Source organism: Sminthopsis crassicaudata, chromosome 5, assembly GCF_048593235.1.
Source record: "Sminthopsis crassicaudata isolate SCR6 chromosome 5, ASM4859323v1, whole genome shotgun sequence".
Taxonomy (NCBI): Eukaryota; Metazoa; Chordata; class Mammalia; order Dasyuromorphia; family Dasyuridae; genus Sminthopsis; species Sminthopsis crassicaudata.
In genome coordinates this window covers 90,699,629-90,843,807 of record NC_133621.1, presented here as the reverse complement: position 1 = coordinate 90,843,807, position 144,179 = coordinate 90,699,629, and the positions used below count along the sequence as shown (strand labels likewise).

Sequence of the window (144,179 nt, the reverse complement as noted above, 5' to 3'; positions counted from 1 at the left end):
AATATAAAATGATAAATGGGGGACCCCAAAAAATGAAAAGTTCTATGACAAGCCTGAAGGACAGATTAACTCAAGCAAGGGAGGATCTGAGAATATTCAACCTTGAAGAATAAGTAACATTTCAATAGTCCAAGATGGTAAGAAGCACATTAAAAGACTAAGTAACATTATAAGCAAATTCATGGAGGCAGCAAAGTGAAGATAGTTCAGGAAACTGAATAATCCAGTATGATAAAATCAAAAGGTATGGTCATCCTTTCCTCTTCACAAGGATTAGGGGTGGTATCCCTGAAATCTGGATAATCTGCAGATAATTTTTTGGTCTTCCCTTTGTACCAACAAACCTGATTTTTCTTCTTTTTTCTTTTATGGAATATTTACAATACCTTTTTATGAAATTTGGGTTGATATTACATAAGACTATATATATATATATATATATATATATATATATATACACACACACACACACACACACACACACACACACATATATATGTGTGTGTCCATATATATAGTATGTATTTCTGAGTTTCTGAATTTTTGTGAAGGATAGAAAGACAAAAATCTCCAGCCCTCAAGAACATGGTATTTAGAGAAGGGAGAAGGTCAATATACATACATACATACATATATATATATATATAGGATCTGTAATTTCATTGTTGTAAAAAATTTCCTGGTGATGAAACTCCTAGTCAGCATATTCTCTTCAGTTATCTTCTTGGAGTACCTAGAGCATTGAGAGATTAAGTGACCAGTCCAAGATCACACAGCCTATATATATATATATGTCAAAAATGGAACTTATACTTGAGTCTTCTTGACTTTAAGATCAGCTCTCACTCTTCTAATCATTAAAATAAATGCGATGGAAGACAACCAGGAGGTGCAGTGGACTGAATGCTAGACCTAATGTCAGGAAAAGAATTCAAATCTAGTCTCAGATATTTACTAGCTGTGTGATCCTGATTAAATTTGTTAAGTGATATTTTCCTATTTCCTCAATCATAAAATGGAAGTAATGATAGCATCTGCTTTCAAGATTATTGTGAGGAACAGATGAGATAATATTTATAAAGTACCTAGGCACAAAGTCAGTCACATAAAAGATATTATATAAATATTAACTGGGTTTTTTTATTTTTTTCTATCATTAGATAGCCACTGAGGGAATTAGAAAAAGTCTTTATGGAGAAATTAGCATTCTGAATTCTAAAGAAAGCTATGGATTCTAAGAGGGAGAAATTAGTATAGAGTCCATTCCAAACATGTGCAAAAGCCCAAGGTGGGAGATAGGGTTCTGTTTATAAATAATAATGGGAAAGACAGTTTGACTGTACTGTAGAATTGCCAAGGGGAGCAATTTTTAATAAGAACTTAAAGCCAAATTGGCACCATATTTTCATGGTTTTTCAGATGTGAGAGCAATTTCTATTGTTTCTGGAGATAATAAGAAGCTATTATTTAGTAAGTAGGGGAGTGATAATTAATAGTTAGGTGTGAACCTTGATTGTGGAAGGCCTTGAATGATGCTAGAAAAGGTTCTGGGCACTATTCAAGTGAAGTTCTTGGGACAGAGAATTTATATGAACAAAGTTTCATATTAGAAAAATGATTCTCCTCATAGAACCACCATTTTTAAAATAGTAGTTTAGCCTGGAAAGACTTACATGAACTGATGATAAGTGAAGTGAGAAGAATCAAAAGAACATTGATCACAGTATCAGCAAGATTATGTGATGATCAACTGTGATAAATTTAGTTCTTTTCAACAATGAGATGATTCAAGGCAATTCCCATAGACTTGAGATGGAAAGTGCCATCTGCATCCAGAGAGAGAACTATGGAGATGTGGATCAAAGCATAGTATTTTCCCCTTTTTGTTGTTATTATTTATTTGTGTTTTTTTTCTTTCTCAGGGTTTTTCCCCTTTTTGACCTGATTTTTTTTGCACTGTATGAAAAATATGGGAATATGTTTAGAAGAACTACACATTTTTAACCTATATTGGATTGCTTTCTGTCTTGGGGAAGGGGGAGAGAAGAAGAGAGGGAGAAAAATTTAGAACACAAAGTTTTGCAAAAATGGATGTTAAAACTATCTTTGCATGTACTTGCAAAAATAAAATACTATTAAAAATAAAATAAAATAGTATCTTAATTTTTTCCAATTATATATTAAAACAATTTTAGCATTCATTTTTACTAAATTTTGAATTCTAATTTTTCCCCTCCCTCCTACCTCTCCCATTTTCCTAAAATGGTAAGCAATTTAATACAGGTTACATATGTGCAATTATGTAAAACATAGTTCATATCAGTCACAGTTGTGAAAAAAGAAACAGAACAAAAAAGGAATAAACATACACACACAAATAAACTGAAAATAGAATCTTCAATCTGTATTCAGAATCCATAAATTCTTTTTCTGGTTATGGATAGCATTTTCCATCATGAGTCCTTTGTAATTGACAGTACCATCTGGAAGTATCCAGACCAACTGTATTCACTGCTCTCCCCAGGTCTGCTCCTGGTTCTCCAAACTTCCTTGTCTGCCAATCCCCAAAACAGGCACTTAATCCCTTTTCCCACTTCACCTTTTTCAGCTGCCTTTTATGGTTGTCTTCCCCATTGAAATATAAGCTCATTGAAGGCAAGGATAATCTTTTTTATTTTTATTTTTTTTGCTTGTATTTGTATTCCTAGCACTTAGCATAACAACTCACACATGGTAAGTAATAAATGTTTGCTAATATGACTAACAATGGTAGAAAGCATAAATTGGATTAAAGAAAAACCAAAGTCAAAGAAAACAATCACAAGGAAATTGAAATATTTTTGGTTTTGTTGGTTGGATGTGTTTGGAAAGCTTTTTACTTTTAATTTTAGAATTGTATTATGTTTAATCTACACACTTGGTTTATCATTATTTTTTTTAAGCCAAGACATTTTTAAAAAGTGAAAAACAACAAAATCTGAATCCCTCCACTTTTCAAAGTTCTGAAAATTCCATATATTAAATGGAAGAAATATAATGATAGAAATTAAACCACTAAAATAAAATGTAAGCCTGATTTAGAATGAGAAGGAAAGGAATGGACAAAAGTTAGGAACGCTACAGGAATAGATTAAATAGGGCTTGACTAGTTGATTAGAAATGAGAAATGAAAGAAAAAGAAAATTCATAAATAAATTATCTAGTTTTGAGTCTAGGTAATTTGGAAAAGATGGGGAGACAGGTTAAGATTGTGAAGGGACTATATTATTTTGGACATGTTGAGTTAACCAAAAAACATCCAGGTAGGGCTTTCTATCAGGGAGTTAGTGGCAAAGAGAATAAGGCTGGAAATTAGGGAGGCATCTACATTAAGATGAGGGAAAGAATGTGAGATTGGGGACAGGTCCATAGCCTCAGAATGGACATATAGCTCTCTCACTAATAGCAGTCTCCTTGACTGGGAAGGGCATCCTAACTTGACTGGGAAACATCCTAAACTTCCTGGTTTCCCTCCTGGCTTGCAGATACCCTTTGGCAGTGACCAAGTACCGAGAGTCTGAGCTGGTCAGCAGCAGCATCTACAACCAGAATGATCCCTGGGACCCACCTGTGGTTTTTGAAGAATTTCTTCGTAACAATGAGAACATTGAGAATGAGGTACAAATCCCATTCTATCCTTGCCTGGCCCTCACCTCATCCTTTATAAGCCCTGCCTCTTCCACTTGAATCAGTTCCCTCTTTCTGGATAGTAAAACCAACCAGTGTGTCTGGCATCCAAAAAAGAAAAAACATTCTGGCTTTGGATTGAGAAGAATTTAATTCAAATCCTTCCTCAGATGCTTATTACTTGTTTGAACTTGGAAAAGTCAAACTCCATGGCCCTCAATTTCCCCATTTGTTCAAAAATCCAGATGGCAATGCTCTTTTCAGCTCCAGATCCATGATCCTATATCTCTCTGAAGGACATTGGAAACTCCAATTGTATTATCAAGGCAAAGGACTGAAACAGGATTGGGAAGAAGTGTGTTGGGCATGTCTATTAGCCCTGATATTTATATTAGGTCCAGAGGTCATAAAAGATCTGACTCTTAGTGTAAGGTGGAGCCTAAATATCAATATAGAAAGTCCCTGGGTATTAATGAGATATTTTCTGAATCAAGTCATGCTCAGCAATGTCCTATTGCCCAAATCCCGTTATCTTGCTCTTTCCTCGTTGCCAGCCTTAAACACCTAATTGATTCCCATTCCTTTTTCCCCACAGGACCTGGTAGCCTGGGTAACAGTTGGCTTCCTCCACATCCCCCACTCTGAGGACATCCCTAATACAGCCACACCTGGCAATTCTGTGGGCTTCCTACTCCGCCCTTTCAATTTCTTCACTGAGGACCCATCTCTGGCTTCCCGAGGGACTGTCATCGTGCATCCTCAAGCCAAAGGACCCAACCACATCCAACGATGGACCCCAGATAATGTGGAAGGCTGTTGGAGAGCCTCCCCATTCAACTATAATGGAACCTACAGCCCTGTGTGATGGGGTCTCTCAATTCTCACATAGAAGCCTAAGCCTCTTACTACATCTGTCAATAAACACAGTCAGAGTTCAGCTTCATATATGGCTTTAAGAAAAGGAGAAAGAAGAAATATATATCAAATACATAAATCCAGAGGGGGAGGAGAAGGGGGAGAAAAAGAGAAAGAGAAGGAGGGAGGGAGGAAAAAGGGGAGAGAGAGAAAGAAGAAGGGAGGCATGGACGGAGGGAGGGAGGAAGGAAGGGAGGGAGAGATTATAGCCTCACCTGAGTTACAGTAGTTACAGGAAACTCTCTGATCCCACTCTGAATGTACTCTTTTGATCTTTCTATCGAACTTAAACTCCTTACTATGCATTTTTTCCTCACTCTCTTCTCTAGTCACTTTCACCTTTGATCTGTTCCTCTGCCTGCATCATCAATCAAACCTTCCTGCCATTTTTTGCTGATTCCTCTTTACTCTCTGATCCTTCATCCATTTTGTTCTTACTTAAACAAGCTGATTTTCTCTCATCTGTCAAGCTGCATTATTCTGTATTATACAACTGGCCTCCCTCAGCTCCTTGGGGACTGACTAAACAGAAACCCCAATCTGAAACATACACTTAAATTTATCACCTCCAACAAAGCTAGCCCCTTCCCCCAAATCAGTAAATGCATATATGAGAATTGTTTCTTTCCTGTATTAATTGTATAGTGGACAATATCTTGGGGGAAGAAGCAGGAAGAAACACTGACAGAAAAACAAAGAATTAAAGCATAAGGAAGTAATTCTGCACATCCCCCATGGGAGACACTTATTTGGTATGTTGGATATCAAATCTTATCTTATTCTGTTATTCCATGTGATCTCTTTCACCAAAAGAACTCTCCTAGACATAGTGTCTATTGTCTATTGTCTATTGTCATTGTTTTATTACTCTGTTATCTTTCTCATTTCTTTTAATCATGTGCTGATGAAAAGAACTGGAGGAAATCATAAAGAGTGAGTCTACTACAAATTTATATTATCTATTTCAGGTGGACCCTCACTTCAGAAAAGTAAATATTCTATTCCTTTCTAACCAATTTGCTATTACTCTTCAAGAAACTATTCCAAATAATCTCTTCTTCCTTTAGATTTTTCATGACTAGAAGTCCAGTATTTTGATTCACAGACCAGTTCTATACCGTATTTCCTCCTACTCTCAGACATAACAAAAAAAACATAGACCCATCCTGAGCCCCTATTACTATACAACTTAGATGACTATCCTATCTCTCCATTTCAAAAAGATATTTGCTCTCACCTCATTCCATGGTTCCTTGCCCTTGTTACTCAATATTTAAATATTTTTCACAACTAGAAATTAACATGCCTATATTATTTACTTATTGTAGTTTTTCCAAATACCAAATATCCACCCTTCCCTGAGCAACTCCAATTTTGTAACAAATAACACTGGCTTTCTGACTCATGAATCCATGGTAAAAGAGACACTCTACATTCCTCTCCTTTTCTGTGGAATTCTTTTCTTGTTTCTCTGCTCCACTCTCATTGATCTCTAACTTTATTGTCCCAAGTTTTTAACTTCCTTTCTATTACCTGACTTTTATTCCATATACCTCTTTTAATAGACTTTCATTGGACACTCTACCATCTAAATGCAATTTTTATTCCTATAAAAGTTTATTTGGATGGCATCTAAGTTTAACGTTATTCCAGCAAATTCTACTTCATGCTTGGTTTTTTCCACTCATTGTCCTCTTCTTTATCAAAGAGTCAGTTCACCTTGAAATCCTCTTTCTCCTTCTCTTTCATTTCTTAGGACTAGGAGCTCACCTAGAGCCCAGAATTGTGACAATAGATGCTAGCAGAAAACTCATAGCCCTGGATGCTTAAGAACCTACTGGCATGCTTTCAGGAAGAGTGTGGTGTTCTTGGAGCTTAATAGTTCATGGTACATTTGAAAACAATAGCAATTCAGCATTAGAAGATGCTTGAAGAGTACTGAATTGAAGGTTTAACAGAATAGACCTATTGATTATACAAAGTGTATTCTGGCCATGCCAGAAGATATGACTCTTCAAACTCTTTCAGAGACCAGAAACCCTTAAACTAGATGAAGATGTTTCCAACAACAAAGAGGGGGAAAACATCTGTATTAAATTGATTTCAATTAACATCTAGATAGAGACTAAAGCCATACAACTAAGTCTAGATTTCAGGACAATGACTTTACTTAACCATTCAGAAGCTATCAGGAAACTTCACTCATTGAGAACTATCCAGAGTACTGGAGACAGCATCTCCTTATTCTAGTTCTAATTTGATTGAGCCTTACCCTGTTAACATCCATTAATCCTTAAATCAGTCATCTGCCTAAACCCATTCTAACAAATTCTGTGTCACTGCCCTATGATAACCTACGTCTCTTTGGATTTTGGCTACTGCTTACATCTGGGTTTTTTTTTTTTTTCTTTCCTTGATTGCTTTTTTCCTCCTCTCCCTTTGACTTGGAGAATCATTCCCTTGCCTAAAGGAATATAAATTTTGATAACTTAAACCTCACAAGATATCTTGGGATATAAGGACTAGATTTTTTTCTTCTTCCCTACTTATTTATTCTATCATTTAAAAGAAAACTGGAACAATTAACTCTTTTGTCCCATGTAATTTCATTTATGATTTCTTGAAATAGATTTGAAAACGATTTCTGAAAAGCCAGGCTTTAGTAAAGCTCATTGGGATTTAAATGGAGCTATTTGACTATACCCAAATCATTCTGGTTCTCACTAGTCATTATTTGGCTTTTGATGACTTAGAGTGAGTATAAAGAGCAATTGTTTTTGTTCTGGCCAAAAACCTAGAAGTTTTTTCCCTCCCATAATGATTTTTTATCTAAGTGGTAGAAAAGGGGGAAAAGTTACTAAAATCACAGTTTGGGGGGCTGCCCATGAATTATAATTTAGCTTTTGGTAGTCTGCTTAATGTAAGATTTTTGTCCGGTGCCAAACAAGTAGGCATGTACTAGACAAACTAAATCATATCAATCTTGATATTTTCACTATAAATAAAACCATATTTTAAAAAGGTAGTTACAACTAAATAGAAACATGGCTCACAATTTCTCCTTAGAAAGGTAAAGAATTTACAAAAAGGGATAAGTAGCATGGATATAATTCCATAACCAAAAGCAACTAGAAATGCCACTTCCCAGATACTTAGTCATTTCATATTATTGTAGTAGTGGTAGTTGTTCTTGTTTAGTAGCAGTAATAGTTGAATAGTAATAGTAGCAGTAGTAGTAATAATAACACTAATTGCAGTAGTAAATAATGGTAATAATAGTTAACATTTATATAACTTTACAAAGTTATATAAAGGTTTGTTTACAAAGTGCTTTACAAATATCGCATATGATCTTCATAACAACCCTGGTAGATAAGTGATATGATTATCCCATTTTACAAATAAGGAAAATAAGTAAGGGACTAAGTTACTTTTCCAACATCACACTGTTAGTTGGTGTCCCAAATCAGTTAGTATCTGAGGTTTTGCTGACACCATGATAAGTATGAAGAAAGACCATCATGAAGACAATTACAGCTTGTGGCAATATCTGATGCATAAAATGAGATGGTAAAAGAAATACTATGAAGAATTCAACAAGAATCTCCCCAAGTATGTTAGCCATACTTTAGTACTCGATGACTTCAATTCAAAAGTGATTATATAGGAGGATTCAAAATATAGTCATAGATACATACATATGAAACAGTTTGTGTGTGTGTGTGTGTGTACAGAGAGACAAAGACAAAGAGACAGGGAGAATTCAATAGTAAGAAATAAGACAGGAAAGACCAAAATGTATAGACAATACATAAGTTTCACTTTATATCTATAGATGTTGAATGCTTTCTTCAAGAAGACAGTCATAGTAATATTACCAAAACAATTCTCATTTTCTAAGATAAGAAACAACTAGTTACCAATGTGGGATTTATTTCAAAGTCAGATATTTAAGTTCAGTAAGACTACAACTTGTTAGAGTAATGATCAAAATCAGTACCAAATGAGAAGAAAAAAGAAAAAATGAGAATCAGATATGACTTCCATCCGAGACAGCTCTAACCTGAATTATATAATAACATATAAATGCTGAAAGTTGGAAAATGACTAAAAGAATGAAAGCCAATACAAACTATCATTATTTCCTTCAAAGCTTTAACTACTATAAATAAATTGCCACAAAGAAACCAAAAAAGACTACTAACTGCCTCAGCCAGAAAATGCTTAATTTCCTAGCTAAAAAGAAATATAGTAGTCAAGATCAACAGTAGGTTAGAATATAAACATGTTTACAAATTTTTACACTGATAATGATAGAAATTATGAGCAAAATAACTTTATAAAGCAATGAGAATCTGTAAAAGAAAAAACAAATTTACCCAAAAAACCCTTGTTGAGAAACCCAATTAAGCAGATGAGTTGAGGGCATTTCAGGAGGAAACTAGGTAGAGAAGAAACAAGGGGAAATTGGGGAGAGGGGTGGAATCTGGCAATGGTTTTATAACAAAGTATTTTTTCCAACAATTACAGTGGAGTCACTACATTTGAACCCAACATCATAGTCTCCAATGTTTTGCATAAGCAAGTAGAAATTACACAAAAGAAACAAATATGAGAAAAGTGGCTAGACCAGGCCTATTTTATAAAGAGGCAGTCAGTGTTGGTCATTTAATGGCAATGAGGAATATAAAAGCCTGAAATGAGGAAAGATAGCAAATGCTTAGAAAAAACATGGAACTTATAATTATCATGCAGTGAATGCCATGAAATGCAGTGAAAAAATATCAGTCAATATTGAACCACATGCTTATTTTGCTGTCACTACAAAATCTTCAGGAAAATTATCTTTAAAAGTATCAAAGGCATTCTTGATGAAAGGAACTGGCAGAGTGATATGATAGTTTACATCAAAGACTGTCTTTAAAGTCACTGAAGGGTATAGAAAATATAGCTCCCACAGTGCCTGTTTGCTTACTTTTTTTTAAGAAAGACATTATTATTTATTAAAATCTCTCCTTCAACAATTCCCATGGACACGTCATTAAAAATCATATAATTCATATTGAGATATAACAACAAAGGTAACTAATTCAAGCATGATATAAAATAGGGAAACATGCTTGTCAAAGATATTTGCCACTGTTGTGGAGAGTGACAAAAATGGATTCCTTATTAATCAACCAAAGAGCTATATGAATGAATAATAATATATATTGGATATCTTTTGATAATGAAGAATAAAAATGGACAATACATATTTTCCACTGGTATCCACTCAAAGTCAAGATCACTAGACAGAAATTCCCAGAATGCCTGGCAGAACTTAGGGAGGATTTATGATCATAAATAGATAAGAATTGCATATAAGGGGCAGCTAGGTGGCGAAGTGGATAGAGCACCAGCCTTGAATTCAGGAGGACCCGAGTTCAAATCTGATCTCAGACACTTAACACTTCCTAGCTGTGTGACCCTGGGCAAGTCACTTAACCTCACCTTCAGGGGGGAAAATAAATAAATAAATAAAAATAAAAGAATTGCATATAAGTGTTGATATATTATAATCTGTTTGATTGGAGGGGAAGAAAGAAAGAAAAAAAGAAAGAAAGAAAGAAAGAAAGAAAGAAAGAGAGAGAGAGAGAGAGAGAGAGAGAGAGAGAGAGAGAGAGAGAGAGAGAGAGGGAGGAAGGGAGGAAGGGAGGAATAAAATTGTCAGGAACACTGAAAAGTAGTCTGGTAGAAACTAACGTAGACTAAAATCTCACAAAATAAATTCAAAATGGGTACATGATTTAGACATAAAGAGTGATTTTATCAGCATATTGGTGGAGTATGGGGAAAAATTACCTGTCAGATCTGTTGATAAGAGAAAAAGAGTTCATGACCAAAGAGATAGAGGAGTTCATGGGAATTAAAATGAATAATTTTGATTATATAAAATTACAAAGTTTTTGAACACTTTTCTTCTATTGATCTCTCTCTGATATATCATAATTCACTATCAAGAGTTTCTTTCTGAAAGATAAATTTGATAAAAGAGAAGAAAGAGAAGTTTTTAAGAAGTTGAAGTTATATTTTTAGTTTGACTTTTTTTTATTTACTGATTTAAAGATAGTGTCTTAAATTAGTATTTCAAAGAGGTATAATATTCTCCATTTCTGCCTTTAAATTTACAGTGTCAAAGCAACGATGACACAGAACATGTCCTTTTGTCCCAAGAAGATATATATATTGAATTTGTAATTAAATTCAGAAAAACATTATATGTGTTGTAGCTAATCCGGTGTCCTTAATTCATGTATTTCTTTTTCTTTTGTCTTTTAAAACTTCATTCTGTGGACTCATAATCCCTGAATACTGAAGTGTTTTTTTTTTCCTTTTCCTTATTTTGACATTGTAATTGTAATGTTTTAATTTTAATTTTGCAAATCTTTTGGTTTAATTCTGTGAGTCTATCTATACCACTGGACTCAAACATCTGCATTATTTCTTTAATTATTCGGTTAATTTAAATCTGTCCTCAAAATGTAAAACAGTCTAAGACAGTTTTGAGTTTGGGGGTAGGAGAGTTTGTACTTAACAAAATTTTATTCAGTATTCATGATTATTGTCTAGGGAAGATTAATAACGATATTCTATACTATCCTAGATCATGTGAATTATACTAAAGATGTTTTTTGGTTTTACATCATAATGACTTGCCCCCCAATTTCCACCCTCCATCCCTCTGAGGCACATTTTTCTGTAGCAGCTGCCTTTTGCATTGTATTGTTCTGACAGACGTAATTTGAATCAGGTCTGAAAGAGTGCCAGAATAAAATATATTTTGATATTGAAAAAAAAAAAACTTTTTTGTACAAGGAAAAGCAACAAAACTAAAAAAAAAAAAATCAGGAAACTGGATTTTAAAAAAATCTTTGCAACAAATTTCTCTGACAAATGTTTTATTTCTCAACTATATAGGGAATTAAGCCAAATTTATAATTAGTCCCAACTGGTCAATAGCCAAAAGACACACACATTTTTCAGTGAAAACCATCAAAGCTATCGATAGTCATGTGAAAAATTTCTGTAAATAACTAATAATTAAATAAATTAAATTAAAACAATTCTGAGGTACCACCCGACAGATTGACTAAGATGACACTTTTTTAATTACATGCTGGAAGGGATGTGGAAAATTGGTATACTAAGATACTATAAGTAGACTTATGAATTAATCTAACCATTCTGGAAAACGATTTGGAGCCATAGCTCCAAAGCTATTAAACTGTACATATCTTTTGATCCAGCAATTCTACTACTAAGTCTATATCCCCAAAGAGATTAAGGAAAGAGAAAAGGTACCTATATGTATCAAAAATATTTATAGTAGCTCATTTTGTGGTAACAAAAAATTGGAAACTGAGGGAATGCCCCTCAGTTAGAATGGTTAACAAGTTATGATATATGAGTGTCATTAAATACTATTTTACAATAAGAAATGATAAAGGGAATAGTTTTAGGAAAAAAAATCAGGGAAGATTTATATGAACTAATGCAAAGTGAAATAAGCAGAACCAGAAGAACAATTTATACAGTAACAACAGTATCATGAAGACAATAAACTGTAAGAGACAAAAACCCATGACATTATAAAGGACTTGTAATGAAAAATGCTATCCATCTCTGTGTAGAAAACTGATAGTCTCAAAGCACAGACTGAAGCATTTTTTCACTTTATTTTTCTTATTCCTTTTTCCTGAGAACATTGCTAATGAAGAAATTTGTTTTGCATAACTTCATATTTGTAGGTTTTTGTCTTTCTTGCCCTCTTAATGGATAGATGAAGGGAGAGAATTTGTAACAACATAAAACTGAATTTTAATTTTAATAAGCTATAAAAATTGAATGGAAAATTTTTCCCCTGAGGCAATTGGGGTTAAGTGACTTGCCCAGGGTCACACAGCTAGGAAGTGTTAGATGTGATTGGAAATTTTAACAGCAGCACCAAGAGCAGATACTAGATGTTATTTTCTCTCCTGGATTTAATATGAGAAATGAAACAATGGGAATGACTAGAGAGATGTAAAAAATGTTCTTTATCACTACAGCTTGTCTATGTCATTGGAACCACAGCAAAAGCAGGTACTTTATGGGGAATGTGGAGGAATTGAATATCCTTCTCATTTCCTTTTCTCCTGTTCTCCTGAGTGCTATTGTCACCTGTTTTTCAATTTGTTTCTTTTATCTATATAAGTCCCCCACCACCATCACAGGAATGAGTATTTATTACTTTATGTATTTATTACTTTATGTCCATTTGTCTTTGGTTTGATTGTGCAGTGGCACAGCTATGGTAGTTTTAGCAATGTAGTAAATGTCTCATCAGTTGACTAGAAGTTTTCTTCCTGTCTCAATTCTGGGATCTCAAGCCCTGGTCCATTGTTAGAGAATCTCTACGTAGGGACATTTTCGAGGAATAGATCCTGGATGTTTATTAAAAAGTTATGAACTTTAAGGAATTCAGGCCTCTCAAGACACACTCCCCAAGACTAAAAACCCTAACTTTCCTTAGTGGTCCTTTCATGTGGTTTTAGGAAGGAAGGGGGGAAAGAATAAAAGAATCTGTTCAGACTTTCAGTTTCATGGTTCACTCTGACCTCCCAATTTGTGCTATTCAGTGATCACTGATTATCCATATTTTTCTTTCTACCTTCCTTCCTCTATGGGAAGATAACAAATCACCCTGATTCTGAAATGAAGTTTTGTCCTAGCCATTCCAAAAATATTTAAAGGGAATGGGCTCTCTCCTGTCCCAAGGGGAAATTAACATCTTCTTTCCAATCCCTAATAACTCTTAAGAATTCATTAATTCATCTTGCCACAGTATAAGCCCAGACATTCCAATTCTGACTTCACTATCTTCATCTATGCTATAGTTTCCATATCAAGAATCATTTTAAAGTCTTGCTTATTTTTTTGTCCTACCTATGCCTATGGTTACAATCATGTCCTTTTTGGGTTCTGATTTCCAACTTCCAGTTATCTCTGTGATTTTTCTATGAGCATTCTCCAAAAATGTTCTACCCTTCTGAAGAGAGAAAACTTCAACTATGACTTGTTATGACAAAAAAAACACTGATCAAAAATTCAGAAGACCTATATCATAGTTTCAGCTCTGACATTTGTTAACTGTGTCACCTATCACCCCTGAGATCACAAGGTTCCTTGTCTCATCATCTATAAAATAAAGGTAAATAAAATAATTTCAAAAGTCCCTTCAACTTCTAAAAATCATAGGGTCATAAATTTAAAGCTAAAAGGGAATTTAGAGGCTCAGTCCAACCTTCTCACTTTTTCATTTATTTATCACTTATTTTATGAGTATTATCTCTTCTCACTGCCCCCTCTATGGAATAAAAATAAAATGGGGAATATCTTCATAACAAATACGTGCAATGCAGCAAAACTAATTCCAACACTGGCCATGACAAAAAACAAAAAAAAACAAAACAAACAAAACAAAACAAAAAAAAAAACCCACTACATCTCATTTGTTTTTTTAAGTCTCCTACCTCTTTATTAGTGTGTTTCATCTTCTGTTCTCTCTAGATTTGTGCCAATCCCCTCATTTTATAGATAAAGTAACTGATGTTGGGGAGATTAAATGACCTGCCCAGGGTCACACAGCAAACAGATACCTGAGGCAGGATTTGAGCTCATTTCTATCTTGACACCAAGCCTAATGTTTTATCCACTATCAATGAGGTGCAACAAATCTTGATGAAGTACAAATCACAAAGGAGGGGAATTATCCAGAATAAATTTACAAGCTCACATCATCTCCAGATCAAGGAGCCAAGCTTAATTATAACTCCACAAAATGGGCAAAATTCCTAATGAGCTTGCAATTAGCAAGGTGGAAAAAGACCCAAAACAAGATATGATAACTATGCTAATTGTGTACATCAGTAAATCAATTGATAGTTGTGATTGTCCTATTTATATAAGTAGAATTGCAAGTTGACATCTTTAGTTTAATCTCCTGATCATATGTGGTAACAAAATAGCTCTATCTATACACGATAATGTTGATACAAGATAATTCTGCCTTTTCCTCACTGGGATTCACTCAGACTAAGAACAGTTTTTCCAGATTCATGTGTGATAAATGAATAGATAAATGATATCTATAAAATATAAATGAAATCAGGTTAGTGATTGTCTCAAGCCTTCATTTAAGGCATTATTTTCATCTTCTAAGAATCTCTAGCTTTTTCCAGCTGCCTTTAAAGATAAACTAGGGAAATTTTTATAATTTTCTAAATTCTCCCTTCCCTATGGGAGAATTACCTATGAGCCAGGGAATAACCTAAAGACAAAGAGCAGTTGGAAGACAGTAAAGCAAAAAGCCTAGAGATATGGATGTGGATATAATTATAGATATATATACACACAGAGATATACACATTCAGAGAGAGAGAGAGAACTTACAGTCCCTGAGTAATTGAGAACTGTTCAAAATGAACTTTTTCTTGGAACTTCCACTGCAGACTAGATATAGAATCCTGTCTGCACTCCAGTCACTACCCACCCCAAAAAAACTATCTCTGCAAATCTCTTCTTCCTACCACTATCCTCTGACCAAACACCATTTCTGCTCCCACTCCTATATTTCTGTTCTTTCCTATCTGCATAACATGCTTGCCTCTTTTCCTATCCCTAATTTCCTTCTCTTCCAGCTTTACTTTAGACATGACACAGTGGATAGAGTTCTTGACCAGAGTTCAGATTTAATTTCAGATATCTACTACAAGCTATATGATTCTGTGTCACTCATTTAATTGCTGCTTGTCTCAGTTTCCTCAACTGTAAAATGGTGATGATAATAGCATCTATCTTCTACAGCACTCCTAAATGAATCTTTAGCACATAACATTTATCCCACCTGTAATATATATGTAATTTATCATCAGGCTCAAGGATCAATTGAGGTAATGTTTGTTAAGTTTGTGGCACTATACCTGACTTATAGTAAACACTTGATAAATGATTCTTTCTTTTCTCCTCTCTGTGCTATGGCCTCAGACTGGCCAAGGCCAAGCATGAATCACACTGTCCCTCTCTTTCCTTATGAGTTCTGGCAGGGTCCTACAGATATAGGACAAGGTCTCTGCCACTTTGCTAGTATCAGCTTTTCCTGGGAAAATCTCTCTCTCCCTTTACTACCTCATATCTCTCTCTAACTCTTCATGTCTTTTTATCTATCTATCTCCTGGCCTCTTTCAGTCCTTGTTTATCCCTGTGTACTAAGTTAGACTAGGCTACCACTCAGAAAATCTGGTTAACAATTAACTTATTTAATCAATGTGTTCATTAATTTAGCTTATTTAGTAACATCAATTTAGCTTGGTTAACTTATTGATTTAGCTTATTTAGTTGACTTATTCATTTAGCTTATTTGGTTAACTTACTGATTTAGCCTATTTAGCTGATTTAGTTAATGCCTAAAGTTGCCCTAATTTTTTTGCTTGAAGATCTTCAGGTGCTCCCACAAGTTATGTATGTGGGGTGAGAGAATGATACCTGTTAGACTGTGCTTTGTGGGACAACTGTATTGTCCGCCCACCCTGCTCATTTCCTCGGTCTGCAATTTCATAGAACAGAGAACAGGCTCATTCATGACTAATTGATGTGCTAAATAAGTAATTAATGAACTAAGATTATCTCTTATTTGGCCACCAGATGGCACTCTGAATACTTACAAGTAAACTTCCTTTCTTGAGAGCTTTCAACTGAGCAACTTCTTAGGTTAATAGGATCATGGATGGAGAGCTGGAAAGTTCATCTAAACCTTCTTGATTTATAGATGTGAAATTGAGGCTAAAAAGAGAGCAAGTGATTTGCCTAAAATCACACAGCTATTAAGTGTCCAAGCAGGGATTTGAACCCAGCTTCTCTTACCCCAAATCCAGAGTTATTTCTATGTTTTAGTAGAGGTCTAGAGAGATATGATCTGGAATATTCCCAAATATCATTTGTGTTCTTCAAGCCTCCATACTATATTTGGACTCTTCCTTCTTCAATCACAGCCCACCTGAAGGGTAGGCATTAAGTTGGAATAAAACATACTGTTGAGGTTCAAAAGAGACCTCAAAAGGTTGGGGTTGCAGACCCCAGACCACCATCACATGAAGTATCTTGAAAGAATTTGCCAGCTTTAACCCATCTCCAAGTTAAGGGGCAAGGTTTATTATAATTATAACACCAATTGAAGTGGGCTGAGTTCCAAAAGGATTTTAGCAAAGAATCGGAGCAAGAAGATAAATTTACAGAAAAAGATAGAGAAATTTGGTTCTTCAAGTCACTGATAGGCTAATTTTATGGCCCAGAGGTAGAAATGAGGAGTCGTCTGATGGGCATCTCAAGATTATCATTGACCAACATATTGTTATCTGGCAATCAGCAATGTTTCTAGGACTCTAGTACAGTGTTCCTAAAGCCAGAAGACCTTAGGATCATTGACAAACAGATTGTTAGAATAATAGAACTGCAAAGGTCTAGGGTCTTCAGTATTACTGGTCTATTTCTCCTAGAATCTGTACCCTATCAATATCTTCATGCCTCTTGTTATAGAATTGACCCAAGTGCTTCATTTCTATCTTCAACATCCTCATCTATGACACAGTGTATAACAGTTTCAGAGATCTCATTGCTTTGGTTTTAATTCTGTTTGTACTGATAGAAACAATCAAATCCTTCCATGTGGGTCCTGGTTTCTGTCTCTAGTATTTTCCTCAGAACATTTTCTAAATCAGTGATGTCAAGCTCAAATCAAAATGAAGGCCATGGGACCATACACTTATAGACCATATGCAAGAATTTCTGCAGGCTGCATATTAACTTTAAAAACAACATGTTAACATTATCTTTGTTTTATTATGTGGGAAGTTAGGTGGCATAGTGGATAAAATGCTGAGCCTGAAGTCAGACAGACTCATCTTCTGAGTCCAAATTAGGTCTCAGACATTTATTGGCTATGTGATCCTAGACAAGTAATCTAATCCTGTTTGCTTTAGTTTCCTCATCTATAAAATGAACTGGAGATGGCAATGGCAAACTACTCCAGTATTTCTGCCAAAAAAAAAAACAAAAAAAAAACAAATGGAGTCACAAAGAGTCAGACATGACTGAAAAATGACTAAACAATATAGGAAGTTTTACAAAGAAATATTTACTTCTGAGTGAGATGATCATTAATAACTAATGATTTGGAGAGATCTGGAATTCCCCATTTTTTATTTCAAAGTTCAATTTGTTGAAGGGCATTGAATTAACTTTCTTCAATCTCCTCAAGATTCTACCCAGCCTTGCAAGAAATCTCTAAACTAAGGTAAATTCTATTTAATCAAGCTTGGTTGGAGATAGATCCTTTTGTAAAGATTGCCTAAGACTGTAAGTTAGAAATAAATGATACAAAGTTCAATAAAATAGGTCCAGTCCCCATTGTAATAATCATTGTCTCATTAATTGTTTTAATTAATCAGAGTTAATTGCCACCCTTGGAAATACCCCTCTTCCAAAGACATATAAACCTGTGAGGTGAAGCCATGATTGTTTTTGTCACTTGAGAATCCCCACCACTGACTTCTTTTTATTAAAATGCTAGTGTTATTTTAAAAATTATTAACTACCCAAAAATTATGTCTCTTTAACTTTGAAACATTACACTTCAAAAGTATTATCACAAATATACAAATTTAGTACCCCCCCTCCCAACATGGGGAAGGCAAAATTCCCTTCCCCCATTTTGTACCTTAGTCTCTGGGTAAGGGAAGGGGATTAAGTTCATAACTAAGGATCAGTTCCCATAAAGCACATTTCCAGTTCTAAGTCCAAAAACTGCTCTCAGGATTGAATCCAGGCATTCTCATTTCTGAGAGCTTCCACGACAGCCTGGCTCACTGAACCAGTCTGTAATTCAGACTCCATGGTCACCAAGGCTAAACTCTTGGGTCCCATGGAGACCACCTCCAGCAGTTGAAACTGAGGACAAACAACACAAACAGAAACAAATAATGCCAGCGTCATTCCTCTGAACCAGGGATAAAAAAAAAAAAAAAAAAAAAAAAAAAAAAAAAAAAAAAGGGAAGCAAATCCTTCTTTCATGGTTCAATTCAGGGCATCCATTCTGGGCAAAGCAGATAAGAGTGCAGTCAAAAAAGATGGCAGGAGGGAAAGCAAATGCCTCAGTCTAACCAGTTTTACAGACACAGACAGCCAAAGTAAGAAGGCTTTTCCCCCCTCCCAGATGGTGGGGGACTCTGATCAGAAAGCATCATGTTAGCAAACTGAGCATGCTCAAAAGGTCCCTTAGAGAAACCTGGCTTACATCGCCTCTCTTTTTTTCTGGACTCTTTTTTGAGCCCCTTGGCCAAGGATATGCTAGAGCCAGCTTCAGTCTTTGAAAACTAGTTTTTGAATTTTCAGTGTAAGTATCTATACTTTGAAAATCAACAAATGACATAAATCAGGGCTCAATTTATTTTATTTATTTATATTATATATACATATATAATATAAATATATATTATAAAAATATATATAAATATATTTATTGTTTAGACTTAAGAAAGTGATGGAGAAAATGTTAATAACAGGCTATTCTTTAAATTGTGTCCTGCATGCTTTTTTTTTTTTTTTTTTTTTTTTTTTTTTGAGAGACAATTGTTAAACATTTACCAATACACCCCTACCCCTTGACCTGCTGGAATAGACTAGCATTATAAACAGAAATTCCATAAATCAGTGGAAGTAACTTAAATATAAAGACTTTTCTTCCCAAGAGGAAGAATTGTATCAGTGCCACACCCCTTTAGGGTTTTAGGATTAAACCTAACACATAGTTTTATTACAACATTTCCTTGAGACTTTCAGGGAGAGAACTCTTTTTGATAAATGAAGATATAAATGAATGATAGAATGAATGATTTTTTTAAGATTTCATTTATTCAGACCTGCAGACTATACTTCCCCTCCCTCACCAGGATGGTAAAGAACCTTGAGTTCATACCCTATAAGGATCTATTTTAAAAACTGGGGACAGTTAGCTCAGAAGAGAGGAGACTTGGAGGGGATATGATTTATAGCAGTCTTCAAGTCCTTGAAAGACTGTCATACGGATGAGGGATTAGATTTGTTCTGTTAGGTCCTGTTCAGCAGAACTAAGAACAGTCAGAGAGTAGCAATGAGGCAAGTCTTGGTTTCATGTCAGGGGAAAAAAAAGTCCTAAAAATATGATCTCTCAAAAAGTGGAATGGTCTGCCCTCCCCCCCCCCAGGTAGAGTGCTTCTCCTTATCTGAGGAGCTGCAAGCAAAGGCTGAAAAACCACTTATTAGCTTGCTGGTGGAGATCTTTTTTTGGGGATGTGATTTAAATGGTGGCTAGCCCCAGGCTCTTCTAACTCTGAAATTCTATGATTCTAATCTAAGATTCCTTGTCACTTAAAACTTTCCCCCAGTCATCTTTGGAAATAAATCTAGCCATGGGATTGCTAGATCAAAGGGTATAGACAGTTTAAGAACCCTTTGGGTATAATTCTAGATTGCTCTCCTAAATGGTTGTTACAATTCCACCAACAATGAACTGGTGTCTCAAACTTTCTACATCCCTTACACTATTTGATTAGGGAAAAAGAAAAAGAATCTATATGTTCTAAAATATTTATAGCAGTTCTCTTTGTGGTGGCAAAGAACTGAAAATTATGGGAATGCCCATCAATTGGGGAATGGCTGAATAAGTTGTGCTATATGATGGAGTACTATTATGCTTAAGAAATAAATGTTGAGCTCGATGATATTTTAAAAAATGGATAGATTTGCACAAAATAATAAAGAGAGAAATGAGCAGAACTAAAAGAACATTGTATATAGTAACAGCAATATTTTAAAGAACAATTTTGACTAAGTCACTTTGACTAATATAAATATCTAAATTAACTATAAAGGACCTATGAATGGAAGATGCTGCTTGCATTCAGAGAGAGAACAGATAAATAGAAGCAGGTATAGAATGAGTTATATGTATATATTGTATGTGTGTGTATTTGTGTCTAATAGTAGGGTGGGGAGAGAAATTTATGTTCTAATTTTATTATATATTTAAAAGAAATAGTACTTTGTACATAATAGATTCACAGTTTCATATGCAATCATTAAAAATAAAATAAATAAACCTTTTATTGTTTTTTAAGCCTTTTTTTCCCCTCCTTGTAACCAGTAGAAATGATAACTTTCTTTACAGGAATATGTTTATAACTTTACAGAGTCGTTACTTGAAGAAAAGAAAGTTAAAAGAAAAATCAACAAGAGTGGTTGCCCTTTTTCTTTTTTTTTTTCTCCAAGAAGGCGAAAACCCTGGGCAAGAGCTGGAAAAACATTTGCAATCATAACTGATTCCCAAATAGATTCGAATCCTTAAGTCAATTTTTCTTAAACCCATAAGAGATTTTGCTGGTCTTTTCTAAAAATCCCTACTAAATTATCTTGTGTCCCAGTACCCAGATCTATCAAGATCTAAGAAGATAAAGAACTAACTGTGGTGGCAGAAAATGTGAATTAGAATTCTGCCTCTGACACTTACTAAACTTGCAATAAAGGGTAAGTCTCAGTTTCCTCTTTTATAAAATGGGTTCATACTATTCCCACCTATTTTGCAAAGTTGTTATAAGGGTAGTAGTTTGCAAACCTTAGTTTGTATAAATGAAAGCTATTATTATATGGTAAAAGTTTTGCCTGATGTTCATTAGAATGAAAATGAAGTTAAGCATGTTCTCCCTTAAATCTTCTCTTGGTTTTTGTTTTTTGTTTTTGTTTTTGTTTTTGTTTTTTAGTTCTTTATCTTGTTCAACTCCCCTGCCCAGGAGGCAATTGGGGGTTTACTCCAGAGTGATAGCATGAGGAAAGTTGGAAAGAAGTGCTTTCTTTCCAGTGTAACTGCTGTCCCTTTGCCTTCCTTCAAGATCCTTTGCCAACCTGTACCATTACATTGTGTACCCGTTCACAAGCCGCCAGTCCCAGGGTCCCTTCTCCCAAGATCTATCCTCTCCCTCCACCCTGGCTGTGAACATGAACCAGACTCTGAGAATCACTCACCATCCACTAGCTTAATGACACCTGTGGTCGACTGTCATGTGTCACTGCCAATGTACCAACCCCAAATAAATTTGCCCCAGCTGCTAAGAACTCCTATAGTTACAGCTCTATTCCATACTGTTCTTTTATTACCAGGGCTCATATTCCTTGGTTCTCCTTGTTGTCAGTCTTGTCCTATTCTTTATGATTCCCAAATACACTGGAGTGCTTTGCTTTGTTCTTCCCCTGCTCATTTTGCAGATAAGGAAAAGGAGGCAACCGGGGTTGCGTAACTTGTCCAGGATCACCCACCTAGCAAGTATTGGAGAACAGGTTTGAACTCACTTCTTCCTGACTCAAGCCTAACCACCTTCAATAATTAAGTTTCTATCCTAGGTAAATCCTCTCTGCCCCCATGCACTCCCATTCAAATTAGACCCTGTGAATTTGGGTGCAACTAGTAGGTCTTTGGAAGGTGCATGGAAGACTCAAGAGGGAACTCCAGATAGTCTTTCTCTAAGTAAGTATCTTCCTGCTTCAGTGGGGAAAGTCATCTTAGGTCATTCCCTGACAATTGCTTCCTCTTCATTTAAAAATAAAGTCTCACCACTGAGTTTATTTTTAACCTTCTCTCCCTCAAAGTCAGTAGACAAAGGTCTTTAAAAGCTCTGGAAGAGGCTGCCTGGGACCATGTTGGTTGTTTAAGTACATGTTCAATATCTGTGCCCAACTCCCACAACCGCCTTTCTGCATCATAGAACTCTTCCTAATTTTCACCCAGGTCACAGTTCTATGATAAAACACAAAAAAGACTCAGATAAGCAGCCAACCATAACTCTTACACTGCGGTCAGAATTTCTATCCTCTGGGTAGCAATTTCCTCCTAAGAAACTAAGGGAAAATTTTGTCTATTTTCTCTCCTGTTCATCAGCAGACCCCCCGAGGCCATGCTCAGAGGCATCTGTGGCTACACAGAACATTGTGTTATAATCAGGTATCCTCAGAACATTGCCTCCTGGCAAGCTGGCTTTTAATTGAGCAGAACCCTCCTGACTCGGGAGAGTCTAGAGGCACTTTATATGGCTTACCTCAACCAAAAGGTCGATTTGAAGAGAGACCTACTTGCTTACAGGTTTGAGCAAATGACTTCACCATTTTTTGCCTCAGTTTCCTCATCTGAAACTGAAGATAAGAATAAATGTAAGATCTACCTCTAAAGGTTGCCATGAGGTTTAAATGAAATGATGAATATAAAAGAATTTTGCCCATTTTAAAATGCTATATAAATCTCAGTTACTATTCATTGAATGAAACTAAGTGAGTATAGCAGCTGTGGTCCACCCCACCCCAGTCAAGGAAGCCCCACCCCTACTTTTCCATCACCGAAGTTCCTCATGTTAAAATGGCCTTGAATTTATCTCAAAGGAAGACAATTCTCTTCTTCCTTACTCTTTGACCCTCAGATATTGCCATTGCCATTTCTGATCTCAGCCAGCTTGCAGAGTTGCCTGGAGAGCATCCTGTAATTGTCCCAGATGTGATTCCATATCTGTGCTAAAAATAGCCATGGCATCAGCAATTGCCATTGCAGAGGATTTGATTCCAGTCTACAAACTATTGACCAAATGCTGAAAGAAAGGCAACTCTTTAAATTGGCTTCATCTCTGGGAGGGCAAAGAACACAGCTATCTCTGGGGCTTCGTCTGGGGCTTGATATATTCTCCCCAATTCCCTTCCCAGAAGTCTCCAATGGTCTCCGGAGTTCTTGACGTGGGCCAAGTGTCCATCCTGAGAACAATATTGTTTTTCCCCTATTATCTGGATTTGACATCAATAGAGATTGTTGTTGTTGCTGTTCCGTTGAGTCCAATTCTAGGAGGGTGGGGGGAGTATTTCTTAGCAAAGATACTTAAATGATTTGTCCTTTCTTTCTCCAGCTTTTACAGATGTGGAAACCAAGATAAATAAATTGAAGTGACTTGCCCAGGACCTAATTTGAACTCAAGGTTTCCTAATTCCAGTCTCAGAATTCTATCCATTATGTCACCCAGCTGCCATTCAGGGAAGATAAGTTCAAATTTTGTCTCCATCAGTTAGTTGTATGAGTATGACCAAGCCATAAGATCAGAATAGGAGCTAAAAGGGATCTATCTCATTTTGCAGAAGCGAAAACTGGGGCTCACAGAAATTAGGTGATTCACTCAAGATCACACGTAGTTAGCAGGAAAAATAGAAATTAAACCCAGGTCTATGGACTCTAAATCCAGTGTTTTTTCCATTACATCAAGTCACCACTTCTCTGAGACTCAGTTTTCTCATCTGCAAAATGGGAAGTCACAATACCTAGAGTGCCTCCCTCACAATATTGTTGTGAAAATTAAAAGTAATAATGAATATGTAAAGTACTTTGCCATATGTAAAGCAGTTTCTATACATCACTTGTAATAATTTTTTATGATGATCCACATGAAATTGTATTGTTCTATATAGATTGAGTACTCAAGGTTATACAACTTACTCCCCATGAGACAATGAGGCAATAGATAGACATAGAGTCAAGAAGGCCTGTCTCAGGTACTTGAGAATTGTATGACCTTGGGCAACCCTTAACCTTTCTCAGCCTTAGTTTTCTCATCTGGACAATGGGAGAAATGACAGCACGTATCTCCCAAGTTTGTGGTGAGTATCAAATGATAGATGGTAAGTAAAATATATAGGGTTATATGATGTAATTGTTATTATTAACTTCTCCAAATCTCACTTTCATCATCTATAAAATGAAGGGATTATATGAGACTTAAGCTCCTATGTACAACTAATGCCAAGATGGTCATGGCATGAACATTGTGGCAATTCATCCAAATGGAAATACCTTGATCTAGCATGTGAAAGCCCAAGTCTGTTTTACTTTGTTTTTCCTGAAAAACATATTGGAAGTGGATTGGTGCAGTCATTAACTCTCTTCTTTATCTGCAAAAATTATAAGAAGCAATCCTGTGCAGAAAGGGGATAATAGTCATAGACATAAGATATTGCCCAGGACTCACTTCCCTCCCAATGCTTTCCTAAGGGGCCACACTCCCAAAGCTCTTCAGTAGATTTCAGATCCTCTCCCATTCACCATATTCCCCTCCCCTGGACAAAATTTCCTCTTCTTCTTTTGAGTCACCTGAGACAAAGATTGAATTTAAAAAAAAAAAAAGAATTTTACTAGCAACTAAAAATAACAAATTAATAAAACTACTTTCATGGGGCAGAGTTGAAGAGTTACAGTGTCCAGACAGGAATTTCATACTAAGATATCTCTAAACTAACCATATATGGCCAACAGAGCTTCTCAGGACTCATTAACCCCATTCCCACCCACCAACTAGGCCTGGCCTCTGTGAACAGTTAAATGCCACACGTCCTCCAGAGAATATGATCATTAGTCTGCCAATCCAAGTTTTCTTCCCTTCCATCCTAGTGTCCCACCATTCTCATAAATCTTAGCTTCAGGGCACTTTCAGCTCTCGGTTCATTTGCTGGATTAACTAATAAACTCAATTAAACCTTTCACTTAACAATTTATCCAAATCTACAAATGCTTATAACAGCACTCACAGTGAGAACTGGTTAGTTGTTCATTCTTGGAGAGGACCAAAATGGCATCACTATGTTAGAGTCAAGTATCCAACTCTGGCTGATCAGACCAGTATGAGCTCAGAATACTCTGCCAACACCCTCAGTGATAATATTGTAACAGCAACAGAGGAATCATTATGTGTTACTTCACCATCACTTGTTCCATCCACTTCATTTGATCAAAACCATTTTTCTCTTTAACTTCAGAAATCTCGTCTGATCCCAACTTCTCATCCCTCCTTTCCTAAGCAAGATGTGATTAAGACACTAAAGTTAGCAATGCATCAATAGTTTTAGGAATGTGTGTAACTGGGGACTTAAAAATCCATGCACGTACAGAATCTTTCTGAACATCACTTAGAATTAGGCTGCATTGTATAGGCGAGGACAAGTTTCAAAGCCTCCACAATGGTTCAATATATCAAGACTAAAGTCATTCTGAGAGTACGTTGTTCCTGAACTTCTACCCGAAACTAGAAGATTATGTTCATACATCTTCTCAGCAAGGGATTTTCTTTCTTTTTTTTTTTTTTTTTTTGGAATTTTTTTTCACAGTATATATGCATGAGTAATTTTTTTATAATATTATCCCTTGTATTCATTTTTCCAAATTATCCCCCCCTCCCTCCATTCCTTCCCTCCGATGACAGGCAATCCCATACATTTTACATGTGTTACAGTAAAACCTAGATACAATATATGTGTGTAAATACCATTTTCTTGTTGCACATTAAGTATTAGATTCCGAAGGTATAAGTAACCTGGGTAGATAGACAGTAGTGCTAACAATTTACATTCACTTCCCAGTGTTCCTTCTCTGGGTGTAGTTATTTCTGTCCATCATTGATCAACTGGAAGTGAGTTGGATCTTCTTTATGTTGAAGATTTCCACTTCCATCAGAATACCTCTTCATACAGCATTGAAGTGTACAGTGATCTTCTGGTTCTGCTCATTTCACTCAGCATCAGTTGATGTAAGTCTCTCCAAACCTCTCTGTATTCCTCCTGCTGGTCATTTCTTACAGAACAATAATATTCCATAACCTTCATATACCATAATTTACCCAACCATTCTCCAATTGATGGGCATCCATTCATCTTCCAGCTTCTAGCTACAACAAAAAGAGCTGCCACAAACATTTTGGCACATACAGGTCCCTTTCCCTTCTTTAGTATTTCTTTGGGATAAAAGCCCAGTAGTAGCACTGCTGGATCAAAGGGTATGCACAGTTTGATAACTTTTTGGGCATAGTTCCAGATTGCTCTCCAGAATGGTTGGATTCTTTCACAACTCCACCAACAATGTATCAGTGTCCCGGTTTTCCCACATCCCCTCCAACATTCATTATTATTTGTTCCTGTCATCTTAGCCAATCTGACAGGTGTGTAGTGGTATCTCAGAGTTGTCTTAATTTGCATTTCTCTGATCAGTAGTGACTTGGAACACTCTTTCATATGAGTGGAAATAGTTTCAATTTCATCATCTGAGAATTGTCTGTTCATAATCTTTGACCATTTATCAATTGGAGAATGGTTTGATTTCTTATAAATTAGGGTCAGTTCTCTATATATTTTGGAAATGAGACTTTTGTCAGAACCTTTAACTTTAAAAATGTTTTCCTAATTTGTTACTTCCCTTCTAATCTCGTTTGCATTAGTATTGTTTATACAGAAACTTTTTAGTTTGATGTAATCAAAATCTTCTATCTTGTGATCAATAATGATCTCTAGTTCTCCTCTGGTCATAAATTCCTTCCTCCTCCACAGGTCTGACAGGTTGACTATCCTATGTTCCTCTAATCTATTTATGATCTCATTCTTTATGCCTAAGTCATGGACCCATTTTGATCTTATCTTGGTATATGGTGTTAAGTGTGGATCCATATCTAATTTCTGCCATACTAATTTCCAGTTTTCCCAACAGTTTTTTTCCAAATAATGAATTTTTATCCCTAATGTTGGTATCTTTGGGTTTGTCAAAGATTAGATTGCTATAGATGTACCCTTTTTTGTCCTTTGTATCTAATCTGTTCCACTGATCTACCGGTCTATTTCTTAGCCAATACCAAATGGTTTTGGTGACTGCTGCTATATAATATAGCTTTAGATCAGGTACACTTAGGCCACCTTCCTCTGACTTTTTTTTCATTAGTTCCCTAGCAAGGGATTTTCTTAAAGAAATGCTCTTCTTTTCTCATATTGCAACAGTCTAAACTCTAGATCAAGACTTACTTCTCCCTGTGGTACAAGGACCCTTAGTTGTATGAATCAGGTTATATAGTATATAGAGTCCTAAATTTGGAGTCAAGAAGTCCCTGATTCAAATCCTACCACCCACTTTTAGTAGCTATACAAGTTACATTATCACTCTAAAACTCCATAAAATGGGAACAGAGGCACCTCATTGAGATTACCATAAGGAACAAATAAGATATGTTTGTAAAGCTAAAAGTATGATATAAGTTGTTTATAGTTTATTATTATGACTGGATAGGCACATGAGTAGGCACATGGGTTAGGTGGGACCTAAAATCAGTCAAACAGTTCTTCCTAACTTACTACTTAGAAGTTCATTGTCAAAGCTCTTACTCAATAGACACAGGAGGGCAAAGAAGGAGGGTACTTCCTAGCTCTTTAGCCTTGAAAGCAAAAGCCTTAGTATTCAGGTGGTTCTAAATACTTGGATACAAAATTTAGTGGTGGACTAGGAACAGTCCAGGCTCACAGGCAAAGCTGAGGTGCCCAAAGATAAGTTTCCAGAGGGCATGAGACTACTTCTGTGCCATATTCAGGGTTCATGGGGCACCTAGACAGAGCATCTCCAAACACTGAAATCCCTGCTTCATTGGCAAATCTGGTTTTTCCTCTCTTACATCCATGATGATGCAGCTGGAAGAGAATGACAGGGTCTTAGCCTCATATTTCACTTCCTCCTCCTGTTTCATTCAAAACTAGTCTCAAAATCTTGGGTAGCATGGACCCATCATCTACAACTACCTCCAAGCCCTTCTTTCCCACCTATCTAATAGTGAAGGTGAGCAGTTTTAAGGGTGACCAAATTCATCTCTCAGTTTGCTTCCATCTCCCCACCTCCTTCCCATAGGATAGGATAATTTCTTTAGGCGGCAACCAGCTTTTTCAAATTATGATGCTTCCTACCTAGTCATTAATTGTCACTGTTAAAAACACTAAAGTTCAAGTCTTTTGGGTATTGTGAAGGAGTATCTTCAGTATATCATAAAGTTTCCCCCTTCTCTTTTTTCTTGTTTCTCATGATATGAAATGGCTGAGATGAAGAAGACTAAATTAGTTTTGCCAGTCGTGGTCTCTTCAGGGCATTTATCTAAGTGACAAAGTGGCGTAGGGAGCCAGGATTGAAGTAAAGAAGACCTGAGTTCAAATCTGACCAGTTGTGTGACCCTAGGCAAGTCACTTAAGTTCTGTTTGCCTCAGTTGCCTCATCTGTAAAATGGGGATGATAATAACACCTGCCTCCCAGAATTGTTGGGAAGACCAAATGAGATAATCACAAAGCATTTAGGACAGTGGCTGGCACAGAGTAAACTTTATATAAATGCTGGCTATTGCAGTTAGCTATTATTATTTCACATGTCCTGGTTTCTCATATCATAACATAAATACCACATTTGAATGTCCAGTTGTCTTCCTACCAGCTTTCACCACTGATGTTCCTGGTTCCTGTTCCCAAAAGATCATCCTCCCTCAATAATAAGTGTCCCATTTCCTCCCTCTCTCTTAGAAGACTGAGTTCACTTTGAACCTCCGCTGCTCTAAAAATACATGCAGACTCCTCTCCCTGCAAGCCAGGATTGAGTTTCTAGTCAATTGTCAAATGATGCGGCTCTCAGGAGAGAAGTTGCAGATGTCAACAGCCATTTAGTCTAAAGCTTTGACCAAAGGGGTATTGCATCACTGGCATGCTGTCTCTTGCTTTTAATACCACTGATCCCCCCTCAGGGCATAGTGAGCAGCTTGCTCCAGAAATATACCTGGTTAAATGTAAACCTCCTGCAAGCAGCTGTTTGGGGATTCATCTACTTTCTGGAAGGACAGCTGGAATTTTAATTCTCATGATAAGCAGGAGTTAGTGCATATGTTCTTGGATATTGTCCAAAATTCCATCTGTTCAAAGCACAGTAATACATGGGGTCATTTAAAATACATGTGGACAGCAATACAGTGATCCAGGACTACTCTGAAGGACTTAGGAGAAAAATACTATCCATACCCAGAGAAAGAACTGATTGTGTCTAAATATAGATTAGAGCATACTTTTTTAAAATTTATTTTTAAGAGGTTTTGGGGGGAGGTTTTGGAAGAAGGAAATCTGTTTTCTTTTGCAACATGACTTTTATGGAAATATCTTGCATAACTTCACATTTTCTTCTCAATGAGGGCAGTGGTAAGGAGGGAGGAAGGGAGAGAATCTGGAACTCAAAGTTTTAAAAACAAATATTTAAAACATTGTTTTACATGTAACTGGGGAAAACAAAATATCAAAATATATGGTAGGGTTCAGCCAAGCTTTCATTGTTTTTGTCATCGTTGTTGTTCAGTTGTTCCAATCATGTCCAATTCCTCATATTAGCAAAGATACTGGAGTTTTGTCATTTCCTTCCTTTCAGAGGAGAAAACTGAGGCTAACAGTGAAGTGGTCACATGTGGCTTGTATCTGAAGCCAGATTTGAACTCAGGAAGGTGAGTCTTCATGACTTCAGGCCAGCCACTCTATCCATTGTGTCAAGCCAGAAATGGCAACGTTTCACCATTCAGAAGCCTAGCTCCCCTCCATCTATCTCAAGATTAACTTGCTGGGGGCTGATGTTCAGCTAAGCTCCTGGAACTTGTTGTCTATTGGCTGACAGCTTCCCTCCAAATGTGTTCTCCATTATCACCAGTCTGCTATCAAAAGGTCCCCATTTCTCCCCTGATCTGAGGACCTCTCTGCACCTGAGCTCCATAGCTGAGTAGACTTTGCTATCCATTGCATCCCTATCTGTGAATGGATGGGTCTTCAGATCCCTCTATGATCTTCCTCATCAAATTCGACCTGAGAATGTTCCTCTGAAGTAGCTGGTAGTCCTCAAACTCCTGGCAAAAGCATTCCCATGTATTTTTCCACTCTAGTTATACCTTTGACTTCACTACCCCTGGCTTGCTGTCACCTCTGGTTTCAGCATGCTAGAGGGATTAACATGATGATCACAAGTTTACAAGACACTTTACCTATTTGATACCTTTGTGATCTCATTAGACCCACACAACATGTAGAGAAGACATTACACAAGTAGACTCAGACTCAGTAATTAAGTGACCTGCCCAATGTCACCATTAATAAGTGAAGAAAGCCAAATCTTAACCAAGATTTTCCTAATGGCAATCCAGATCTCAAAACACTAACTCCTCTCTTCTGTCCCCCACACCTGCTCTCCCATTCTCTGAAGTTCCAGACACCTCCCAGCATTCTAGTACCTCTGTTGTCCGAGATGTTGACCGCTCCTCAGTCCACATCAAAGCAATTTCACATCCCACAGTCAGAGCGTGTACTCAGTATTTTCTTTCTTGTCCCTTTTGTTCCTCTCCCCCCACCACCATCCCACTTTGGACCATATCTACTTTCAAAAAGTCTCTACTATCCATGGCTTCTGAAAAAGTTTTTCTCCTCCTTACCCCACTAGGATTCTGCCTTTTCTTTACCATACTGGCTTTGAAGCACACACAGCTGGTCTATCACTTTTCTATTTCTATGGTAACTCAAGGAGCCAGGAAGTTCCCACAGAGGAAGAAAAATAGAGCAAAGTTTGTGAGACATTCTGTTAGAAGTGAGACTGTTCCAATCCTCTCTAGGACAGAGAGAGGAGAGCAAAAACTCTCCTAGTCTGAGTGACCTTTGGGACAGGAAACTATGTGAAAGGAGGAAGGAGGTATATCTATCTGCTACAGCATCTAGGAATGGCCTCTACTCTTCTTCCGTTGACCTTAAATCATATTTTAGGGCCACCGTGAGGTTAATAGGTACAGACAGCATCTCCCATTGGATTTGGTCTTTGGGGCTTCTGTAACAGAGATATGGCTACAATGGCCAGACATTCTTGCTGCCATCGCAAGAGAGATAGCAGCCACCAAGGGCAATGGCAGCAGGGAAGAAGAAAAAAGATTCTAACTAACAAATACTGCTTGCTATTATAAATCCCATTGGGCTGAGGAACTGTGAAGAAACAACTGATTGATATCATCATTTCATCTCACCTACTTTCCTTTGTCTATAGTCAATGATCCTGAGATGGGATGTGAATATCTCCTTCCATTATTCCTTTCAACAAGCTGGAATATCGGGGGTAAGGAATCCCCAACACCACACTTAAAGAACTTCAATGACAATGTTAAGAAATGGCTAGGGACTGATTTCACCATGCAAGAGAATTTGGCCTAATTTCTCTCTTGTTAATACTATGTATGGATAATATGCTATGTAATCACAATATACCAAGACTTTGGATTCACAAACATAGGGGACATCATAAGTTGAGAAAGAAGAATCCAAATGGGTATTGATTAAGAATTTTACATTTTACAATTTAAGATTGTGAGTAGGGCAGCTAGGTGGTGCAGTGGATAGAGCACCAGCCCTGAAGTCAGAAGGACCTGAGTTCAAATCTGGTCTCAGACACTTAACACTTCCTAGCTGTGTGACCCTGGGCAAGTCACTTAACCCCAGCCTCAGGAAAAAAAATGTATATATATATATATATATATATATATATATATATATATATAGAGAGAGAGAGAGAGAGAGAGAGAGAGAGAGAGAGAGAGTAGTATTCTGTTTTGTCCTCCATATTAATTTTAGATCTGACTAGTGAGGGTTGAAACAAATTGCTTAACACACCAATTTATTAAAAGCTTCCTATTATTTTTTTAATAAAGTTTTTTATTTTCAAAATATATGCAGGGATAATTTGACAACATTGACCCCTTGCATAGCCTTGTGTTTCAGATTTTGTCTTCCTTCTTCCTACCCCCTCCCATAGATAGCAAGCAATCCAGTATATGTTGAATACGTTAAAATATATATTAACTCCAATATGTATAAACATATTTATATAATTAACTCTCTTGCTGCAGATCAAAAAAAGAAAGTAAATGAGTAAGAAAACAAAATGTAGACCTTCCTATTCCTACTACCATTCAATTGTGAGCTCTCTAGGGTAAGCACTGTTCTTTGTCTTCCTTTGTACGCCCAGCACTTAGCATAGTGCCTGCTAACACTATTTAGTAAATGCTTAATAAATGCCTGGCTCTGCACTTTATAAATATTACCTCTTTTGTTCTCACGAGCTTTATGAGAGGTAAATGCTATTATTCTCCCAGGTTAAGAGACCTGGCTATGGTCACACTGATGGTGTGCAGCCTCTAGGGGAGATGTAGCAATAACCCAAAAGTCCCCTGACCTTGGGAGTGCTATAGTTCCACCAACATTGCTGGTTGTCAGATAACAATCTGTTGGTCGATAACCCTGAGGTCTCTTGCCTTGGGAGTGATATAGTTCCACAAACACGGCTGGTTGCAGATAATAATCTGTTGGTTGGTGATAACAAAATTTTCTGAGATAATATTGAAGTGCATACCACACCACTCCTCAAATAGACCTGCAAGCCATAAAATTAGCATATCGGTGACATGAAGCATCTGATCTCTCTAATTTTTTCCTATAAGTTTATTTTCTTGCTCCTGGTTCTTTGCTAAATTCTTTTAAAACTCACCCCATTGTAATAAGCATTAAAAATTATAATAAACTTTGGCCCTTGACTTGGAGATGGGTTAAAGTCTGAAAATTCTTTTTTTTTTTTTTTCCCTGAAGCAATTGGGGTTTAGTGACTTGCCCAGGATCACACAGCTAGTAAGTCTTTAAATGTCTGAGGCTAGATTTGAACTCAGGTCCTCCTGACTTCAGGTTTAGTGCTCTATCCACTACACCATCTAGCTGCCCCTTTTCTCATTAATTGTTCATCAGAGTTTATTTCTGCCAGTGGGGAACTCCACTTTTCCAAGGACTTATAAGCATTAAGTGGCTTCTACAATTCATCTTTATAAGAGAAAACCAAATGGTCATCATTTTATGAATTATCTGCTAGCCATAATTAATAAAACTGATTATTAATGTTGTGCCACAGTTCTCTTTAATTGTTCTGACTCAGTTTCCCTAATTGGTTCTGCCTCTGTTTCCCTAAATTGTTCTGCCTCAGTTTCCTTAACTGTTCTGCCTCAATCCCCTTAGTTGTAAAATCCCTCCTCTGGTTCATTAAGACTGAGGGCCACTTGTTCTAAGGTTATAAATTGTCAATGTGAGGCTCAAGATGAGGAGGAGATCAGACTTCCTGGCTCCTAGCTCCTTCTGCCCTCAGGAATTTATGGCACTACCCCCTTTAAAATATTTCAAAAGGTAGGACTATCTGGGATATCTCATTGACATCTTTACTTCTGTTTATTCAGACATCCTGACTCTGGCTTCCAGTTTCCCCCCATCCTGCTAGAAGCAAATTTATGGTCTTGAAACTTCCCACTCTCAATGTTCCGACTCTGCCCCTGCCTTGGTCTACCCCTGTAGCTGAGCTATGTGGGTATGTCATTGAGAACTCACATTCACCGCTGGATACTTTGAGACAAGAGTCCTATCCAGTCAATTATACTCTCCAATTAATAAAATATTAAAAACTCTCTATCTCTATGTTGCCTCAGTTTCTCTGGTATTATATTAATTACCCAGAAATTATCTCTCTCAGACTTTTCATTCACCACAGATGGTGCTTAAGAAATGTTTGGCTATTGTAACTATAAGCACAAGGAAGGCAGCCTTCAGGTCACATAATCAGTTTAGGACTGTTTGTACCACACTCACAGTATCGCAGGTATCACAAAAACATGTGGTGCATCTGATGTTTTCCAAAGGCTTTTACTGCCTGTGAGAGACAGGAAAACAAAGCAGATAGCAAAAACAGCATGTGGAAAATTATAAGAACCCTTAACAATTTTCTCCAGTGTTCATGCAAATTTTAATAGACGTAAACTGGCACACCCAGGGCCCATCCTCATGCCAGCCTAGCTCCTATTTTATCACCGGAGCTGGTACTTCTAAAATTCATTTACATCTCAAGGGAAACTCCAATCTGTTTGTCTCTCAAAGTCTTTTCACAGAGGAAGGACATTTCCTGACAAAAAAGTAAAGGGAATCACATTTCATGTTCTGCTCATGCAGAAATTTTCCAGCCTCCAGATGCTCCTTTTCCCATCTTGCTCACTTTTATTTTCCCAGTTTTCTTCTTCTATCACATCCCCACCTCCAGACTTATTCAATCCATCTGATCAGAGAAGTGAGGTCAAATTGAGGGCCATAGGTCATAAGATCCTAGATTTAGAGTGGAAAGAGTTCATCTGATCCAATCATTGTGCAAACAAAACCCAAAGATATGAGGCTTTTTTAGTATTTTTGAGTACTTAAGATTACTAAAATAGAAAAAAAAAAAAACAAAACCCAGCACTGGGACTGACTATGAAAACAGTGCTCTTTTCCACTGTCCAATGCTGCAGGTCAAATGGAGCAGTTGGGAGGAACATTTGGTGCTGTTCCCCACTGCACCTCATCTGATTCATAGCAAAGAAATATGGCACAATTTTTAAGACCCTGCCTACCCTAAATGGTCTGCCTCACAACTCATCAGGCAAGAAGAAAATAATGTTGTTTCTGGAAGACCTCAGGGCTTTCACAGTTTGGTGAAGTCCCTTTCTCCCATTATTGAGTTGTTCCTGGAGCCTTCGTTTTAGGAAAGTTCCCTGCTCAGCCATCTCTTTAGGCTTCAGCACCTCACTCCTACACAAATTTTCATCTTTCTTTTTGTGTATATGTGTGTGCATATTATATATGTGTGGGGGGGTCTGTGTCTGTGTTTTATATATGTGTGTGTGTGTATGTGTATATATATACATGGTCTTTCCCTATTGGAATATAAGCTCCTTGAGAGTAGAAACCATCTTTCTTCTTATTTGTAAGTGTATTCCTAGAGCTTTATGCAACATCTGGCACATAGGATGTACTTAACAAATGTTTGTTGACTTGTTAACCTGCTGTTGCCACTGCCAACAAAAGGTAATAAAAAAAAGTCCCACCCTCTAAGAAGATTAGAAATCATACGAACATAAATTTCTGGCTGGAATGGACCTTATACCCAAATCTATCACTTTACAGAGTAAGAAACTGTGACCAAGAACGGCTGTGACTCATTCAAGGTCACACAACATTAAGAAGCAGAGTAAAGATCTGAACCGATGTCCCCTGATCTCCCTCTCTTCTCACTGCACCATGTCTTTCAAGAGCTGAGTGCTAAGTGGCACAAAACTTCCTGTGGATGCAGAAAGGACTACAGCAGCTGACAAAGCACAGCATCATAGACCAAAGCTCTCAGGATGCTGCTGTCCTGGAAGCAGCTTGAGCTACCATCTTGTTTGAAGCTCAGCAATAGCCCAACACAAGAGTCTGTTCCTTAAATTTTTCTCTGTTTGAGTGCTGTCCCCCACACAGTCAATGCCTCCTAGAGACAGTACGACATCTCCTAGAGAGCAAAGCAATTCCATTGTCAAACGCCATTATATTTTATAGAATGTGGTACAGGGACGTTTTCCTTGACAACATCATGGATTTATGATTCCACAATTGGGCAGTTAGCTCTCTGACTGTCTCATCCACACCACAGGGTTTGGTGTCTGGGCAGAACCATTCTTGGTTTATCATATGACACTCTGTAGAAGATTGCTTCTTATATCCCATGAGACTGGAGATCCCCAAGGACCATGGGAATTCAGATGCCCAGGAATGACAAGATGGTATAAAGGAAAAATCAGGAAGAGCATAGAGACCTTGGCAGGGTTAGTCAGTCAGTTGGTCAATGCGCAGCACACACTGTAGAACCACAGGACAACAAGCCTACAAATATAAAGATGTGGACTGGAGTCTGGGCAGTAACAACCCAGAACTACCAGTTTTTTGACACTGATGGCTCCCACTTGGAGTCCTCTGCTTATTTCAAAGGTCTAAAGGCACCAATCCCAATTTCACTGTTGGCTCCAATCTCTGGTAGGGGCTGGATGACTGAGTGCTGGTGCTATGGACAGCAGGCTGCATCTGTGCCACATTCTCCCTACCCAGGAGCTTTGCCATCTGCCAGCAAATGCACAGTGATTCAGTTCATTACCCAGTGGATCGGGGTCTGACAGGCAGGATTCAGAAGTAGAAACAGGGAGACACAATGTGTGACAGGTCACAACCATACATAATCCTATCACATGTATTATCTCGCAGGGCATTAATACCGGGATGGGCCACTTCAGTGGTGGGCACATCAATACACATACAAGGCTGACTTCAAGCGGATGAGGATTAGCGGATGGCCTCAGGACCACAATTTTTATATCTAGATGTGACCTTCTACCCCAATCACGTTATTTTTCAGATGAGGGAACAGAAAGGAGAAATTTGGACACATATAAAAAGTAGCAGAGTTGGGATTTGAACCCAGGTCTCCTGATTTTAATTCTAATGTTCTTTCCATTGGTTACCACATAGTCCTGCCATCTGTTGTGTTATGGCGACATTAACATCATCAAATATTTATAGAACCACCCCTTTTCTGTGATAGAGTCTTCAGACAGACAGAGGAGTATCCCTGGCACCCACTAGTTCCCATCCCACTCAACCACACACTTGTCCATTCTGCCATCTTCCTCTGGCTCCTTAGCTACAGCATTGACAAATTCATTGCTATCACTATACTCAGCCAGCAGGGATACCCTGGCTCCTTCACACACTCAAATAGTTGAACTTTGTAAAAATATATACATTTTTTTTATTAAGAAGTAAAGCTTTAACTTAGGAACTCTGATCAATATAATAAGCTATCACAAGTCCAAAAGACTGATGATGAAACGTGCTATCCATCTTCAGATAGAAAGGTAATGAACTCAGTGCAGATTAAAGCTTATGGGCTGAGAGGAAACAAAGCTGACACAGAAATTTGTTTCTTTGACATGTTGTTTTAATGGGCTTTGTTCTTCTTGCTTGCTCAATGGCAAAAGAAGAAGTGAGAGGGAAAGAACTCAGAGCTAGAAATAAAATAAAATTTAAACAACTAAAGTGAGAAAAGTAAGGCTTTAAAGAGCATTAAATATTAAGTTGATGAGTTTTATTTTTCTTGCTTGCTCAATGGCAAAAGAAGAAATAAGAGGCAGAGAATTCAGAGCTAGAACTAAAATAAAATTTTAAAAATTAAGAAAAGTAAGGTTTTAAAAAACATTAAATATTAAGTATATTAAATATTAATACATTAAATGCATTTTAAAAGGAAGTTATTTTTAAAAGAAAGTATTTTCAAGCTATCTGGATACAAAAAAAAAAAAAATTTATTCCTGAGATAGTTCTGCTGTCTCCAATCTTCTATCTGAAAATAAGGATTAGGTTTGGAGTCCTGATCCAAATGGATAAACAAAAAAGGCAGCTTAATTTGCTAAAAGTTATTAACCCAGACGATAAAAGATGACAACACACTTATATAATATCTCATAATTCTAGCAGATTTTACATTCCCCACACCTCAGTGTATCTCTTTTCCCTCAATAGCCCTTTCTTGCCTGTGGGTGAAGTTCAGAGGGGAGACATCTCAACATCACTCCAAAACTCTCTCTCTCCAACTTACTAGTGAAAAGAAATGCCTTTCTGCTCTTCCATTTCTCTGAAAATTCCTGGGTTATCAACCCCTAGTGACTTCTGGAGAAGGACTACAGCAGACCAGGTATGTGCCCCACCTCCAGCAGGAATTCATGAAGTTTCCAGGCTTATCTCTGCAGGCTGAAGTTCAAGCTTACCCTCATGTATACTTCAGTGCTCTTAGATCAGTTAATAAAATGGGCAATTATCCCCTTACATATATAAAAGCAATTTTTCCAGAACTGAAATGATATGCAAAGCATTCTTTTCTATACTACCATTAAGTTGTATAGCTTGTGGTCCCTAATTATTCAACCCCAATCAAGAGAAGAGTAAGACACTCTCTCCCTGGTTTTTCCATATGGTGTGCCAAGAAGAAGTACTGAGGCAACAATGGTCAGACAGAACTTTTTTAATATAATCTGGAGCTCTTAGAATAGTGTTCTCACTGGTTTTCAGTAAATCATGGATATTTTAACCAGTTTTATTTTAAATTAAAAACCACTTAAGTGATTAGCCAAAGTTGCCACTGGGAGCCCAAGTGACTATAGTTACATATTCTGCGACAATTTGATGGTTCGGACTCATCTCATCCCAAGGAGATAAAGATGGATTCTTCAAATCTGGGTGGCTGTGGAAGGCTGCTTTATGCCATGGGGGAGAGTTATTTTTCCATTCCCCACTAGGTGGCCCAATTACAACACTTAGGGTAATTCAAACTGTCTTCCAACAGCTGCAGCCATCATCCTCTTGCTTAATGGCATTGAGAACAGATTGCAAATGCCCGGGCTGTGATTTCATAACTGGACTAAATATAGCAAAAACAGCAATATATGCAACCAAAGATTCCCCCATACTAGTCCACAGATCATTCCCAAATGCGACAAAGAGATCAGGGCATTTCTCAGTCAAAAGGGAAGGAGAGTCACTTCATACAGGTTCTTGGGGATAAGAAAAGCCTTTTTTTTTTTTCAAAGTTAATGTCTTTTTTTTTTTAATTTTACAAGACAATTGCCCAGAGTCACACAGCTAGGAAGTGTTAATGTCTGAGGTCGAGTTTGGACTCAGGTCCCCCTAACTCCAAGGCCAGTGCTCTATCCACTGTGCCATCCAGCTGTCCCCAAGAAAAGTCTTTTTGTGGCTTCAACCAAGGTGTTAATTCCATTTACTAGTATCCCTAGGATTTCCTAAAGTGTGCTCATTGTGAGCCATGTCTATGAATCTAACTTAGCAATCACACCTAGAACACACACAATCTTATAAGCTTCAGATTTTCAAGATTAGTATCATGGATAGAGACCAGCCCAGAAGTCAGGAGGACCTGAATTCAAATGTGACCTCAGACACTTAACACTTCCTAGCTGGGCAGTCACTTAACCCCACTTGTCTCAGTAAAAAAAAAAAAAAAAAAAAAAAAAAGTATCTCAGAAAAAATTAGGCAAACAAAATCCTACTAGTACTAGGATTTCCTGATTTTTTTTTTTTTTTTTTTTTTTTTTTTGCTATTAGCCTGAAGAGTTCCATTTCTCTGGCAGGGAAAAGCCCTGACACAAGTTTCTTCTCCAGTGTCATCCTTCTGGATACTCAGGCAATCAATCATACCCTCGGTATTTATTAAGCACCACTGTGTGTGCTGGTACTAATTACATTTTGCATTTACAAGATGAAATGGAGTTACTGCTGACAAGATCCTGATTTCAACTATACATGCAAAATTCTCTAGCAGCAAGCAAGTATGATAAGGTGGCAAGAGTAGTTCTGGATTCAGAAAACTTGGATGCAAAGTTTGCTTTTAATACTTATTACCTAAGTAACCTTGTCCCAACTTGCCTGGATCCTGGTTTTCTTTTTTTATAAAATAAGGGGCTAGGCTAGATGGCCCCTCCATGTCCCCTTAAAGCTCTAGGTTGATGACCTCTACAAGAAGGGAGTGGGAATCAATGATCTCTAAGTTCCCTTGCAGAGACATTGTTCTTCTCTGCTCCTACCAGAATGTAAGAAGGAAAATGCCTTCATTCAATGAACATTTATCAGCAGCCCTGTGCTAAGCATTGAAGTACTATTATCATTAGTAACAACGATACTAAACCACAGTGTCTTTATTCAATATGTGTATTATTATATTACATATATAAAATATGCATGCCCAAAGATTTTTTAAGAAGCATAATGTGATAACTAAATGAGAGATACAAACAAGGGGCCCCAAGTGGCACCCAAGAGGCAGTCCTTCTTGGAAGAGCTGGCATTGAATCAGAATTAAAAGATGAGTAATATTTCTTTCTTATTTACCAGTCCCAAATTCTTCTCCCTTCCCTTACTCAGCAAGAGGTTGCCAATGCAAACAGAAGTTGAATGACCATCCATCAGAAATTCTTAGATTTGATAAAGCAGATTGACCCCTAGAGTTACCACTTCATACAAGGAACATGCAGCAAAAAGGTCAAAAACAGAAAGAAAAGTTGCGATATATATATACCAAAATATCCAAAGCAGTACTTTTTGTGATTGCTGCAAACTGGAAGCAAAAGAAATGCCTGTCAATTGAGGAATGGCTGAACAAATTGTGGTTACATATAGTGGAATTTCACTGCACTGTAAGAAACAGCGAATATAAAGAATTCAAAGAAGCATTAAGAGATTATATGAACTGATGCAGAGTGAAAAAAAAAAAGTATAACCAGAAAAGCCATATATACAATGATTACAACAGAAATGGAAAGGAAAAAAAAGAAACTGAACATTATGTAATTATAAAATTTAGAGGCAGCTAGATAGCATAGTGGATAACACACTGGTCCTGGAGTCAGAAGGACCTGAATTCAAATCGAGCTTAGTCACTTATTATCTGTATGATCCTGAACAAGTCACTTAATTTCAATTGCTTGCAAACACACACACACACACACACACACACACACACACACACACACACACACTGACCAATATTGTCTCTGGAAAAGAAAATTTTCTCTCTTCAAGTTGCAGAGTATGCTAAGGGTTGCTAAGGGTTGCAGGGTTGCTAAGAGTATGAAATATCACATATATTGTCATATTTAGTTGTCAGGTTGGTCAGTTTTGCTGGACTTATTTTTTTTTCTCCTTTTTAATCTTCCTTACCAAAAATGTTTCACTAGCTTGCAAAGGTTAGGGGAAAAAAATACTATACTGTATGGAAGACAGGGTGAAATCACAAGTCTGGAAAATAGAAGAGCATTCAATAATTCAATACAATACACATTTGTCAAGAACAACTTGCTAAAGCAGAATACTAGGCTTTGGGGATAGAAAGACAAAAAGGAAAAATAATACCTGTTCTCAAGGAATTTACATTCTATGAATTTAGTCCTGGTCCTGCTACTAACTTTTGTGTTTTTTATTTTGTTATTGTTGTTGTTTTATTTTGATATTTTTTATTTTGGAGGGAAACCATCAGGATTAAGTGACTTGCCCAAGATCACACAGTTGATAAGTGTATGAGGCCAAATTTGAATTCAGATCCCCTTGATTCCAGGGCTGGTGCTCTATCCACTATGTCACCTAGCCTAACTAAGTCTCTCTAGGCAAATCAGTTAATTCCCTGAGTCTTGTTTGTAATTAGATGTAAAAAATCTTGATTCTTTCCAAATGCTTTTTCAAATTGCTCTTGGAGACAGCTATTCTATCACTCAGTACCCTGCCTGGAATTTCCCAGATCTGGCTGGTTTATCATAGCTAGGCTTTTGTTTCTCCTGGCTAGAGGCTTAATTTTCCTCTACAGATTCTATCACTTTTGCCAAATTATATCTCATTGCCTGCTTTCCCTGTTCAAAGAAAAGCAGGAAACCTTCAGAATATTGGTATAAAAGAGAGAAAAGTTGAAACCGTAAAGAGAAGTACTTGTCTTCCAATTGATTATAAAGATCCCATTGAAACTTAATACCCAAACTATGATTTGGAGATAAAAAAAAAAAAAAAAAAAAAAAAAAAAAAAACCTATGATTGTGAGATTGAGAGATGCAATTTTTTTTAATTCTACTATATTGTTTCAATCAACATTTATTAAGTGCCTACTGTTTTCCAAGTATTATGTTAGGCACTGAGAATACAAAGAAAAAAGCCCCTGTTCTTTTATTTTATTATATTTTATTTTTACCCAACTACATATCTTTTTTTTTTTTTTTTTTGAGGCTGGGGTTAAGTGACTTGTCCAGGGTCACACAGCTAGGAAGTGTTAATTGTCTGAGACCAGATTTGAACTCGGTTCCTCCTGAATTCAAGGCTGGTGCTCTATCCACTGGCCACCTAGCTGCCCCCGCCCAATTACACATAAAGACAATTTTTAACGTTCATTTTTTTCATTCAGATTTTGAGATCCAATTTTTTCTTCCTCCCTTCTACCCCTTCTCTCTTCCTAAAATGGTCATTTTATATATATATATATATATATATATATATATATATATATATATATATATATATATATATGCAACCATGTAAAAATATTTCCATATTAATCACACATGAATGAAAGAAGAAACCACGAAAATGAAAGAAAAAAAGATGAAAAAAGTAAGCTTCAATCTGTATTAAAGTCCAACAGTTCTTTCTTTGGGAATGGATAGTATTTTCCATCATGAGTCCTTTTTAATTATCTTAGATCTTTGTATTGCTGAGAAGACAAGTCATCCATAGTTGCTCTTTACAAAGTGTTGCTGTTACTGTGAATAATGTTTTCCTGGTTCTGCTCATTTCACTTTGCATCAATTTATACAAGTCTTTCCATTTTTTTTTCTAAAATCTGCTCATCGTTTCTTATTGCACAATAATATTCTATTACATTCATACACAATTTGTTCAGCCATTCCCCATTTGATGAACATCCTTTCAGTTTCCAGTATTTTACCACCACAAAGAGGACTATCATAAATATTTTTTGTACATGTAGATCCTTCCCTTTTTTATGATCTCTTTGGTATAAAAACATAGTAGTGGTATTGCAAGATCAAAGAATATGCACAGTTTGGTTGTTTCTAGAAGGGTTGGATCAATTCTCAACTCCACCAACAGGGTATCAGTGTCTCAATTTCCCCACAACCTCTCTATTTATCATCTTCCTTTTTTGTCATAGTAGCCATTTTGATAGTTGTGAGGTAATACCTCAGAATTGTTTTAATTTGCATTTCACTAATTAGAAGTGATTTAGAGCACTTTTTCATATGACTGTAGATAGCTTTGATTTCTTGATCTGAAACCTGCCTCTTCATATCCTTTGACCATTTATTACCTGGGGAATGGCTAGTATTTTTATAAGTTTGACTCCATTTTCTATATGAGTGAGAAATGAGATGTCAGAGATACTTGCTGTAAATATTGTTTCCCAGCTTTCTACTTTCCTTCTAATCTTGGTAGCACTGGTTTTGTGCAAAAGCTATTTAATGTAATCAAAATTGTCTATTTTACATTTCAAACCCTGATCTTAAAAAGCTTATATTCAATGGGGTGGGAGAGAGGAAAAAGAAAGAAAATGCATGTATATTGTTGTCGCTGTGGTTCAGTCATTTCAATTATTTCTGACTCTTAATGACCCCATTTGAGGCTTACTTGGCAAAGAGACTGGAGTGCTTTGCCATTTCCTTCTTTAGCTCATTTTCTAGATGAGCAAACTGAGGCAAAAAGTGATCTGTCTGTGTCACATATCTAATAAGTGTCTGATGCCAAATTTGAATTCAAGATGATGAGTTTTATTGATTCCTGTTCTGGTACCCTATCCACTGAGTCATCTACCTGCCCATTATAATAGTAGGGAATATAAATACAAGAACAAAATTTCCTCAAGGGGTGGGGGGGAGAATTCACCTCAAGGAATGATCAGTCTGGACCTTTCCTCAAAATAGAAGTTCCAAAAAATACACCAAAAAATACAAGAAAGGTGTCTTGGGGGTAGAGGGAGAAAACAACTGACACATGCTTTCTGATTTGCTTGACTTTTCCAATTTTTGTTTATTGTTTACTTAGACAAATGTGTTACTCAATATCTGAGATTTATTTATGACCAACATTTGGTATGAGGCAGCTAAACCAATTGAGTAAGCTACCTGTTATCTTCCCTCCCTGTTAGAGCAACCAAGAAAATCAGCCTATATTATGATTCCCCTAAAAAAAAGAAAAAAAAAAAAAAAAACCACTGGACCACTATACAATGAATATTTGATTTGATGTGTAGCTGCTTTTGTTTTCTTCCCTGAGTGCAGGTCAGCAGTTAGCAATCCTGAGAAATTTGACATCTTTAGGTTCAGAGACTACCTTATAAATTCAAGATATCTTTAAGGCAAAGGCTGGCTACCTATAGAAGAGTAAATTCCTTACAAGTTCATTTCTCAGTTAAGATATTAACTATCAGGAAGATCTTAACTGGCTAACCAGGAGATCTGAATCCTTGGTCAGATACTCTAGATTACAGGCAAATGCAAGCCCAGAAAATGTCCTTCCAGAATTTGGGGGGGAGGGAGACATAAAGTTGTGGAGAAAGAGATAGAAATGAATATAATGTACCATTTGAGATTTCTAGTGTCTTTCTGTATGTTTGTACATGCCTGTAAATCTTTTGTGTTTTAAATATTTTCCCTGATTGAGAAAAGAACTGTCCTCCTATATTATGCATGCAATACCTTTTCTGGGGACCTCTAGGTGTCATAATGAATAGAGTGCCAGGCATGAAATCGATGCACATTTGTGAGTTCAAATCTGGCCACAGACAATTACTAGCTGTGTGACCTTGAACAAGTCACTTAATCCTATTTGCCTCAGTTCCCTCTGTAAAATAAGAAGGAAATGAAAAACCATTCTGGTCATCTTTGCCAAGAAAATCCTCAAAAATAGAGTCAACAGCAAAATCCTTTTGTAGAAAAGACCCTCTTACCATATTTTCAGAAGATGCTATGTGTGAGCCATTCCTAAATTCTGTTTTGCAAATTTCTCCAGGATTAAATTTTGGGGAGGGAGGAGAGCCAAAGAAATGAGAACCTGAAGAAGGATGGACAGATTGCTCCCCTCATGTGAACATATCATCCCTCACCTTGTAGAAAGGTCCTTTGGTCCAAGGAGGACAATGATTAACCAAAAACAGATGAGCACAGAGTTCTTAAGTCTTCCATCAAAGATTCTTTTCAAGGAGTCATCAATCTATTAATTGCCATTAATTTGGCAATTTAATTTGCCATTCTTAGGATTTGATTGTGCAACTAGTTCTGAGTCAATATAACTGTAGTACCATCCAGTCCACATTTCTCCATTTTATCCAGAAGGATCAAGTGAGAAACTATCAAATTTCTTTCTGAATATAAATATAACTAACAACTGATTGCAGCTATCTTTTGTAAGCCACACATAGTCAACATTTTCCTTATCTCTAAGGTGCTGAAGAAATGCAGGGGAATGGGAATTGAATTGCCCAGGTCTTTTAATTTAAAAAAATAATAATAATAATGCTTAAGGTCATGTAATGTCAGGATGTAGCAGGGCATTTACAAAACAAAGAGAATCAACTGTTTTTTAGGGAATACACCTGGGTGACAACTTGGGAGAAACCCACTAGGCATGCATTCCAGAGAAAGGGAGCATAATCAATGAACCTGCAGCATGAATTTTTAGGGTGTGGTATCAGCAGCAATAGCCCTTGGGGAAAGACAGAAATATGGCTTTGTAATCTCCAGTGACAATCGTGCTGATCATCAGATTTCAACTTTCATGTGGTAGGAGACAAGAGAGTGAATGCTCTCCCTATAGAAATCAGAATGGAATACTGTCATCTACCATACTGTGGGAGCTCCCTTTTAATCTTTCATCCTTCTTAGTTTGATATTGGGGTAAAGGGATAAATGATAAATGGGGCTTTTTTCATAAGGTATTTATTCCCTTGACTAAAGGAAAACATGCAGATATTAACAACTATGGCAGCAACTGATGAAAAGTTGATGTGTCAGACCTCTTTAGGAGTGTTTCAGGTTTGGCCACTTATTTAATGTTGTATCTTTTACTTTTGATTCCATTTGCTAGAGTTCATTTAACTTATGTGTATAAGGAATCCTGTGGGAATGAGGGAAGAAGACATTTTGATAAAATAAAAATTGTTCCTAGTGATTACTACTTTCCTTTCTAAGCACTCAAAAACTATTCATTTAATAGTTTCTTCTAGAATTTTTCCTGGAATTTTTTGACTTTAAGTCAGGTTTTTTGTTTCAAGGATATTCTTTTTTTATTTTAATTTTAATTTATATTTTATTTTATTTTTTCATTAAAACTTTTATTTACAAAACATATGCATGGGTAAGTTTTCAACTATGACCCTTGCAAAACTTTCAGTTCTAAATTTTTCCCTCCTTTCCCCATCCCCTCCCCTAGATAGCAGGTAGTCCAATACATGTCAAATATGTTTTAAAATATGTATGTTAAATCCAATATATGTATACATATTTATACAGTTATCTTGCTGCACAGGAAAAATTAGATCCAGAAAAAACACTTGAGAAGGACATCAACAGAAAGTGTGAAAATGCTATGTTGTGGTCTACACTCAGTTCCCACAGGCCTCTCTTTGGGTTCAGATGGCTTTCTTCATCACTGAACAATTGGAACTAGTTTGAATCATCTCATTGTTGAAGAGAGCCACATCCATCAGAATTGATCATCATACCAGAGGAGAACTAGAGATCATTATTGATCACAAGATAGAAGATTTTGATTACATCAAACTAAAAAGTTTCTGTACAAACAATACTAATGCAAACAAGATTAGAAGGGAAGTAACAAATTGGAAAAATATTTTTAAAGTTAAAGGTTCTGACAAAGGTCTCATTTCCAAAATATATAGAGAACTGACCCTAATTTATAAGAAATCAAACCATTCTCCAATTGATAAATGGTCAAAGGATATGAACAGACAATTTCAGATTGAAATTGAAACTATTTCCACTCATATGAAAGAGTGTTCCAAATCACTATTGATCAGAGAAATGCAAATTGAGACAACTCTGAGATACCACTACACACCTGTCAGATTGGCTAAGATGACAGGAACAAATAATGATGAATGTTGGAGGGGATGTGGGAAAACTGGGACACTGATACATTGTTGGTGGAGTTGTGAAAGAATCCAGCCATTCTGGAGAGCAATTTGGAACTATGCCCAAAAAGTTATCAAACTGTGCATACCCTTTGACTCAGCATTGCTGTTATTGGGCTTATATCCCAAAGAAATACTAAAGAGCGGAAAGAGACATATATGTGCCAAAATGTTTGTGGCAGCTCTTTTTGTTGTAGCTAGAAACTGGAAGATGAATGGATGTCCATCAATTGGAGAATGGTTGGGTAAATTATGGTATATGAATGTTATGGAATATTATTGCTCTGTAAGAAATGACCAGCAGGAGGAATACAGAGAGGCTTGGAGAGACTTACATGAACTGATGCTGAGTGAAATGAGTAGAACTAGGAGATCATTATACACTTCAACAATGATACTGTATGAGGATGTATTCTGATGGAAGTGGAAATCTTCAACATAAAGAAGATTCAACTCACTTCCAGTTGATCAATGATGGACAGAGGTAGATACACCCAGAGAAGAAACACTGGGAGGGGAATGTAAATTGTTAGCACTAATATCTGTCTGCCCAGGTTACATGTACCTTCGGAATCTAATGCTTATTGTGCAACAAGAAAATGATATTCACACACATGTATTGTATCTAGGTTATATTGTAACACATGTAAAATATATGGGATTGCCTGTCATCGGGGGGAGGGAATAGAGGGAGGGGGGGGATAATTTGGAAAAATGAATACAAGGGATAATATTATAAATATATATATATAAAATAAAAAAAATTCCATTCCATTCTATCTAAAAAAAAAAAAAAAAACAATACTGTATGAAGATGTATTCTGATGGAAGTGGATATCTTCAACATAAAGAAGATCCATCTCACTTCCAGTTGATCAATGATGGACAGAAATAACTACACCCAGAGAAGGAACACTGGGAAGTGAATGTAAATTGTTAGCACTACTGTCTATCTACCCAGGTTACTTATACCTTTGGAATCTAATACTTAATGTGCAACAAGAAAATGGTATTTACACACATATATTGTATCTAGGTTATACTGTAACATGTGTAAAATGTATGGGATTGCCTGTCATCGGGGGGAGGGAGTAGAGGGAGGGGGGGATAATTTGGAAAAAATGAATACAAGGGATAATGTTATAAAAAAATTGCTAATGCATATATACTGTGGGAAAAAAATTCTAAATTAAAAAAAAAGAATTGATCATCATATAATCTTCTTGTTGCCATATATAAAGATCTTGTGGTTCTGCTCATTCACTTAGGATCATCTCACTTGATCCTTCTGGATAAAATGGAAAATTTGTGGACTGGATGGTACTACAGTTATATTGATTCAGAATTCGTTTCACAATCAAATCCTAACTTAGCATCAGAGAAGTCTCTCCAGGCTTCTCTGAAATCATCCTATTGGTCATTTCTTACAGAACAATAACATTCCATAATATTCATACATCATAACTTATTCAGCCATTCTCCAATTGACGGGCATCCACTCAGTTTCCAGTTTCTGGCCACTACAAAGAGGGCTGCCACAAACAGTTTTGCTCATGTGGGTCCCTTTCCCTTCTTTAAGATCTCTTTGGGATATAAGCCCAGTAGAAATACTGCTGGATCAAAGAATATGCACAGTTTAATAACTTTTTAAGATAGTTCCAAATTGCTCTCCAGAATGGTAGAATCCATTCATAGTTCCACCAACAATGTATCAGTGTCCCAGTCTTTCCACATCCCCTCCAACATTTATCATTATCTTTTCCTGTCATTTTAGCCAATCTGACAGATGTGTAGTGGTATCTCAGAGTTGTCTTAATTTGCATTTCTCTGATCAATAATAATTTGGAGCACCTTTTCATATGACTAGAAATAGTTTCAATTTCTTCATCTGAAAATTGTCTATTCATATCTTTTGATCATTTGTCAATTGGAAAATGGTTTGAATTCTTATAAGTTTGAGTTAATTCTCTATATATTTTTAAAATGAGGCCTTTATCAGAACCTTTGGATATAAAAATGTTTTTCCCAGTTTATAGCTTCCCTTCTAATCTTGTCTGCATTAGTTTTGTTTGTATAAAACTTAATATAATCAAAATTTTCTAGTTTGTGATCAGTAATGATCTCTAGTTCTTCTTTGGTCATAAATTCCTTCTTCCTTCACAGATCTGAGAGGTAAACTATCCTATGTTCTTCTAATTTGTTTATACTGTCATCTGCTTCATGTCTAGATCATGAACCCATTTCTACCTTATCTTGGTATATGGTGTTAGGTGTGGGGTCAATGCCTAGTTTCTGCCATACTAGTTTCCAATTTTCCCAGTAGTTTTTGTCAAACACTAAATTGCTATAGTCATTGACTATTTTGTCCTGTGAACCTAACCTATGCCTCTGATCAACTGGTCTATTTCTTAGCCAGTACCAAATGCTTTTGATGACTGCTGCTTTATAATATAGTTTTAGATCTGGTTCTGTTGTGTCCTACTTTCTAGAGCCCCCAAGTTGGGGTGACAAAATGTACCATTGCTTTCTAGAGCCCCTACACCAGGATGATTAAAATATACCTTCCTAGGAGAGAAGTGATGAGGCAGGACTCCCAAGGATGGTGGGAAAATGGAGTCCACTTATTTCAATGGCTTTCCCATTTTTATAATGTAACAAAAACAACACTGTGCTTGTGGGACTACATAAACAACTTGCTATTGAAGGTAGTTTGCCAACTGGTATCACTCTTCTACCTGATATCACTCTGTCTCAATCTCCACACAGGTTGTGACTGCCCCATGACTTCTCAGGAAGACTGAGAGCCCTTAGGAGAGATAGGGAGCCTAACCAGATGTTGTTAGCAGGTTCCTTCTGGACTGAAGGGTCTTAAATCTCACCCAGAGTTCCCCCATTGACTGTGATCCTCTACAATCTTCATTTGCTTTTTTTTTTCATTAATTCCCTTGGAATTCTTGACCTTTTGTTCTTTCAGATGAATTTTGTTGGGTTTTTTTTTTCTTTCAGTAAAATAGTTTCTTGGGAGTTTGACTCATATAGCATTAAATAAATAGATTAGGTAGGTATATTCGCTCAATCTATCCAAGAGCATTTGATGTTTTTCTGATTGTTTAGATCTGACTTTATTTGTGTGGAAAGTGTTTTGTAGTTTTGCTTATATAGTTTGCTATATAAGCAAACTTTCCCTTGGCAGATAGATTCCCAAATATTTTATATTATCGACATTTATTTTAAATAGAATTTCCCTTTGTATCTCTTACTGTTGGATTTTGTTAGTGATGTATAAAAATGCTGATGATTTATGTGGATTTACTTTGTATCCTGCAACTTTGCTAAAGTTGTTATTATTTCTAATAGTTTGTTAGTTGATTCTCTATGGTTCTCTAAGTAAAGGATATTCTTAATGGATGAGTTTTTTCATCTTCTTGTTTTTTAAATTTCATCTTATTTTGAAAATTACATTTCTTCTGTTATTGAAAATTCTTACTCAACTTGAATTGATATTATTTGATATGTGGTGCTTTTCTTTCTTGGCAGCTGGTAAAGCTAGTCCCTTATCATTATGGTCTTGATATTGAGGAAAGAGAGAGAGAGAGAGAGAGAGAGAGAGAGAGAGAGAGAGAGAGAGAGAGAGAGAGAGAGAGAGAGAAAGAGAGAGAGAGAAAAAGTGTTAAATTTACTACCTACCCAAAATAACATCCTGTAAATTCTATCAGTTTATCATACAACTCTCTTTTTCAATATTTCTGAATAATTTTCTTATACATCCTAAAATATAATGATCTAATTATTTTCTTCTCAGTTTTGGGAAAAGAAAGTACATCTTAATTTTTTTTCCTCTTTGACATTAACTCCAGATCAATCATTTCTGTTTTGTAAATTTCCAATCTTTCTATATTTCTATAATTTTTCTAGGACTTTGGGGGGGTTGTTTTTTTTCTGTATTATTTCTTTCATGTTAATCTTCAATGAACCAATTCTATTTTTCATTGAGTTTATAATAAAAACCATATTATTTTAATGGATTAAATCTTTATCATTTTTAACTGAAATTTCTTAGTCGTATTCAATTCCTTCTTTATTTTTTTCATAACATTTTTGCTAATTAAATTTCTTCTTTAATTCTTTCTGTGAGTTTCTAATCCATTTTGCTATCTTGAAAAAAGTTCTCATTTTACTTCTGGTTGCTTCTGTTGATATTGCTTAAGTATAATTTTCTTCTAAACTTTCTGTCCCTGCTTCTTTTTAATCTAGCATATTTTTATAATATCAAAATTCTTCTGTTTGTTCATTTTTCCCCTTTAGGAACCCCAAAAAACAGGACTGAGAGCTTTAAATAGAAATTGTAAAGAAACAAAAAGTTTCTAACAATTAAAAGTACCAAAAGTGAGATGGCTACCTTGGGAGGTGAGAAATTCCCTCCTACTAGAGATCTTATAAGCAGAAGTTGGGTAATATTAGTGGCCAGGTAGAAACTGAGTCTTTGCAATTCCAGTCAACTATGTAATTCTGTGTCTGTGTTTTTATGATAGGCAAAGCATGGTGATGGGCATGTTAGGCAAAGAGATAAAATTAGGGCCTTCTTCATAGATTTTTTTCAATCTATCAAAATAGGTCAATACAATAGCAGGAAAGAAAATGAAACCAACTTAATTATTCATGGCAATCTTCAAAAGATATGGAAGCTATTTGTAAATATGTATGTTTCAGAGTTTTGATGAGCAAATTCATAAAAGTCTAAAATTATGAAACTAAAAAGATCATTTTATTCAAACCTCTCACTATAAAGATGAAGAAACTATAATTTAAGTTAAAACATTTACCTAAAGTAGGGGCAGTTAGGTGGCACAGTGGATAGTGCACCAGCCCTGAATTCAGGAGGACCCGAGTTCAAATCTGATCTCAGACACTTAACACTTCCTAGCTGTGTGACCTTGGGCAAGTCACTTAACCCCAGCCTCAGGAAAAAAAAAAAATTACCTAAAATAATTCAGCCATTCAATAGTAGAGCCAGATCTAGAACTCAGCACTTAGAAGAAAAGTAACTTATACAGTGACTTATAACTTCCTCTATCAAGCTGCTCTTGGAATTATAACTATTTCAATGATCTGAGGAGCAACAAACACAAGTTTCAGCTTCTACTTACTTCATCATTGTGGAAGTTAGGGGAAACAATGGCTCTTTCCTAAGTGTAGCTTTCTGATGAAGCTAATAATGGTTGACCAAATTTCTTCAAAGAAGTCATGTTAAAATCATAAGAACAACCTATACTGGAGGAGTAGCCTCCTACCTCCCCACCCCGATTTTCCCACTGAGACCTCAGATTCTTTATTATACATGTATAACCTGTATCTGATTACTTGCTCTTTTGGAGAGGGAGGCAATAAGAGAAGGAAGAAAAAAAATTTGGAATGCAAGATCTCACAAAAATGAATGTTGAAAACTATCTTTACATGTAATTGGAAAAAATAAGATACTATTAAGATTTCATATTCAGCCTTGGTTAATGAAGGATATATGAAAGTATGGTATCAGGCCTGCCCAAAGTAGATGAAGAAGATTTTCCTGGACAGAAAAAAAGAAATACCTGCATAATATCACACCAGGAAGCAGATAAAGCATACACATCTGAAGTCATCATATTTGCCATTATGACCTCTCAGAAGGTATAATGCTGAGAAAAAAAGGTGAACACTACCTGGCTTCATCTAGTAGCTCACTGCTTTGATAAGACAGATATTAGAGTAATTAAATTTCATTCAAATTCACCCTACTAGCCCAGAAAGACTATTCACTTCTCAGGAACTCTTATTTATAATTTAATTAGGGAAGAGTCCATTATCCAGATATCTTAAGCCCCAATCCAGAAAACCAAACACTATCTACATAATCCACTCTTTCTAGTTCTGATGTCCCAAGCTTTAGTTGGGAAGATTTATAAAAATGTTGCCTCCCTCTTGTCCCCAACTCAAATCCATCAATTTCCTGCCCAAGCATTCATAGTCCCTATAAATCCTTTCCAGGATTATTCTGATGATACAATCTGACTCTAAAAAGGATACTGGATTTAGACCTTATTTTACAAATGAGGAAACTAAGTGTGAATTTCTAGAAATACATAGAAGGTCTGAGGTTTGATGAATCTCTGAAGACTCCTAGTCCTGTTTAGTATACATGCCAACATATATTGGTCATATCAGGTCTTCATAATCTTCAAGAGGGAGTAATCAGTCATGGCAATAGCATTTTTCCTCTTGGGACTAATAACTAATTCAGTATAAGACAATTTAATTCAACAAATATTAATTATATACTGCATCAATGCATGTTAGACTTCAGTCATTTAAGTTGCAATATAATATTGGTAGCTGTTCTATAGGAATATATAGTATAGTTTAGAATAGATGTTATATGATAGTGAACTTATAAAAATGTAGATCTGCATTGAAGCCCCCTACCTATCCTCACCTGCCCATTCTCTATCAGACACCAAGGAAAGGTTTGAGTCTCCAGAAATGAAATTAAAGATTGCAATCAATATCTTGCTATCATAGGTTATGTTCAACCTGCAGTACCAGTCAGTCTTGAGCTCTACCCAAAAGTTGTCCACCACTATTCACCAGCCCAACCACTGGAGCCAAATCTACCATATGCTGCTCAGTTCTATGACTGACCAAATGATTCCATTCTCTTCCCATTTCCAGTGTACTAGAAGATTAGGGCAGCACTCTGGACAGGTGAGGGGTAGGTTTTAGGGGCCCCTCACATCAGACCAGAATGATACTTTCTATTTGCATATGCCATCCTTCTCTCAATCCCTAATAAACTAGGTGGTGTCCCAGCTCTACTAGCTTCCATCCTAATCCTTCTAATTATCCCCTTCCTCACACAGCCAATCAACAAAGCATGATATTCCAACCAGTCTCCCAAACTTTATTCTGAATCCTCACCACTAACCTTATTACACTCACTTGAATTGGCGGCCAACCAGTAGAGCAACCATTCATTATCATTGGCCAACTGGCCTCTATACTTTACTTCCTGCTAATCCTTGTCCTTATACCCCTAGCAGGTCTATTCGAGAACTATATACTAAAACCTAAGTGAAAAGTCCAAGTAAGTTAACCAAAATACTGGTCTTGTTCAGCAATGAAGGTATACTCCTTCCTAGGACACATCAGGAAGAAGGCATTACACCCCACATCAATACCCAAAGCTGATATTCTCCTTAAACTACTTCCTGCACACATGAAAAAAAACATTTTCAATTAATTAGCAAATTTTAATTTATATACTATCAGTATTAATTTTTTTTACAAAAACAAAAATCTATTACATAATATCTGTGCTACTAGACATACTTATACCTAGAACATTCACATATAATCCCCTATCATATAAGCATGTAAATTACATATCATGTATAAATAAATATTTATGTATATGCTGAGAGTATGGAATTTTTCTCAGGAGAAAAAGTTTTCAGGGACCAAAAATCTCTGATATAGGAATGCCTGGGAGGATATAAACGACTCCAAAGATGTTGTCAAGAAAACAATTGTTATTGACCTTGTAACGGTGTCAACATAACTTAATTTCTAGGTATCCTGTTTGTACAAGACCACAGGCACAATCCAATGAACAAAATTTCTTTAGGAACATGTGTACAACAAGACCAACATAGAGAAAGCCAAGAGTCAAACTTCTCTGCCTCAAGGAGATCTTATTTGACTTTTGTTTTTCTTCCTTCCAATACACAAACCTGCCACCAGAATATGATGTGCCAGCCTAAACACTAGCTCAGAGATTTCATCTCCCCATACTTTTATAGGTAATTAGATAATTAGAGAAATTCTAATTTCTCTAATATAGAAATTAGAGAAAAACTGATATTTTAAATGGGGTTTTTGGCCCTAATAAGGGCATTTCTCCTCAACTGATCAACTTCCTTCTTTCCATGATTAGTAACATAAATTATTATGAGTTCAAAAATTTTTTAATTTAATTGATGATTATGATTTATAATCTTTGTCTCCTCCTCCCATCTGAGCAAGCGATTCTATTCTTTCCTAAGAGTCCATGATCTAGCAACAGCAAAAGAGAAAAATAACATCTTGCTAGAGTGGTCAGGGAAGACTTTTTAAAAGAGGGAGGATTTTAATAGAGCCTTGAATGATGTATAGGATTTAGCTAAATGGAAGGGAGAAGACATGGTATTCCAGGAGGAAGATGACAAGCAGAAACAGGTAGATGAAAAGAGAAAATGAGTAGATCAATATGGTTTAAGGTTAGGGTATATATAGGGGAATAATAAATGGTAAAGCTGTCAAGTTAGTTTGGGAGCCCCACAACTATACAGAGATTTCAGCATAAGATAGGTGGTTTGGACTTAACTTTGTAAGCAATAGGGAGCCTTAGAATTTTTAAACAAGGCAGAGAACATGATCCAAGTTATATTTTTAAAAGATTAAATCCAGACATATCCAAGTGATCAGAGACTAGAAGTAGGACATCTATATAGGAGACTTTTAAAGTAGCCCGGGCATGAGGTGATCAAGGCTACACTAGAATGGTAACAAGGAGAATGGGACCATGACCTATGTTGTTGAAGCAATTTGAATTTCTCACCACTGTAATTTCCTGTATCTTTTAAGCACCAAACAAAGATGGGAAATGTAGGCATAGAAATTGAATTGCCTGAAATTGTTAACCTAAAGGGAGTTGCATAAGACTGCTAATGTCCCACTATAATGAGGTATTTAAAACAGAGGCAATTAGATGCTTTACAGTAACCATACCAGGCACACCAAAGAGAGATCCAGTATGGGTAGTATCCTAGTAAGTCTGTCATGTAGCTCAGGGTGGGGGTCATGCCATCAAGGTATACACAATGGTACAAACACATGCATACACCCCTTCACATCATCACTTTCTGTAGCTCTCTGCAGCTTCTTCATGGGGGTTGGCAAGCCCTGGAAGTTTTCATAGCTATTTTGGCTCACTTTCTCATTGCTCAGCCAGCAGTCTCCTCAGCAAGCTTATCAGCAGCTCTGTTCCTGGTTGGCTCCATTAGTCAGGACCCCTTGCTGTCTCTGCTGTATGGCTTAGCTTCTATTTCTCTCTCCCAACATTCTCTATTACATTCCTGATGCAATTACTCTGTAGCATAGGGGCACAGTCACACAAGAATTGAAGTCCTGGAAACCAATAATATCAAGCTTGTCCTGAGTCACATAGGAAATATAGTCCTCTCCTTTAGTCGTATCCCAATTATAGGAGATTGGATGTTGGGAGATATTAGGCAAGTGGAGAAAGTTTGGAATAAATAGGCAAGGGAATTCACACAAGCTGAATAAAAGCAATTTCTAACAGTGGGGACGGAAATGAAATTAAATGACATAAATTCCTAGTAGGTCAAGCTACTATGGGCAGCTAGATAGCACAATGGCCAGAGAATCAAGCCTAAAGTCAGAAAGACTCATCTTTTTTAGTTTAAATCTATCCTCCAATACTTACTAGCTATGTGACCTTGGACAAGTGACTTAATCCTGCTTGCCTCAGTTTCCTCATCTGTAAAATGAATTGAAAAAGAAATGGCAAATCGCTTTGGTATCTTCGCCAAGAAAATCCTAAAGGGGCTCACAAAGAATTGGACACAGCTGAACAACAAATAACCATGGTTCTGTGACTTCCTCTAGCAACACTTTGTATCTTAGAACAGAGAAACACAATGAAGATGAACTTAGAAATCGATACAAGATACTCTGATAGATGGTTAAGAGTCAAGAAATTCCAGAGGAGGGCTATAATACCCAACTAAGTGATAAATCCATCCATGAAAGTAAAAATGAGGCCTGGGGAGCAGTAGTGATCTAAAGAGAGTAGGAGAGATAAACAGGTATTTCAAATAATACTGTTTCATTGTCCAAAATAGACTTTGTGGAACAAAGGTCAACCTCCCCTTCTAATTCCATTGAATGGTGACATCTGGATAGGAAAGAACAGTATATAATGTCTTCAGAGGAGAGCCAGGTTTATTTTGGAGTAGGTTAAAGGAGAAAAAAATATGAGGAAAATAGAATTAAAGGAATTTTGCTCATCTTAGATGATAGATGAGGGAAGAATGATCTAATGGGAAGAAGCAATGGTGAGAAGTGGGAAGTCTGGTGGAATGAGAGTTTGGAGATTGTGAGATTGGAGGTTCATGTCCAGAGTGGCTATGTACTTACCACCAATTAACAATTGTAGAGTGGTGCAGATGAAAATGACTAAATTATCAGCTAACCCCTTGTTGACAGCCTGCTGTGAAGAATGAATTACAGGATAAGGCTCTAAGGGTGGAGATGAGGTATCAGAAGGAAAAGGAGGGTGAACACATAGAGCTTCTGATAGAGATTGTGGAAGGAAAGAGTCAAAGACATAATCGAGCACTTCTCTTTCCAGTATCCAATGCTCTATGCATGGATAGCCCCAAAGAGAGAGAGAGACAGAGAGACAGACAGACACAAGGAGAGACAAAGACATGCAGAAGTGGGGGGGTGGCAGATTTGATCTCAGGAATATGAGTCTTCCTCTCTACTATCCACTTCAACAACAGGTTGAACTCTCTGGGTCAGAATCTTCAGGCAACAAAATCGACACAATTTTCCCTCAAGCTCTCTCCCTCCAAGACTACTATCTTCTCTACCCAATCCCTCAACTCAGCAGGTTGTTATTGTTTTGTCCTTCATTCTCAAAGAGGACCATGACATCAGGGAGGTGATATTATGAAATGCAAGTAAATTGGATTTAAGTGAGGGAAGGTTGTACAAAGCCACCTGCCTCATTTTTCCTCTCCTGTACCTCTCATCTCAGTGGATTTCCCCTAGCTCACAATCTTTGGTAATACCTAAAGGGGCCAACGTCTCAAGAACCGTGGAAATTCTGGACAATATTTCCCTCCGGGCTGAATGTTAAATTCCCTTTCTCCACCCAAAGTTCTTAGTTTATTTGTCCTGTAGGGGCAAGGCCAAAGATAGATTATAATAGAATAGTAATAGTCTTTTTTAAACTTATATGAGAGAAATGAAGAGAAAGCAGAAAAAAATTGGAGCATAATAAGGAAACTTCTATAGCTTATAGTACCCTGGAGCATTCTAGATCCTTATCCTAAATGATCCAAATCCAACCAAAAATTACTTTTGAACCTGCCTGGATTTTTGGTTCTGTATAGTTCATCCTAAAGATTTTGCTCCTCTCTTTATTCTGTCCTCTTCAAGACCCCATTAAAAAAATAATAATAATTAACCAATCAATAAGTGAAACATCATGATACAGTAGAAAGAATGCTGGCTCTGCAGCTGTAGGGCCACTTCCCTATATTATTATTGTCTCAATCCATTAAAAAAAAAAATCAAAGAACATTCCATTCATTAGGGAAATAGGCCAAAAAGGAACTCTGACCTACAGAAGGAATCAGGAAATAGACGTGATGATAGAAAGTTGACAAAGGCAGACAAGTAAAACCTGAGTAAAATGTTGTTTGGGGGAAAGAATAGGAGAGATAAAGGAGAGATTGGCTTGGAAAGAGGGAGAGTCACCAGAAAAAAAAAAAAACTGGTTGTAGAGTATAAAGTGAAGGAGATTCATTTCTCCCACTCATCTCAGTTCATGTGTTCATGGGATATAATCACATATTACCATATATTAAATTAGAACCAAAACAATAACACTTAATAATTTTTTTCCAAAATATGGACATTTTTCTCTGATAGGATTAAGGGATTCTGAGCTATTGAATAAACAAAAAAATATTCTTATCCATAGTGATTCTTAATAGTGTAAATAGTGTCAGGATGCTTGGAAATTGTAGGCAGTATGGAGAAATTGTGGAATGTGGGCCTTATACCTATGTCAGAGTCAACAGTAGGAGAAAGGAGTTTCTATCTCATCTCCCCATTATCCATTGCATCTAATAGAAGAGCTACTAGGAGCCTAGGAGCTCCTTATATAAGAGTTGGAGAAGCAGTCCAAAAGGGTTTGAGGCACAGTTAAATGAACAGAGATATACTCTACAAACAAAAATGGATGCAGATAGTCACCTAAATGAGGACCCAATAGGATTTCTGATAGCAGAAAAGAAAGCAGGCTATTGGCTCAAAAGAGAGTTAACCCTGATGGTTGAGATTTAAGCTGTGGAGAGGAATGGATCCTGGGAACTCAGTTAAATTACCTGCCATTCAGAGATGCTTAATCCATTTTCCTATGAACTCTACAAGAAGAGAAAGGACATGGAGGCCTTTTAATTCCAGTAGTATGAATTGCCTTTCCTGTAAATTTCCCTACATCTGTGTCTCACTACCGTAGTATTCTAAATATTAAGGAATATCATTGTATTCCTGATTCCTTCAGTCACCATAGTACCAAGTTAAAGTATATCTTCATGGATTCTCATTGGTCCTGGGAAAATACCATACCTTTCTCTGGAGAAAGGATCTCTGAGAGAACTCTAAGACCACCCTGTCACTCCAAAATCTTTTATGGATAAGAAAAAAATATTTTAATAGCAAATTCTAGAGATCTTTAAGAAAGCCCAGAAGAGGATAACCAAGGTGATTGAGGACATTAGAGAAGAAAGGATCAATAAAAGGGATAGGATTGCTGCTCACAGTAGATGGGAAAATGATAAACAACTGAGAAAAGGAAGAGCTGGTTACTTATTTTGCTTCAGTTTTTGCTGCCAAGAAGGATGATCCTTGTTTTGGAAAAAAACAAAACAAAAAAAGGACTAACAGGATATTGATATCCATGATAACTTGGGAAATAGTAAGAGAGCCCCTCATTGCCCTAGATAAGTTCAGGTCAACAAGGCCAGATAAACTGTTTAGCAACTGATATGCGTTACCAATAGGGTTGCTAAGCCATAGTCAGTGATCTTTGAAAGATTATGAAGAATTGATACTACATAACTGGAGAAGAGCAAGTATATGTTTAAAGAAAGGAAAGGAAGGAAGCAATAAAGGAAGAAGGAAAGAAAGAAAAAAAGAAAAAAGGAAGGATATGAAAAAAGAAAGAAAGAAAGAAGGAAGGAAGGAATAGAAAGAAAGAAAGAAAGAAAGAAAGAAAGAAAGAAAGAAAGAAAGAAAGAAAGAAAGAAAGAAAGAAAGAAAGAAAGAAAGAAAGAAAGAAAGAAAGAAAGAAAGAAAGAAAGAAAGAAAGAAAGAAAGAAAGAAAGAAAGAAAGAAAGGAAGGAAAGAAGGAAGGAAGGAAGGAAGGAAGGAAGGAAGGAAGGAAGAAAGAAAGAAAGAAAGAAAGAAAAAGAAAGAAAGAGACAAAGAAAGAAAGAGAGAGAGAAAGAAAGAAAGAGAGAGAGAAAGAAAGAGAGAGAGAGAGAAAGAAAGAAAGAAAGAGAGAGAGAGAGAAAGAAAGAGAGAGAGAGAAAGAAAGAGAGAAAGAGAAAGAAAGAGAGAGAAAGAGAGAGAGAAAAAAGAGAAAAGAAAAGAAAAAAGAAGGGGAGGGAAAGAAAGAAAAGAAAAGAATGGGAGGGAAAGAAAGGAGGAAGGAAGGGAGGGAAGGAGAGAGAAAGGAAGGAAGAGAACAGAATATGCCTACAGGTTTGATTGAAATTCTTTCTTAGAGTATATATTACCAGATGAGAAAGGAAAAGAGACTGGCCCTATGATTTGATTTGATTGCTATAATAAACTCCTAGATGAGCAATATTGATTACAGTTTTAAATACCAGTCTGACCATGCTACTCTGTCTCAAAAATTGTAAGTGCTTCCCTAAAGGACAAAATGCAAACTCCTCAAGTTTTTATTAAAGCCACACACACACACACACACACACACACACACACACACACACACACACACACACACTATGTGGCTCCCAACTACATTTCCCAACTTATTTCATATTCCCTCCATACACTCCACATTTCAGTCAAACTGACTTATTTGCGATTTCTCTTACATGGCATTTCATCTCCCATCTCCAAGTCTTTGTAAAGATTGTTGCCAATGCCTATGATGCCCTGCTTCACATCTTGAAATCCCAAGCTTCCTTCAAGGTTCAGTTCAAACATTACCTCCTACATAAAGTCTTTCCTGAATTTTCCTGGTGCTTCATCTTCTCCCAAGCATCACCACATACATAGAAGTTTCTTGAGGGAAATAACTATTTGTTATCATATTTTTCCCATCCCCCAACACAGTGCCTTGAACATAAATAGGATTCTAGTCACCATCAGAAGTTTGTTGAATTAAAAGGGGATGGCAAGGAGGAGGTGTCATAGAGAGTTTCTTAACACTGAAAAGTTAAATGACTTGCCCAGGATCAAACAGCCAGAGACAAGAGTTGAACCCAGCCAAGTCTTATTGATTATAAGCTATTCACTATCCACTATGCCATGTTGTCTCTCATAGTATATTAAAGAAATAACCAAAGAACACCTACAAAAGGAAGTTGTGTTCACAAAATAATAAATGAATAAACCAAACGTGTCTTCTTAAAGAACATCATGCCAAAATTTTCTTTTGTAAACAAATTAGTAGAAGCTCATGGGAATTTCTATCTCAGACACCATTTAACTAGATTTTAAGCAAAGCAACTGATAGAGATTTCATGCTATTCTTAATAGAAAGTTAAAGAGAATATATTCTAGAAGATATCAAAATTAAGTGAACTTAAAATTGGTTGAATGACGAAATCCAAAGAGTATGTCATTAATAATTTGAGAGTAACTTAGAAGCAGATCCTTGGTGGAGTATTCTATGAATATGTACTTGGCCCTGTGCTCGTAAATATTTTTATCAGTAACTCAGATGCAGGCATCAAGTCCATCAAATTTGTACAAGACATATAGCTGGGGAGAATGCTAAGCTCCATGGTGACAAAGTTAGGGTCCAAAAAGACCTTTAAGGTCTAGAACATATATATAAATAAATATGTTCTATATGTTTATACATGTATGTATATTTATATATAAATAATGTATGTATTAATATATATTTATATATGTATAAATCTAAAATTATGAAATTTAGTATGGATGAATAGAAACTTATACAGGTTTGGGTTGGTTTTTTGTTGTTATTATTGTTGTTTTAAATAAGTTTCATAATTAGACAACAGTTCCTCCGAAAAAGATCTGGGAATTTTAGTGGACTACAAGTTCACCATGATTCAAAAGGGTTATATGGCAGGTAAAAGTGTTAATGCATCTTAGATGAACATAGTGTCCTGGAATAAGGTAATGATAATCCAGCTGGATGAAAGCTCTTCCTCCTCAGCATTTTTTGACTCTCTAAAACTAAAATCCCATTATTTTAACTGAAGTCTTTACCAACCACTCTTAATTCTAGTTTCTTCTCTTTCTTAACTATTTCCCATTTATGCCATATATAGCTTGCTTTTTATATGTTTGTTTACATGTTGTTTCCCCTACCAGAGTATAATTTCCTTTAGGTCAAGCACTGTTTTTTGACTTTTTTTATATCCCCATACGTGCCCCCATGGCACATAATAGAAAGATTAATAAAAGTTTATTGATTGATTGTATTCTTCCCTGACCAAATCACATCTGGAGCATTAGCTCAGGTTCTTGGTATTACATCTTAAAGTGATCATTGATAGGCTTATCAATTATGTCTAGAAGAAAGAAACCAGAATGGTGAAGGGCCTTGAGTTAACATCCTATGAGGATCAGATGAAGACACTGTCAGTGTTTTAGTCTGAAGAAAATACTTGAGAATTGAGATATTCAGTGGGAATTATTTAAGGCTGGAGACTGCTACAGAATACCTGGAGAAAGGGGAAAGCATTCTTAGCACATTCCCCACATCCATTTCAAATTTTTTCTGCTTTCCTCAAATCTTCAAGTATTTCAAGGATTGTTTCAATATTTGAAAGGCGTATGGGAGAAGAAATATTTATTAAGATCTACTGCATGTAGAATAAGCTACTTCTTTCTCTAAAAGGAAAGGAGTTTATCATTAAAACTTTAATGGTCCAGGGGGATAAAGCCTGGTCACCAAAAGGCACCAAAAGTTCTCATGAGGTCAGTACCCTTCAAATATGGGGGATGTCCTCTGAGGGCTCTCAACTCACCACAGTCTGCCCTTCTAACTAAATGCTTTTTACATAAAGACAAAGAAGTGGGGGACCTATATCTACCCATTTTTGATGAATATCCTTTCCATGCTATGGCTTAAGTAAACCTCATTTTGCCATCTCCTAAATGTTCCACAAATGTTTCATTTCATTCTAGTTCCATGTCCAAGCTACCAAACCCATATCAGCACTGATCTGTTGTACACTGTCTCATGGGAAAGGGATTAGACTTATTCTGCTTGCACCCAGAGGGCAGCAGTAGGAACACTAAGAAGGAATTCACAGAGGCAAATTTAGGTTTGATTTAAGAACAAATTTCTCAATGGAGCTATCCAAGAGTAGAATAGATTGCTTCAGGGACCGACGGGTTCTCCTGTCACTGGAAAACTTCAAGCTAAGGTTGGAGGTCCACTTGTTAGATATGTTGTAGAAAGGGATTCTTGCTCAGGCATAGGTGGAATTAAGTATCCTCTTCCAACTCTGAGATTCTGTGATAAAAGACAAAGGGGAGGGAGGGAGAAATATGTATACAAAGTCACAAGCACAGTATTAATTTTGATTCATTGTTTTAGAGTGATTATTTGGGGAGGTTAGTTTATAAAGATGTATTCATTGCACCTAAATAAAATTTATTAATAATTTTTAATAAGTCAAATAGGAAGAAACTTGGAAGCTTGAATTGTTTGGCCTGAAAAAAGCCAGGGAAAAATTAATTCACTATTTCCTAATGTACAAAGATTCTCTCCAATCTCACTCTGGATGAATTAACCTTTAACAGGAAAGAATTAAGTTAAATATGTATATGTACATATATATAATTAAGTTAATCATAAAGAATCATAAAAATACTAAATTTGACTACTATGGCCACTCTGGATGAAATAACCTTTAAAAGGGGAGGAATTACCAGTTGATCAATGATGGACAGAATCAGCTATACCCAGAAAAGGAACACTGGGAAATGAGTGTAAACTGTTAGCATTTTTTTTGTTTTTCTCCCCAGGATATTTTTCCCTTCCGAATCCAATTCTTCCTTTGCAACAACAACAACAACAAAATTTGGTTCTGCACATATATATTGTACCTAGGATATCTATAACATATTTAATATGTATGGGAATGCCTGCCATCTAGGGGAGGGGGTGGAGGGAAGGAGGGGAAAATTCGGAACAGAAGGGAGTACAAGGGATAATGTTGTAAAAATGTTATAATTATAAAATTAATTTAAAAAAAAAACTTTTAAAAAAAGGGAGGAATTAGGGGCAGCTAGGTGGCACAATGGATAGAGCACCAGTCCTAAAGTCAGGAGGACCTGAGTTCAAATGTGACCTTCAGACATTTAACACTTCCTAGCTGTGTGACCCTGGGCAAGTCACTTAACCCCAATTGCCTCAGGGGGGGGGGAAAAAGAGGGAGAAATTAAGTTAGTCATAAAGAAGAAAACCTCTATTAGAAAATCATGGATTTATGGCTCTTCCCTGGGCATCTTAAAGAATGGATGTGAAGAATTAATATTCCTGCCTGTAGGTAGAATGGAAGATAAGATGATCTTGTCCAATCCCTCCCAACCCTATGATTTTTCTGATTGAGCTGATAGCCAACCAATCAATCACATTTATTAAACATCAACTATAAACCATACACTCTGTTTGCTGCTGGGGTTTACAAAGACAAAAACAAAGCAATCCCTGTTCCCAATAAACTTTCATTCTAAAGAAAGCCCCTGTAACCAGACTCAACTAGCAGGCAACCAGTGTCCAAAAAGTTGAGTTGAAATCAGTAAGAAAGGAGAAACTGGGCAACTGGAGAAAATGAGGGTTGTTGGAAGGCTGATTAGAATAAATTATAACCATCTCCCCTCATTTATAAAGTTGTTTTTGATTACTGGTGAGAAAGGATAAAAGAGTGTGAACAACTTAGCACAAGTGGGTGACTATCACCGCCACTAGACTCTAAGCCATGGGAAGAGTTAGTCAGCTGTGGTCTTCACATAAAAAGAGCAGGGCACTCATTCATATGTAAGGTTTTATTTGCTCACTCAGGGAGCCTTTCATAAGTGCCTTGTGGACACAGCTGGTAAAAGACTGTGGGTTAGGGAGGAAACAAAGGACATAGCTCCCTTGGGGAGCTTATGGCCTTATTGAGACCATCCGTCCTTCATGACAGGAAAGAACATTCAAACTATGTGTTATCCTCCCGACATTATTTGTACCTAAGGACAGCTCAGACTCACACAGACCCTGTTGGCAAATCCTCCTTGGCCTTATTCCCTCCTCTCTTGTTCTACTATATGGGTTCTAATAATAGCTGGCATTTAAGTAGGCTTACAAAGGACTTTCTCATGCATTACAGCCATTTTTACAAATGAGGGATCTGAAGTTGAGAGAGGTTAAGGCACCTGCCCCAAATCCCTTGTACAGCAAGGGGCAGAACTGGGATCCGAACATAAATGTTTAAACTCCAAGTCTCACAGTCCTATGCCAATAAATAACATAGGGATACAGGCAAATGGGCACAGGAGGTTGGGAATGAGGTGATCTTCCTGCAAACAATAGTTCTCCCTCCACCTTGCCCCACAGCCTTCACTTGACAAGAGAAAAAGGCATTCCAAACCACCACCCCAGAGTCTTGCCACCTGGGTGCCCTCTCTCTCTAAACATCCACCCCTTCACAATCTCCTTCCCGTAAGGATTGCTCCCTTCTCCCAATATGATTTTGCCTTTGGTCAGAGTAAGCTCAATATATTTTCCTTCCCTCTCTACCCCATGTCCACCTCCCGCCCCTGTCCCTCAACTGAATTTGTCACAGGCAGAACTAAAGCTAGTAACCTCTCTGATTGCAAGTTTCTAACAGCCGATCACCAGACTTGGCTGATTTCCTAGCCCATCCCCCACTGCTGCTTACCCACACTACCCATTCTCTGCTTCCCATTATCCCCTTCTCTAATATCTTCAATCAATCTCAGTAGTCTATTGAGTGCCTACTGTATATCGAACCCTACGTCTAGGTAATAGAGAAGAATAAAATGTAAAAGAGTCTGCCAACAATACCTTCTGCCCTGGGAGAGATTTATTCTGAAGGTTGAATTAAGGACAAAATAAAATCACGAGGTTTCTATTTTCCATAATCAGGGAGAAAGAGTGGAGGATTTGAGCCGGAATTACTGAGACGCCTCCCTCCATTGCCCATGGCTCGGTTCCATCTCAAACAGTCTCTTTTTTTTCCATTCTAATTCCAAAACCTAGTCCTCGCTGCAGCCAACTAGATTACATGCTGTTCCCCAATCTCATCCTTCCCTCTCCTGCTTCCATATATTTGTACATTTTGTCCTTGGAACAGATGCCTATCCCTGCCATATCTTTGCCTGCAGAAAGCCTTTCCTTCCTTTGAAGGAAAGATTGCCTCTGCATCCATGAAGCCTTTGTCTGTCACCAGTTAAAAGTGGCCCCTGCCTCCTGGAACTTTATCATTCCACTTTTTTTTTAACCTTTCCTATGTACTAAATCAATTTCTAACTTCTATTGTACCTGAATATATGCTCTTTGAGATCAAGAACTAATGTCTTATCTAGCTTTATCTAGCTTTCTGCAGCCCAGAACCCTGTACACAACAAACACTTAATATATGTTTATTGAATTGAATTTAATTGCCCTCAAGGGGGCTATAATTTTAAACCTTTCACTTAAAAAACTAGGAGAGCACATCAAGATAGTATCCCTCTCTTAAGATTACTTTATTTATTTGGATTCACTTGTAAGGCCAATAGAATGAAAGTTTCTGGAGAATAAAGACTTTCGTTTTTGTTTTTGAATCACAACGTAACTCTAGGCTTTTGTCACTTTGTAGGTGCTTAATAAATATCGATTGAGCTGGCTTGAATTATGCCAAATTATGTGGAACAAACAACTTCTATAGTTGAGAGAAGGCAGAAATCAGGGTTGGACATTTCATGACATAGGCCTGATTTGTGACAACTCTATTTAACCTTAGGCAAATTATTTAAATTTCTTTGAGAAGTTCTTCTCTGTTGAATGTGTGTGCCCATGATCACTCTACCCCTCACTATGCAAACAAAGCCTAAGTTCTAGTGGGCTCTACCAAGCTGGAAAGGTTTTGAGGACTAGACCCAGTGACAACTTGGATATTTGTTTTTCCAAGACCAACCTTAGCTAAACTTTAATAGATTCATCATCCACTATTACTACTACTAGTTACAGATGGGTGTTGGTTTTTGCTCATAGCAGTTCTCAAAGATCATCTTCTAAGGTAGGAATGGGTTAAAATTCTGAAGTGGAAGGAATTTTTAGATTCTTGAAGACTTGGAGGAAGTACCAACCTCACAGTATGGTTATGTGGCTATGTTGAAAGCAGTACCCATTGGGCTGTGGCTGAACAAATTATACTTTGTCAATATAATGAAAAATTATTTTACTATAAGAAATTATGACATCTCAGAGAACAACCTAGGAAGAGTTGCATGAACTGATGCAAAGTGAAGTGAACAGAACCAAGAGAACAATTATACTATAACAACATTGCAAAGATAATTTGGAAAGACTCAAGAACTCATGATGGTCATCCGAGATTCCAAAAGGTTCGAGATGAATAATGCTGCCCACCTCCTGATGGAGAAATAGCCAAATGAAAGAAACACCCATTTAGGCACATGAAAATGTGGGAATTTGTTTTGCTTGACTATACATATTTACTCCAAGGTTTTGTTTCATTTTTTTCCTTTCTTTTTAAGGAGAAAATGATATATTTGATAATTTCCCCCCCAAAAAAAAATTAAATGAAAGAAATGAAAATCTCCTTTGTAAATACTAAAACTCTTATAGAAACTCTGAACTACTCTTATCGTTTCTACTCCAAATGCTACCTACTACCTGTGTATGTATCATCTGGGCCTCATTTCCTCATTTGTTGGACTAAATGAACACTAAGATCCCAGCCAACGCCACCTCATAAGATCTGTAATTCTTTCCCAAAACTTATAATTGATAGGAATCAGACATTTTCTTGGCAGATACAGTAGTACTTCCTGTTACTTCCCAAAAGAGCTTTTTTTATATAAGTTCTTCGAGACAAGTCAATGTGGAGTATATACTCCCAAACTTTTTCATCACTATGGAGACCAGTCATGGGAACTTCTGACATAAGGAGTCATAAAGTAATTATGATCTCTACAGAAATATTGTACTGAGATCCATAGTAGGTGAAAACATCTGTAGACTGAGGGGGTCACCAATAGTCTAAGGCAGTACTAAGGAGACTTTAGTGTAGGATGGTGAAGTGTTGAAATATTCAATGAGATGCCAGGAGCTGCAGAGAGCAAAAATTATAATGATGATCCTAGCTGGATCTTTCCTCTCTCCAAGTCCCTCAATCATTAATTTTCTTTGCCTCCTCAGTTTATACTATATTTAATTATAAAAATGTAAGCTCCTTGAGGGCCAGAACTGATTCAATAATTTTTTTCTTTTTCCATATCCCAGATAGGCCCTAATTTCTTGGAGACAGATGGGTGTGTGCAGGGCTAGTTTGGAAGCCCAAGTCTTTTTCTGGGACTCCAAGCACAGAAAAGATGGTATGGAATGCCCACTCTGGAAAACCTTTATTCTTACTCCTACCATCCTGAGGGACTCTCTCCCTCACTCGGTAGCTAAGAAGTAGAGGGCAAAGGGTAAGGGTAAAAATCCCTGATTGACCATAGAGTGGGGCTATATACTTAGAGCTACAGTTTCAACCAATGTTAAAAATATTTATTGAAGCATTATATACTAGGCTCTAGAGCAGCTGGATGGTGCCATGAGTAGCATATCCAAACTAGAATCAGGAAGATCTGAGTTCAAATTTGACCTCAGATAAGATACACTTACTAGCTATGTGACCCTGAGTAAGTCACTTCACTCTGTTTGCCTCAATTTCCTCATCTGTAAAACGAGCTGGAGAAGGAAATCCCCAACCAGTCCAGTATCTCCACCAAAATAAAACCAAAAATAAACCTAATCCTACCAAAAATACTAGCTGTTGGGGAATCATAGGATCATAGATTTTTTTTAATTAGAAAACATCTTAGATGTCATTGAATCTACCTCTCTCATTTTACCGATGAGAAAACTGAGACCTAAAGAGTCACTTACTCAGATTCACATCTATTAAATGGAAGAGCCACGTTTTGGATCCTGGTCCTCTCATCTCAAATCCTGAGACCTTTTCCATGGCACCATGCTGTATGTTTCTTTCATCTTCTTCCCTCAGAAGCCCCATTACTTTGCTAGGGAACAATGTATTCAACCAAAATTAACACTTGTTCCCAAAAACAAGGAGGGACTTGGGAAGCAGAGGATTTTTTTACATCATACCTTTAACTTCTGAAAGCCTTTAAAAACTATCCTTTCATTTGGTCCTCATAACACCTTCATGAGGAAATAAGAATAAAACTGACTTCAATGCTTCATCAGGGCATGGGCATTCTTCCCAAGAGTGATGGCCACAGAGCTTTCCAAGTTGTCATCAGCTTAATGACTTTCTATGGCCACAAAATGCTCTGCTTCCTTGGCTGACCCTCTGGAGACCAGCCTCTTCAAATTGAATTCCTGCCTGTCCTCAGGTGCCAGACATCATTGGGATCAAACTTCAGGCCATCCTAGAATTTGCCAGGGCTTATGCTCCCCTGGCATAATCTTCAAGAACCCAGAGCCACTTTTAAGCCTGACAACTTTAGACAAGGAATAAGAACAACGGATACATTATCATTTCTAACAATTCCCATTTCTATAGTGTTTTGCTCTGCAGGTTATATATTATAATTATACTGCTATACAGATTATATATCTGGATACCTATATTTTAATATCATTATTTCCTATCTATTTTATTCCCTTTGTTTGGCATGACTACACATGTTTTATCTATGTCAAATTGCTTGCCTTCTCAATGAGGAGTGGAGAGAATTTGGGACTCAAATTTTAAATTCTATACTGAAAATCATTTTACATGTAATTAGGGGGGAATAAAATATTAATTTTTAAAAGCATTATTCTGAGTCCATAGATTTCTCCAGATTGCCAAATTCATCCTGACACCAAAGAAAACCAAGAACCTGAGCTTACAACAAGACAATGAGGGAAGTGTGCAAATATTTGCATGCACACTTGTGTGTACAGCCCACACTCACATGCACATACATCCCTGCTCAGCAATGCTGTGACTTGCCTGTGGTCACATACACAGATATCATTATCTCCATTTGACAGAGAAAGAAATTATTCTCCAAAGAAGCTGATAGATTCATTCAAGGTGTCAGGTGTCAGGTGTCAGGATCTATATGGCAGCTCCTAAGGCCTTGCCTGCCAATTAGCTGGAAGACCAAAAGTGCCTTATAAACAGTGACGTGTGTTTCTGCCACTGGCACCTACCACCTCACTCCCCCCTTACACCACACACACCTGTCCCTTGGCACCCCAGCTTGCTATGCCAGATCATGAGGTTTCCTAGTTGGAAAGGACCTTAGAAACCATCTAGCCACCCATCTTGCTCCTTTACAAACCAGGAAACTGAGACCCAGAGTTAGATGAAACAACTTGCCTAAGATCCCATACAAGTAGTAATTGGTATGGCAAAGATTAGAATCCAAATCCACACCATGCTTTTTACTCCCCTACAATTATATACCTGTCAAGTGCCTACACTGAGCTTCCAAATGATTTGCATAATAAGTTGTAAGCAGCTCTCCTTGCCTAGACATCTGGCTTCGCCCTGCCAGCTTGTGTGATTTTTCTGTGCCCTTTCTGCACAATTGTTTCACCATTAGTCCAAGAGCCTAGAGGATTAGGGGGAGGGAGAGAAAGTGCTTTGGTTTGTCCATGGTGTTACCGAGGCAGATCGGTCAGCTGTCACTGATCCAGAAGGTCAAGTTGAGAGATTTGGAGATTATCCTATCAGGATTCTGAAATTTCCTGATTCTGATACAGCCCATTTCCCTTTCCCTCTCCTTCCCTTTTTCTCCCTCCCCCCCCCAATAATAAGAGGGTAAGTCACACTGGAGTCCAGTGAATGGCAGAAACAAAACTGGAACAATACTTGAGCCCCATACCGGCCTGGATCTCAGCACCTGTGGTAATGAGCTGTTAACATGACAGAGGACCTTTGAGATCCAAACCTCTTAGACTGTAAATGCCCCGAGGGTAGGTTTTGTACCTTATTTTATTTTTACATCCTTAGCACCTATGCTAGGGTCTTGAATCTACTAGACACTTTAAACATTTTAATGGATTAAACTAAATGATTGAGACCCAGAGAGCAAAGTCTCATTCCTTACCTAGCTCCACTACTCTGGGATTTTTCCTCCATGTCTCAGGAAGCTCATTATTTGGGGGAGAATGGGGGACATCTTTATCCTGCAAGATCTCATCAGACTTGGTACTTTTCTCATCACCAATGTCCATCCTCCAGATTGGTGGGGGGAGCCATGAACTCCAAAACCTCCATTTAAGTAGGAAGTTAGACACCAACTCTATTTTTCATCCAACATTTCAGCTTCCTTTTTGTATGTTGTCTTTCTCAATTAGATTGTAAGCTTCTTAAGGGCAAGAACTGTCCCCAGCATTCAGCACAGCTCCAGGCACATAGTAAGTATTTGATTGATTAAAATCTTGAACCTTCCCCCTTCTCCCTCTCCATGCTCCTAGCCCTCAATTTTTTTTTTAATTTTATTTGCAGCACAAATGTTCTGGACACAGAGAGAGAAGCCTGGGTAATAAGCCCAAGAATGTCAGGTAAAAGTGGTCAAAAGAACATGAGATCGGTTCCTGAGTGAAGTTAAGACAAAATTCAGACATTTACCTCAGTTCAAATATGACATATACTTCAAAGCTTTCCTGTGTCACTTGGTAATGGGTTTCCCTCTCTGGAACTCAATTTCCTCATGTATAAAATGGACTAGATGACCTCTAAGGTTCCTTGTAGCTTTAAATATATTCCCCTATCTTAATTGTGCCTATAAAAGAATAAAGTCTTGCTTGGTGAGGTGAAGGAAAATTACATAGGAGAGGATACCACAAAGAAACAGAGTCTCCATGGCTGTCTTGTTCTGCCTATCTCTGTCTCTTTCTTTGTCTGTTTGTCATCATCTTTATTTGGGAAACCAGCCTCTACTTCCAGAAGACAGATGTACTCAGTAGCTTGGTACCTCTGCCCACCCCTCCCACATCTCCCTGTGAAAGTGCTGTCAGGACAGCGCAGAGGCTAAACCTCCTTGAACAAGGTGAAGACAATCTGCATTCTCGGGGAAAGAACACCGGCCTGGGAATAAGACGACGGAGATCCTGGTCTTCGCCCCGCCATTCATATAGCAAGCATCCTCGTCCTACGTCGTTCGACCTCCCTGCTCCTCAGTTCTTTAATCTGCATAATGGGCCAGTTTGACTAGAAGAATCCTAAGGTTCCCTTCAAAACCAACATTTTAAGAGTCTATGAATTTCTTTCACAACATCCTCAGGTCAGCCAGGGCCAGAGAGCAGAGCCAAACAGCCAGATATTAGCTCCCTCTAGTAGCCAAGCCTCTCCTCAGGTTCTGGGTCCTAAAATGATGTTACTAGTAGAGGCCCCCTTAACAGGAGGGACCATGGGGGAGTTCAGAGACCTTAGCCAGTGAGAACCAACCAATTCAGGTCAGCCTCACCACACACAGAAGCTATCCCTATAGCAAAGGAGCTGAGAGGTTGAAGGATCACAGATCTAGAGTTGATGGGGCTCTTGGAGGACATTTGACAGCATAGGAAATGAGATGTGAGCCCACATTAGGACTCCATCCTGTTAATCTAGATAGATAGATAGATCTTACTTTGTGTAGATTTGTTTGTATATTGTCTCCCCTGTTAGAATGTAAGCTCCAGGGACTGTCTTTACCTCTTTTTGTCTCCTCAGCATTTAGTGCTAGTACCTGGCACATAGGAAGTATTTAATAACTGTCTGTTGATTGACTAAGAGTATAATGGAAAGACATTCTGATGCCATCTGCTGCAGCAGAAGGGATAGCTGGCGAACTGGACAAGAGCTCCTTAATCACCACTGACATCAGTCCACACCCCTGCAGACCCTCAGTAAAACCTTCACTTTAAGTGTTGTAATAAAATGTCGGGTCTTCAGTCAAAGAGCTCTGACGCTGCCACTTACTACCTGCAACCCACCTTGGGCATTTAATCTTAAAGGCCTGTTTCCTTTTCTATGAAATGGGAGGGGGAGGAAGAGGGGAGTGGATGGATTCAATAATCATTGAGGTCCCTTATAATTCTAAATTAAATTAATAATCCTATGAGTTGTTTATCCAGTAGTACAAATGGACAACAATGAGCCATCCACAGTTCCTTTTAATGACCAAAGGGAAAGAATTTGTGAGGCAGCTGGATGGGATTAGGGTCACTCAAGTGTCTAGAATTTGGGAATCATTTTCTGACCAGGGTCAGGCCCCAGTAAAGAGTCATGGTCAGGGGTTTAATCCGCGTCTATTGGCAGAATTAGGTCAGTCTTTGAAGAGGGCAGGGGCTCAGCCTGTGGTCAGGCTTAAGGGTTAGTGCATAGTATGGATTAGAGGTAAATCAGAACATCCATTAGGAATCAGCCCTAGGTAGGTAGGTAGGATTAGTGAGTTAGCCAGGGGTTGGGTTAGGAGATAAATCTCTGGTTGGAATTAGAAATCAGTGCATGGAAAAAATGAAGAGTCACTTGGTGGTCAGTCACTAGCCAGAATCAGGAGTGATTTCCTGGACAAGTCAGGAATCCAGCAGCAGATAAGGTTGAGAGTAGCCAGGATTACAAGGTCAGCATATGAAGGGTTGGAGTCAATCCCTGGCTGGGGTTTAGCTCCAGGCTAGCATTCAGACAGTGGCTAAAGGGAAGGGGGCAGTTGGTGGCCAGTTAGTACCCTTCTCTAAGTCATTGAGTTGTGGAGATTTCATGAAAGTCTTCAACCCAATAAAAATAGGAGCAGTGGAGGACACTGTTAGGAACCACAGATGTCTTTTAGGGATATCAACACCAAGGCTCACCTCCCCCCTTCTGGAACCATAGGCAGGATGCTGCCCCAGGCTGTAAATCTTGAGACATAACCTCCATGTGACACCCCCAGTTTGAAAAGTCCTGAGAGTCTATATGGACCTACAGACATGCAGACCTAATGCCCGGCAACATCACTGGTTTCTCCTCAGGATAATTATTTATTATTCATATTCATCAGCATTTTCATTAATAATTCATAATGATCCTTAATTATTATCCTTAACAATAAGAGCAGTAAATAGCAGTAGAGTCCTTGAGGTGCCTGAGGCCCCAGGGCCATATCCCTCCCGGGCAGTTAGACCAGCTAATGCCCCCAGGGCAGCCGGGGGGAGGGTGGGGAGGACCAGAGACCCTCTGTCCAATGCCCCCAAGAGGTGTCACAGCCTGGTCCCTGGGGCCCCAACCCTCTCCCTGGGGTGTGGGGGTGGGGGAGGTGGGGCAAGGGGAACCTGGTGGGAGTAAAATATCCCAAGCTTTGAGGGAAAGGAAAATGACCCCGTTGCTCCCCTCAACTCCTCCCCATTCTGACCATTCCCCAGTCTCCTCCCCAGGGGAGTGAAGACTGTCTAGGGGAGAGGGCCCAGAGTTGTGCAGGGCCACAGGGGCCTGGGCTGAGCCACATGTCCACCTAGCTGCTCCACTAACTGCCCGGGTCTGAGCCATGTCTGTGAAGGGGCTGGGAGGTCAGGGCCCCCAGCTGCCCGGGCAGGGAGAGGCGTCGGGCAGGGCCGTCGTGGGGGAGCTCTGAGGCCCCCGGAGGGAGCTCCTCACACGCCAGGAACTGGGAAACCTGTAGAAAACAAAGAGAAGGGTGGGAAACAGACAGAGGAATCAGAAGGACATAGAAGATAAAATGTCAGGAAGATTTAAGAGGAACAAAGAAAAATCAAGAATAGGAGAGGAAGATGGGAAAGGGGGAGACTAAAAGAAAGGAAGGGAATGAGGAAGAAGTGAAAGGAAAGTCAGGAAGACCAAATACAGGATAAGAAGGCAAAGAGCTGAGAAGCAGAAGGGAGAATCTGGGCCAAGGAGGACAAGGGGACTGGGGAAGAGATAAGGAGCTAACAGGAAGATGGATATCCCTGAATGGGTAGTCACAGGCAGAATGGGTACCCACAATGATGATTTCAAGATGGTCAGGAAGGAGCTACCTGAGATAGATCTGGGAAAAGCCTGGACACTCTGAAGAGTCCTAAGCAGTTTTGTCTCCACTCTCCAGGACTAAGAGAGTCACAATGATGTAAAAAGGAAAGCTGAAAACCATGGGCTTCTGGGCAAATAAGTCATTAAATTGTGCAAGCTCTGTAACCCGGCAGGATCATCACTAGGCTTACACCCTAAAAGGTCAAAGATAGAGGGAAAGGACTAACATAAAAATATTCATAGCGACATTTTGTTGTTGTTGCAAATCACTGGGAACAAAGTAGGTGCCCATCAAATGGGGAATGGCTATAAATAAAATCACGATAATCAGCCTCAGGAGACTAGACATGGGCTTCCACCAAGGTCTGGGAGGCAGGATGCTTGAGAGGGGAGGTCGGTGAGAATGGAGGTGAGAATGCAGCCTGTAGCTGCAGCTGATCCTGAACTAGGGTGAGCTCCAAGCAGGGATGGACACATAGTGTTTCGCTCCTTTCTCTGACCAAGAGACAAAGCAGAGGGCTCAGAAACGGCTCCCACTTTCCAACCCAAGGCCACTGGGATATGGGAGGGGCCAAGAAGAAACAGGGGAGGAGAAAGGGGAGGCTCTGTGGATGGCAACAGGTTCCTCGGAGAGATCTCTGCGGGGGAGGCCAAGAATGGAGACTGTCACATTTGCTGATGCGGGTTCTGGTGTCGGCAAACAGAAGCAGACAGCAGATGGGAGGGAGGGAGTGGGTGCCAGCCACAGGGGAGGAGGAGGCGAGGAAGTGGGTGAAGGCTGCCTCGGGCTTCCAGGTCAAATAGAGCACCGGCCCTGGCCAGGGGCAACCCGACCTGACTGAGGGAACCCAGAAGCGGGCACCTGCGGCCCCGAGCCCGGAGGGAGAATTTAGAGCTCCATCATTCTCCCTTAGTCTTTGGCAGACCCACCATGTGTCAAAGGCCTCGGAGAAAATCAGTCTGAAGTAAAAAACCAGCGGGGGTTGTAAGGAACACTCTTCTGATAGATTAGCCCAACCTCCTCCGTGGTTGGTTGGTCAGAGGGAAAGAAATAAGTGACCCATGGCACACTTGCTGATGGGGGTGGGGTGAGGACAAGCAGGGGCGCAGAGATGATTGTCGGTGCCCTCTCCCTGGCCCTAACCACTGCTCAGACCCACTTCTCTTCTTTGGCCAACCCCTCACACAGCCAAGACAAGAACCAGTGTGATTAAGAGAAGAACGAATCAATCAATGAACACATGAACTATCAAAAACCTGAACCGGCCAATTGAGCTCAGGGACAAAAAAACAAGCAAACAAAAATAAAATCGGTTACTCTGACGCAAGATTGGTTTTCTGACTTTCCAGCAGCTGCATGTCTCCCTTGCCTCCTCCAGCCCTCTCCTCTCCCTCTTCACCCTTCCCCTTTCCCCTTCCTTTCTGCCTCCTCCCATCGAGGTCCTGGGATGCTAAGAGGTCCCAGCTATCACTCTTGCTGCTAAAGAGGTTAATGAGCCTGCTCCACCTTGGGCCAATGCACTTAGGAGGCTGTGGGGCAAGGGATGGGGAGCGTGAGATCCCTGGGTACTGGATGTAGAACTAGGAGAGAACTTGGAAGCCGGCCCTTCCCCTTTGCAGGTGAAGCAACTAAAGCCTGATGGTGAGATGGAAGGGAGCAGGGGAGGGGGTGGCTGCGGAGTCCAACATACCTGAGAGAGTGAGTCAAGAGTGAGGGTGGGGACGGGGCTGACGGGCAACAAGGGGGAGTCGGACGAGAGCGCGGGGGCGGGGGGAGTCACGGTGCTGTAGGCCGGGGGGACCAGCGTCATCTGTCTCTGCAGCAGCTGCAGCACCGCTGCCATGTCCGTGCTGAGGCGGGTCTCCAGCCTGGGGGGTGAGAAGGGGAGATGCGCCACAGTGACGAAGCGGGCCGGTGCAGGGCTCAGAGAGACGGGGCACCGAGCCCTAAAGGTGGGCCAGCTCCCAGCAAGGAGGCTGGTTCAAGGGGAAGGGAGGCAGGGAGGGGGAGCGCCCACTTCCATCCTGCTCTCCCTCCCCTAGGATCCGCAACCTGTCCATTCCCAGGAAGGGAACACACATGCTCATTCCCATTGGGCCAAACTCCTACCCATACACACATGTACACAAGCGCTCCACATACACCACACACAGAAGAACACATGGAAATAAAAGCAAGTACGAGGGATGTCGGGACCTCCAGGGAGGTTTGGGGACAAAGGCGGTTCCTGGGCCTTTAAATGTGGATGTTGCCCACATATCTTTTGCCCCTGCTGGGGTCCTATTTATCCCCACACACACACAGGCCACAGGGCCCCCGGCTGCTCATAGAGGAAGTGAGGGCAGGGCAGTGGACTGGGGAGGGCTGTCCAAATCAGGCGGGGGGGAGAGCTGGAAGTACCTGTTGAGCTGTCTCTGGAGGGCATCGAGCCTGCTGTCCACATCGCCCCGGGGCCGGCGGCCGGGGCTGGCCAGTGGGATGTTGAGGAGCCCAGAAGTAGGGGTCGGGGTCGGACATCTTGGCAGCTCCTGGTACTGGCGACTCCGACTGTCCCCCCAGAAACTAAAGATGTTGGATACCCCTGAGAAGGCACCTGGAGCCAGAGGAACAGGACAAGGGGCAACGAGTAGGGTAGAGGCCCAGGCCTGCCCGATGAGGACAAGAACCAAGCAAGTGGCCCCCTCCAGTCCCTTCCCGCCCCCACCTCATACCTGACAAGGGATTACAGGTGTCACTGCCCTTCTCAGCCTCCTCGGCCATGGGCTCCCCACCCAGCAGGTCCTGGGGAGGCTGGGGGCTGGGGAAGGGCACCAGACGGAGAGGGCTGGAACCAGGCCCTGGGGTCTCCTCTTCCTCGCTGCTCTCTGGGCTGGAGGGGCCGCTGGAAGGACTCTCATCCCACGGGCCCCCTGTCCGCACCCGGCCGCCAGCTCCTGCACCTTCTCGGCCCATGCCTGCCACTGAGCCTTCTCCTGACTGCTCTGCATCTGTGACAAATGGAGAACAATAGAGAAGGATCTGGTCCTTATGTCCTGAAGCAGAAGTGTCAGGGGGTGTGGAGGGAGAAGTTCAAAAACGAGGGTTTGGAGTCTGGGGAGAAACTCCAGCAAGAGTAGGGCCAAGCTCCCTGGGCCCCTTGACCCTCCCTCACCCCGCCTCTCTCCCGACCTTCCCCCACGACCCCCACCCTCCTACCTACAGCACTTACAGTCTGCTTGTCACACAATCTAGCACTTGACCACACACTGTGTTGCAACCATTCGCTGTTGTTCCCTGTGTGGGAGGCTTGTGTCCCCAAGTGTAAGGAGTGTAAGCTCCCGGAGGGCAGGGCCCATGGCTTCTCCTCTTGTATCCCCCACAGCATAGCCTACCACAGGGCTGGGCACACAGCAGGCGCTCAATAAAGACTAGTTAACTTGATTTGACCCTCCAGAACCTAAGCCCACCCTTCCATCATCTACTCTGCCTTGTATCCTGGGAGCTGGCTCCTTCACCCGCCTCTACCCGGCCTCCCCTGTTCTGTCCTGGTTCAGTTCCAATCAATAAGCACCTACTATGCATCCAGCCCTGGGGAGGATACAGAAGGAATACAAGACAGGGTCCCTGCCCTCAGGGAGCTTAGTCTAGCTGGGAAGACAGGACTCACACACACAAAAACCACAGTGAACAATATCAGACAGCATCTAATTAAATGTTAATTGTGTAATACAGACTCTAAGAACTGTAGGATTCAGAGATCAGGAGCGATCAGTGTAGGCTAGGAGCAATCAGTATGGGCTAGGACAAATCAGGAGCAATCAGTGTGGGCTAGGAGCAATCAGTGTGGGCTAGGACAAATAAGGAGCGATCAGTGTGGGCTAGGAGAGATCAGGAACGATCAGTGTGGGCTAGGAGAGATCAGGAGAGATCAGTGCAAGCTAGAAGAGATCAGGAGTGATCAGTGTGGGCTAGGAGCAATCAGTGTGGGCTAGGAGAGATCAGGAGAGATCAGTGCAAGCTAGAAGAGATCAGGAGCGATCAGTGTGGGCTAGGAGAGATCAGGAACGATCAGTGTGGGCTAAGAGAGATCAGGAGAGATCAGTGCAAGCTAGAAGAGATCAGGAGCGATCAGTGTGGGCTAGGAGCAATCAGTGTGGGCTAGGAGAGATCAGGAGAGATCAGTGCAGGCCAGAAGAGATCAGAAGCGATCAGGGTGGGCTAGAATAGCTAGGGAGTACTTCCTGGAACACAGAAAGACCTGAGAGGACATAGACTTTGGATGGGCGGAGGGGACTGGTCCAGGCAAGGCATACATGAACAAAGTGAGAAGACAGAATGCTGTGGTGTGTGTATAAGCCAGCCCAGCTAGTCCTCATCAAGGCACTTTTCCCCTGGTCTCCCATAGCCCTATGCACTCACCCCTAACACAGACACCCCTACTTCCTTCTAATCCCAGCCAGCTCCCCCGCCCCCATTACTCACCCTTGTCCGTTCGGCGGCGGAAGGACAACTTGCGTCTGCGCAGCCGGTTGAAGCCACCATCTAATTCAGTGCTGCCCGGGGAACCAGGGATCATATTGGTCTGGAATGAAGAGCCAGGTCAGGCCCTTCTCTCCTGCCCCTCCCACCCTCATCCCCAGAAACTGGTCTTGCTGGAGAGAGATGGGGGAAAGGATGGGGATAGAAGGGGCCAGAGGTCGTGCTCAAATCACACACACTCAGGTCTGTCCAGGACCAGTGAGGAGTCAAGCCTGACAGACCTGAGAATGAAGGTGGATCCTGGGACATTGGAAGGACCCTGAGAAGGCACTGGGAGGACATTGGAAGGAGGAGATCGGCTAAGGCTAAGGACTCCCAATGGGGAAAGTATTTGGAGTTTTTGAAATAGGTAAATGATGCAGTGGAAAAAAGAGTCTGACTTAAACGTTCAAATTCTGCCTCGAGACACCACTGTCTATCCTAAGCAAGCTAGTTAACCTCTCTCAGCCTCAGTTTCCTTCTCTATCAAATGGGGTTAATAATTACACTTATCTCAGCTGATTCTTACAACTCTGTGAGGTAACACTTTAACCTTAAAATGCTATATAAATACTAGCTTCTTGTTATCATTATTATTATTATTAGAAGTGCCCTCTAAACCAATCATCTGGACATTAAGGCCAGAATCTCAGTCACAGTAACACTTCAGAGGTTCTAATGTCCATATAACTCTTCACCTAAGCCTTTCACATCCATTTTTCATTTGGTCCTAAATAATAATGCTGAGAGACTGGTAAAGGGATACATTTAAGAGGTGAGCACAAGAGTAACTATTATTCTATTTGACAGTTAAGGCAGCAAAGACCCATAGAAATCTAGAGGATGGCTCAATGTTGGCCAGGGACTCAGTGGCCAAGGACTAGGACTCAGATGTAGCTGGGGCTGGACAACCAACTAGGAACCAGAAAACCCAGGCTAAATTCCAGCTCCTCTCCTTATTAACTGTGTCAGCTTGGGAAATTCACCTCTGGATTTCAAATTTCTCAGCTGTAAAATGGGGCTCTAACTGCCTCTGAGAAAGGGAATTGCTGGGGAAACTCTAAGGAACTGTACAAATTCAAAAAGGCCTAATTATGGCCTTGGGAGATGGAGGTCAAGGCTGGGAGGAAGTCATGAAGCAAGGTCGGAGTCAGTTCAGGATGAGGCTCTGGGTGCGGGGCACTCACATCACGCAGGTTGAAGGTGATCTCTAAGCTGGACCAGAAGTGATCAGAGAACTCAGGGTACATGTCCAGTACCTCCAGAAGGTCATCACGCTGGATCTTGTGCAGGTCACAGTAAGTGAGAGCTCGGACATCCCCATTGGACTTGCCGGGCCGTGCATACAGATTTAGAGGCTCGCCAAAGATGTCGTTCTTCCCTAGGAAAAGAAGGGAAAATAGTGTCAGCTCAGAAAAGAGTGTCAGCCTGCCCCAGGCACTGCATAGACCACCAGGGGGCAGCAAACATGCTCCTTCCACAGTGGATTCTAGCCATCACCTGCCCTCAGGATAACAGCAAGTCTAGCCCTCAAAAACCCTACCCATGGTACATATATAAGTACCTGTGCTCATGCTGTTGGCCTTTTCCTAGGAAAACAAAGTACCGCCTACCTCAGCATACAAAGAATATAACGAATGTAATGGGAAGAATATTGAACCCAATTGGGGTCTGAATCCAAGGGTCAGCCAGCCAAGACTCAATTTCCTCAGCTTTAAAAAGTGAGTAGTTATATATCATCATCGAATTTTCAAGGTGTTTGATATTATCTCCTTTGTCTCTTACAATCACACTGCGATATAGGTGTTATCCCTACTTTACAGATGAGGAAATGGGGCACAGAGAGATAAAGTAACCTGTCCAGGGTCACACAGCTTTAATATCTGAGGCAGGATTAGAACTGAGCTCTTTCTGACTCTAAGTCATGAACTCTAGTGGAAATACTGTGCCATAGTGGTGCCTTATAATCCCTACTATGCCTCGCTCATAGGGTTGTTATGAGAATTAAATTAGATTAATATAAGTAAAAATGCCTGTCAAATATAATTATCTTCATATTTTCTTTATCTCTTAAGTGAAATTCAGTCCTCAAAAAAGTCACTATTCTATTATATTTTCTTTATGTTCAATGTTTTATTACATGGGTGCTAAAACAATTGCTTTCTGTAGTTAAATATGAATATTAGGATGTGAGCTCATTTTCTGTGGGCTCACTGAAAACATCCTTAATACGGTTCCAATTGTAAAGGGGCTAGCAGGGGTAATTTATATCTCATCCTGCTTTTACATTAGTTTGATCTCTTTGGCCAGGTTTCCATATTTTAAAAGCTTTTCATTGCATGTAATGTGAAGAGTACAAATATTTTGGATGACAACATCTATTAAAATGTTGTTCTTGAGTTTTTATGAGCCACTGTTACATCCTGATATTTGTGGACAACGGTTCAGTCTATAATAATGGTAGTTTATTGGTTGAGTTCTCCATTTTGAGGTCTTTGTTGCTCTCTGTTCACAAAAGAGTCAGTTCTAATGTAGAATTCTAGCCTAGAAGTTTTATATTGGAAGAGATTCGGTAAGTATTAAACTTTTAAGGATTGCAATCACTGCCATTTCCTTGTGTGATTTACACTAATCATTAAGTCTACTGCTAATAATAATAGCAGTAGCTATAGACTTTAGGGTTTGTAAAGCGGTTTACATGTGATCTCATTTGGCTCTTAAAACAATCCTGGGAGGGTAGGAGCTATCTATTATTATTTCTATTTTACAGGTTAAGAAACTGAGTAAGATTAAGTAATTTGCCCAGGGTAACACAAATTGGGGGGAGGGGAAGGAAGGAGAGAGGGAAGGAGCTGGAAAGTGCAGAGGATAAGAGTCAAGTCCTGGAGCAATCATCTTCTGGGTTCTAATCTGGCCTCAGAATCTTACTAGCTATGTGACCCTGAGCAAGTCACTTAACTGTGTTTGTCTGTTTCCTCATCTATAAAATGAGCTAGAGAAGAATCACTTAACTGTATTTGCCTCAGTTTCCTCATCTATAAAATGAGATAGAGAAGGAAATGGCAAACCACTCCAGTATCTTTGCCAAGAAAATCCCAAATGGAGTCACAAAGAGTTGGACATGACTAAAATGACTGAACAACAACACACAGCTAGTAGGCTATCTGAGGCTGAACTTAAACCTTTCTGGCTTCAGACTCAAAAATTCTCCAATAACTCTACCACCCAGCTGTCTACACTTCCTAATGATAACCCTTTTATAGTTACTGGTGGCATAAACTTGGTCCTGAATTGCCACAACAAAGTTCTCTATTTCTACAAACAAATCCACATAACTCAGCCATTTATTTGGTACTTTTTTGCCAAGATATTGTTGGCTTAGTTCATGTGGATGTTACCTAGGAGGGGCCTTTTGATTTGGCTCTCAGATCTTAGTCATTTCATGAGCTCCATGTGAAGGTAAGTCACTTTTCATTACATTTGATAAATCCAGTAGCAGTGTACCTGTCATCAAACTTTATTATTAAAATTGTCTGCTTATTCTAGAAATTTGTAGGCTTCTGGACTATTTATTATGTATTCTAATAATTATCTCATTCTCATCTTTTTATATCATTATTTTGCTCAGGATTCCACAACTAGTAAGGGATCTTACTAAGACTAGATTTGAACTCAGGGAGATGAGTTTTCCTGACTCCAGGGCTAGCTGCCCTAATTGTTACACTAAGTTATATATATACAATATAACACATGTGTTTGTACTTATGTGTATGTGTAAAATTGTTGCTATTATTGCCTGTGCTACAAGTTGTCCCTCTAGTCATCTGAATACTGAATGAGCTATTCATAAATCACACCCAGGCCCCAGCTGCCAAGTCCAAGAAGCAAGGAATGATCACTCATAGTTCTCCACATAGAAAAGTCATGTCCTCTACATTCCAACTGAACCAACCAGAAAGAGGCCATAACCTTGGCTGAGCCAACCAAACTGACACTTTCCACATCACAACAATCTGCCTTCACTGTCTACTTCTGTGGACCTTTTCCCACACTTTTTCACTTTTGTCAGGACCAACCCTGAGAGTGGAATTGCCAAGGGCAAATTATATTGTGTGAAATCAAGTTTATTGAAACGGATGTATACAAAAGTCAGAGCTGAAAGGAACCTTAAAATTATTCTATCCTATTCCTTTCATTTTACATAGAACCCAAACTGGTAAGCACAGAATAAGTAAAGAAGCACTAGTCCTAGAATCAGATGATTTCAATTCGTGTCACCTTCAAACAAATCACTTGAGAACCAGTTTCCTCATGCATAAAATAGAGATGATGTAACCTTTTACCTCATGGGATTATGAAAAAAAGTTTTGTAGTAAATAACAATCATAACCTAGTGTTTGATAAACCTAAAGACTCCAATTTCTGGAATAAGAACTCACTGCTAGGGAAATTGGAAAACAGTATGGCAGAAACAAAGTGCAGACCAACATCTTACACCACATACCAAGATAAAGTCAAAATGGGTCACAAGAGTGGATTAAAAACCAGAATCCTACAATATATTGTTTACAAGAAGAAAGTGTTTTGTAAACCTTAAAGTGTAGGAATTTGCATGGTATAGTGAATAGAATGTTAAAATTGATGTCAAGAAAATCTAAGTCCAAGTAACTGTGTGACACTGAGAAAATCATTCAGAGAGAAATAACTGTTCTTAATCTCAGTTTCCTCATCTGTATTAGGAGAGGGGTTGGATTATTACCTCTGAAGTACCTTCCATCTGTAAATCTATGATCCTAGGGAAAAGTAAGTTGTGATTACAATTGCCCGACATCACACAGCTAGTAAGATGTAAGAACTGGAACCTGAAGCTGAGACTCAAATTCAGGTTTTGATGGCTGGAGGAAAGATGGGCAGCGTGTAAGTTTCACATCTTTTTTCAGCGCTTGGTCTCAGTTTTGATCCTTGATGACTGAGCCCAGTTCCCAAGACAGTGCAAAGCCCCATACAATTTGCATTCTCAAGATGTTTCTAACCTCTGCTCACTACCCAGTAGTCTCACACAGAATTAAGGGGAACCAGAGTCAGCCCATGCATAGACACCAATCCCAGGATGCTCTGGCAGGGACAGAGTCCCCTCAAGCTTGGCCTGGCACTGGCATGAGGCTTGAGATCACTGATGGGAATCATTCTTCATGAGGCATCAAAGCCCCAAGAATCCACCCTCCCATTCCAGCTCCAAATCTACTTCCTTGCTTCCCAAATCCATTCCTTGCCCCCACTCCAGGTACTGAGGATGAGATTCCTTCCCTCCTCCACCCTCCCCATACCTTCTCCCATGGAGCCCCCCCCCCTTCAGGTCCATACCCAGGATAGCCACAACAACGTCACCACGTAGGATCTCGATAGAGCCTCGAGAAATAAAGTAGAGAGCCGTTAGCAGGTCCCCAGCATGTACGAGTGTATCCCCAGGAGGTGCATGAGTGGTCTTGAATTTCATGGCTAGTGCCCGCAGGCAGCCCTTGGTGGCCCCTCGGAAAGGTTTGCAGTGTTGTAGCAAGGACCGATTCAGGTGCAGGCAGATGTCAGCCTGGAGACACTCAGGGAATCCCTTCAGCACCTGAGACCAGGAAGGTGGAAGAGGGGGAGGGAGAGACAGCACCACACAGGTACGTCAGCCAGGGTGCTGCCCTCCAGATGCTCTTTCCCTACCCTCCAGACTGGCTCTCTTCCCTCACAGTTCTCACTTGGCCTCCTATTTTCAGACTCCCCACCTCCTATCCTTCCAATCCCACATTTCTTCTACAAAACCACAGGCCATCCAAGTTGGAATCAGGATATCTACTTCAGCCTGTACCTGAATAGGAATTTGCCCTGTACATTTCTGAAAAGTGGTTCTCAGGTCACTACTTGAAGGCCTCCAGGAATTGGGAACCCATTCCCTCCTGCAGCATTCCCTGTTACACTTTGACTGAATCACAGAGCCACCCTGGAAGGAATTTCAGAGGCTTTTGGATTACTCTCATTGTTAGAAGTTTTTTCTTACATTGAGTCAAAACCTGCCTCTGCAACTTTTGCTCACTACTCTTAATTCATTCCTCTGGAGCCAAGCAGAACACATCTCCCAAGTGCCTTCCTTTCAAATATTTCGGAACAGCTATGATGTCCCATTCAAATTCCACTTCCATATTTTTAGCCACTTTCCTCTCAATCTTATCTGTGTTAATTCCTTATAAGTCAAATATATATACTTTACATATGTTTTATATTTATATATGACTCTTAACAAAGATTTTCCCCCCAATCAACACCTTCTCTTCTTATCCTAAGTTCTACAATTCATGCTAATAGAAATTATCTGTTTTATCTTTGGTGACCCCCTCTAATCCTTGTTCAGTTAAGAATATTCCCCCCCAGTCATAAGTGTGAAAGGACCTCATCTTGTTCCCTTCTAAGTTTTTAATGGAGTGACCTTTTATATTTAGGCCACATATCTATCCCGAGCTGATTGTAGTTTATGGTGTAATGTGATGGTCTGCATGTTCCTTTCCTTTCTTGTCACTCCCCTAACCCTACCCCACCCTCCCTGGCTTAGCCAATCTCCGCAGCAGAAGCCGAGCACATTCCCATGGCACGCTAGGCAAAAAGGCCGACATCCCAGAGCCATCCTAGCTGCTCTTGCCCCAGCCACTAGTTCCGCCTGGAAAAGTGTCAAAAGCGTAGATGCCCTCTCAGGACGCTGGCTAAAATAACCTCAGGAAAATCTAATGCGAAGTATGTCCTACCACTGACCTCCCCTTCCAGTACCCTGACTACTCACTCCCACGAGTTTAAGTCAGTGATCTCCTAGACTCCCACCAGTGAAGAAAAGATTCCTTTGGAAAAGGGAAGGCCTAAATATGGTAGGATGCCATAGCCAAGAACCCAAGTTAACCGAGCCAAAAACAGGGCAAATACAAGGCTGAAAATTTCATGGACTTCTAAGGGACAGCCCATGGGGCTAGAAATGGGGGCTGAGACAAAAAGAAAAAGGCCAAGATCTCTGGGGATAGAGCTGGGAAAGGAGCACTTGAAGGTCAGAGGTCAAAGATCAGGGGAAGGGGAAAAACCAGGATCACCTTAGAATGAGCCTTTGGAGGCTATGGGCAAGGGGTAGGATCGCACTTCTGCCCGAAACCTGGCATAAAGAGCGGAGAAGAGAATATAAGGTGCTCCGGCTGAGCCAGGCTCTTCAATTGACAAGGGTTACCATCACCACCTATGGGCCTTGTCCAAGGCTGAGGGTTTGAAAAGGCTTCTAAGGCCTTCTGGACGACAAGACAAAGAGGAGAACTTCTGCTTCTACTAGCCACTAAGAGTTTCTGTCTTTGCTTCTGGAACAAAACAGACTCCCGGAGGGGATGTTTGGAGGGAAGGAACATTTTAGTTTTATCTTTGCATCACAATCTCGGACCACAGTGCCTGGCATACAGAAGGCATTTAATAAAAGCTTGGCAAATTTCTACCTTTCCCTATTCTCCATCACTTTCCCTCTCTTGTCATATTCATGATGCCCTAGATAGAACAAAGGGTATCAAGCCACTAGACCCTCCAAATCCTGGTCTCCCCAGACTTCCCAACCCTTGCATTCCTTCTAATTCTGGTCTAAGGGCTCTCTCCTATCCCTCTAATCCTGATTTCTACAAGTCAGTCATCTGATTGTGACCTCATCCTTCCCCCTTCTGATATGTCCAGAGCCCCATTCCCAGTAAGCCTCCTCACCGCATTCATATCGATGCCATTGGTGTAGGACCACGCGTGCTGGAAGTACTCCTCCAGGCGCTGTCGCAAGGGGTTGGGGATTTGGTGAAAGCGGATGAACTCACGGACTCGGAGCATCTGGGTGTGGTATCGGGCAGTGCCCGAGTACAGTCGTTGTATGATGGCTGATACATTGCCAAAGATGCTGGCATACATCAGAGCTGGGGGACATGGGGATGAGAGCATCAGTCAACAAGGACACTTCCTTTGTCAGTGAGAACCCTGAATATGGTATTCTCTCTCTGTCTCTCTGTCTCTTTCTGTCTGTCTGTCTCTCTGTCTCTCTCATATTCTCTCTGTCTCTATCACTCTCTTTTCCTCTCCCTCTCTCCGTATCTGTCTCTCTTTCACAGTCTCTGTCTCTCTCTCTCTGTCTCTCTCTCTCCTTCCCCCTTCCCCTCCCCACCCTCTCTGTCTCTGTCTCTGTATTACATGCACCCTCAAACTCTCTCTCCCTCCCAAAAACACTGCTTCTGAACGTCAAGGCTTCTCCAGGCTCTAGCTTCATCCCTTACAGCACAGGGCGGCGTTTCTGCCCTCCCAAATGATTGTTCTTTCTGTTTGTTCTTCTCAATAGAGCCAAGCCCTCTCATTTCTAAGCCCTGTGTAAACTCTACTGGCTCCAAGACCAACTGTCCCTCTTACTCTCTACAATTTCCTATCTCTTTTTCCAAACCATCCTCTCTTCCCTGAATCCCATCCTCATCTCTGAATGCCACCCATCTCTTCTCCCCTCCTCCTGAGCCCCAAATCCCTGCTCGCTTCTGGGCCCCCCAAACCTCCTTCCTCCCATTATCCCTCTCTCCCCACTCCCAGGCCAGCACTCACAGCCAATAAGCATGACACATATGGAGAAGATCTTCTCGGAATTGGTGTTGGGGGAGACATTGCCAAAGCCCACACTGGTCAGGCTGCTGAAGGTGAAGTAGAGGGCAGTGACATACTTGTCCTTGATGGAAGGGCCCCCCGAGCCGCTGCCGTTGTAGGGCTTGCCGATCTGGTCCCCCAGGTTGTGAAGCCAGCCGATGCGGGAGTCCATGAACGGCTGCTCCATGTTGCCGATGGCGTACCAGATGCAGGCCAGCCAGTGCGCGATGAGGGCGAAGGTGCACATGAGCAGGAAGAGCACGGCAGCCCCATACTCTGAATAGCGGTCCAGCTTCCTTGCCACCCTCACCAGCCGCAGCAGCCGTGCTGTCTTCAGCAGCCCGATCAGCTGCGAGGCACGGGGCCAGGGGGAAGGGTAGGGTTAGCTCCAAAGGCCCAGAAGGAAGGGGAAGTAAGATAAGGATGAGGTCCAAGGGGAGGAGAGGGGAATGAGACACCCTGGAATGGGGCAGAACTGGGGGAGGCTAAAAGGGCTGGGATGCTATGGACTAATGAGGGCACTAAGGTCCTAAGGGAATACCATGCTAGAAGGGTTAACAGGCATCCAGATATAAACCCCAGAGCCTTCTTTTCTCCCTTTTGCCATCCCTCTTCCCTCTGCCTCTTTTCCTCCACCTATGACCCATCTTTCCTACTCCTCCATCCCTCTCCTTCCTATTTCCTCCATCCTTTCTTTCCTTTTTCCTCCATTCCTTTCTCCCTCTGCTCCTTCAATTCTCTATTCTCTCCCTTTCCATCTCATCCTCCCTTTCCACTCCTCCCTTCAAATTTCCCTTCCTCCTTTCATTCCTTTCTCCTTTCCTCTCTTTTCATGGTTTTCTCCATTTCCCTCTTAATCTTCCTTATTTCTCTCTCTCTCTCTTTACCCCTCTTTTTTTTCATCCCTTTCTCCCTCTCTTCCTCTTCATAATTTCTTTCCATACACACCTTCCCTATCCTGCTTTTCTCATCCTTCTCTCCCTCTTTTTATCCTTCTCTCCACATTCAATTTTAATATCTTCCTATTCATCTTTTTCCCATGATTTCTCTTGGTTCTTCTCTCCTTCCCCTTCATCCCTCATTTCCTCCTTTTCTCTCTCTGCCTTACCAGTGCCTGTCTCTCTCTTTACATCCCACTTGTCTCATCTTTTTCTCCCTCTCTTATTCCATTCCTCTCCCTCCCTCCCTCCCATTCTCCCTGTCCCCACCTCCTCAGAGCCGGAGCCAAAGATGAGTAGGTCAAAAGGGATGGCTGCCACCATGTCGATGAGGAACCAGCCCTTGAAGTAGTGGACAGCGATTCGGCCAGGATGGCTGACCACCTCCTCATTGGCGTTGACATAGGTGGTTCGAAAGTTGATGAGGATGTCCACAATGAACATGATGTCTACGATGAGGTCCACCACCGCCAAGGGCTGACAGGCATAGCCACAGTCAGGGACCGGTGGGGTCTCCTCACTCAGCAGAAAGGCTGCTGAGTACGGTGTGAAGACGGCGGTGTAGATGACCAACAGGAGGATAAGCCAGTCCCACACAGCCTTGAAAGGACTGTAGTGCAAAATGGTCCAGCGGTGAATCCTGGGGGCCTGCAGCTTGTACTCAGGCAACACATCTGCACCCAGGGACAGGACCTGGGAGAGGGTCAGCAAAGAAAGGAGTGTGAGTATGAAGGAGCAGGGTCCCAGAGGAGTTCCAAGGACCAGGACCCCAAGAATGGGTATCAGGGGAGGTGATTCAAAGCCCCAACTGGGCAAGAGGGTAAGAAACTCTAACCTAGTTCTCCGAATGTTACACAGTGTGAGAACTACAGTTCCTATCATCCAGTGCAGGGCACTGCTCCTCCCAGTAATGACTCAAGGGCTACAAGTCATAGGTTCATATGAAAGAGGTACATATGAAAGAGATCATCAAATATGAATATATCATTTTACAGATGAGGAAACTGAGTTTCAGCAAGGAGAAGTAGGCACAAAAGGTGGTCAGAGCCCAAAGCAGGATTTGCACCTGGGACCTCCAACTCCAAATCCAATAGCCTTTCCACTACTAAACTGTCTCGGGCTACAGAGTAACCCCCAGAGATCACATTCTCAACATGCTTTCCGAAACACTCAAGTTCCACCATACTGAGTGGCAAGTATAATATATCAAACACAAACCTGGATCCTACCAGGTCCAGCCTTGTAGGGTCCAAATTTGGGGCCCATGTCAGACATTGGTGGTACCTGCAGATCCCAGAGCCTTCCACCTAGGAATCTAAGTGCCCCAGCCAGCCCAGTTAACCAGCCCCTTCTGCTAATCCAGGAAAGTGAAGCCATAGAGTGGCCCCAATTCAGAGAAAGTGAAGGTACAGCTATAGACAGTAGCCATGGCCCCTACATATACTCAGGTAAGATATGTGGGCACAGTTCCTGCCCTGGCAGAAGGGCATACATCTAAAGAAACAGCCATCTGTATTTCTTCCATCCAGAATAATAACTGCACACACACACACACACACACACACACACACACACGACACACACACACACACATTTGTGTACCTTCTGAGAAGAGATTCAGAGAACAGCTCCCATAATAGAGGGACGTGCAAAGTAAGGAGCAGGGTAAGGCCAGGGAATGAAGTCTAGGCCTGAGAAAGAACAGCCAGACCTCCACATCATTGCAGCAGTGACATCCACATGCCGCCTAGACACATACAAAGCGGATCTCCCTTGGAGTTTGGGGAAGTACAAAATTCTGAAGGCGGTGATTCAATGAATCCCCTCCCACCCTCCACTTATTCCATCTCTCCTAATTCTCCAACATTCTGCAATGCCCCTAGCACCGGATTCACCTAAGGTTTAATCACTCTAAGATTCCCACATCAGAGTGCCCCGTTTAACTCAAGTCACAAAAGTTTTTATCTATCGGTCATGGCTCCCATTCCCTTGTTCCTCAATATACCTGGTCACTCCTCACAGGTGGCAGCAGGTAGCTGAAAGAATTGGAGAGGAGAAAAGGCATGACCCAGCCAGGTCACACAGCTGAAGCAGCACTGTGACTCAGAAGGCTACCCTTCCCACACCCTCTGGCCCCCTGAAGCCTCCCCAAATTAGGGATAAGCAACCCTACAAAGAAGGAGGTTGAGTCTATGTATCTAAGGCAGAGTTACTTATCTGAATGCTAAGACACCAACCAGAAACCAGCTTGAATCTACTAAAAAGGAAAGGTGGGGAGACTGGCTTCAGTCCTTCCCAGCATCCCAAGACCCAGTTTCCTCCAGTTAATTAAAGAACATCATTTTTCCATATTCCCAGCAGCCTAAAGAAAGCAGCTGTAGGAACAGCTATGAGTCTAAGCCAGGCTCCCTTAGTGGGGGCTGGGAGAGCAGGGAGAACAGCAAGGGGACAGAGAATTGAGAGGACATGAAAGAAATGTCACCAGATAGCTTTATGGGAATATAGACAAGGACTCAAAGACCCAAGCATTCTCTAGAGCTATAGACTTTCCTACTTTCCTCCAGCTTCATGTCCTCAGTCACCCTGGGTCTCTCCATAGACAGCATAAGTCACAAAGTTGGGGGGAGGGGAAGAATATACAAAAGAGGAAAGTTCTCAGGGAAATGGAGTTTGTGGGCAGTCAAAAGACAAAATAGCCAGTTTCTTAACCTGAGATCCACACACCCCCAAGGAATATACCGAGAGTCCTGAGCGTGAATGGGAAAAAATTACATCTTTATTTTCACTCATCTTTGGATTTCCTTATAATAACTAATTTTTTAATGTTAAGTATTTAGAAAGCTATGACACTCACAAATAGATTGAGACACCTAATTCGTAGACTAAGGGAGAATTAGCCAGGGCTCCCTTGGCAAGCAATGAGAAAAGCAAGAGATCAGTGTAGACACCTAGACAGATTCCTGTGATTGACTGTCCTGGGCCTCCCACCACAGATACTGCAAGACACGGCACTCACAAAGGGCCCTGACCTCTCCATTTTGACTCCATTCACAAAGGCCCTTAATTACAACCTTATGGCCATTGTCATTCCCACCAGATCATCCATTATTCTCATCCCTGCCGCCATAATATAAACATACGCTCACACAAGACACACAAGAGAAAACCAGCTGGGGTGGGGACCAAAAACCTGGGTCTGAGACTGAGATCGATCACCTACGCATGTGTGACCTATGGCATTTAATTTTACTTTCCTCATCTTTCTGCATCTATCAAACAAGCATAGAGTCAGCAGCCTCATCCACCTTACCCAAGAGTCATAAAGAGAATACAGTAGGATGTATTGAAAAGCAATAAATTTGCACAAAACTGCAACGTTTTATTTACCATTATTGCCAGTCCCAGCTTTTTCTAGCCATTCCAAATCTTCCTACTTTACTACCACCCTTTGGCCATCCCAGAATCAAGTTAAGAGCTGGAAGAGACCTTTGTAAATCATCATGGATAGATTTCTGGGGGTCAGTGAACTTGGTTTTTTTAAGACATTTTGCTAACTATTTCAATGTGATTGGCTCCCCTTGTACTTTATAGTACTTTCCACAATATCCTCTGTAAATTTATTTTATGCATTGAAAAACCTGATTCTGAGGAGCCCACGGGCTTCACCCAGCTGCCAGAGGTATCTAAATGGTTATGAGCTTAAGATCTAGCCCAACCTGCTTGTTTTTATAGATCAGGAAACTGAAATCTCACTGTCTGGCGCTTTGCTTGCGGCCTTAGTGTTAGGTAACAGTAAACCAGATAATAAACTCCAGATCACTTGGCCCCTAGAACAAGGTTCTTCCCACCAGACCTCATTGCACTGGTGATCTCAGCCTCTGTGCAGGACTCTGTGGGATGTGAAATATGGGAAGGTGGAGAGAGGAAGCTCCCCCCTCCCACCCATACAAGAGTGTTCATAAAACAAAAAGACTGGGAAGCCAAGGCATGGTCAAAGAACCAAGGGTCTCCACCACTCAGAATCCCTGGGGACTTCAGCTGCAAATGCTAAGGAGGGATTCACACCTGACTCAGAGACAAACAAAATCCAATCTTGCATCTCAAGTCTGAGGCCGTGTGCAAGGCTGGCTGGGGTTCTGGGGTTCAGTGGAGTCTTGGATCTTTCCATCCACCCACCCCAACCCCACCTGGACTGAAGAATGTGTCATCTGCCCCTCCCTACAATGTCACAGCTGCTCCTGAAATGCTTCCTGGCTACCCCCAAAGGATCAGCTGTCTGAGTGGCAAGTCATCTGCCCCAGCTAGGGGTGATCTAGCGTCTGTCACCCTAGGTAGTGAAATCATGGCTAGAGAAGGCATCTTGGGCCTAAGCAACCCAGGGGCTCTATTACTTACCTGTCGAGACCCTGTCCCATCAAGAATTTTTCATGTCCCTATCCTCCAGCCTTAGCCACTTCCCCAACAGAGAGTTCCTCTAAGACACTGTCCCACATCTATCTCACTCTCCAAAGCCAGGGGTTCTCAAACTACAGCCCACGGGCCATATGCAGTCCACTGAGGACGTTTATGCAGCCTGCCGGGTTATAGCAAATGGGCTGAAGGGCGGAGACAGAGCGTGAGGTTCTGTTTTTACTGTAGTCCAGCCGTCCCACAGTCTAAGGGACAGTGAACTGGCCCCCTGTTTAAAAAATTTGAGGATCATTGCTCAAAGCCCATCCAAAAAATATGCATTCTACTAGAGAGCCGGGCAAGACCCCGGCAAAAGAAACTGCCCGAGTCTTCTTTGGGCAAAGTGAAGGAGGCAAAGGGCCTGTCGGTGAGCAGGCCCTCCCCTTGGACAGCCCAGCAGCACTCCAGTCCTGAGCTTTCCTCTCTCCTTCCTTGGGGGAGTAGATCTGGGCCTAACAAATGTTACTTAGAATCATCTCCATAGCTTGATAACCAGCTCTTCCCATCTCTCTGGCCCTCGGACCTCCCCATATCTGGAGTCCCCAAACCACAAGAGCCAAGACGCCCAGTCAGAAACTCTGTTGGGACACATGACTTAGGGGGTAGGAGTAAGAAGATGGCGGCTTCCGGGGGAGGAGCGCCAGGCCCCTCATACAATCCATCTGAGCTCTGTTGCCAGCTAGGATCCCAAGACGGAGCGAAGTAACCCCGTGCCAGAGCTACGGAACCATCCTTCTCCCTCTCTCGGCCCTCTGCTCAGACTCCCATCTTGGAAGACTGGTAGTCATGGTGGGGTGGGGGCAGGGAGGGTCTGTGTAAGGGGGAATTCCTTGAATTGAAGGGCCTGGGGAATACCCCACAACCCCAGCCAAAGGGCTGAAGAGAGAGGAGGGGCAGACTGGCACTCCTCTCACCTTGTCCGGTTTCCCCAGTGCCATTATTCTTTTCCCTGGGACTATCACAGGCTCCCTTGCTCTCTCATCCCACCTTGGCCCCATGCGTCCCCAAGGATCCGCCTCAGCGCCCATCAGTGGAGGGGAAGGGAGAGGTGTGGGTCACCTACCTCCTGGGCCACGAGGCTGGAGATGCGCACAGCACGCCGCACCCGGGCATTCCTGGGCCTGGGCAGTAGAGCCCCGGCCTCTGCCCCTGCCCCACTCAACTTCCTGGCTGTGGACATGGTGGACTCTATATCCCCCCAGCCCAAAGGCCTGGGCTTGTTCCCCTACGGCACCTCAGGATCCCCTGGGTCAGGTGGGGCCAGGGGCAGCGAGGGATGGACACCAGGGGCTGGCAGGCTGGCTCCCAGAGCTGTCCCTGGCATGGATCCAAGGGGTAAGGGGGATCTGGGCTTTGTCCCCCACAGCTGGCTCACCCTGGCAGCAGGCACAGGCAACAGTGGTCAGCCCCGCTCATGCCATCCGGTGCCCGCCGAGCCCCAGCCCCCCGGTGCCGGCTCAGCTGCCAGGGCTCTGCACTCCGCCCGCTGCCCGCCCAACAGCAGCAGATGGAGCCTCTGCTCCAGCTCCTCCTCCCCTCCCTCGGTCTCTCCCCCCTCCCCCCTGCTATGTTGGGCTCCCCCTCACACCCGCCCCCTCCCGCCCCCATGTGCCCTGACAGCCACCCTCTCCTCCCCCCACAAGGCCCCAGCTCTCCGGCTGAGCCGCTCTTGCTGCAGATGCTCCCGCAGCCCTCTCCCCTCCCCCAGCCGCCGGCCCGGCCTGTCACCGCAGATTAATGGTCTCCCCTATACCCCCCTCCTCCCCAGTCCGGCCTGAGCACAGAGCAGGAGACAGAGACACCCACAGTGACACACACAAATGGACACCCACAGCCCTGCGTGCGTCCCACAGACACATAGGCACCCATAAAATAATAATGTGCGCAGATACACATAAAAGGGAGTGCGGAGTTTGGGGAAAGGAGGCTGGGACTGGAGTAGGAAAGGAAGCCGAGGAGGGGGTGGAAATAGCCAGGTGAGACCGGAGACATGGAGGGGGAAGGCCGGGATGAGAAAAGGGCCAGGAGGGGAGGGAGGGGGCTGTCCCTGGCGGAGACCCAAAGGCCCAGTCAGGAGGAGGACCCAGAGTGGGACTCTGGCAAAGCAGGGAAGAGAGCTGCTCAAGCCTCAGATGCCCTCCGTGCCCAGGAGGGAACAAACAGCTCCCAGAGAATGGGGTGCTGGTCTGGGTACCCCGCAGCCAAAAGGAGGGGACACAGGCTGCCCAGGACTTCTCACCTAATCCCAGCCTGGGAGGGACTGCCCCCCGGATACTCCTGCTCCTGCCCTCATCTTCCCCCTTCCCACTCTACTCTGCCAAATGATCCAACTAGCCTAGATGTGAAGGAACTGTGGGCAGGAGGAATGGGGGGTATGGCATGGGGTGGGGGGGACAGGGCAAGAGAGAAACTGCAGCCATAAAGAAAATGGTGACAGACAGATGGAGAGGAAGCCTCAGGGCCTGAAACCAAGCAGGAAATTGGTACTAGCACTGCCCATGGCGTAAAAAAGAACCCTGCTTTAACCTAGCACTGCCCATGGGGTAGGAAGGAACCCTGCTTTAACCTAGCACTGCCCATGGGGTAGGAAGGAACCCTGCTTTAACCTAGCACTGCCCATGGGGTAGGAAGGAACCCTGCTTTAACCTTGCACTGCCCATGGGGTAAAAAGGAACCCTGCTTTAACATAGCACTGCTCATAGGGTAGGAAGGAACCCTGCTTTAGGTCCTTCCTGCTGTTTTAGGGGACCCATGCCACTCTCATTTCTCCTCAGTCCATTCCACAGGCTTCTGACCCCCTCCTCTCCATTCCCACAAGCATGACCTAAGTATTCTCATGACCTCAGAGCCTTCCCCCCCCAAACAAGAGCCACCCCACTTGGCCCAGGAGAGTCAAGCACCTCCCCACTGGAATTACAGTGGGCCTCCCCCAGCCGAGATCTTCCCAAGGTGGAGAGCTGACTCTTCCTCTGGCCCACATCTCTCCTTACCCAGACTCCTCTCCTACTTGTATCTCTGTCTCTATTCTTGGGCGGCCAAATCCACAAGGTCATCCTCTTCCTGTCTCCCTTCACCCTCTGCCAGGCCCTCCATACGTAACCTTCCCTCCCTCATATCCTCTCTAATCTACTGGATTTTCTCATTATTCCCCCAAAGCCGTTTCCTCTCCCAGCTCTGACTGACCTTTTGCCCTCGACCCTGCCTGCCAAAGTGACCCATGTATCAGCCCTAGAAGTTGACAAATTCCAGCCCCTGTCTCCTCCGCTCCGGACACTCTCCCACTCCCTCCTTGGCTCTCCTAGGAAGGCCCGCCCAGGCTCCTCAGCCCCACATCCCCCTTTCTCGCCCCAGCCAGGACTTTCCCAGATTGGGAGTCCTGCTTGGTGACGAGCCCATCAGCAAGAAGGTGGCCTGGCACCCAGGCCCTTACCTGGGTGACTTTCTCAGTGACATTATGGGTCCTTTCCTTGATCTTTGGGGCAATGATCTCGCGGTCACTAGCAGGTGAGGCCAGGAAAGGATCGCCCTTCAAATCCACGAAGTTCAGGGTGATCTGAGGAATCTTGCTGATGGTGCGGTAACGGACTAGGTCCGAGTCTGAGGTGGAGTTCAGGAGACTGCTGCGTAGGGGGTGCATGGCCCCTGGGTTGGGCAGGGGAAGGAAGAGAGCGGTCAAGGGGTCAGGCAGCAAGGGCCCGGGTCAGAAACACGGGGAACGGATGAATCAGAAACATGGAAGCACAGACCGGGCAGATCTTAGAGGGGCGGCTGGGTGGGCAACATGGCGGGACAGTTAGCAAGTTAGACATATGAAGGCAACCACTGGCTGGGGATCCCAGTGGGTAGATGACAATAAAAAAGGGGGGACTGCTATAAACACATGAAGGCAACACTGGCTGGGGATCCCAGTAGGGGAATAACAATAAAAAGGGGGGGTCGCTATAAACACATGAAGGCAACCACTGACTGGGGATCCCAGTAGGGGAATGACAATAAAAAGGGGGGATTGCTATAAACACATGAAGGCAACCACTGACTGGGGATCCCAGTAGGGGAATGACAATAAAAAAGGGGGGATTGCTATAAACACATGAAGGCAACCACTGACTAGGGATCCCAGTAGGGGAATGACAATAAAAAAGGGGGGATCGCTATAAACACATGAAGGCAACCACTGGCTGGGGATCCCAGAGGACAGGCGATTGACAGTAAGAAAGGGGACCGCTAAGTCAGGAACAGAGCAGGGTAGGTAGATCTAAGGGGTCGAGGGACTAGATCAGTGGAACAACAGAACGGATCCAGAAACAAGACAATGGCCAAAGCTCAGAGGACTGGACGGCCAGGAGCACACGCATACCAAAAAGTGTTTGAGTTCTATAGAGGGGAAGGTACAGGGGCACCCAGGGGAGTCTGCTGTAGCTGGGTGAGGCAGGCCAGGCCAAGGAAAGAAAACAAGGGTTCAGAATTAAGGACCCAAAGATGGGCCACTCAGGGAAAAGAAGCCGGCAGCTGTACCTGGAGAAAGCTACCACTGCTGAGACCAGCAGAGTCAAGTTCTGGAGACCCAGATGCCAGAAATGGTCTTTTGAGTTGGAGAACATAATGGGATGGGCATTTAATGGGATGAATGGACACTTAATGGGATTAAATAAGTGCTAATGGGATTTCCCATCTCACTGACATGGAAGGGGAAATCTGTGGGGATCCAGGAAGCGGGAGAGCAGGAACAGAGGGAGCGAGGGAAAGGATGAGCAACAGAAGAAGAAAGGGTTTGGACAGAGGGAGGCAGGAATCCTATCTGTGGCCACAGGCTTCCTGCTGCCCAGAGCATCCTTTTCCCTCCCCTAGCCCCTCTCCTGCTTCCCCACCCCGGCCTTTGGTACCCCAGCCAGCCCCCTCACCAGTGCTGGCGTGGCGGGGGGGCGGGGGCATCGTCCCTGCCCTCATAGCCTCAATGTCATCGGCAGAAGACGCTCGTCGGACACTGGCACAGCTCTCGCGGGAGCGGGTCCGGGCCAGACTGCAGCTGGAGCCTGAGGCGTCAGGGTTGAGGTTCCGAGTCCGAGGGGAGGAGTGCTTAAGAGGCACACTGCTAGGGGAGCCAGGCCCCACCAGGGCCCGGCGCTCCTCAGCCAGGCCAGGAGGACCTGACACATGGTTATCTAGGGAAGAGGTCACCTCATCGAGGGCCAGAGATTCGCTGCTGGGAGGTGCCGGAGTCAGATCCACATCCACCACAACTGCCCCAGGAGCCCTCGGGCTACCGGGCCGGAGGGAGGGTTCCCGGGCTGTCAGGGCTAGAAGTGCTGGAAGCTTCAGGCGAAATGTCCGGCCACGGCCTGTGGGGGGGAAACAGGCGGATGGGCAGAATTGCCGTATCCACATGATCCCAGGAGCTCTGCCCTGCCTCCAGAAGCCCTCCTTCCCAGACCACCCAGCCAGGGAAAGCGCATCCCAGCTGCCGCCTCATGGAAGCACGGAACTTCAGAGTCATGAGACACCTAAAACACAATCTAATCTGACCCAAAGGGGAAACCAAGGCTGTCTGAGCTGCAGAGCAAGGGGAGAGGGGAATGTCGGAAAGAGCACAATAATAAACAAAGTCAGTAGATCAGAGTGGACAGTGTTGAACTTAGAATCAGCAACTACCCAACACTAGTTTAGTCATAGCCCTGGACAGGTCACTTAATCTGTCAAACCATGTGAACTCCAATCATTCCCTAATATTCATCCACCAAGTCACAGAGCAGTTGTTTTGGGGGTTGGTTGGTTTTTGTTTTTGCTGTTTTATTTTTTGAGGTGGTTGGTTGGGATTGGGCAGGGTCACACATGTAGGAAGTCTTTAGTGTCTGAGGCCACATTTGAACTCAGGTCCAAGTGGCTCCAAGGCTGTGTGCCCCCAAATCATACATCAGTTGCGATCTGTCTTGATAGAACGATTTCCCATGGATGGCTGTTTCCTAAGCCAATGAAATCACAAATCCTTTGAGGATCTGTATAATCTTCTAGAAATAAACCATTCTTCCCCAAACACTTTCCCATTAGGCAGCTCCCTGAATCATCCCTCTGTGAGACAGCAGGGCATTACCCCCATTTATGGTCCCCATTTCCTAGTTGAGAAGCTCCAAAGCTGTCAGATGACTCACTTACAGTCATACAGCCCGTCAGTGGCAGAGCTGGGTCTAAAACCCAGTCATAGGATTCCTGGTCTGAAGTTCTTTTGGAACAACCTCAAAGGAGCCAAGCCAAGTAAAGAGAGCTCACTAGTTGGCCCCTCACTTCACCCTGACCCCACAAGTCCAGTGACAAGGCTATCCGACAATCTGTCCCCAGTGCTCCAGGACCTAGAGCCAGAAGGAGATCATTCAGGTGAGGAAGACAGACACCTACCTGGGGCCAGCCAACTGGTGGGAGGGCCACGGTGGTTCGTGTCATGGGCCAGGGACCCCGTCAATTCCGTCTCCATCACCACTTCAAAGTTGAGGATGAACATGATGACAGCCCCATCCTCGTTCTTCACGGGAACTACGTCCACCAAGCACAGAAAGCAGCTGCCTGAGGGGCAGACCCAGAGCATTGGGAAGAGCAGGGATGAGCAAATCCCCTCCACTATGATTAACAGTCACCAGGGCTAAGGAGTCAGCACCAGTATGAACAAAGAAATGCCCCCAAGCTAAAAGGGCCCCAGCCAGGATCCACTCTTTCTGAATCTACCCCCACTGCCCTTCTTAGTTCATGTTTTGCTGCCCATCTCTCTCTTGTCCAGCCTGTCTCTTCGCATTCATTATCTTTCTTTCCATTCCTCCCTTATTTTTGTCTTTGTTTCTGTATCTTTGTTTATATGTCTCTTTATATTATGGATTCTTCCAGGACAGGACAGTCCTTGAGGACTTTTGCCTTTTTTTTTTTGTATTCCCAACACTTAGTGATGTGCCTGGTGCAGAATAGGTACTTAGCATATGTATATTGATTGATTCATCTCTCACTCCATCTCTATATTTATTTCACTCAAGATCTGTTCAGTCACTGAAGCCCTATAATAGGTAAACGAAAGCTTATAAAGGAGAAAATTACCCACCCCCCTACATTTACCAACCAAAACTAGGGTTTTCTCATATTGTATGCCCTTAAAATGGCGTATCTCATTATCCTGACTTTATGTTGAATTGACCTGTCAGGAACAATCACATTCCCACATCTGGTGTCTCCCACTGGTTCTCTCTTGTAATGCCTAGTAGAGCATCAAGCATACTGGAGATCAATTTTAATTGATAACCCCAGTAAAAGGCATTGTGGGATAGCACGTAGAGATCTGGCTTCATAATCCTACCTCTGACCCCAAGAGATATCAGATGAGTCACTAACTCTCTCAGAGGTTCAGGTAATGCTCTAAGACCCTTAAGTTGAGCTGCTAATCTGCATGGATGGAGGGAATTTTCTTGCTCAAGAATTCCCAATGAAATCACAGGTCTGAACAACATTGCTCAATGCTGATGATCGAAAAGGTGATGGAGATAACAGCAATCGTGATGAAAATGTGAGTCGTACCAGTAGTGATGGTCAGAAGTGATGTTGATGGTGACAGTAACAGCAGTGATGACAGTGGACATCATGGTCCTACTATATAAATAGCCCTTTCTCCCATATTCAGAGCCCCCTCCAACTTCCTGCTCTCTTTTCCCACCCCTTCACCCCACTCCCTTACTTAATGCCTGGCTCCAAACTCACAAAGATTGAGGGGAGAATCCTTTGAAATCACCTGCGAAGAGCTGAGCATCCTAAGCAGGTCACTGTTCAGGGACTATGAGCCATGCTTACTCTCCACCAAAGGACTCCCGAGGTTGATGAGAGTTCACTTCGGACCAGTGTAAAGGGACCAGATAGGAATGGGCAGTGTCTCCTCCACCCTACTCCTTTGAAGGTGAGAGGAGAAAATGGAAGGGGATGGGGACACTAATCAGATTAGATTTTCTGACAGCTGTGGGCTAATCCTAAGGAATGAGATCCATTGAAGCTAAGTGGGAATGGAAGACAGAGAAAAGATGTTAAAGATAAGGCGGATAGGCCAAAGAAAGTGGCTGGCTAAGGGTACCATCCCCCCAAAAAGCCTCCCACTCACCCTCTATCCCTGGCCTTCAGGGCCACCCCAGGAGTAACAGATCAGGATGCATCTTCCTTCTAACTGCTTGTCTCTCCTATCCCAAACCTCCTTGTTTTCTTACCCCCCCACCAGACACAAAGCACAGCTGTGGAGTCAGGAGGCGCTGGGGGTTGGGCCAGGAGATTGCCTGGAACTCCGACAGTCTGCCTGAAGTTTATGCCCAAATATGGCTGTGGCCAGCAGCCGCTGGAGTGGGGACTGGCCCTGGCCAGTGGCCCAAGATAATGGCCAGAGACCCAGGGGACCTCCAGCCCACAGGTTCTAGAGACCCTTGAAATCTATAGATAGTGAATGCTCTAGCAACCTGGTCTAAGATTCCTCAAGCCTGGAAGAGAAAACCCTTTGACAGGTTATCTGAAAAATCACGCCTCCCCAGCCCAATCCTAGAAGTTCAGACCCTGTGAGCCCCACACAGCCCAATAACTATAATATGAAAACACAGCGCCTAGAAGTGAGAACCCCCCCCAATGCCCCTCACCAAAAGTCCTGGTGCTCTCAGGTCTCCCCACCCATAGCAGTGGCTGCCATCCCTAAGCAGCCTTGCTCCTTCCCCACCCCTGCACCCCAGGGCCCTAGCCCTCTCAGTTTGACTGAATTATTTGAAGGAAAATATTTCCTGAATGTGTCCAAAGTCCTGGTTATTCCAAAAATGTAAGCTGGAGCAGTGCCTGATGGCTGAGGGAGATAGAACTTAGGAGGAAGAATTGGCTGCTCTAAAGGGAGAGGGAAGGGAAAGGAGAGCTTTCCTTATCTTTTTTCTCTTCTTCCTGCCCAGTTTCTCCAAGATGCCCCCATCCTCCAGCCCCCCCCAATGGGTCAGTTAAAACCTACCTGTAAGCCTACAGTCAGCTCCCTCCCATCATGAGCCAGACAAGACAGGCTGTTCTGCAAACAACTTCTCCAAGTTGAAGCTAGGGCAGGTGGGAAGGGGAGGGGTGTGCATAGGGTCCCCTGGGGACCAAAGTGGGGGCAGTGGCAGGGATGCCTGTCAGACAAAAAGGGCGGGACATGGGGACAGCCAAGATGTGGGTATCACAGGCAACTTCCAACTACGCCCAATCCCTGAAAGCACTGAGGGCAGCAGAAACCAGGAAAGCTAGATGTATTACCTAAAACTCAGTGGAAGCCATGGATTCCATGAGTGTCTTTGGAGTTGGACTGTATCAGCAAGTCAGTGGGAATAATGGTCTCAGTGTCTCAAGAAGCAATGGGCTGAGGATTCAATAGGGATTTAGGAATCAGTGAGCATGGTGGGCTCAAGGTAAAAGACTCAATAATGGATGTAAAAGGGACTGGGGGAAGGGTTGGGGGGGTGAAGGGTCTGGGAGGTCATTAATGATTGATGGACTTGGTATCCAGGGATCAATGGAGGTGATGGTTTTATTGGGAATTAGTGTGACTAATAGGTTCAGCCTCTGGGACTCCGTGACAAACTTGAGGATTCAGGGATCAATAAGGATAAAAGGTTGATAGTCTTGGGAATCAGTGAAAGTGATATATTTATTATATGGGATCAGGAAAGATAATGGATTCAGTGTCAAGAGGTCGGTAAAAGGTAATGACTAACCAGGTCATATAGTAAATAGAATGTTGGACCTGGAGTCAGAAATTCAAAAATTTGATTCAGACATGTATTAGTTGTGTAACTCTGGGCAAATCATTTAATTTCATCCAGCCTCAGTTTCCTCATCTATCAAATGGGAATAATAATACCATTTACTTTACAGAGTTGTTGTGAAAATCCAAAGAAATAATAGCTACAAGCTTTAAAGCATTATATAAATATCGGATATGATCATGAACTCAGAGGACAAGAGGCTGAGGGAATCAAGGGTCTTTCGGCCACTGAAGATAGATGCAGTGTTTTCATGCCATTTGGGGGTGGAGCTGAAGGTCCCCTAATTAGCACAGGCTTTGGGTCACAGGGTCAGGAGGAATGATGGGATCAAAGTTTAGTGTTAAGCATGGGTGACATCCATTAGTGTCAAGGAGTCCTTGATTGAGATAACATAGGAGATGGTGAGCTGAGGGTGTGAGGGGAAGTGTCTGGGGGTCAATAAGGGTAATGAACTCAGTGACAAGAATTCAATGAGGGGTCGGTGGTAGTGATAGGCTTGGTGAAGATGAGAGATTCAGTGCTTAGAGTTCAGATGGGGTGATGGACTTCATGTCCAGGGGGCAGTTAGATAAGTTCAGAATCTCAGAATTGGAAAGGATCCTAAAGACAATATAATCCACTCTGTATCTATTTAGGAGTAATGGTCCCAAAAGTTTGAAGACTTCCAGTGATAAGGAACATGATACCTTAATAGTCCCATTGTACTTTGGGGCAGCTCTAGTTAATTTTTTTAATTTTCCTCTTACATTAATCCTAAATCTGTTACCCTACAATTTCCAATCAGTATAAAAAACTGCTGTCATGGAGACTCCCTCTGCTGATGAAGCTCAGCAACCTACCTATAACTTAGGGTCTCAGAGTTTTTAAGGGCTAACCCTCAAGCCATGATAGTACACCTGTTGTGTTGGAGGCACAACACAAGCCCTAGATTTCCAGAATGGTTCTCTAGCCAACAGTGCTGCCTCTCCCTCACATTATATCTAAATATAATAGATGAAAAATTGAGAAAGGAGCAAACACTAACAATTAGGAGGACCAGAGGAGGCTTCCTTGGAACTATGCTAAGAAAGTGGTAATAAACATCCATGTACTTTGACTTAGAAAAGCCACAGTGAAGCAGACCCCCCCAAAAGAGTAATGATAAAAAGAAAGTTTTCATATACATCAAAATATTTATATCAGCATTTTTTGTAGTAGCAAGAGCAAAGTAAATGTTCATCAATTGAAGAAATAGCTAAACAAATGATGGTTCATTGAATGTAATGAATATTATTGTGCTGTAAGAAACTGAGAATGAAAAATACAGAAAACTATGCTAAGAGTTCAATGAACTGACGCAAAGTGAAGTAAGCAGGAGCCAGAAAATAATATATACAATGACAACAATGATGTAAATTAAAAGAACAAAAACAGCACGAAATTGAATGCCATAGAATTATAATGACCAAGCTTTGTCCCAAAAAAAAAAAAAAAAAAAAAGGTAAATGAGAATATACCTCTTTCTCTTCTCTGCACAGGTGATCAACTTTGGGTATGGAACACTGCTATAATATTGGACTTGCTGCTGTGTTGGTTAGTTTGGGTGAGCTTTTTTTTCCCTCTTTTTAAAAATTCTTTATTATAAGAGATGTATTTCTGAGAGGAATGAAATGTATTGGAAAATGAAGATGATATAAAAATACAGCAATAAAAAATTTGAATTCAATATATGTATGAATGTGGATGTGGTTGCATAGCAATGCCCCAAGACCCAATGCCTATATGACATCTCTCCTTAGTCTTCTATCTTATTCCTTTCCTTCCTCATATCCCCTAGCCTCATATGGCTCCAGTCAGCCTGGCTCCCCTGGGAACTAGAGGAAACAGAGTCGAGTATGGGATCACAGTAAATGGAGAAGAGCATCAAGCCTTGGCAAGGCCTGGGCTGGCATTCTGCCATCTGGGTTGGAATCTCCCCAGAACTCAGAGCTGTAGTACCACCAACAGCCACTTCATGGCAGCCTCAGTCCAACAATGTTGAGATCTTCTTGGGAGAACAGAGGGGTGGGGAATGGACACTGACAAGGACCAGGATTAGACATCAGGATAAAGCAGGGATAAATATGGGGTCAGGGATCATGTGCCACCCACTACTACAGAACTATCCTCAGCCCCAGTTACCAGAAGAGAACGGTCTCAGGAGACTCAGGAGGTGGAGGGCTGAGCACAGACCAAGAGCTACCTAGGGGATCCAATGCCATCTGGTTCCTGGAATTCCCCAGAGCAGGGGCCCTTAATAAGCATTATTGCCCATCCCCTCTCTGCCACAGGGTAGGTAGGTGGTAACACTTTAAAAATAAAAGACTTGGCATCTAAGAGCTTGAGCTGAGCAGCTCTAAAGTCTAGCACATTACCTAGCTGACCCAGTTTTAAGAAAGGGCCTTGAGAGCCCCTCATATTCAGAACATTTTTCTTCCAAAACCCAAAGGGTCTGAATATAAAAAAAACCCAATATGGTCTCAACAGAAAGTGCAGAGGGCCACAGCTCCAGAAAACAGACTTCCTTCCCCTCCCAATCCCCCTCAACACAAACATACCAGCTAGGCCAGGGTTTCTTGGTTACAAATTCAGAGCCTCAATAAATTTGGTTGCTCAACCCAACTGCCCTTACATACACTCCTCCCCTTACCATCCTTTCCCAGAAATCAGGCTCCAGGGCTGGAGAGAGAGACTTGAAAAAGGAGACAAAAAGGAAAGGAGTAGGGATGGCAGCATAGGTTAGGATTAATAGGAACTCACAAGAATAATTCACTTACATAGCACTCAACAGGTTACAAAGGGCTTTCCTCATACCAGTGAAGCAGATAATGCATTGCCCTCTGGACTCTGAGACCATTAACCTCAATGACCACAGAACACTGGGCCCACTATTCCCACTGCTGTCCACTTTCACAAATGAGGAAATTGAGACCTAGAGAAGTGATTTGTCAAGGACCAAGGGTAAAATTAGGAACAGGTTCAAATCCCAGATCCACGTGCTCTTAGGCAAGTAGCCTCACATCTACAGGCCTCAGTTTCCTCATCAGTAAAAGAAGGGGTTGGAAATGATGATACCTAAGAGGCCTTTCCAGCTCTAAATGCTGTGGAGCCTGTTTAGCTCCAAATCTCACAGTCCCCTGTCTCCCGGTCCAAGGTTGTTTCCTCAAACCACCCAAGAGTTAGGGAAGGAGATGAGAACAGACATGGAGGTGGGGGCAGCAATGACAATTAGATGTAAGGAAAGAGATGGAGAGGTCACGTGGGACCGAGGGCAGCAAGGTAGGCAACTGCCTCGGACATGACTTGAAATGGATTATTTTTTGAGTTTTGGTGGAGGTAGAACAAGGAAGAACAAGTATGTTTCTTTAACATTCCATTTTGTAAATGCACATATTTTAATGCCAGACAATCTCAGTCTCCATGGCACACAGGTATTTATTTTGTGATCTTGAATCTCATGTGGCACAATGAAGGCTTTTAGAGCCTTTGGTGGACAGTAATACATGGAAGATAAAATTTTCAAATCCTGCCTTAGGCTCAGAAATCCCTAACTCTGGCTCTAAAGATATGGGTTAAGCAAAAAGTAGAAAAGGAAGAATAGGAGAACAGAAGCAGGTAAGGAGAGAGAGAGAGAGAGAGAGAGAGAGAGAGAGAGAGAGAGAGAGAGAGAGAGAGAGAGAGAGAGAGAGAGAGAGAGAGAGAGAGATGGGGAGGGGGAGAGGAGGGCGAAGGGGGCAAGAAAGAGAAGGGGCTAATTAAAGAGAAGTGGAGAAACACAGGCGAAATCAGGAAGAGTTGGCAAACACAATCCAGTTGCAGAAAGTGGCTGAGCTGCAGGCTTCCAAATACTATGTGTTAATTCATCAGCACATAATCTGTCGTTTTTATTTAATGCCAACACATACACAGCCATCCACCCTGCAGCTGCTCATTTCCCCAAACCCTGATTCCCTTTCAGAGCTTCTGGGCCCTGCCGCATCAGTTGGGTCTTGCCCAGTTGGGGATAATTCTTAAGTAAGCAGTGCTCCATTGTACTGTATATGTATTCCCTAACCTTTCAGAGCCAGGGGAGGGCAGGGTCAATAATGATTCCAGGGTTTACAGGGGCAGATGGTACAGATAACTTTGAGAAGAGAAGGAAATAGAGGAAGGAGGGGAAAGCAAGGCTGTAATTCAGGTCTTTAATGGTTTGCTGAACTGAATTTCCCCCAGGAGAAACAGCATGGGCCGATGGGCAAAGAGCTGAACTTGTAGTCTGGAGACCTGAGTTCAAGTTCCAGCTCTGACACTGACTTGTATGTGACCTTGAACAAGTTATTTCCCCCTCTCTCCAGGAGGCATCTGTAAGAGGCAGGGAAGGGAGAGAGATCATTCCATCCCTATCTACTACACAGGTTCACTGTGAAGATTTAATAAGAGGAAGTCCAGGAAAATACTTGGGAAAACATCAGCTTACTATATAAGTAGGAGATGTTAGCCCTTCTGGTAGAAGGCAGAAATTGTTGCCTCTTACCCCGCGCCAGTCCCTGGTAGGTAGGACACACCATCCTGGGGACAATCTTAGAGCCAGGCTGAGATGGGAGAGCAGGGGCTCAACCCCGGTCCCTGTCCGCCCCCAGCAAAAGATGCTGTCTCCGGCTCAGGGCTGGCTGTGTAGTGTCAGGTTATATTTAGCTTGGTGGCGGCGACAGGAAGAGGCAAAAGAAACAGCAGCTCCTGGTCTGGGGCCATAGTGTTGCTGACATCCCACTTACAGCAGAGGCAAGGGTGGAAAAGGAGTGAGGGGGAGGGAGGGAGGAAGGTCAAAGAGGCTCTGTGCCCTCCCCAGGTCGGCAAAGCCTACACAGAGAGCAAGAACAGAAAAAGCTCCAGGATTTAGGCATCTAGGGAATCCAAGGGCCCAATGGGGACCGTGGGGCCTAAGACATTGTGAATAATGAAGCCAAAGGACAGAGGGATAACGACAGCCTTCCACAGTGTCAAGAGCCCATGCTCCTCTAGGCAGCCCAGAGAGCTGGAGAGGTGTGGAAAAAACAGAAAGTGAGACAGCAGGAAGATAAGAAGTCATAAGCATCCCACTCCTCAATTTCCAGATATTTGTTTTAGACTTCTGATAACACTTGTGAGCTTACCATCACACCAGCTCTTACTATAGACCAATCTCTCCATCCAACCTCAAGCTCCCAGATACATTTCTTGGGTTTCCAGTTTTCACATCACTCAAGGATGGACTTTCATCACTTCACACCTGGATTACAATAATGGCTGCCAACTGGTCTCCCTGACTCTTCCCTTCCCCCCAGCAATTCTTTCTGCATATCGCTGCCAAAACAATCTTCCTAAACCTGCCGTGTCCTCACATCACCACCTCTTGCTCAAAAACTAAATTTTTCTTTTCTACCACAATACAAATTCCTCAAAACTCTCAATAATTCAATGGGGGGGGGGAATACATAGGAATGAGGAGACCTGGATTTGAATCTTAGCTCCAAAGGGAGCTAGATAGTGCTGGGCTCAGAATCAGGAAGATGTTAGTTCAAACCAGATAACTCACTAGGTGTGTGGACCCCAGGCCAGTCAATCCACCTTTGTCTGCCAGTTTCCTCATCTATCAAATAAGATGGTAGGACTTGATGCCCTCCTAATTTCTTCTAGTTTTTTGTTTGTCTGTTTATTTGGTTTTTTTAAGAACTAGCTAGGGGCAATGAGATGGTGTAGTGGTTAGAGCACCAACCCTTAAGTCAGGAGGTCCTGTGTTCAAATATGCCCTCAGACACTTAACACTTTCTAGCTGTGTGAGTCATTTAATCCCAAATGCCTCAGCAAAAAACAAACAAACAAACAAAAAAGCAACTACGTAACACAGAGAAGCATCAGACTTGGAATCAAGAAAACCTGAGATCAAAAACTGCTTCAAATTCTTAAAAGCTATGCAATCCTGGGCAAGTCACCTAAGCAATCTGAGAAGGTTTGCTTCTCTGTGATATAAGAAAATTGAACTGGATGACCTGTTGCTTCTAGCTCTAAGTCTATGATCCCAGGATCTGAGATAAAATTGATTAGTTGGGTGACTATGCACAAGACAGCCAACCTCTGTGAGCCTCACCTGTAAAATGAGAATAAAAAATACACTATCTAGGTCATGAATTGTTGTTAGAAAAGAAATGTGTAAAAATTAAAACTTTTGTAAAAACAGTATTACTACTAAATCTTACTATCTGCTTTTTCCCAAGTCACACCCTATGCTCCACTCAAGACAATTTTCTCACTTTCCTCCAAACTCATATGGGCATTTCCACCTCGGTGTTATTTTCTTTTTTTCTCTATTCAAATCCTTGTCATCCTTCAAAAGCTAGCTTCTATCCCACCTTCTGCTTGAAGCCTTCCCTAACAGTCCAATTCACACTTATTTCTTTTTCTAGGACCATCTATATTTTCTATGTGAAATACCCAACTTGTCACTCACAGAATATGGAATGGTTAGAAGACAATATTTACTGGTTAATTGGCTGGGGGATCGGGATAGCCTCTGAACTATAGTTCTCAGTCAGTACAATAACATATTCTTGTAACTGAAATCTCAAGGATCAAATAGCACTAAATTTAGTGTGTGGGTGTGTGTGTGTGTGTGTGTGTGTGTGTGTGATTTAGAAAAGATACCTATGTAAAAAACAATCAACTTGATTTGTTGGAGTCTAAGCTTCCATTAGTTATACTAGTTAGCCTGACCATAAACTCGGTGAACTGGAACAATTATTTTCCCTGATCTTCTTGATTTGTTGATGTTGTTAATCAATCTTTTTAGTTGTGACTCTTTGTGACCCCATTTGGCAAAGATACTGGAATGGTTTGCCATTTTCTTCTCCAGTTCATTTTACAAATGAGGAAACTGAGACAAACAGACCTGCCCAGGGTCACACAGGTAGGAAGTCTGAGACCAAATCTGAAATCAGATCCTCCTGTCTCTAGGTCTATGAACTGCACTCTCTAGCTAATCCCCCCTCCCCAATATTTAAAAATCCTCACTTGGGGGCAGCTAGGTGGCGCAGTGGATAGAGCATCAGCCTTGAATTCAGGAGGACCTGAGTTCAAATTTGGTCTCAAACACTTAACACTTCCTAGCTGTGTGACCCTGGGCAAGTCACTTAACCCCAGCCTCAGGAAAAAAATAAATAAATAAATAAATAAAATAAAAATAAAAATCCTCACTTGATTTGACCATCCTATATATCTATAGCCACCATACTATATATCTCTTCCCTTAATGGCAGCAGTCGGAAAGGAGTGCCTCCACTTCTCCTTGCACTTTCTCCTAAACTCCAGCAATCTGACTTCTGATCTCATTCAACTAAAACTTCCTTCTCCAAAGTTATCAATGATCTATTAATTATCAAATCTAGTCCCTAGCCGCACTGATCTTTGTAGATCCTCTGCAACATCTGATCTTATCTGCTTCTGGATTCTCCTCTCCGGGTTTTCGTGACACTGCTCTCTCTCCGTTCTTTGCCTATTTCCCCAACTGCTCCTTCTTAGTATCTTTATCCCCATTATGCCAGCTAATCTTAGCTGTTTCTCCAAGGCTCTGGCCTGCCCCCCACTTTCCGTTTTTGCTTAAGACTACCTCACTTGGTGATCTCATTGTCTCCCATGGGTTCAATTATCATCCCTATGCAGATGATTTCCAGATCCTTATATTCCACCATAACATCTCTGTTGAGCCTCTTGGATAGCTCAAATTCATAGGTCCCAATTTTTTTTTCCAGAACTCATTATCTTATTCCACAAAATTCTCCAGGTTTCCATTCCACCAAGCATCTGAGATCACAGCACTGGTGTCATCCTTCCTTTCTCATGCTCACCCTTCCCGGGTGGTCAATACAATATTGAATCTCATTTCTGTCCTCCCCACAGCTCTCACATGCATCCTCTTCTCGCCACTCACACAACCACAATCCTAATTCAGGTTCTCTTCACCTCTTGCCTCTATTATCTTCTAACTAGTTTCTCTGCCTCAGGTCTTTGTCCAATTCCATAGCATACTTCTCAACTGCTGAGATGATTTTTCTAAAAATGAAGATCTGACCATGTCACCCCTCTCCTCATCTCACACTCAACCTGCTCTATCAGCTATCTGTTATCTCCAGTTTTCTATCTGGCATCTAAAGCTCTCCATGATTTGCCTCCTTCCCACTTTTCCAGGCTCCTCACATCTTATTTCCCTCCACAACCTCTACAATCCAACTACACCAACCTACTTGCATTCCTTGAACTAGAGAAGTCATGTCCCATTTCCATGTACCAGTGCCCTCACTAAATGCATTCCTCCTTATTTCTGCTTCTTAGTTTCCCAGAATTCCTTCAAGACAGCTCAAATCTCACCTTCTGTAGGAAACCTTTCTTGTTCAGATCATCTTCATCTGTTCTGTATATATCTTTGGGTAGTTGCTTCAGTAAAACTGAGACCCATCAAAACCCTTAGCTTAAAAAGGCCAAGTTGTATTCAAGACCATCTTCAGCCATCCTGATCTCTATCTGGCCACTGGATCCAGAAGGTCCCAGAGGAGAAAATGAAGTTGGTTACCTTGCACAGCCCTCCCTCACTCAAATCCATTACCTCCCTGATGTCATGATTATCTTGGAGAACAAAAGACACACTTCAATGTATCTAGTATGTATACATAGTTATTTACATTAATTCACATTCCTGAGAGAGAAATCTCCCATTAAAATGTGAGTTACTTAAGGGAAGGAGCCTGTTTGTTACTTTCCCGTTTGTTACTTTTCTTTGTATCAGTCCATAGTACATAGTAAGCATTTAATAAATCTTATTCTTTTTCCTTTTTATTATTTTAAAAATATTCTTTGTTACATGGGTTGGCTTTCTGAGAGGAGAAGAGAAAGGATCATGGGGAAAATATCAATAAAAACATTTCAAAAAATAAATCCTTGTTGATTGACAGACCTATTAGAGTTGTAAGATCAAATGATACAATTGATATAAATAATATCAATCCACATTTCTACAGGGCTTTAAACATTTTCCTCACAACAATCCCATGAAATTGGTATTGCTAGTATTATCTCTATTATGTAGATAATGAACAAATAAATAAATGAATTATTAAGTGCTTGCTATATGCAAAGCATTATTCTGAGTGCTGTACCTACAAATAGAAAAGTAAGACAGTTCTTGCTCTTATTTGAAAATAAATTATCCAGTGTCACATAGCAAATAAGTCTGAGTTTGATCTTGAATCCTGACTCAGGTGTCTCCGTAAATGGAGCAATAAGCCTAGAATCAGGAAGAACCCAGTTCAATCAAGCATCAAACATATACTAGCTGTTTGACCCTAGAAAAGTCACTTCATCTCAGTCTCACTTTCCTCAATTATAAAGTGGATACAGCATATTCCTCCCAAATTTGTTGTGAAACTCAAATAGTAATATTTATAAAGCACTTAGCATAGTGCCAACCACATAGGAGGCAGTTAATAAGTGCTTATTTTAAAGTCATTAAAAACAGATCTCCCAGAAAGTAAGATAGATAATTTTGATTACATGAAGTTAAAAAAGCTTTTTACATGAACAGAACTAACGCAGCCAAAATTAAATTGAAGATAGGAAACTAAGAGGGAAATTTTATAGCACACTTCTCTGAAAAATGCCTCATTTCTTAAATATATAGAGAACTGAGCCAATTTATAAAAGTAAGAGCCATTCCCCAGTTGATAAATGATCAAAAAAAGATGAACAGATGGATTTCAGAAGAAGAAATCAAAGCTATCAATAATCATATAAAAGATCTAAATCAAGGGTTCTCAAACTACGGCCCATGGGCCAGATGTGACCTACTGAGGATGTTTATGCAGCCCTCCAGGTTATGGCAAATGGGCTGAGGGGCGGAGACAGAGTGTGAGCTTTTGTTTTTACTGTAGTCCGGCCCTCCCACAGTCTGAGGGACAGTAAACTGGCCCCTTATTTAAAAAGTTTGGGGACCACTGCTCTAAATCATTACTGATAAGACAAATGCAAATTAAACTAACTTTAAGACATCACATCAGGTTGGCTAACATGATACAAAAGGAAAATAACAAAGGCTGGAAGGTTTGTGGAAAAATTAGGACATTGGTATACTGGTGGTAGAGTTATAAACTCTACCATTCTGAAAGAACAACTTGGAACCATGACCAAAGATTTATAAAACTGTGTATATCCTTTGATCCAATAATACCATTACTAGATTTGTATCCCAAAGAGATTTTTAAAAAACTTTTTTAAAGAAAAAAGCTGCTCTTTTTTGTGGTAGCAAAGAATTGGAAACTGAGGGAATGTCCTTCAACTGGCAATGAATGAACAAATTATGGTATATGATTGCGATGGAATACTATTATGCTATATAAAATGATATGCAAGATGGTTTCAGAAAAATTTAGAAAGACTGACATGAATTTATACAAAGTCCTCAATGAGGACAGATCTATATCTTATCTAAACTCTGTATTAAACATAGATGGCATTTACAATTCTACAGTAATGCATGTTCATTTCCATTAATGTATTCAAAATCTCTCCCTGAAAGTATTGTCCCACTTTTCAGATAGGGAAAAGGGTTGAAAAGATTAAGTATCTTGTCATCATGTCTAATCCCCTTATTTTACAGATAAAGAAACTGAGGGACAAAATGGTTAAGTGATTTGTCCAGGATCATGAAACTAATAAGTGTCAAAGTCAGCATTTGAATCCAAGTCTTCCTCATTCCAAGTGCTCTAACTACTACACTATGCTGTCTCTTGAGCTTGTGAATACAGGGTTGTTCCTTGTGGTATTGCTAAAGATTAGACTAAAGTTCTCCTAAAATCTGCACCTTTCATGGCATCATTCTGCCTTTCCCTTTAAATAAGAGGGGGAAAAAAAAAAAGAAAGAAATGGGATAAGGCATCCTTAGCCAAAACAAGGGGAAAAAAAAAAAACCAGAAGAGGAACTTTATTTCCAAACTAATCTATACACCCTTCTTCCCCAATTTAAGTAGCCTATTTCAGTAGTCCAGTTACACAAATGTTAATTGACCTTCTCCAAAGAACTCCTGAAAGTCTTGTGTAAAATGAGCAGAACCAGAATATTGTACATAACAACAACAATATTGTATGATGATCAACTATGACTGACTTAGATATCCTGATCAATACGATGATCCAAGACAATGGAATCTGAATGCAGATCAAATAATACTTTTTTTTTTTAACTTTATGTTTCTCCCTTTTTGTTTTTACAATATGGATAATATGGAAATATGTTTTACATGATTTCACATGTATAATATCACATTTTTTGCTTTCTCAATGGGAGGGGTAGGGTTGGAGGGAGGGAAAAATTCAGAACTCAAAATTGTTTTAAAATACATATTAAAAATATAAATAATAATTTTTTTTTAAAAGAAATCCTGAAGAATGCCCTCCTTCCCCTTTGACCCATTCACCCCAATTCTCCCACTGGAAAGAAAACTGCTGAACAAGCTCCAAATGAATCCTCCCTGTCTGTGCTGTCCTTCTCTCACCCCCACTCTCTCACTGGCCTCACACTGTGCCACAGCCCAAACATCACAGAAAGAATGAGCAGAATTTTCTCAGCCCTCTCTTCATCTTGATCCTGCTCCTTCCTGCATCAAGTTCTGTCACAAATCTGACAACATCCGTCTGTTGGGCTCAGAATTACAGAAACATAAAAATCTTAGTCAGAAGTTCTCCAGGAAGAATGGTATGGTGGAAAGAGCACTTGACTAAGAGTGAAGAGTCCTTCATAGCAATTCCCTTTTTACTCTTAAGTGACCTGGGCAGGCTATCAGTAATGTTCTTTACAGTTCTAATATTCTATGGTTCTATGATTCACCCTCTTAGAATACTAAGGTATAGAAATGACTTGCCCGATGTCAAATCGCAAGTTAGATGCATCTGAACTTGTCCCTCCTTATTCCTTTGGCTTCTCACAACTCAGGCCTGTCTACATCCTCTACAATCTGGCACGTTGATGATTTTGTGCAACTCTGCTTCACTTAAATCCAATTCATATTCAAGGCAAAATATCCCCCTGTGATGCCATTGGTCCTCTTCGAAAAAAGTCCGACAAAACTGGCCTAATTACAATTCCTTGAACTAGACACTCCCATCTTGATTTCCAGTTCAGTATTCCTCCCCTTATACAACACAGCCTCCTTCAAAGTGGAATAGCCACCAGACCAAGGAAGGAGGAGAGAAAAGATCAAGAGGAGATCTGGAGGAAGGAAAAATGCTGTCTCTGACCTAAAAGTCCTTACAATCTCATGAGTTCAGGACAGAAAACAAGAACAGTATAATATAATTAAATCACAACAGCCCAAACAACCTCCCTCTAGGGGACTTTAGGCTAAAGTAGGAAAGCCAGTCCCTGCTCTTCTCCCATTCCAACAGGTGCCCTCAACACCTCCTTCCCCCCACATCCAATGTTCCATTCTTGTCCCTGGTTCCTCTATTTCTTAGGCAGCACCAGAGGAGCTACTTCATAAAGCATCATGGTACAGAAAAACTCATAGAATGGGTCTGGGATGCTAGCTCTATCACTAACTTAGCTGTGTGGCTCTGGATAATAAAGTCATTTGACCCTGAAGGTCTAAGGCAAGGTGGTGTAGTAGAAAATGTCTTGGATTGAAAGTCCAAGAGGGCTGTGTTTGAATCTCTCTTATTATCTAACTAATCTTAATTAAATCTCTTAGCCTCTCTGGGTCTCAGTTTCCTTATTAGTAAAATCAGGGAGTGGGACTAAATATCCTCTGTCACTTTCAGCTCAAAATCTATGATCTTGTCCAACTGTAGAAAATCTGTATTTTACAAAAGATCCCTAGGAAAAAGAACATACTTAATTCCAAAGAACAAACCTCAAATTGCAGGATTTCATACATTCATAGTCAGGCTGAAACAGTATGTGGAATCTGGAAAAGGATCCAGGCTCCAGTATCACAGCTACTAGCTCCAGCATCCCTACCCCCACGCCCTGTCCTCCATCATCAATGGCTTCCTATCTCACCCTCCTCCACTCCTATCTTCTTCCCCAGTACATCCCAAGGCCATGGTCAGACTCCCAGCTCTCTGGCTCCTGCATCCCTAGCCTGGGCTTCATTCCGCACAAATATTTACATAGCTTTTCTCTGGGGGATACGGAAGACACAACATCTAGGAGCCTCCCTCCAGACACTCTCCAGATCCCACAGGAGGAAGGAAAGAAAGGGGAGGAGATGACACCCCCAAAATCAGGTCATGTCTGCCACACCTCCTCAGGGGAAATAGCATAGAAGAAAGAGCCTTGGAGCCCCAAGAGAGGCAGAATCCCCCACCCTGTTCAGGAACAGGGAGACTCACAAGCTGTCTGCCTGTCCTCACCAAGCCAACATCTTTCCAGACCTGGACTGGGGGAAGCTTTTTAGAGCTGCAGAGGGAAGCAGTCCTCATATGCCCTAGGCCAAAGCAGAGGCTGCTGGGCACCATATTATTTTTTATGTTGTTGTGGTAGTGATTTGTTGTTTTTATTTTTTTTTAATACTCAGGACCCTCATCACTCACCACCCACTCTGCGGAGCCTAATGGTTTGGGGAAAATTACCAGATTCCAAAGCCTTTCCCTAAGGCAGAACAACACAGCCCAGTCCAATTCCAAACCTTGTCCCTCAGGCATAACAGCCCAGTCTGATTCCAAGCCCTGTTCCTCAGACAGAATAATAGAATCCAGTCCGATTCCAAAACCTGTCTCCAAGGCACAACAATATAGCCCAGTCCATCAGTCAGTCCAACAACAAGCATTTATTAAGCGATTACAAAGCATCAACAACTGTGCTAAGTGCTGAGGATACAAAGAAAGGCAAAAATCAGTTGTCTTCGAGGAATATCTATTCTAATGGGGGAGACAACCTGTAAATATCTAGGTATACACAGGAAAAATTCTGAATAAACTAAAATAATCTGAAAGGCATTCACAGTAGAAGGGGGGATTGGAGCTGAGTCTTAAAGGAAAAAGAGGGCAGGGCATTCCAGGAATGAAGGGTCAGCCGTGCAGAAACAGTTAACAGATGGATGATGTGTCCAATGAATATAGTTCTCTCGGAAGTTCTCTTCTCTGAATGGTAACCTTTCTCTTCTACAAAACTCTTTTCTCATTTACTGCTCATTGTTTGCTTCTCCACAGTAAAGGCTCTCACCCCTTCACCTTTATTCCAGCCTTCGGACCCTTGGGATTTATGGGGTGAAGGGACTGACCCCCAGAGGATGCTTAGTGCAGGGGAGGAAGAGAGGATCTGACCCCAGAGCGAAAGCAGCCCGGGAGGAGGGAAGCAGAAACTGTGGCTGGAGATCAGTGGGTCATGGAGGAGTAAGAGTTGAGAAATGGATCTAGAAGCACCAGTAATGAAGAGGAGAGCCCAGTGAAGAATGGGGCAACAACTACAGAGAATTGCCTGGAGAAAGAATCTTCTCCCACTGTGCTCACAGTCCCAAGGAGGGAGCTGAGGGATGGAGGGAAGCAGAATGGGGTAAAGGCAGAAGGGTAGATGGGCAATGGAGTTCAAGTCCAAGTCACCAACCCCCCCCAAACCACCCCGGCTCAGCACCTCCCCTTCGCACCCCGGCAGCTAAAGCTGCTGCAGTGGGGGCCCTCTGACCCTGTTCCCATGGCAACGGGCCTGCAGCTGGAGCCGAGAAACCGACAGGATCTCCTCCAGAGACACCCCCATCTCCACCCACACACAGGCTCCTGGGGACAAGGGGACAAGGAGACTCCCAGACAGACAGAAGTCTCGGAGAGCCAGAGGCAGACAAAAGAAGGCAACTTGAGGATAAGGAAGATGGCAGCTGGTGCAAGAGGTAGAGGAGGATGAAAAAAGGAAGGATTCCAGATACAAAGAGAAGTGAAGAAAGATACTAAAAGAGCCGATGGGAGACACAGACCCAAGGACCCAGAGGGGGACAGGAGACACAGAATGAGGGAATCAGAAGGGGAGGGGAGACAGAGATCCAGAGGGAGAGAGGAGACAGACCCAGGGGGGGAGGGGAGACAGACCTAAGGAATCAGAAACACAGGGAGGGACCCAGAGGAGGAGGGGAAGAACAGACACAAAGAGGGAAGGGAGACACAGAGCCAGAGGGTGAGGGGAGACACAGACCCAGGGATGCAGAGACATGGGGGGGGGGAGAGAGAAGACACAGACTCAGGTACCCAGAGGGGGAGGGGAGATAGACCCTGAGGAAAAGGGGAGACAGGGAAGGGGAGACAAAGACAGGGACTCAGAGAGGAAGGGTAGACACAGAAAGGCAAAGGATACACAGGCATAGGGTTAGCGTGAAAAAGGAAAACAGGGATAGAGACACAGAGTTAGGATTTTCAGGAAGCAAAGGGACAAAGATAAAAATTTCTGGGAAAAAGAGAGAGAGCCAGACTTTTGATCAGAGAGTCAGAGACAATGAACTACATGATGAACAAGAAGAGGCTGAGGGACAGGGATATAGACCAAGACCTAGAAACAGGGAGGCAGAGAGATAAGGTCAGAGAAATGAGGACAAAGATAGATGATCAACAAGAGAAGGACGGGGTCATGGAAAGACAAAGTCACAGAGAGCCATGCAAGGAGACAGAGAAATGGTTAAGAAGGAACCGTGAGATGAAATCATGCTTTGGAGGTGAGAGACAAAAAACCTTGAAAACACAACCCACTGGGAACACACTTCTAGTAATGAGTCAGACACAGGCCAGGCACGCCACCCAGAGATGAGCCACCTCCACCTGCCCCTGCCCCCAGAGGTATCAGCTCAAGGGCAGACCAGGCCCTGGGCAGCAGCCCATCCACCCTGGGCCCACTCCCCTCCAGGCACAAAACCCCAGAAACAAAGAGAATCTCCAGGACTGAACAGGAAGATGCTCACTGCCTTCCCTTACCCAAAGCCCTGGGCCGGGACCCTCCCCACAGAGATCTGGTGTTGAGGACCCCATTTACCAGGCCATTCACCAACTGAATTCTGAGTCTCACATATGCACCCCCTTCTCTGCTGGATCCAGGTGAACATGGACCTTTGAGTAGATTCACTCATGGGAAACATCACACAATTTATATACAGTCAATAATAGCACTCTCCTTTGCGGCTCAGGAGGTTTTAAGAAATCACCACCAGGTTAGAGCCTATTTTCAATTCTGTTCCTGATTCCAGTTTGACATTCCTTAACTGATATTACTGAAAGGCCCAGCTTATAATGTCTGGCACACAGTAGGCACTTAATAAATAAATGTAGCCAGGATTCTCCTCAAACTCATAATGTCCCAGGTTTTCAATTGCTTATAGGTCCAGGTGCCCAGGTCCAATACTGCCAGCCTTTATCTCCACCCCTCCACCAGCACAGCCCCAGCCCCACCTCCCCCACCCCCTGCCCGGGGCAGCTGATTCATGGGGCTGTCTGGCTTAAGGCCCTGATACTGCGCAGAGCCGAAGCTGGAGACACGGACACTGCACAGCTGTCGATGGCGGCGCCTGCCAGCTAGTGGCCCCTCCTCCTCCCCAGATCCTCCTGCCCCTGCTTCTTCTCCACTCCAGGGCCTCGGGGGCAAAACCTTGACTGCCCTCAGATAGAGACCCCCAAAGGATTAAGATAAAGAAGAAAAGATGGTAGGAGCACCTCAAAACGCTCATACCGTCTCTCCTTCCCAGGTTTGTGCATATCCACCAGCACAGACACCCTAAGACAAGCATCTTGGGAATCAGACATCTTAATGTCAGGCAAAGGGGAAATGGAGAAAATCTTTCATCATGGTAGGATTAGGATAAAGAAGCCAGGAATGGCAAGATACAAGGGAAAGGTTGGCTGGCAGGAGACACCTGATCCTTAGGGAAACTAGGTAAGAGCCAGGAGGGGCCACAAAGAGAAAGCAGGTGTGGGGTTTATCTAGGTCAGAGTTCCATTTGGAATAGCAACCTGGTCTAGTGGAAAAGCACTAGAGCAGAGACAGGAGCTCCAAGGTACAGTTTCCCCCCTTTTTTTTTCTTCCTCTGAGATTCCCATAAGTCCACAGTGATGCTTCTCTACAAAATTTTTACAAATGGGCTGGCTGGGTCTATATCTAGCCCAAGTCAAAGACGGATTAGCTGAGAACCACGCCTCCACAGCATTATAAACTGGAGAGAGAGCCCTATCATATATAATGAGTTTTGTCTATAGCTATATTGTAATACAAAAATCAAAACACATGCCAAAACAGGACTGCAGACATTAAAAGTCTGACAGAGGCCAGGCCACTAAGCCCGAGGCTCTAAAAGGCTTCCATCAAAGTGCATTCATCAATATTGATACTGACAAGATATCAATTGCCCCACGTACTACACTGCTACTGATTCGGATCAAACTCAGAGGAAACATCATTGGTTTCGGAATCAAGAGGACCTCAGTTCAAGATGGTCTCCTTACTAGCCATGTAAGATACTCTCTGAAATTCAGTTTCTTTATTTTTAAGATAAGGGAGATTGTAAAGGCCTTCTTATCCATTAAATGGATTTTCATGTATTCCAAGTGGCTGAATTGTTATACTAGATGACTTCTAAGGATCTTCCAACTCCATATCTTATGATGCTGAGATTTCATAGCTTAAGCTTCCGAATGTAAATAGAATTACTGCAAATTTTGCCTTGGACTCATTTCATTCAACTAGATGATCTCAAAGATCCTAGGAGCCCAACTTTCTAAATCCATTGACAAGCATCAACAAGATCAAATATACCAACATGGTTTTGATCATGGAAACAATCATGTCTAATAATAATCATAATAGGGGCAGCTAGGTGGAGCAGTGGATAGAGCACCAGCCCTGAATTCAGGAGGATCCAAGTTCAAATCTGGTCTCAGACACTTAACACTTCCTAGCTGTGTGACTCTGGGCAAGTCACTTAACCCCAACCTCAGGAAAAAAAAAAAGAAAAAAAGAAATAATCATAATCATAATAAAGCTTTAAGGCTGGCAAAGTAATTTATATCTATGATTTGAGAGCTATTTTTTCTAGTAAATTTATTTTTAATACACATTGCTTTATGAATCATGTTGGGGAGAAAAATCAGAGCAAAAATAAAAATCATAAGAGAGATTTAAAAAAACAAAGAAAAAGAAGTGAACATAGCATGTGTTGATTTACATTCAGTCTTCTTTGTTCTGTATGGGAGACATTCTTATTCCCGTGTCACAGATAACAAAACTGAGGAAGAGTGACTGGCCCCATATCATACAGCTAGTATCTCAGGCAGGATTTTAACTCAGGCCTTCCTAACTTCAGGTCCAACATTATCCACTTCAGCACCTAATTTTTGTACAAAATACATGTGATCACACCGGTAGAGCCATCCCTACAAAAAGCATAAGCCCAGAGAAAATCACAATCCATGAAGTGTCTCCTCTCTTTCATGTGTCCACACAGATGGCAGGTTGAAATGAACAACAAATAGGAAAAGAAGTCACGCAAGCATATGAGTATATGGTGCATGACACAGTAATAGATGCATTTTGCTTAATTGTTAGGGAAAGGCTACAAGCACGCGTATGCACGGAAGCCTCCCATCTTTTTAGCAATAGGAGACAGCTCTCCTTCTGGCTGGCCTTCTCCTTCCGCACCCTTCTCCAAAGCTGCCTTCCTGAGTCACAACCCAGGACAGCAGTCCTGGAGATAAACCCAGCCCCACAGAGAGTACTGATGGCCACCACCCCACCGCTCTGCTAGGTGGAAAGATTTCCTTCCTCCCTTTTTCCCCAAACCAGACCCCCAGGCTGTTTATCTGGTCTCCGGAAGTAAGGAGCAGCTAAGCCTGGAAGCTGCAACTGAGCAGAGACACCTGGTGCCAGAGTGGACAGAACCCTGCAACAGGGCAGGATGAAGATGCAGAACTCCAAGGAAGGAAGTGCGAGGCTTTGTCAGAGGACAGGCTAAAGACTGAAGTGGGATGGCACAGAGAGGGGAATCCTAGGCCCCCTCTTCCTCTCTGTGGATGACATTTTTCCAAAGCTCTCAATGGAGAGAAGAGCTAGCCAGTACTAAGGTCTAGTCACATGTCACTGACCAACAACAAACCCTTAATCTCAAAGAGCCCACAGCTGCCCAAAGCCACAAATTGAAATTGAAATTGAAAATTGGGGGGAAGGAGAGTTGGGACTTAGTCCTGAAGAAACCCTCCCTCTACTTTAAACCAGGAACACAATCTCATCCTGCTAGACTCCCGTAGCCTCCGTTCCAGATCCTGCCATAAGGTAGTTTTCATTTCAGTACAAATCCTCACTCCATCCATCTTCCTGACGGTCCCAGGTCCCATCCTGCCCACCTTCCCACGTACCCGGGCCAGACTCCTTACCATCCTTCCGGTAGAAAGCAATCTCCACCTTGCGCTCCTCGGCCCCCAGCAGAGCCTGAGCAATCTGGGCAGCAGCCCGGCGCTGGGTTCTAGGGCCATGCAGGAAGTCACAGGTGCAGGGCCGCTGCATCACCTCTGCCCGAGAATAGCCACACAGCTCGCAGAAGCCATCATTGCAGTAGATGACGGCACAGTTTTCCACCCGAGCATTAGCAATGATGAACTTTCGGCCTGAGTTGGGAAAGAAGTACATGAAGGAGTGGAGGGAGGAGTGGGGGGGACGCCTCATCCCTTGAGGAAACCCTTGCCCCCTTCCCAAGACTCATTCTCATAACAGAAACCCTGCCTAGAAAAAAAAAAAAAACTAGAAGAAGTGATAGGGGATAGTAGAAGGAGCACTGAACTTGGGGTCAACTCTGTCGCTCTTCACCTGGGTGGCTGTAAGCAAGTCACCTCCCCTACTGGGACCCTACATTCCCCATCTGTAAAATGAAGGGATGGCTAGGATTAAGGTTCCATCCATCTCTGACATTAGATGATCCATTCTTAAACATTCTGACTTAAGGGGTAAAATTCTCCAATATTTCCTTCTGGAGGGAGAGAAGGAGATATGGGTCATCTAGATGCCTTCTCTAGCAACTTTTAGAAGCAGGAATTCTGGGAGTCTTAGCCTGCTGTAAGCCCCAAAGGGTCCAGTCCTAGCCATCGGACCTCAGGGGCCCCCAGGCCCTGATCACCCATGCCCACAGGTTGGCACCACAGCTCCTCTGGGCGGCAGGCCAATCTCTCCGCCCCCCTCCTGCTCCTTTGCCCGGAGCTGAGGCCAGCCGGGGTGGGTGTTAGCAACGTGTGTCAGCAGCCTCATCAAAGGCATAAACATCAGGCTGGAGATGGCCATGAATGTGTGCCCCTGCACCCCCACCCCATCACACGAGGCCGTGTTTCATCCCCACCCCTCCTTCCCAGATTGCCAGCTTGGGGAGAGGGATGTAAAACAGCCTTCTCCCTTCCACGGCCGCTTTCTGGGTGAGCGGCTCCTGTTTCTTACTACCCACCCCTCACTATTCAAACACCAGCACTTCAGCTCCAAGGGGCATCCCTCTCCCTGGGGATTCCCTCATAGCAAAGGAATCTCTCTCTGGGGATCCCCCAACTCTCCCTCTGTATGTGCTAGGGCCTTCCTACTTAAGGTTCCCACTCAAACAGAGGAACATTGCAAACCATCCCCACTCCATAGCTAACACAACAAAGGAGTCAAATTTGAGGTTGGGGAATGGGTAAAGCTAGAGATTAAAGGGAATATTAAGACCTGAGAGAAACTATGAGGTCATAGGCAGGGGGGAGTAGGGCGGGCATTGAAGTGAGCCTCGGGATTGGATCTCTAGGAGTTACAAGAGCACAAATAATAAAGCTAGTATAGAGCAATGGAAATGAAGGGAGGGAGGGGGTGAGAAGGGCTCTGTCAAGGTCAGGCCGGCCCACAGGGAGCAGGAATATGCATCCTTGGTGTTCATCTAGGGATTGTTGTGAGGGTACTTTTCAAAATCTAGATTTCCCACTATGGAAGGGAAGCTCCTTTGGGCTGGTTCCAGCTACGGACAAGTCACACACACACACACACACACACACACACACACACACACACACACGACACCATCTCCTGTCCCCTCCCCCCATGAAAAGCCAGGCTGGTCAGAGAAAAGGATAGCTTACTATCCCTGGAGGTGCCAGGGAAGACGCTCTCAGGGATAAGTGCTTTTTATAAACAGAGGTTTCCAGCCAAGCTAGTTTTTAATGCTAAGTGTCGACGTAAAGGGCTTTCTCCCTTTCTCCCTCCCTATCCCCTTCCTCCCTCAGCCCATGGGGCTGCTGCAGTGTACCCCCTCTCAACCCTGTCCGTGCCACTCCACCCCATCCCACTTCTAACTGTGGTCCCAGAATGACACTAGAGTTTCTCCCTAGCAGCAAATCCCAAGGTCCTTTTTACATGGCAGAGACCCTAAGGCTTAGGTTCAGAACAGCCCAAGGGAGACTGGTTCCTGGATCTAACAAGGAATCTTCTTCCCTCAAGGTTAAACTGCTCTCCCCTCCAAGGAGCCTATTCCCATAAACTGGAATAACTTTTAGTCATTTCTCCCAGATTGTCCTCATTTTCTCCCCTTCCTCTTTCTTCCTCTCCCCTCAAAGCCAGGATCTACAGTCATTGCAAGGATTTCAATGTTTCCTCTAAGCTATCAAATCCATCCATGGCTCAGCCAAGGCCCAATGGAAAAACAAAATATTGGGAATACCCAGTACCAACTATCTATGGTATAGTAAAATAATAATAATAATAAAATTTTTAAAAATGGGATTCCCCAGAACTGGAAGTAGAATGGAAGTTTTATTCCTTTTCCTAAACGGGAGAATCTCAGATATTTACCTCTACAAACTCTCTCATTCTTTGGGAGTAAAAACTAAAACTCATCGAGGGGATATAACTTTGCCAGCATCACATAACTAGTTTTAGAGTTGTGGTTTATAATGATTTGAGTCTTTTTTTTTTTTTTTTTTTAAGAAAGATTTAAGGCAAGCACACTGGTAGAACTGGAACTAAAACTCTGGTCTCCAGACTTCCGGTCCAGCACCTTTCTCTGCTCTTCTTACAAAAAGGAAAACCCTCCAAACCTGCCCCCGCATTGTCCACCAAAATCCCTTTCCTCCACCCAGAGATCATCCTGTTCCTTTATCTCTGGACAATGCTTCTTTTCCCCTCCCTGCCCCCATCCCTGAAGGACAGACACCCCCGCTGATACAAGCACTCAGTGTGCCTGTCCTGCCCTCCTCGAAGGGTCATGAACAAAGAATGTCATACTCTCCCAGTTGTTCTCACTGTCACAGGTTTTCACATCAATGGTATCAGCAACACATGTGCTCCACACATACACATGAATTTCTGAGTGAAGTCTCTTCTGGTCAGCAAAATTTCCCCTTCCTCACCTCTGCCCTGAAGTTTGGGCTCAAGAAGCAGGAATGGTGTGCATGTTCCAAAGTCAGCTCTAACACCACTATTTCCCTCCTCCCTCTCTCTCTCTGTCTCTCTCTCTGTCTCTCTCTCTGTCTCTCTCTGTCTCTCTATCTGTCTCTCTCACTGTCTCTCATTGTCTCTGTCTCTGTCTGTCTCTGTCTCTCTCTCTGTCTCTCTCTCTCTCTCTCTCTCTCTCTCTCTCTCTCTCTCTCTGTCTCTCTCTCTCTCTCTCTCTCTCTCTCTCTCTCTCTCTCTCTCTCTCTCTCTCTCACACACACACACACACACACACACACACACACAGAGGAATAAACATAGATCACACTCCACCAGGTAGGCACCAAAACCCAGTATCTCACACTATTCCCTCCCAGCCCAGTCTTTCCTAAGTCCCAGTGCTCACATGACAACTGAAGAGCAAGCACCTTAATCCCTTCCAGGGAAGCTGCTATGCCTGACAAACCTAGCATAGTCTGTGAATGGCCCTTGAACCATGACACAAATGTTCTACACATCCAGGGTTCCATACATAGCTTCTGAACACCCTGAACCACGAAACAAATGTTCTACACATTCAAGGTTCCATACATAGCTTCTGCACACCCTGAATGTCTTCACTCAATTTTCTTGGAGCCTCACACTCACCCACATGCAACCCAGGAAAGATCACTAAATACTCTAGGTCATTCTCATTTACCCACTCTCAAGGCTGCTTACACCTTGTACACTTAGTCATAAACCTCTGTAAAATCAGATAATATCTATGATCCCTGAGCACCAGGAGACTCTCTTACACCTGCACACAGATATACATCCTTCACACTAAGGGTTACACATCACACACAGAGAATCTCTCTCTCTCTCTCTCTCTCTCTCTCTCTCTCTCTCTCTCTCTCTCTCTCTCTCTCTCTCTCTCACACACACACACACACACACACACACACACACACACACACACACACACATATCAGGGACCTAGATATACATCCCACAGGTTTAGAATCATCCATAAGACCCCCAGTACTTTAGATCTCTCACATAATCAGACTGCACTGTTACGTTCTCTCACAGCAATTTTAGGGTCACACACACTGTGACCAAGCGGTGAAAGGCACACAACCCCTCCCCCACCCCACCCCATATGCGGCTTTGCACCAAACTTGGCACACACCCAATCCCATCCTCTTGTTCTCCATCCAAAGCCCCCCTCCCAGCTGACACTGGCTTCTGCCCCCATTTTACACGTTTCCTTGCATATTCCCTAAGGTACAGCTCGGGCACGCCCCCCTACATCCCCCATCCACACCAGCACTCCCTTGCACAATCCGGGGCCACCGCCCCCTCCCCCCCCCGCCCAGTCTCTCCTCGCATTCCCAGCCCCATAGCCCCTTGAGCGCGCCCCCACCCTAGCCCGCCCACCCCGCACTCACTCTGGCCCTCAAACTTGCGAATGATGGTGTCCAGGAAGGTGTTCTGCGGCGCGACGTGGCCCCTCCGGACCGGCATCCTGAGCCCATGGGGCGGACCGGGCGGGGCCGGCGCTGCGGCTCCTCGGCCCCCTGCACCCTACCCCACCCCTCGCCGGCCCGGCCCGGCCCCGGACACCAAGCTCCGGACGGCCCGGCCCGGCCCGGGCTCAGGGTTCGGGCGCCCTTCGCCCGAGCCAAGGACGGGCTGGGCGAGGCCGGGTCTCCGAGCGTGTGGCGGGGGCCCAGCCTGGAGCCGCCCGGGCTCCCGAGGCCAACGCGCCCGCACGCACACCTGTCCGCTCCCGGCGCCCGCCCGCCCTCCCGCCGGTCTCGCTCGCCCCGCAGCAGGAGCCCGCCCTGCTTCCGCCGCTCCGGCCGGCCGCGGAGGGCAGCCCAGCTCCCGGCCAGCAACACGGCCAGCTGGCTCCCGCGCTGGAGGCGCCGATGGCTCGAGGCTGCGGCTCCGGCTGCTGCTCCGGACTTGGAGGGGTTAACGCGCTGCGCCCCCCCACACACCCTCGAGCTCCCTCCTCGATCCCCCACCCTCGCCTCTCCTCCCGCCGCACGCCCGCAGCTGCCATTGGCTGAGCCCGGCAGAGCGCTCCCCCCGCCACCTCCCCTCGCCAGCAGCCCCGCTCCCTCCCCTCGCCATACTTAGGAACCCCGGAGACTCAGTGCGCAGGGAAAGGGGGAGGAGACCCGCGAACTGGGAGGACTAGGGGACAGGTGCGAGAGGACCTGCAGGGTCCCGGGGGTGGACTGGGGGTGGGGCGGCCGAGGGGGATGGTGAGAGAACCGGCTTATGGGGGATAGGGACCAGAAGCGGGTCTGTACTTTCTTTCTTTATGGTGCTGAACACACAGTAGGGACTGAATAAATAATACTGATTTGAAGGGCCGGAGGAGAAGGTTAGGGAGAGAATCCAGCGCACAGAAGGAGCCGGGGTCGTTCGAGAACCCGTGGAGGTGAAATTGGCACCAAAATGTCCGGAAATGTCAATGTCTTGAAGAAGGCAAAAAGCCAAAGGATAATGGAACGGGAGCGGGGTTTGAGGGTTGGGGTCTCAAGAGGAGCGGACTGAAGGAATAGATGCCCGGCCCTCCTCTCCTTTCCAAGCCCAAGAGGCACAGAACGGGTACCCTGAGACTGCTGGTCATTGAAGGCCTACTAGACGCAGAGCAGGCATGGGGGGAGCGACCGAGCCAACTGACCGAGATTGCAGCCTAGGGAAATAATAGAAAAGGGGAGAATGGAACTGGTTTAAAGAACGGCGTTCTTTGTGGGCAAGGGGGGGAACACATCTGCCCGGCCCTGACTCCTTCCTGGAAGTAACGGGCGATTGAACCTTACTTCTACATCTTCACCCGTGCCTCAGAGCCCTAGTACTGGCCCAACCCAGAGGGAGAACCCCATCTCTCTCTCTTCCCCTTAAGCCCCTCCCCCTAAGCCAGCCAGCTGGTTCCCTCCAGCTGCAGCTCCCTTATTTAGGCAAGGAGGCAGGGAGGATGCTGAAGGGCAGAATGTCTGCATGCTTAGCTTGTGGTCTGAGTGGGGGGCTGTCATCATGGGAAGGCATGCGGGCTACTACACTGGCTAGAGCAGGGGGCCCTGATGGAGGGCCAGAGAATGGTAAGACTGAAGTGTTGACAGCTGAAGGGAGCTCTGGGGGAGGGGAGGAGAAGCCAGCAGCTGAGGACATCCAGGCCCCCTCCCCTAGAGCTGAGCTTTGAAACCTGTCTGGGATGGATGGGGCCACGTGGGGGACCCGAGGTCTTGCAGCTGTCTCAGGCCTTGGAAAAAGAGAGGGCCAAAGGACAAAGGGAGCCCCAGATCCCAAAATTCCCATCTAGTCACCAGGCAGGCAGCATTGAGAAGAAAGGGGGAGGAGAGAGAAAGGAAGCATGAAGGAGAAAAACCTAGAAAAAAGTAATTATGAGTCCCCTTTTTCCAGATCATCCTTTGGAACTGGATAACTAGTGGTTTAAAAAGACTGAAATGGAACAAAGATGAAAGAGGAAGATCTAGTCAATTAGTGCTTTTTTAAAACTAACTAAATAAATCAAATATCCAAACTGTTGTGTTTACTGCACTGAAAACCAGAATCAATGCAAATGTAGTGCACCTCCTACCCTCAACAAATCTTCCCATTTCAGGTTGCCTTTTTGCCCTTTTGTGACTTCCTGTTCCTTCCTAGGCTACTTCTGATGATTTTTTTAAACTTCATTTCATCCATATGAAGGGAAAAGAGGCTAAGAATATATCCAGCATGTCCTAGTCCCCACATCCCATTAGGGCCAGCCTGAATCTTAAGGCCAAACTCAGAGTGAGCAGGGAAAGGATAGATTGCTGAGCCCAGTTTATTGAAATCCCCTCCATCCCAGCCTGTGGAGAAATTGAGAGAGAAACCACTCCCCCTTGCACTTGAGGGTGGTAATGGAAAGAGAAAAATGCTGCCTCAAGCAAGAGACAAAGATTCTTGAGCCTTGACTAGTTCCTAAGGGACCTGAGGAGATAGAAGAACCAGGCACTAAGGGCAAGATAGAAACCAATTTATATGAGATTCCCTGTCCCCAGCCTGACAATATTGAAAGCATCTCTTCCCCCCAGAAAAGTAAGGCAGAGAAATCCTGCTCTAGTCTCGATCCCTTAGAAATATAGGAACAAAGAAAACTGAGAGTCACAGGGAAATTTTTCTGGCCCCTGCCCCCCAAACCAAGTTAAAAAAAAAAAAAAAAAAAAAACAACCTTGACTTAGAATCGAAGGAGATGAGGGTGGGGAGAGGAGAGGAAGGGCAAAGACAGATGGAAACAGAGGCAGAGGAAAAACTTCCACCATAGCTCCACACACTTTTACTTAGAAGAGCCTGAAAGCCTTTCCAGTTGGCCTCCCCCGCAGACATGGCCTAAGGCCATAGGATAATACCAGCTCTTCCCAAGAGACACCTTCACTGGAACAATCTAACTGACACTAGAGGATAAAAGGAAACAGATGGTTTTTATTGAGACACTTTTCTCCTCCCATTCCTCTACCAACTTTTCATCTTCCCTGATCTCAAGTTGTTATTTTTCAGTCAATTCTGACTCTGCCCATTTTCTTGGCAGAGAAAATGAAGTAGTTTGCCATTTCCTTCTCCAGCTCATTTTACATTTGGGAAAACTGAGGCAAACAGGATAAATTGGCTTTTCCCAGATCATAGCTAGTAAAGTGTCAGAGGCACCTGAACTCAGGAAGAGGATCCTCCCTGATTCCAGGAACAGCACTCTATCCACTGTGCCATCTAGTTTCACAGGTATGAAAAAGGAAAAATATATCTACCAAAGCTTAATTCTAAAAACCAGAAAGGCTATAACAAGAAAGAGATATTTGAATCTCAACATACATATTCTCCCTTCCCTAGTCCCAAGAACCTATCGAATAAATTTTAAAAGGAAGGAGATGTCCCTTCCCCAGTTGCCTCCAAAAGAGATAGATGGGCAGTGAAACCCTATACCCTATCATAATTATAGCAAGAGCTATCTCCCACTCACCAAAAATAAAAAAAAATCTAGAGACTTAGAAAGAAGCTATCCCTTGACACTGCCCTCATCTCAATCTTGACTATCCTGGGAAGTGATGGGGAGAAGAAGGGGGGAAAGGGGTGAGAAACCTTTCCCTTTCCCTGTTCTTGAGAGAACAAGAGAAGAAGCAATTATAATGAAGGCCCCCTTAAAAGAATGAAAACAAGTTACAGTCAAAGAGGATCCCCAGAGACAGTTACAGTCAGAGGGGAAGAACAAGCACATAGACAGGTGGGACTAGGAGAAACAGTTTGCAGGGAAACTCAAAAACCATAAGGGAAGAAGAGATTTCAAAAAATCTCTATCACAAATCCCCTCAAATTGGAGAAGGGATGACACTGTGTCTGAAGGTTGATTCTGTACAATGGATCTTGGAAAAAAAATTAAGATGGAGGTTAAAAGGTGATAGAAAATGCTTGAGTTCTAACAGTGTGACTTCTCTAGATGCCAATCCTCATTTATACGGAGGCCACGAACTCATTTTGCTTATTGCCTTTCTTCAGTTTAATTGCATGCATGCTGCTGCCTTACATATTCCTCATTTCAGAATCAAACCCTCGATCCAGTCCCGCCAGGCTCACCTTTATCACTGCTAGAGAGATTTCCCTAACTTGGTCATAGGACCATATGCTAAGGGATTATAGTTCATCTAATCTAAACCCCTCATTTTACAGAAACTGAAGCCTAGAAAGGTTAAGTGAGTTGCTTCACTTCATACAGATAGCCTTAGACACAAAACCCTAGCTTCCTAATTCATCAATCTGCTCAATTCCCATGGCCTGTGCCCTCACTCCACCTCAACCACAAAGAGGAATGGTCATTGATTCCTTTGTCTCTACTTACATCACAAACCACCTGGTTCATACCATCATCACCTCTTTCCAGAACTATTACAATAGCTGCCTGATTCATCTCCCTGATTCTGATCTGTTCCAACTCTAATCCTTCTCCCACACAGAGCTGCCAAATTGATATTCCTAAAACAGATCCGACTATGTTAATCACCCGTTCAAAAAGGTCCTTCCATAAGAAAAGTTTATTTATGCAAGTTTTTGTTTTTTTTTCCCATGACCGAAGGCTCTTTTGCTAAAATAAGGATGAATCCCTGGATATTGGTGAAGAAAAAGAACATCCCAGTTCTGTTTCACCTGTTTTGTCTTGTTTTTAACCTATCCTGTCCCCATGTAACAATATAGAAAGAATAATGAATGGAGGCAGAAGACTGAATTCAATCGAAATGTTGCATAATTTGGGCAAAGCTCTTCATTTCTTTGACTCAATTTCTTCATTTGGATGGTGCGGACCATAATACATTTTCATAGGTTGTGAGTAAAATACAATGCTATTTAAATGAGAACTGTGGCTATTCTGCCTAGCCTAGTTTTTTTTTGAAACTAAGGATGAGGGACTTCTCTGACCTTTGGAGACAAGTAAAAAAAATTCTTCAAAATGAGACATTCAATAAATATTTACCAAGTCCCTGATGTCCCTTAACCCTATATTAAGCTCTATAGGGGATATAGAAAAAGGAGAGAAGAGAACATAGTCTCTTAACATTCTGGAGCTTACAGTCTAAATTGAGAGATGGTAGATAGATAGATAGATAGATAGATAGATAGATAGATAGATAGATAGAAAGATAGATAGAAGAATAGATAGACAAACCTGAATATATATGGAACAGTTACAGGATAATTAAATCATAAGCTATATAGTAACTCTGATTATAAATACAGTGAGAATTCAAACAATGGAAAGAGAGAATGTCTTATTATGATTAGAGAAGTTAAGGAAGTCTTTATGGAAGAAATGGACCATTAAAGATAAGTACAATTTTCAAAGAGGAGGAAGGAAATCATTGGTGGTATAGAAACAGCTTGAACTAAGGCAGGGTGGCAGTAATAATCTCCTCCTCTATCCAGAGCAAGGTCCTAATTATCAAGCCAATGAGGCTTGGGAAGAAATTGTGAAACCTTCATTAGTTCCCTGAAACCTTGGAATCCTTTTCCATCTGGCTTAGAGACTGGAATTGGCCTCTTTGGGGTCCTCAATAGAAGATATATATATATATATGAGGGTCCAAAGCCATAAAAAATTAAACCAGAAAGTTAACTAACCACAAGGAAGTGGGGCAAGGCAAGGTCAGAAAGGGCAGGAAGGGGTACCAAGGCTGAAGATTCCAGATTTGCTCAGTTTGCTGCCTCTGTCCAAGGTTCTGAACACCCCCTTCATGCCAAGTTGGTCAAGAAGCAAAGGGAAGACATCCCAGGCCAGAAGAATCAGAGTCTTCACTAGTACAGCGTAAACTAGGAAAACCACACAAGGCCCAACTTATGAAGAGGGAAATTCTGCTTTCTGGAACTGGGCAAATTATTCATTGAGGTTGAGGCAAAAAAAAAAAAAAAAAAAGGAGGTAGCTCTAGTAGCAGGTGCTTAAAAAAATGACCAAAGTTACATACATATATGTGTGTGCATTTCTAATTTCCAGACAATGTTCTATTGATTACAACAAATCAGGGACCCAAGGTTTGAACATACACTGAATGAAATGAAAAGAGAGTTAGAGTTCAGTAGAACCAGAAACATAGGACCCAACTGCACAAAGAATTTGAAGATTAGATGCTAGGGGTCCAACCTGGCTATTAGTCCCCAAAATTTATAGTTACTCCAGCCATTGTTCCTGCTTGAAGACTGAGATTTAAAGATGAAACTTTAGCTAAGACTTACAATGACAAAGACAAGAGCACAAAAGTGATCATATGCCCCATGACTCAGTGACATCTTGGGTTCTCCATCACCAGTGATCAGGATAAAGAGCTCCCAGGCCTCTTATTGCTGCCTCCATGAATTCATTAAGTAACCAATGAATCTATCAAGCAAAGTGCTGTGCATGATGTGGGAATCACAAGGAAGTATAGGGCACAGTTTCCTTAAGGAACTCACAATTACACACTCAACAACTCTATGAGGGAGAATTTGGAAATATAATATTTTAATAAATAATAAATTAGATAATAGAAATAGATATTAGAAATAGAAATAGGTAAGGAAACTCAGAAAAATCACTGGATCCTAGATTTAGAGCTGGAAGAGTACTCTGAGGCTTTTAGTCCAATCCTCATCCCCATTTTACCAATGAGGAATCTGAAATGCACAAACCTAGTAAGTGACAGCATTGATATTCAAGCCTATGACAAGTTATAGTTGAGAAGGACCTCAAAGTCATTTAGTCCAGCTTTCCTTTCTACTGTGACCTCTAACTTCAAAATCAGTGGGGGACCACTGCTCCCTTCTCTATCAACCACATAAAAGCGGGCACAGAACAGTAGAAGATTCAAGTGTCAAATGAGTAGAAGACCCCAAATGCCATGAAATCAAAGGAAATAAAATCACTTTAAAAATCAAGTGCTCTTTCTATCCCAAAGAGATACTAAAGAAGGGAAAGGGACCTGTATGTGCAAGAATGTTTGTGGCACCCTCTTTGTAGTGGCCAGAAACTGAAAACTGAGTGGATGCCCATCAATTGGAGAATAGCTGAATAAATTATGATATATGAATATAATGGAATACTATTGTTCTGTAAGAAATGACCAACAGGATGATTTCAGAAAGGCCTGGAAAGACTTACATGAACTGATACTGAGTGAAATGAGCAAGACCAGGAGATCATTATGTACTTCAACAATGATTATATATATATAATGATCAGTTCTGATGGACGAGGCCCTCTTCAACAATGAGATGAACCAAATCAGTTACAATAGAGCAGTAATGAACTGAACCAGCTACACCCAGCGAAAGAACTCTGGGAGATGAATATGAACCACTACATAGAATTCCCAATCCCTCTATTTTTGTCCTCCTACATTTCTGATTTCCTTCACAGGCTAATTGTATGGTATTTCAAAGTCCGATTCTTTTTGTACAGCAAAATAACTGTTTGGACATGTATACATATATTGTATTTAACTTATACTTTAACATATTGTATTGATCAACCTGCCATCTGGGGGAAGGGGGGGGAAGGAGAGGAAAAGTTGGAACAAAAGGTTTTGCAATTGTCAATGCTGAAAAATTACCTATGCATATATCTTGTAAATATAAAGCTATAATAAAAAAAGAAAAGAACCATGAAAATAAAGTGATTAAAATGTCTATAATTTTGATTTAAAGATTCCACTCGCAAGTATATTATTGACAAATAGCCTTCATAGTCATCAAAAAAAAATTTAAAGAAAAATAAAAATCGAGTGTTCTGAGATCATAAAATCATAGATTTTATGGAAGAGTTCTAAAAAGCCACCCAGTCCAACCCAATTTACATATGAGGAAACTAAGGTTTAGTGATTTTCATTGAACTACATAGCTAGTTTAAATCAGGAAGGCTAACTCTTCCTAATTCCAAGTTCCAGCTCTTTATTCACTATTCCACAGTGTCTAAGGCTTCAGAGAGGAAGAGGAAAGGCTTGAGCAGAACCCTGAAGAATAAGTATGGCTTCTTCTCAGGACTGAAGCCCAACAATGAGCCTTCTTATATGGGAGCTGGTGGAAATTATAGAATGATAATAATATAACTGATACATTAATTATAAAATAATAACCAACATTTATTTGAATCCTTAGAGTTTTCAACATGCTCTCTAACTTTATGAGGTGGGGGTACATGATTATCCCTATTTTGCACATGAAGAAACTGAGGCAGACAGAGGTTAAGTGACACATGTAGTAAGTGTCTAAGGCAGTGGTCCTCAAACTTTTTAAATAGGGGCCAGGGACAGTTCACTGTCCCTCAGACTGTGGGAGGGCCGGACTACAGTAAAAACAAAAGCTCACACTCTGTCTCTGCCCCTCAGCCCATTTGCCATAACCTGGAGGACTGCATCTGGCCTGTGGGCCATAGTTTGAGAACCCCTGGCTCTAAGGTATGATTTGAATTTTTTCTTCCTTATTCTAAGTTTAATATTCTGTCTATATAGGACATATATATGCCATATAGGGACTCCAATATCCGCAGCACATATATTCTGTATCCCTAAACCAGGACTCCTGTAATACCTGCTCCATTCTCTACCCCACCCCCAACCCAAACACTAGTCTGTAGAGATAGGGAAATAAGCTTGTACAATTCAGACAGCACCTGACGGGATCTGACCACAATTCTCACCATCACTGATTTTCCCAATTCTATAATATGCACGAAGAGGACACAGACCTCCATGGACACCAACTATCCATCAAAATGATGAGCCGAAGGAAAGAGACCCAATCTCCCTCCCCACCAGCACCACTGCCTCCCAGGCTTAACCTAATCTCTCTCCTGCACACACAGCCCTGCCCCTCCCCAAATTCTCTTTTTGTCATAACAAAGCCTAGCCTGCTTTCCCCAGGAGCCATCATTCACCAGCTCACTTCTTAGTCTCCAGCATCCTTAAATGCCCTGGAGGAAAGCGTAGAGCTTTAGCTGCTCCTTGCATCACAGGACTGATTCAAGAGGAGCCTTTCCTGTCCTGCACAGAGCACTGCCCACACTCCCTTCTGCCTTTGAGCACCACAATATCATAATGCCCATAAAAACTGTGCTCTGGATTTATAGTCCAAGTCTGGGAGCCAAGTCCGAATCCTGTTTCTGCTGCTGAGAGGTTGTGAGCAAGCCATTAAACCTCCTTAGGCCACAGGTTTGTAAAATGACTATGTTAAAAGAGATGGTCTCTAAGGCCTCTTCCGACTCTAGAGAACAGGACTTTTTTTGCAGACTTATTTCCTGCAGTGACTGGTGTTGGCCCAGAGTCATTGAAGATCCAGGCAGAAGTCCAGGAGGGCCAATGGGAAAGCCTGGGACATCACTGTTAATTCCACACATTTACTGAGCCCTGTTTGTGGCACTGTGCTAAGTGCTGGGGAAACAGGAATACAGATGTGGTTCCTGCCTTCAAGGGACTTACAGTCTAGGTGAAGAAATACATCATGAAAAGGCAAAAATACAATGCAAGCATGGGGAGATGCTTTAGAGGCTAAAGCCTCCATTGCCATGTGTTCTCACCCAGAAATAGGGAAGGCTCTGTTTCACAATGCCCTAACCCAAGCCACCCACTTTCCTCCCATGGAAGCCCCTGGGACGTGGGGAAAGGGGCTGTTCCCTGGCTAATCGCCCAGTGATGGTTGCTAAGGAGCTTCCCTGCCCGGCCACACTCAGTGCTCCCCAGAGGCCCCAGCACCACGGCAACCACACCCGGAAACTGGGCCAACCTGCGGGAGCGAATGGGAGAGGGTGGGAAGTGGGAAGGGCCGAGACAGGGTGTGGACAGGTAAAGTAGGAAAGGGTTTTCTCTAGCCTCTGAGTCTAAAACCAACCTGACCTGGGCATAGAAACAGCCGCAACAAAATATTCAGGTGGACATCACAGTATTTACAGTTGGAAGGAAGAGGTCATCTCAGCTTAATGTCTCTATTTTATGGACGAGGAAACGAAAGGGAAAGGATTTGCCTGCTATAGTCACACAGGTAGTCAGTGAGGGGAATTCAGATCCAAGTCCTAAATTCCATAATTAATGTTGTTCTCACTCTGCGGCACAGCAGACCTATCATTAGAGAGGCACTTGGTAGGATACCTGGAACGTGATTTGACCTGCCACGTGAAAATTTCATACTATAGGAGGGAGAAGCAGTTCCGCAGACTAGAAAACAATTTGGCTCCAGAGCCTCTGTGTCCCTGCGTCATGGTGAAGTGGTGGGCTCGAAGCCCTCTGTTCAGATGTTACCTCAGGCACTTCCTGGCTTCCAGGCCCTGCGGAAGCCCCCAGTCCCAGCTGCCTCCCTCTTCCTGCAGGCTCCTGCCCTAGGATCTGGGACTCGAAAGCTTCTCAGAAGCAGAATCCCCTGTTAGAGAGTCGCTAGATGAGAGGCCCCCAGATGGGCCAACAGGTTCGGCCTCTAGCAAAAGGGTCACTGCTAGGCTCCGGAAAGGCATTTGGCTGTGCCCCCCGCTTGGCCGGGTCCCCCTTGACGTCATTGTCTCCAGTTTGGGGAGAAAACTCTCTAGCCTTCTACTGCCCCCTTGTGGATTTCCTAAGAAGGGCCTGAGCTAGTCTGGGCTTTCCCCATGCTATCCCAGAACTCAGACCCTTTTCTGGTCAGCAAGGCTCACAATCCGCCTCCCTTCCTCCTGCACCTTTCCCATACCTTGCCTCCAATTCCCATCTCCCCTCCCCCCCCCCTTTCTGGGAGTTTAACAAACCCACTCCATCCTCACCAAGGGAAGAAGGGGGACCCGCTCCGACCAAGGGTACCTCCAGCTAGAGGAAGGCCTCCTCCTCCTTCCCCACCCCACAGTTCCCTGCTTCCCTTCCCTCCTTTCCCCTCAGCTGGCCACCCCGCCCGCCTGCGCCGCTGCAGCAGGAAGGAAACCGCTCATAGACGGGAGGGTGGGGCACTTCCAGCTCACACTGAACAGCCCCGGCCGGGCCTGCGAGGCTCCGAGTCCTCCACTTCATCCCATCCCCACCCCTCCCCCAGGGGACCGAGACCCAGGGCACCTCTAGGGCCCAGTCATCCCTGGGCCTCATCCCCTCCCCATCCCTTCCACAGTTTCGGGAACCAAGAAGGGAAGAACCGTAAAAGACAGGAAGAGGGTGGGCAGGGCAGGGTCCAGACAAGGAATGGGAAATAAGTCACAGGATTTCAAACCTGAAGGAAATATGTATACACACATATGTATGTATATATATATACACAATATATATACACACATTTACTGTACACATACACAAGCATAAATATATGTAGACACACATATACTGTATGCACACACATTATGTACATACATAAATTGTATACATATATGCATATATATTGTACACACAAACCCATAAACGGTATACACACATATATGTACACACATACAGTATATATATATATATCACACCCGCACATAACCTGCTTATACACATACACATATATCCCCGTATCTATATAATTTAGTCTAATCCCTTCACTTACCAGATGAGAAAACCGAGGAGCAGAGAAATAAAGAGATTTTGTCAGGGTCACAAAGGGAATAAACAACAGGGTTTGGATTCCTCGGATCCTCTGATACCGAATTAAGTGATCAAGTTGACGCCTCTCCCTCTAAATCTTTGATTCAATGACATCCACCTTCTTGTCGTTCTTCTGACAAGATAACAGATCTCTCGACTCTGGATATTTTCAATGGCTTCCTTATCTTTTCTGAATCCCATCTTCTACAAGAAGGCTTTCCCAGTCCTTCCCAATTTTAGTGCCTTCTCTGGGTTAATTGTTTCTCTTTATCCTAGATGTGATAAATCACGTGTATGGTAAATAGGATCACACACACATACACATATAACTTGTTTGTACATTTGTTTGCATGTTGTCTTCTTCATCGGATTATGAGCTTCCCCAAAGTACATAACTATCTGCATTTTTTAATAAAGTTTTTTTTTTTATTTTCAAAACATATGCATAATTATTAACATTCACCCTTGCAAAACCTTATATTCCAGATCTTTCCCTTCCTTCCCCCATCCTCTCCCCTAGGTGGCAAGTAATCCAATATGTGTTAAATATGTGCAATTCTTCTATACATATTTCCACAATTATCATGAGTAGCTATCTTTGTATCCCTAAAATTTAACACAATGCCTGGCACATAATTAGTTCTTACTACCCCCAGACTATCCCTGAGGCCCTCCAACTGGCTTCCTTCATTGAATGAGATCACTGCTTTTAAAAGAATTTAAAGACTCAGAATTAGAGACCTAGAAGGGCCTTTATTTTAAAGATCAGTAAACTAAGACTTAGAAGGGTCTAGGTTTTGCAGATGTACATTTTGAACACAGGTCATCAAAATCCAAATACAATGCTTTTTCCACTAAGCCATATTTCCTGTATGAATAGAAGTTACTCATTCATCCCACATAGATCTGAATAAACTGTGATCGAAGATAAGGGATGAATGACCTCAGAGAAAAGAGAGTACTCCAACCTCTTAATGGTATTTAGAAAGCCTGGACAATTCTGACTCTCAATAGCTGTGATTCCATAATTATTGCTTAATTTCTTGGAGTCTGGAGAGTTTATTGGTCTTTAAAGATTTTTTTAAAATTCAAATAACTTCAAGAGAAGTCACACCTTCAACCCATTATCAACTAACACTTTAATTACCATTTAACACCTTTGCTGGGATTTGTTGGCAGCCCAGTAAGTATAAGAATTGAATGCAAGTTGAAGTGTTGGGTCAGAGGCCCTGAAGTAGAGTAGAGTACTTTGGGAGAAAGGAAAAGGTCCCTACTCTGGGATGGGGAGTGAAAGGGAGGAAAGGGAAGAGAGAGTCAAAAGATTTCTTAGTTTTCTTCAGACCACTTGACTCAATTTGGGATTACAGGAAAACTAGGATAAGAGATAAGGAAGAAAGCTAAATTGCAATAGGTTTCATCTCCCTGATTTTTTCTCTCTGGCTTTTTTTTTTTTTTTAATCTTTTTCAACCTCTTGGTATACTCTGTTCCTGAAGCATTCCCAAAGTTATCAATGTCCCTAAAAGTCAAAGGCAAATTCTAAATCTAAAGGTACTCTCTTTTCCTCTTTGCCAAACATACCCCTTTCAACCTCTATCTAAAAGAAAATCCATTATTCTCCAAGAATTCTTAGCCCTATAGTCCGAGACGTCAACATTCCAAAATCATCCCCACAATTTAGACCTACAATTAGCATCCATTGAATGTCTACTATATTTAAGACACTAAACTATATTCAAGATAATTTGTATTTGTCAGATATAAAGTAATACAATATTTTTACAGCCGTTCCAGGAATTTATCATCTAATTAGGGCACGACACATAAAAATGAAATAAAATACAAGATAGCAATAAAACAGATGACAAATAATAAATATGGGGAGCATATGACAAAGATGAGTAAGAGATAAACCTGGAAAATAAAGTTGTCCTTATTTATTGATTGATAAAAGAAAATTGGGACCAGATTATGGAAGTCCTTGAAAGTCATATTAAAGAGTTTGGACTTGATTTTATAGGTATAGAGAGGTATTGAAGGTTTTTAAATCTGAAAACAATGTTCATAATGGACTAGAGAGACTAACACTATCTTAACAATCCACTTATGAACATATATTGATATGTTCTTAAAACAATGATTTTTATATAATATTATCATATATATGTATGTGTATAGTTTAATCTTTAATAACCGGAGTACTTGAGGAATAAGATAGTCTTAGAAATTTAATATTGTAGGTGTGATAGAAGAATTCATCTCTGTGTACTTTTGGAAGGTACACAAAAAGAATACAAATGGAGGAGTACACCTGAGGGGAAAAATAACAGTGGGGGAGAACCCTCTAAATGTTACATAAGTATATTGACCAAGTTCTTTCCTGAAAAAAAAGGGTGAGAAAATGTACCTCTTTGCAGAAGTGGGAAACAACAGATGGGGAAAATCACATCCTCAGTTGATAGATTGATTAGGTTTCTCTCCCCCCCTCCCCCTCATCTCCTTCTGACTCTGTCTCTGTCTGTCTGTGTGTGTTATAATGAGTGACTCTCTTGCAAAGGGAAATATAAAAATAATAATAAAAAGTATGAGGCTGATTAGTTTTCCTTTGCATTTCTAATTACCTTACTATGTATTATTTTCAAATGTATATATTCTCTTTCCCTTTGTAAGTAAATCCTGGAAAACCCATTTTCACTTGGAGTCAGTAAAATGCAATAAACAGAGTTAAGGAGAGAAAGGGGAAGTTGATGCCATACTCAGATATTTTATGGCAACATCAAGAGAAGAGAGAAGTAATTAGAGATTCTCTTGGGCATAAGCAAGAACATTTCTTTGCAAGGGAAAAGGGAATATCAATTCAAAAGCAATACACCTGGGTAAGTTAATTAGAAGAGAGACAACATGAGATAATGGAAAAAGTCCTGGCTCTGCCATTTAGTAACTATGTGATCTTGGGCAAATCTTGATCTCAGTTTTCTCATGTTTAAAATGAATGAGGTTAAACTGGGTAACCTCTGATCTCCATTTAATGTTCCATATATCTGTAAGTGCCCATAAAAGACTATATCCTCCTGATCAACTGTGATGGACTTGACTCTTTTCAACTATGTGCTATTTCAGGCCAATTCCAATAGACTTGTGATGGAGAGATCCTTCTACATCTATATCCTACTGTGGGGACTGAATGTGGATCACACGATAGTATTTTCACCTTTGTTGTTGTTGTTTGTTTGCTGGGGGGGGGGTTCTCTCATATTTTTTTCCTTTTTGATCTGATTTTTCTCGTGCAGCATGGTAAATGTGGAAATATGTCTCTAAAAGTTGTATATATTTAATCTATTGGATTATTTGCTGTCTAAGGAAGGTGGGGAGGGAGGGAGAAAAATGTGGAACACAAGATTTTGCAAGGGTGAACTATCTTTGCATGTATTTTGAAAAATAAAAAGTTACTATAAAAAAAAAAACATTCCGTAAAGGCCTCATTTCTAAAATATACAGAGAACTGACTCTAATTTATAAGAAATCAAACCATTCTCCAATTGATAAATGGACAAAGGATATGGACAGATAATTCTCAGATGATGAAATTAAAACTATTTCCACTCATATGAAAGAGTATTCCAAATCACTACTGATCAGAGAAATGCAAATTAAGACAACTCTGAGATACCACTACATACCTGTCAGATTGGCTAAGATGACAGGAACAAATAATGATGAATGTTGGAGGGGCTGTGGGAAAACTGGGACACTGATGCATTGTTGGTGGAGTTGTGAAAGAATACAACCATTCTGGAGAGCAATCTGGAATTAGCCCCAAAAGTTATCAAACTGTGCATACCCTTTGATCAAGCAGTGCTACTACTGGGCTTATATCCGAAGGGAAAGGGACCTGTATGTACCAAAATGTTTGTGGCAAGCCTTATTTGTAGTGGCTAGACACTGGAAAAGGAATGGATGCCCATCAATTGGAGAATGGTTAGGCAAATTATGGTATATGAATTTTATGGAATATTATTGTTCTATAAGAAATGACCAGCAGGAGGAATACAGAGAGGCTTGCTTGGAGAGACTTACATCAACTGATGCTGAGTGAATTGAGCAGGACCAGGAGATTGTTCAACAACAATACTGTATGAAGATCTTCTGATTGAAGTGGATATCTTCAACATAGAGAAGATCTAATTCAGTTCCAATTGATCAATGATGGACAGAAACAACTACACCCAGAGAAGGAACACTGGGAAATGAGTGTAAACTGTTTGCGCTATTGCCTTTCTACCCAGGAAATCCAATTCTTACCGAGCAACAAGAAATTTGGATTTACACACATATATTGTATCTAGGTTATACTGTAACACATTTAATAGGTATGGGATTGCCTGTCATCTAGGGGAGGGAGTAGAGGAAGGGAGGGGAAAATTTGTAAAAGTGAATACAAGGGATAATGTTGTAAAAAAAAAAAAAAATACCCATGCATATGTACTGTCAAAAAAATTATAATTATAAAATTAATAAAAAACCCATCCTGTTTAGATTGACAAAGTAGGAGTCCACTCCAAAGCATTTGCCCACATGAGCCCCAACAAAAAGAATATCTTTCCATTACAGAGTAGCCCTTCTCAAACTATATCCCAAAGAAAGGAAACTCTTTTTCACTCATCTGTTCTATGATCACAAGCTCACTCTTAAGGAAACAAAAAGTCTCCTCAATATAAGGTGGACTATTTGGACATTCAATTTATGCATTCCTACTTCAATTAACTAATCAAGTATTTCTTCTTTCTCCCTCCAGAGCTAAGGGATAAGGGAGTAAAAATCCAGAAAGATCATTCCTCTACCACTAAAGTCCTCCACATCACCAAGAAACCAAAACAAATGTC

At 41.6% G+C, this 144,179-nt stretch overlaps 2 protein-coding genes across 6 annotated transcripts in view; one reads left to right on the top strand and one right to left on the bottom strand.

Annotated features, from left to right (window-relative positions):
* Window positions 1-4,609, top strand: part of AOC1 (amine oxidase copper containing 1) — a 12,593-nt gene extending 7,984 nt beyond the window's left edge. Inside the window, exons 4-5 of the mRNA XM_074267504.1 lie at window positions 3,525-3,657; window positions 4,262-4,609. Coding sequence (XP_074123605.1) covers window positions 3,525-3,657; window positions 4,262-4,531 — 403 coding nt within the window. The 3' untranslated portion in view covers window positions 4,532-4,609. The remainder of the gene's footprint in view (window positions 1-3,524; window positions 3,658-4,261) is intronic.
* A 58,972-nt stretch (window positions 4,610-63,581) lies between these two features.
* On the bottom strand, window positions 63,582-127,846 carry KCNH2 (potassium voltage-gated channel subfamily H member 2). Of its 5 annotated transcripts, none has more exons than XM_074267500.1 (15): window positions 127,669-127,845; window positions 123,232-123,462; window positions 100,433-100,597; window positions 98,944-99,381; window positions 97,473-97,684; window positions 89,864-90,286; window positions 88,617-89,004; window positions 87,750-87,949; window positions 85,356-85,608; window positions 81,179-81,372; window positions 79,956-80,055; window positions 78,206-78,481; window positions 77,895-78,087; window positions 77,185-77,362; window positions 63,582-63,777 (listed from the first exon to the last, which is right to left on the bottom strand). In XM_074267500.1, the coding sequence occupies exons 1-15, from the start codon at window positions 127,742-127,744 to the stop codon at window positions 63,679-63,681; spliced, it is 3,426 nt and encodes a 1,141-aa protein (XP_074123601.1). In that variant the 5' UTR covers window positions 127,745-127,845; the 3' UTR covers window positions 63,582-63,678. The 5 variants fall into 5 exon arrangements, with proteins under 5 accessions (XP_074123601.1, XP_074123600.1, XP_074123602.1 ...); XM_074267499.1 differs by lacking the exon at window positions 63,582-63,777 and adding an exon at window positions 74,486-75,140; XM_074267501.1 differs by lacking the exons at window positions 63,582-63,777; window positions 123,232-123,462; window positions 127,669-127,845 and adding exons at window positions 74,486-75,140; window positions 102,162-102,230.
* Between the last annotated feature and the right edge of the window lie 16,333 nt (window positions 127,847-144,179).

Coding starts and splice junctions, on each gene's coding strand:
- KCNH2 (XM_074267499.1), bottom strand. CDS start 127,744: ATGCCGGTCCGGAGGGGCCACGTCGCGCCGCAGAACACCTTCCTGGAC. Junction 89,005..89,863: donor TTGGCTCCGGCTCTGAGGAG/GTGGGGACAGGG, acceptor CGTGCCTCGCAG/CTGATCGGGCTGCTGAAGAC. Junction 81,373..85,355: donor CGTTGTTGTGGCTATCCTGG/GTATGGACCTGA, acceptor TTCTTTTCCTAG/GGAAGAACGACATCTTTGGC.